Here is a 135,801-nt window from a genome sequence, read left to right on the forward strand (position 1 = left end):
CCAGACTTGTGGAGGTCTACAATTATTTTTCTGAGGTCTTGGCTGATTTCTTTTGATTTTCCCATGATGTCAAACAAAGAGGCACTGAGTTTGAAGGTAGACCTTGAAATACATCGACAGGTACACCTCCAATTGACTCAAATGATGTCAGTTAGCCTATCAGAAGCTTCTAAAGCCATGACATCATTTTCTGGAATTTTCCAAGCTGTTTAAAGGCACAGTCAACTTAGTGTATGTAAACTTCTGACCCACTCTGTAAACTTCTGATACAGTGAATTATAAGTTAAATAATCTGTCTGTAGACAATTTTGGGAAAAATTACTTGTGTGCACAAAGTAGATGTCCTCACCGACTTGCCAAAACTATAGTTTGTTAACAAGAAATTTGTGGAGTGGTTGAAAAACGAGTTTTAATGACTCCAACCTAAGTGTATGTAAACTTCCAACTTCAACTGTAAAAGCCACAAAGTCCTCACAGACCTGCACAGTCGCTGCCACAATTGTATATGTTTTCATTTGGTGGTAGCCTTTGTCGGTAATATTGATGTTAAGGATTAGTTGAACTGGGAGAGATGTGAGTGATCATAATTATGCACAATTTTATGCACAAAATTATGCACAATTCAATCTTTTGTCACACCCTATCGTCATCTCATCACCTGGTCGTCTGGGGTCCACACGGATGAAAAGTGAGATTTCCATTGCAGACGCAACCACTTCCTCATCTTGTCTGGTGTCGCTCTTGAGCTGGTCTACATACGTGATATCTGGCCTGCCCCTTCCACAGGTGCCGCGCGATGGTGTCCAAAGGATCTGTTCACCAGCAGGGATGTCCTGTCTGTAGACCCCAAATAGTCAAAAATGAAATTCAAAACATTATCAGTCTAACTTCACTTCAAACTAAAGTATACTGCTATTGTAGTTTTTATTTTATTTTTATTTCACCTTTATTTATTAACCAGGTAGGCTAGTTGAGAACAAGTTCTCATTTGCAACTGCGACCTGGCCAAGATAAAGAATAGCAGTTCGACATATACAACAACACAGAGTTACACATGGAATAAACAACACATACAGTCAGTAATACAGTAGAAAAAAAAGAAAACCAAAGTCTATATACAGTGAGTGCAAATGAGGTAAGATAAGGGAGTTAAGGCAATAAATAGGCCATGGTGGCGAAGTAATTACAATATATCAATTAAACACTGGAATGGTAGATGTGCAGAAGATGAATGTGCAAGTAGAGATACTGGGGTGCAAAGGAGCAAGATAAATAAATAAATACAGTATGGGGATGAGGGAGTTGGATGGGCTGTTTACAGATTGGCTATGTACAGGTGCAGTGATCTGTGAGCTGCTCTGACAGCTGGTGCTGTAGTAGAGCACACAGGGTTGAAATCAGTTGAAATGAAAGAAAGTCTTTATCACCTCGCAAGAGAGTTCTAATACATGCACTCGTTCACTGTTACCCATCACTGACTCATATTATTTCGCTAAAATTGTACTGCCTCAAATCTCTGAAACAGCCTCTCGTAGTGCAGCTAATTGCAGGGGAAGTCTGTGGAAGGTCAGGGTTGTGTTTGGAGGCTCTCTTAATTAATACCAGTGGGCCAAAGGCCTCTGAGTGAGAAGACATGAAAGACGAATTCTCAGTCAACTATTTTGTTCCGACAGGGAGGAATCCACAAGCATCAGCCAAATGTTTGTGTTTATCTTTTTGTGCAACGCCCATATACAACATGTTATTGCCAACTCATTCGACAGTTTATATTGAGATTGTCAGGAATGCGTCAGCAGTTGTGTAGAAATGTGTTCAAAAGTAACTCTGCTTTGGAACTTTAAGAGTTTTTTTAGTATTGATCAGTCAAAACAGTTACCCACATGTACCGTACAGTATACAGTGCATTCGGAAAGTATTCAGATCCCTTGACTTTTTCCACATTGTTACGTTACAGCCTTATTCTAAAATGGATTCAAATGTATTCAGACCCTTTATTCAGTACGTTGTTGAACACCTTTGGCAGCGATTACAGCCTCGAATCTTATGGACTATGACGCTACGAGTGTGGCACACCTGTATTTGGGGAGATTCTCCCATTTTTCTCTGCAGATCCACTCAAGCTCTGTCAGGTTGGATGGGGAGTGTCGCTGAACAGCTATTTTCAAGTCTCTTCAGAGATGTTCGATCAGGTTCAAGTCCGGGCTCTGGCTGGGCCACTCAAGGACATTCAGAGACTTGTCCCGAAGCCACCCCTGCGTTGTCTTAGCTGTGTGCCTAGGGTCGTTGTCCTGTTGGAAGGTGAACCTTCACCCCAGTCTGAGGTCCTGAGTGCTCTGGAGCAGGTTTTCATCAAGGATCACTGTACGTTACTCCGTTCATCTTTCCCTTGATCCTGACTAGTCTTCCAGTCCCTGCCTCCTAAAAACATCCCCACAGCATGATGCTGCCACCACCATGCTTCACTGTAGGGATGGTGCCAGGTTTCCTCCAGACTTAACGCTTGGCATTCAGGCCAAAGAATTCCATCTTGTTTTCATCAGACCAACGAATCTTGTTTCTCCTGGTCTGAGAGTCTATAGGTGGCTTTTGGCAAACTCCAAGTGGACTGTCATGTGCCTTTTACTGAGGAGTGGCTTCCGTCTGGCCACTCTACCATAAAGGCCCGATTAGTGGAGCGCTGCAGAGATGGGAGAACCTTCCAGAAGGACAACCATCTCCACAAAGGTGTCACGCCTTGATCTGAATCACCTGTCCTTGTGATTGTCTCCACCTCCTCCAGGTGTTGCTTATTTTCCCTGGTGTATTTATCCCTGTGTTTCCTGTCTCTCTGTGCCAGTTCGTCTGTGTGTTTCAAGTCAACCAGCGTGTTTTCCCGTGCTCCTGCTTTTCTATACTCTTTTACTAGACCTCCCGGTTTTGACCTTTGCCTGTTTTTCTGGACTCCATTCCCACCTGCCTGACCATTCTGCTTGCCCTGACCTCAAGCCTACCTGCCATTCTATACCTCTGGAACTCTGAACTGGTTTTGACCTTTTGCCTGTCCACGACCATTCTGTTGCCTACCCCTTTTGGATTGTTAATAAACATCTTGGACTCTAACCATCTGCCTCCTGTGTCTGCATCTGGGTCTCACCTTGTGTCCTTATAAGAGGAACTCTGGAGCTCTGTCAGGGTGACCATTGGGTTCTTGGTTGCCACCCTGACCAAGGCCCTTCTCCCCCGATTGCCTAGTTTGGCCAGGCGGACAGCTCTAGGAAGAGTCTTGGTGATTCCAAACTTCTTCCATTTAAGAATGATGGAGGCCACTGTGTTCTTGGGGGCCGTCAATGCTGCAGAAATGTTTTGGTACACTTCCCCAGATCTGTGACTCAACACAATCCTGTCTCAGAGCTCTACAGACAATTCCTTCAACCTCATGGCTTCGTTTTTCCTCTGACATGCACTGTCAACTGTGGAATCTAATATAGACAGGTGTGTACCATTCCAAATAATGTCCAATCAATTGAATTTACCACAGGTGGACTCCAATCAAGTTGCAGAAACATCTCAAGGATAATAAATGGAAACGGAATGCACCTGAGCTCAATTTCAAATCTCATAGTAAAGGGTCTGAATACTTATGTAAATAAGGTATTTCTGTTTCTTATTTTGAATACACTTGCAAACATTTCTAAAAAACAGTTTTTGTCATTATGGGTTATGATGTGTAGATTGCAGATGTTTTATTTATTTTTAATCCATTTTAGAATAAGGCGAACATAACATGGAAAAAGTCAAGGGGTCTGAATACTTCCTGAAGTCACTGTATATTTACAAAATATTACATATGGGAGGAGTCAGCCTAGTACATCAGGACGCACAACTGCAGCACATTAAGACTTGTATTCTCTTGTGTATATTATGTTATGTCCAACTCAAGGTGTTTATAAACATGGATATCTACTTCACTTTTGTGGCACAGTCAATGCCACACAGGGCTATTAGCCAGAAGGTTGAGGGTTCTGACCACCAGAGGAGGAGCTCGCCTGTTTCACGATCAGAGCCGGTTGCTGCCAATGATCACCTAGGGGGAAATCTGATTTTCAACTTTTTGATGTCATATGTCATGATTTGACTTTTAACATTAATCTGAAGACTGTCATTTATCTAATCAACTAACTATGTTTAATTGTTACCCCATTAAATTAATCATGCAACAATTAACATATTAGGATTTGGGGCACCACGAGAGCGGTTCTTTAAAGAGTTACCATCTCCCAAATTAAACTCTGAAGGTCTTTACCTATTACATCCAAAAACAGTCAACTTATTAATCATAACCTTATACCATATCATCCTTCTGAACCGTTATAACCTCCTTGCATCTGCAAAAACATGAGCCTTATGATTCAGCACTACACAAATTGGTTTAATTATTTATTTACTAGCTAACTAAATGGTAACACAGGATAAACATACACACTTAATACATTAATAACAGGTCCCTAGCGGACTGACAACAATATATCTGCTTGTTACAAAATACATGGAGGGAGAGAGAGAGAGGGACAGAGACACTTAACATTGGTACATTTAGAAACTACTCACTTATACTTTGCTTGCTTGGAGTAAGAAATCATCAATGTATTTACGTGAAAGGTTGTATCTCTTGGAACCGGGCCGCCTTGGAAAGTGGATTGGGCATTTTTGGCGGCATGCTTGTAAGGCTCTGATTGTCCAAGAGCGACATCATTTATATATACAGAGAAAAGAGTCGGCCCGAAAATTGAACCCTGTGGCACCACCATAGAGACTGCCAGAGGTCCGGACAACAGGCCCTCCGATTTGACACACTGAACTCTTATCTGAGAAGTAGTTAGTGAACCAGGCGAGGCAGTCATTAGAGAAACCAAGGCTGTTGAGTCTGCTGATAAGAATACGGTGATTGACAGAGTCTAAAGCCTTGGCCAGGTCGATGAAGACGGCTGCACAGTACTGTCTTTCATCGATGGCAGATATGATATCTTTTAGGACCTTGAGCGTGGCTGAGGTGCACACGTGACCAGCAAAGAAACCGGATTGCATAGCAGAGAAGGTACGGTGGGATTCGAAATGGTTGGTGATCTGTTTGTTCACTTGGCTTTCGAAGATTTTAGAAAGGCAGGGCAGGATGGATGTAGGTCTGTAACAGTTTGGGTCTAGAGTGTTACCCCCCCTTTGATGAGGCGGATGACGGCGGCCGCTTTCCAATCTTTAGGAATGTCAGATGATACGAGAGGTTGAACAGGCTAGTAATAGGGGTTGCAACAATGGCGGCAAATACTTTTAGGAAGAGAGGGTCCAGATTGTCTAGCCCAGCTGATTTGTAGGGACCCAGATTTTGCAGCTCTATCAGAACATCGCTTGTCTGGATTTGGGTGAAGGAGAAGCGGGGTGGCTTGGGCCAGTTGTTGTGGGGGGTGCAGAGCTGTTGATCGGGGTTGGGGTAGCCAGGTGGAAAGCATGGCCAGCCGTAGAGAAATGCTTCTTGAAATTCTCGATTATCGTGGATTTATCGGTGGTGACAGTGTTTCCTAGCCTCAGTACAGTGGGCAGCTGGGAGGAGGTGCTCTTGTTCTCCATGAACTTCACAGTGTCCCAAAACATTTTGGAATTAGTGCTGCAGGATGCAAATTTCTGTTTGAAAAAGCCTTTTCTTTCCTAACTGACTGTGTATATTGGTTCCTGACTTCCCTGAAAAGTTGCATATCGCGGGGACTATTCGATGCTAGTGCAGTACGCTACCGGATGTTTTGGTGCTGGTCAAGGGCAGTCAAGTTGGAGTGAACCAAGGGCTATATTTGTTCTTCGTTCTACATTTTTTGAAAGGGGCATGCTTATTTAAGATGGTGAGGAAAGCACTTTTAAAGAACAACCAGGCATCCTCTACTGATGGGATGAGGTCAATATCCTCCCAAGATATCCAGGCAAGGTCGATTAGAAAGACCGTCCCGCAGCAGTGTTTTAGGGAGCGTTTGACAGTGATGAGGGGTGGTCGTTTGACCGCGGACCCATAACGGACGCAGGCAGTGATCGCTGAGATACAGGTTGGAAACAGCACAGGTGTATTTAGAGGGCAAGATGGTCAGGCTTCATATCTATGAGGGTGCCCATGTTTACGGATTTGAGGTTGTACCTGGTAGATTCCTTTATAATATGTGTGAGATTGAGGGCATCTGGCTTAGATTGTAGGACGGCCCGGGGTGTTAAAAGCAATGGTTCAGTTTTGTACGAATGCTGCCATCAATCCGCGGTTTCTGGTTGGGGAAGGTTTTAATAGTTGCTCTGGGTACAACATCACCAATGCACTTGCTAATAAACTCGCTCACCGAATCAGCGTATTCCACAATGTTATTGTCCAACGCTTTGCGGAACATATCCCAGTCCACGTGAACGAAGCAATCTTGAAGCGTGGAATCAGATTGGTCGGACCAGCGTAGAACATACCTGAGCATGAGCGTTTCCTGTTTTAGTTTCTGACTATAGGCTGGGAGCATCAAAATGGAGTCGTGGTCAGATTTTCCGAAAGGAGGGCGTTGTGGAAGTTAGAGTAATAATGGTACAGGATTTATTCCGCCCGGGTAGCGCATTTGATATGCTGATAACATTTTGCCTTGTTAAAATCCCCAGCTACAATGAATGTAGCCTCAGGATATGTGGTTTCCAGTATACATAGAGTCCAATGAAGTTCATTCAGGGCCATTAATTGTAGCTGGGGGGGATATATACGGCTGTGATTATAATCGAAGAGAATTCTCTTGGTAGATAATGCGGTCAACGTTTGATTGTAAGGAATTCTTGGTCAGGTGAGCAAAAGGACTTGAGTTCCTGTATGTTGTTATGATCACACCACATCTCGTTAATCATAAGGCATACCCCCCGCCCTTCTTCTTACCAGAGAGATGTTTGTTTCTGTCGGCGCGATGCGTGAAGAAACCAGGTGGCTGTACCGACTCCGATAGCGTGTCTCTAGTGAGCCATGTTTCCGTGAAACAAAGAACGTTACAATCTCTGATGTCTCTCTGGAAGGCAACCCTTGCTCGGATTTCGTATATCTTGTTGTCAAGAGACTGGACGTTGGCGAGTAGTAAACTCGGGAGCGGTGTGCGATGTGCCCGTCTACGGAGCCTGACCAGAAGACCGCTTCTTCTGCCCCTCCTGCGGCGCCGTTGTTTTGGGTCGCCAGCTGGGATCCGATCCATTGTCCTGGGTGGTGGACCAAACAGAGGATCCGCTTCGGGAAAGTCGTATTCCTGGTCGTAATGTTGGTAAGTTGACATTGCTCTTATATCCAATAGTTCCTCCCGGCTGTATGTAATAAAACTTAAGATTTCCTGGGGTAACAATGTAAGAAAAAATACATAAAAAAACGAAATACTGCATAGTTTCCTTAGAATGCGAAGCGAGGCGGCCATCTCTGTCGGCGCCGGATTGTAAAGTACGGGTGATCCAAGGATTTCCAGCAATGACAGCTGTGTGTGCCCAGGTCAACAGTCACGCCCTTATTCCTGTGGGAACGTAGATACGCTCAGGGGGACAGGTAGTGGGAGCGAGTTCCCGCACCAGAGCCTTGCGAATGTCCAAATCTACGTCCCAGACCACAGGGGCTACGACACGAGAGGGAACAGGAAAACAGGTCCTCCGGCATTTGGGTGACCAGTCCGTGATCCTCATCCTCAACTATGAGATGGTAAGTTTATGGCGTTGGAGCCATGGGAGGCCAAGGATGATCTTGTGAGCTGGTGCACTAGTGATTTAGGGGATGTTTTCCCGATGAATGGAATCCACGGTGAGGTTGAGTGTTGTGGTGATGTGTGTGATGGTTCTGGATCCTAGTGGCCGATTATCAAGGGCTTGAACCAGAAAGGAGAGCGGGTATGAGGTGGATGTTCAGAGAGGAGGCAAAGGCAATAAAGCACCAGAATCCACTAGTGCTTTAGAAACAGTACATGAGGGACAGCCAGCTAGTGTGATCGACACTAAAAAGAGTTTGGCCATCACGATGAGTGCGTCCAAGTAGAGGTTGTCGTCAGGACATACCAGTTCCGTTTGGACCTCCTCGCGCAGTCCTCTTCGGAATAGCGTACGGAGCACTGTTTCATTCCATCTACTGGATGCTGCTACTGTCCAGAAGGTGAACACGTACTCTGCAGCATTCTGATCATCCTGTTCGAGACATTGAAGACTGCGAAGAACCTCTTCCATAGCTGTCGCCTAGTTGTGCCAGCTGGTAGTGGTGCTTACGAAGTAGGAATCCCTGTTCGTCGACCGTCTGGGAGATGTTCTGAATTCCTGCTGCTTCCATTTGGTGAGGCAGTATTCTGTAATGTGGATGCTGGGAGTTGGGAAGCAAGTGCAGGTGGTGAGTTGAATCATAAATGGCACATGGACTAAAACAGGAAACACAAGAAGCTACAAATACACTTCCTGTATGGAATCTTCTCAGAATTTGGCCTGCCATATGAGTTCTGTTATACTCACAGACACCATTCAAACAGTTTTAGAAACTTTAGATTGTTTTCTATCCAAATCTACTAATTATATGCATATTCTCATTTCTGGGCAAGAGTAGTAACCAGTTTAAATCGGGTACGTTTTTTATCCAGCCGTGCAAATACTGCCCCCTAGCCCCAACAGGTTAACAGAGAAAAACACCAAAGAACGCGCTCTCGTCCACGCGCTTGGAAACACTACAGCCAAAATGGGAGCCAACTAGAAAAACTACAATTTCTGGCTCATTTTCCCAAAAACCAGCATGAAACTCTTTCTAAAGACTGCTGACCTGTAGTGGAAGCCCTGGGAACTGCAATCTGGGAAGATTTCGCCTTATAATTTTATTTTATACTGCTAACCTACAAAGCATTACATGGGCTTGCTCCTACCTATCTTTCCGATTTGGTCCTGCCGTACATACCTACACGTACGCTACGGTCACAAGACGCAGGCCTCCTAATTGTCCCTAGAATTTCTAAGCAAACAGCTGAAGGCAGGGCTTTCTCCTATAGAGCTCCATTTTTATGGAATGGTCTGCCTACCCATGTGAGAGACGCAGACTCGGTCTCAACCTTTAAGTCTTTATTGAAGACTCATCTTTTCAGTAGGTCCTATGATTGAGTGTAGTCTGGCCCAGGAGTTTGAAGGTGAACGGAAAGGCGCTGGAGCAACGAACCGCCCTTGCTGTCTCTGCCTAGCCGGTTCCCCTCTCTCCACTGGGATTCTCTGCCTCTAACCCTATTACAGGGGCTGAGTCACTGGCTTACTGGTGCTCTTCTATGCCCTCCCTAGGAGGGGTGCGTCACTTGAGTGGGTTGAGTCACTGACGTGGTCTTCCTGTCTGGGTTGGCACCCCCCCTTGGGTTGTGCCGTGGCGGAGCTCTTTGTAGGCTATATTCGGCCTTGTCTCAGGATGGTAAGTTGGTGGTTGAAGATATCCCTCTAGTGGTGTGGGGGCTGTGCTTTGGCAAAGTGGGTGGGGTTATATCCTGGCTGTTTGGCCCTGTCCGGGGATATCATCGGATGGGGCCACAGTGTCTCCTGACCCCTCCTGTCTCAGCCTCCAGTATTAATGCTGCAGTAGTTTGTGTTGGGGGGCTGGGGTCAGTCTCTTATATCTGGAGTATTTCTCCAGTGTCCTGTGTGAATTTAAGTATGCTCTCTCTAATTCTCTCTTCTTTCTTTCTTTCTTTCTTTCTTTCTTTCTTTCTTTCTTTCTTTCTTTCTTTCTTTCTTTCTTTCTTTCTTTCTTTCTTTCTTTCTTTCTTTCTTTCTTTCTTTCTTTCTCTCTCTTTTTTTTTTTTTTTTCTTTTTTCTTTTTTTCTTCTTTCTTTCTTTCTTTCTTTCTTTCTTTCTTTCTTTCTTTCTTTCTTTCTCTCTTTCTCTCTTTCTTTCTCTCTTCTTTCTTTCTTTTTCTTCTCTTTCTTTCTTTCTTTCTTCTTTCTCTCTTTCTTTCTTTCTCTTCTCTTTCTTTCTCTCTCTTTTCTTTCTCTCTTTCTTTCTTTCTTTCTCTCTCTCGGGGACCTTAGCCCTAGGACCATGCCTCAGGACTACCTGGCATGATGACTCCTTGCTGTCCCCAGTCCACCTGGCCATGCTGCTGCTCCAGTTTCAACTGTTCTGCCTGCGGCTATGGAACCCTGACCTGTTCACCGGACGTGCTACCTGTCCCAGACCTGCTGTTTTCAACTCTCTAGAGACAGCAGGAGCGGTAGAGATACTCTCAATGATCGGCTATGAAAAGCCAACTGACATTTACTCCTGAGGTGCTGACCTGTTGCAACCTCGACAGTTACTGTGATTATTATTATTTGACCATGCTGGTCATTTATGAACATTTGAACATCTTGGCCATGTTCTGTTATAATCTCCACCCGGCACAGCCAGAAGAGGACTGGCCACCCCTCATAGCCTGGTTCCTCTCTAGGTTTCTTCCTAGGTTTTGGCCTTTCTAGGGAGTTTTTCCTTGCCACCGTGTTCTACACCTGCATTGCTTTCTGTTTGGGGTTTTAGGCTGGGTTTCTGTAGAGCACTTTGAGATATCAGCTGATGTAAGAAGGGCTATATAAATTTGATTTGATTTAATAAAAGTGACAGCCATTGAAAACAGTGGTAGGCTGATTTTTTTTTTGGGGGGGGATGGTTTGTCCTCGGGGTTTCGCCTGCCATATCAGTTCTGTTATACTCACAGATATAACTGTAACAGTTTTACAAACTTTAGAGTGTTTCCTATCCAAATCTACCAATTATATGCATATCCTAGCTTCTGGGCCTGAGTAACAGGCAGTTTACTTTGGGCACGCTTTTCATCCGGATGTGAAAATACTGCCCCCTACCCAAGAGAGGTTAAGATAGCAAGGTGGGACAACCACATATCACAGGCATAGTAAGCATGCTTTCCCTCAATGTGGCTATCAGAAAAGTCTGAGCTAGGAAAGGGGGTGACAGGAGTCAAGTGCAAGTGTTGGTTTTGTGGAGGAGGGGGCTTAAGGTGAGGTGGGGGATTATTTAAGATACTCTTTGAAGTAGGGTTTCAGATGCTTTCGTAAGATAGGCAGGGACTCTGCTGTCCTAGCTTCAGGGGGAACCTGGTTCCACCACCGGGGGGGCCAGGACAGAGAAGCACTTAGACTGGGCTGAGTGGGAGCTGCCCTCCAGCAGTGGTGTGAAGGCCAAGAGACCAGAGGTGGCAGAATGGGGTGTAAGGTTTGAGCATAGCCTGACGGTAGGGATTGGCAATTACTCTTGCTGCTCCGTAGGTAAGTACCATGGTCTTGTAGTGGATGCGAGCTTCGACTGGAAACCAGTGGAGTGTGCAGAGGAGAGAGGTGACATGGGAGAACATGGGAAGGTTGAAAACCAGGCAGGCTGCAGAGTTTTGGATAAGTTGCAGGGGTTTTATGGCACAAGCGGGAAGCCCAGCCAACGGCGAGTTGCAGTAGTCCAGACGGGAGATGACAAGTGCCTGATTTAGGACCTGCGCCGCTTCCTGTGTGAGGTAGGGGTCGTACTCTATGGATGTCGTAGAGCATGAACCTGCAGGAGCGAGTCACTGCTTTGATGTTTGTAGGGTCACACCAAGGTTATTTTCACTCTGGGATGGTAACACTGTGGAGTTTTTCAACCGTGATGCAGAGGTCTTTGAGTGGGCAAGGCTTCCCCAGGAGGAAGGTTGAGCTTGAGTTGATGGGCCAATATCGAAGCTGAGATATCTGCCAGACACGCAGAGATGTGTGTTGCCACCTGGGTGCCAGAAGGGTGGAAGGAGAAAAGTAGTTCCTCGGGGACACCAGTAGTGAGAGTACATGGTGCAGACACAGATCCTCTCCACATCACCTGATAGGAGCGGCTTGCCAGGTAGGATGTAATCCAAGAGTGTGCAGAGCCTGAGAGGCCCAGTCCTGAATGGGGTGGAGAGGAGGATCTGAGCGTTCATGGTGTCGAAGGCAGCGAATAGATCTAGGAGGATAAGAACAGAGGAGAGAGAGTCAACTTTGGCAGTGCGGAGAGCCTCCATGGCACGGAGAAGAGCAGTCTCGGTTGAGTGACCCGTCTTGAAGCCTGATTGGTTTTGGTCAAGACGATCGTTCTGAGAGATATAACGAGAGTTGATCAGAGATAGCACACTGAAGTGTTTTGGAAAGAAAAGAAAGAAGGGATACAGGTCTATAGTTTTTGACGTCAGATGAGTCGAGTGTTGGTTTCTTGAGGAGGGGAGCAACTCGGGCCATTTTGAAGTCAGAGGGGACACAGCCAGTGGTCAGGGAGGAGTTGATGAGGGAAGTGAGGAATGGGAGAAGGTCTCCAGAGATGGTCTGGAGAAGGGAGGAGGGGATGTGCTGAGCAGGCAGGTCGTCGGGTGGCCAGACCTCACTAGTCGTAAGATTTCATCTGGGGAGAGGAAAGAAAGAGGTCAAGGTGTTTGGTAGTTCTGTGTGAGTAGGATGAGTGGACTCAATAGGCTGAGTGAATGAGGACTGGATGTCATCAACCTTCTTTTCAAAGTGGTTGACAAAGTTGTCCGCAGAAAGGTGGGAGGGAGGGGGAGGGGGTGGAGGTCTAAGGAGGGAAGAGAAGGTGGATAAGAGTTTGTTACGGTTAGAGGCAGAAGCTTGACATTTAGAATGATAGAAAGTGGCTTTAGCAGCAGATACAGAGGAAGAGAAGGTAGAGAGGAGGGAGTGAAAAAATGATAGGGCCTCCGGAAGTTTAGTTTTCCTCCATTTTGGCTCAGCTGCCTGCAGCCCTGCTCTGTAAGCTTGCAATGAGTCACTCAGCCACGGAGCAGGAGGGGAGGGCCAAGGAAAGAGGACAGCGTGAGTCAAAGGATGTGGAAAGGGAGGAGAATAAGGTCGAAAAGGCAAAATCAGGAGACAAGAGGGAGAAGGATTTAGCAGAAGGGAGAGAAGATTGAATACAATAGGAAAGAGTAGTGGAAGAGAGAAAGCGAAGATGGCGACATCGCATGACCATCAGGGTAGGGGCTGAGTGGCTAGGGTTGGAGGAAAGGGAGACAGAAAAGGAAACAAAGTAGTGATCAGAGACCTGGAGAGGGGTTGCAGTGATATTAGTAGGCGAACAGGCTGTAGTAAAGATGAGGTCAAGCATATTGCTTGCCTTGTGAGTTGGAGGGGATTGGGAAAAGGTGAGGTCAAAAGAGGCAAGTAGGGGAAAGGGAGTTGGAAATAAATGAAGTCGAAAAGTGCGAAGAGCGATGAGCCATCATCAGGAAATTAGCTTATCAAGGTGTCAAGCTCATTAAGGAACTCTCCATGGGCACCTGGTGGGCGATAGATGACGACAATGTTAAACTTGAGTGGACAAGGGACAGCACGGATTTCAAATGAGGAGATGGACAGGTAAGTGAGGGAGAAAAGAGAACATCTCCAATTAGGAAAAATTAGTAGCCCTGTGCCACTACCGCGATAACCAGATGCTCTTGGACTACGAGAGAAAACGTAGTCAGATGAAGAGAGAGCAGCTGGAGTAGCAGTGTTCTCTGGGGTGATCCATGTCTCCGTCAGTGCAAAAAAGTCAAGGGATAGTCAAGGGATGCATGGGTACAACAAATGTGCCCACTCGTATTGGCACGTGCACTCTAGCCAACAATTTGCAGATACAGTGCTACTTACTACATGATGAGATTATTATTGACAAACGTGCCAGATTATTTATATTTGCCAAGCATTGATAATCATGTCACCAGAACACTTTCACCACCCTGTGAAGTTCATCATAATTAATTTAATCTCTAGGCAGCCTAATAAACTGCATGCTTTTCCCATAATGTGGTGAAATTTTTCTCAGATATGTAGACTACTTTACTCGCATTAAAAGGTTGGATGGACCTAGTCCATGTCAAGCCTTTTTGAGGGTGCTGGAATTATATTTTGAATGAACGTGCACATGATTACAGGATACGTTTTAAGTAGCCTAATCAGATTAAAACATTGTGACTTGTTGTGTTTATGCCAGAAAGTTAAATGTTAAATATTTTGGTTATATTGAAGCGTTAGGTTCTAGGTGAGCGAGGAATAGTTACTCAGATTGTAGAGGAGGCAGAGCGTGTGTTAAGCTTTCCTGAATGACTGGGCCTGCTGGGAGCATGTGTCTGTGTTATTATAGCACGACTTCGGAGAATGATGATCTGCAACAGACAGCGCATTCAGTATCAGAAGTAAAAATATAGCCAGACCGGCCTGCTACTGTACCTTTCTAGACCTTATAAACTGTCGAGAGTAGACCCACAACTGATCCAAATGAAATGAACCATTCAAATTAAAGGACATTTGCGCCGTTATTCAAATTACATTTTCACTGCATCCTAGAGTAAAATGTTGTACTCACTTGAAAACAATAATACAATATTCATTGCATTGCGACGTTGTAGGCTAGTCTAGGCAAGACAATTGTATTGTCCCTAAACAACATCAACATCATGCTCAGTGATGCACCTGGCCTCTCCGCTACCTATCAGCTATTCCTATTTATTCTTGTCGATTCATATAATAATGTATGAAGCTTTGAATGTTTTTATGTGTGGTATGATTGCTAGTTAGCTTATTGCAGATCTGGACAAACGATCCACCTACCACTATTGTCACTATGAATGGTGGATAGAGGGCAGGATAGACCAATATACTGGTAGACTGTACTGACCTGTGGTATAGTAAAAGTTAGCACATGGAAATGGTAAGTGTATAAGTACCAGAACACATTTATATAGGGGAGGTGCATTTCAAGCGCATGAAGAAATGTGGCTAGGATGCAAGAAATGACTGTGTGAGTGGGTGTATGTGTGGGTATGTGTCTGGGTATATGAATGGGAGAGTTAGGGAGGGTGCATGGGGATGTGTGTGCGAAGGAGGAGGGGGTTTATGTTGTGTGTGAATGGATGAGTGGGTGGAAGTATAAAGGGATGTTTAAAAAATATATATATTTAACCTTTATTTCACTAGGCATGCCAGTTAAGAACACATGTTTATTTACAATGACGGCCTACCGAAAGGCAAAAGACCTCTTGCGGGGATGGGTGCATGGATTAAATAAAAATATAGGACAAAACACACATCACGATAAGAGAGACAACACTACATAAAGAGAGACCTAAGACAACAACATAGCATTGCAGCAACACATGACAACACAGCATGGTAGCAACACAACATGACAACAACATGGTAGAAACACAACATGGCAGCAGCACAACATGGTAGGAGCACAAAACAGGGTACAAACATTGTTGGGCACAGACAACAGCACAAAGGGCAAGAAGGTAGAGACAACAATACATCACGCAAAGCAGCCACAACTGTCAGTAAGAGTGTCCATGATTGAGTCTTTGAATGAAGAGATTGAGATAGAACTGTCCAGTTTGAGTGTTTGTTGCAACTCGTTCCAGTCGCTAGCTGCAGTGAACTGAAAAGACGAGCGACCCAGGGATGTGTGTGTTTTGGGGACCTTTAACAGAATGTGACAGGCAGAACGGGTGTTGTATGTGGAGGATGAGGGCTGCAGCAGATATCACAGATAGGGGGGAGTGAGGCCTAAGAGGGTTTTATAAATAAGCAACAACCAGTGGGTCTTGTGACGGGTATACAGAGATGTCCAGTTTACAGAAGAGTATAGAGTGCATTGATGTGTCCTATGAAGAGCATTGGTGGCAAATCTGATGGCCGAATGGTAAAGAACATCTAGCCACTCGAGAGCACCCTTACCTGCCGATCTATAAATTACGTCGCCATAATCTAGCATGGGTAGGTTGGTCATCTGAATTACGATAGAGGAAACCAAGTCTAGATTTAACTTTAGCCTGCAGCTTTGATATGTGCTGAGAGAAGGACAGTGTACCGTCTAGCCATACTCCCAAGTACTTGTATGAGGTGACTACTTCAAGCTCTAAACCCTCAGAGGTAGCAATCACACCTGTGGGGAGAGGGGCTTTCTTCTTACCAAACCACATGACCTTTGTTTTGGAGATGTTCAGAACAAGCTTAAGGGCAGAGAAAGCTTGTTGGATACTAAGAAAGCTTTGTTGTAGAGCAATAGATTATTGTATTGGGAAATGTAGATTTTATGTGTCCACATAACTGAGTATGTGACTACCATTGTGAAACTGTTCTTGGGAGTATCGTCCTGTGTTGCAAACCAGCTTGCACCTGCGTCCTTTTATAGATAAAGTCCCGCCCAAGAACAAACTATTAAGTAATGTGCTTATCACCCAATGCTTCGTAATTGACTGTCTACACTGCGCTGTGTAACTCTGTTCCCTATGAGCTCAGAAATAAATAATCTTAGTTTGACTTGGACTCCAGCAAATCCTTACGTTATAATATCCACCACAATTATCAAAAGTCTATACAATATGCGTACAATGTATGCAACCACAGTCTAATTTTTGGTACATTAGGAGAGGAATCGTTTGTTTTATGTTTGTTGTGTGTTTTTTTGTTAAATGTCTGCTCAGCCCACATGCACACACGCTCTATACACACTATATATACAAAAGTATGTGGACACACTTCAAATTAGTGGATTTGGCTATTTCAGCCACACCCGTTGCTGACAGGTGTATAAAATCGAGCACACAACTCACTACCGAGTTACAAACTGCCTCTGGAAGCAATGTCAGCACAATAACTGTTCGTCTGGAGCTTCATGAAGTGGGTTTCAATGGCCGAGCAGCCGCACACAAGCCTAAGATCACCATGCACAATGCCAAGTGTCGGCTGGAGTGGTGTAAAGCTCACCGACATTGGACTCTGGGGCAGTGGAAACGCATTCTTTGGAGTGATGAATCACGCTTCACCATCTGACAGTTCGATGGACAAATCTGGGTTTGGCGGATGCCAGGAGAACGCTACTTGCCCCAATGGATAGTGCCAAATGTAAAGTTTGGTGGTGAAGGAAGAACAATGGTCTGGGGCTGATTTTCATAGTTCGTGCTAGGCCCCTTCGTTCCAGCGAAAGGAAATCTTAACGCTACAGCATACAATGACATTCTAGACGATTCTGTAATTCCAATTTCCAAGCGAGGTCCATACAGAAATGGTTTCTCGAGATTGGTGTGGTAGAACTTCACTGGCCTCTACAGAGCCCTGGCCTCAACCCCATTGAACACCTTTGGGATGAATTGGAACGCCGACTGCAAGCCAGACCTAATCGCCCACCATCAGTGCCTGACCGCACTAATGCTCTTGTGGCTGAATGGAAGCAAGTCCCTGCAGCAATGTTCCAACATCTAGTGGAAATCCTTCCCATAAGAATGGAGGCTATTATAGCAGCAAAGGGGTGACCAACTCCATGTTAATGCCCATGATTTTGGAATGAGATGTTCTATAAGCAGGTGTCCACATACTTTTGTCATGTATTGTACAGTATATAATGTAAATAATAACTATGTATACTATGATCCTCCCATTATATGGAATGCCCACTACCCTTATATGTCAGGTCTGTTCAAATGTTTTACTTGGTTCTTTAATGACAGACAGAACAGAAAAGGTTAAGTTAGATTCTATACAAGTAAAGACCAACAAAATCCAAATTTATCACATGGAATGTGCACGGGCTCCATGATGGGGGAAAAAATGGTTCTTGAAACCTTAAAGAGATTGTCAGCAGATCAAATCAAATCGTATTTGTCACATGCGTCAAATACAACAAGTATATACCTTACCGTGAAACGCTTACAAAAAGACCTTAACTGTTATTTTTCTTAAAACTGCATTGTTGGTTAAGAAAATAAGTACTAAATACACTAAAATAACAATTACGAGGCTATATGGGGGTACTGGTACTGAGTCAATGTGCGGGGGTACAGGTTAGTCAAGGTAAATGAGAGAATATGTACATGTAGGTAGGGATAAAGTTTCTATAAAAATGTATATGAATCAGAATTAAACAGTGGGATGGATCCCATAGCCTTTTAAGATTCAACAACTCTGAAGCAACCCCGGGAAGTCTTCCTGTGGGCTCGGAAGTTGCCCCGGACCACTCCGCCATTCCCACAGAGTACCAGGACCTCCAGCAGGTTTTAAGTAAGGCCCGGGCCACTTTGCTTCCTCCGCACCGACCCTATGACTGCGGGTGTCAACCTTCTCCCTGGCACCACACCACCCGGGTGGCAACTGTACTCTCTGTCGGTGCCGGAGACCAAGGCTATGGAGACCTACAACGAGGACTCCATAGCTGCAGGGTGTATCCGTCCTTCTGCCTCCCCAACCGGCACAGGGTTCTTCTTTGTGGAGAAGGACAAAACCCTGCGACTGTGCATCAACTGCAGGGGCCTCAATGACATCACGGTTAAGAAACGTTACCCCTTACCACTCATCGCCTCTGCCTTCGAGCTGCTCCAGGGGGCCACCATTTTCTCCAAGTTGGATCTGCAGAACACCTACCACCTGGTGCGGATACGGGAAGGGGACGAGTGGAAGACTGCCTTCAACATGGCCAGCGGTCACTACGAATATCTGGTCATGCGATTTGGTCTCACCAATGCTCCAGCTGTGTTCCAGGCCCTGGTTAATGACATTCTCCGCGAAATGTTGAACCGGTCCATCTTCGTCTACCTCCACGATGTCCTCGTTTTCTTACACTCACGTGCTCCATGTCCGACAAGTCCTCCTGCGCCTCCTGGAGAACCAACTTTTTGTGAACGCGGAGAAGTGCAAATTCCATCGCTCCACCATCCCCTTCCTTGGTTACATCATTGCTGCGGGGAATGTACAGATGGATCCCGGAAAGGTGAGAGCGGTGGTGGATTGGCCCCAGCCTACGTCCAGAGTGCAGCTGCAACATTTCCTTGGATTTGCCAAATGTTATCACCACTTTATCCAGGGTTACAGCACCCTGGCTTCCCCCCTGTCTGCACTCACCTCTCCCAAGGTCCTGTTGACGTGGTCCCCAGCTGCTGACTGGACCTCAAGCACCGCTTCACCACAGCTCCCATATTGGTGCATCCTGACCCGTCCCGTCAGTTCCTGGTGGAGGCCGACACTTCGGATGTTGGAGTGGGGGCTGTCCTGTCCCAGCGTTCTGCCCAGGACCTCAAGTTCTTCTCTCATCATCTTAAACCACAGAGAGAAATTATGATGTGGGGAATTGTGAGCTTCTCGCCGTGAAGATGCCGTTGGAGTAGTGGAGGCACTGGTTGGATGGGGCGGAACATCCTTTCATTGTGTGGACGGATCACAAGAACCTGGAATATCTCCGCACCACCAAGCATCTCAATTCCCTGCCACCCGGGCTCCCATCGGACCCTGGCCTTTGTGCGACAACGCTTTTGGTGGCCTACCATGGTCCCTGATGTCTCCACGTTTGTCCCCACATGTACGATCTGTGCGCAGAACAAGACTCCTCGGCAAGCTCCAGCTGGTCTGCTTGTCTCTCAGCGTCCCTGGTCTCACATATCCTTGGACTTCATCACAGGTCTCCCCCCGTCTGCCCGGAGCTGCCAGAGTGGCCCGTCTGCCCGGAGCTGCCAGAGTGGCCAGTCTGCCCGGAGCTGCCAGAGTGGCCAGTCTGCCCGTAGCTGCCAGAGTGGCCAGTCTGCCCGTAGCTGCCAGAGTGGCCCGTCTGCCCGGATCTGCCAGAGTGGCCCGTAGTTCCGGATCTGCCAGAGTGGCCCGTAGTTCCGGATCTGCCAGAGTGGCCCGCCGTGCCGGATCTGCCAGAGTGGCCCGCCGTGCCGGATCTGCCAGAGTGGCCCGCCGTGCCGGATCTGCCAGAGTGGCCGTCCGCCAGCCGGGCGCAGCAAGGGTCGTCTGCCAGCCGGGCGCAGCATTCGCCACTCGCCAGCCGGGCGCAGCCAGGAACGCCCGCCAGCCGGGCACAGCAAGGTTCGCTCGCCAGCCGGGCACAGCCAGAGACACCCGCCAGCCGGGCGAGGCAAGAATCGCCCGCCAGCCGGGCGAAGTTAGGGGCGCCACTTAAGTGGACTGCGTCAGGGATGGAGCAGAGTCCACGTCCCGCACCTGAGCCGCCTCCCATATAGGTGGGTTGGGGAGGGGGGGTGTAGCACTGTGCCGTCGTTGACGGCAGCCACCCTCCCTTCCCTCCCTTTTTGTTTAGGGGATTTTTGTTGTTGTTGTTTTGGGTTTTTTTCTGTGTTTTGTGTAGGTGCATTCCGGGGTCTGCACCTTTGAGGGGGGGTACTGTCACGTCCTGACCAGTATAAAGTATATTTGGTTATTGTAGTTTGGTCAGGACGTGGCAGAGGGGAGTTGATGTATGTTTATGGGGTTTGTCACTGGTCTATGTCTGTGTTTCTATGTCTAGTTAATTGGGGTTGGACTCTCAATTGAAGGCAGGTGTGTTGAGTTGCCTTTGATTGGGAGTCCTATATAGTGGGGTGTGTTTGTCTTTGTGTTTCGTGGGTAGTTGTTTTTTGCACTGCTAGTTATAGCCTGCAAAACTGTCTCCTGTCATGTTGTCTGCATTTGTTGTTTTTTCGTGATCAACGTGTTTAATAAACATGATGTTGAGCACACAACCTGCTGCGTTTTGGTCCACGTTCTCCGACAGTGATTTCGCGATATCGTCAGAAGACGAGGAACGTGACACAGGGACTGTAGTGATGCCTCTTGCCCTGAGATGCAGTGCTTAAGACCGCTGCGCCACTTGGGAGCAGCAGTCAAATGTAACAGATATCAGTATTGGTAAACATGAATATAAACTCAATTTACTTGCAGATGATCGCCTGATATACCTGACCAATATTGAAAACTCAATGCCCTCTTTGCTAAAAATATTCTCAGAATACTAAAAAATATCAGGTTCTAAATTTAACTTTGAAAAAAACGAAATAATGGCAAAAGGAAAAAAAATGAATAACTCACAATTTACAGCAATTCTTTAAGTGGACCCTAAAACATATTAAATACTTGGGATGCTTAATAAGTGAACAAACAACAAATATATAAAGATCACTTTATTCCATTACTCAACAATATGAAAGCAGATCTGATTAGATGGAATAATCTTCCCATAAATCTTACAGGTAAAATTAACCTGTTTAGAATGGCATGGCTGACAAAGTTTTATAATTTATTTTCAGTAATATATTCTGTCAAAAAGTATATTAGGTCATAACAGACTTTATATGGGCAAATAATATTTCTAGAATCAAAAGGAAAGTTTTACATCTTTCCAAATCAGAGGGTGGTTTTAACCTTTTAAACATTGTATCAACTTGCTACCCAAGGCTTCTACTTGCGACATATAGTTAAATGCACTAAAGAGGAATAATGGGTACATATTGAAGATGTGCATGCTCATCCCCAGAATATTTTTATGTGTCTATTTTCAAAGGATAACTTCATAGTTAAGAACACTATAACGATATGGAAGAAAATTAAACATATATTTCAAGAACCAATATCACTCCCTAGAAACACAACCCTATGGAATAATCATTGCATAGCTTTACAGAACTCACCGATAAATTGGCCCACGTGGAAAACTAAAGCCATAAAAAACGTAAATGATTGGTTACAGGAAATACATTTATCTCCATGACATAATTAAAAAGTAATTTTGGACTGATCAACGTAGACGGTTTAACAGACATGCAATTTAAAGTTACATTTTGATTTGAAATCTTTTGGACATCAGACCTTGAGGAAATTTTATCTGAGAGAGAAAAGGATGTTCATATGATAGGGAAGATCTACAAAACATTTCAGAAGGCATGTCCAACTGACAATCTCAAAGAAAAAAATATATACACTTTTGGAAGCAAGATTTAAAAAGAACTGATGCTGATGGGAAGTTGGAGCATAACTAACTAAATTACAGTTAACAAAATCTATGTTTGATCCAGTATAAACTAATGTATAGAATTTATTATACAGAAGACAAAATTGCCAAATTCTACAGCACAACGGCAGAGTCATGTCTCAAGTGTAAAACTAAAAATGACTCAATAATCCATGCCTTCTGGGAACGCTGTAAAGTTCGGAAGTTGTGGGCAGAGCTGGAAAGTTGGCTGTTTGTATGTGTTTGTAAGTTGTCATTTTTTTGGGGGGGTGGGGGGGGGTTGTAGAAAATAAAGGGAAAAATGTAATATATCAAAAATATAAACGCAACCTGTAAAGTGTTTCATGAGCTGAAATGAAAGATCCCAGAAATGTTCCATAGACACAAAAAAATGTATTTTTCTCAAATTTTGTGCACAAATTTTGTGTAGAAAGAATGTGGCTGCCTCACAACTGCAGACCACGTGTAACCACGCCAGCCCCGGACCTCCACATCCGGCTTCTTCACCTGCGGGATCGTCTGGGATCGGCCACCCGGACAGCTGATGAAACTGTCGGTTTGCACAACCGAATAATTTCTGCACAAACTGTCAAAATCCATCTCAGGGAAGCTCATCTGTATGCTCGTCGTCCCCACCAGGGTCTTGACCTGACTGTAGTTTGACGTCGTAACTGACTTCAGCGGGCAAATGCTCACCTTCGATGGCCACTGGTACACTGGAGAAGAGTGCTCTTCACAGATTAATCCCGGTGTTACAGTTCCCTCCAATATCCAGCAACATAGCACAGCCATTGAAGAGGAGTGGGACAACATTCCACAGGCCACAATTAACAGCCTGATCAACTCTATGCGAAGGAGATGGAAATGGCAAATGGAGGTCACACCGGAAACCTACTGATTTTCTAATCCACACCACTACCTTTTTTTAAGGTATCTGTGACCAACAGATGCATATCTGTATTCCCAGTCATGTAAAATCCATAGATTAGATCCTAATTTATTTATTTCAATTTACTGATTTCCTTTTATGAACAGTAACTCAGTAAAATCTGAATAATTATAGTAAAACCTGCAAAGAGCGAATGTAAACCAGGGAAAAGACACTACCCTCCCTTGTGCCCAATAAAAAAAACACACAACCCTCCCCAAAGCAAACAAATAAGTTTGACAACCCTCCCCTATTTTGGACCACAGTAAATTGCGATCTGTCTCTTAGTTGTTAAAGTTTACAGTGAAAGCATTTTTCCATCTCGAAAATGTATACAAAAAATATCTATTTTTTGTTTCTTGTTGTTGCAGTGCACCAAAAATGATATCCCCCGACCCACTTGGACCCCTGCTGAGACCCACAAGTGTGTCCCATCCCACAGTTTGGAAATCACTGTTCTAGAATATGCTGTCTCAACCGATGATGGGCACAATACAAACACCTCAGAAATAGGGTGTAAGCTGCAACATGGGGAAAAATTCTGAATTTTATCATTTTCTTGTGGTGTTATGGAGCATGCAGAATGTCTTTATCACCCGGCAGGTGCTTTAGAGTGGTACAGGTGGATGCAAACAGTTCAGTAGGCGCTAGCAAGCTTTCAGAATCAACTAGGTGTGAAACTACAGCAGGTTAAGGTTTTTCAGCAATGAAGTGAATCTGATGATTTCATGTTATCTTGTTTTCTACATTTTCTTCATTTTTTGTTCGACATTATTCTGAAGCTCTGAGCTTTCACAAATGCTTTCACAAGTCTCCACCTCTCTTTGTGGAGTTTAATTTTGGATGTGTGATGACATCTGACTGCTTTGTACTGTATCACATAATTTCTTCATTAAAGATGCACTCCGGGATCTTAAGCAGCACAAATTGGATTTGTAACATATGCAAAATTTGTATCATATCACATGAAATGGATGAAGTAGTACACAATTGAATGACTTAGCACACAAAAAACGGGGACCCGTTTTGGCTCGTGAGCACCACTTTCAAAACAGCTGACTGAAGTTATACAAAAGTTTAGAGGGCTTAAGGGCTGCAATCCATTTTACAAGCTGTTAGCTAGAAATATGATAAATTATTTGATTTGTTGAGGGAATTCAGAGAGGAAGAGGGCGAAACGAGATGCTTGAATCTGCCCCAAACTCTGTCTGTGCGAAAATACAATGAGAAGCAAATGAAGTGAGGATTTTTGTGTTTGGAGGTCAATGAGAAATTGATGAATTCGGTCAACATAAAATTGAATAGCTAATTTGATATGTGAGGCTTATTTGATAAAATAGAAGTTTTGTAATGTTTAGGTTCTTACGAATGTACTGATATAGGTGGCATTCCAGAAACATTGAGAAAAATGATTTTATATCGGAGTTGTCTCTGTTGTTCACACACATAACTGCCCTCTCATTGGCTAGAATGTTCCCGCCTGATCCCGCCTCCCCCTGCCTGGCTTCGGCCTATGTGGGCATTTATTCCCATTGTTAGTGCTGCCAGTCCCATTACTCGTCCGTGTATAAATCATCTTTGGCGAAGTCGATGCAACATGGCATATGTTGTCATTCACTGCATCAGGATTGTTACGATAAAACAAGGAGTCATGGCGATCAGAAATTAAACTCATTGCATCTTGCAGAATCGTTAGTGTAATTATTATTCATTGAATGTATCAGTATGAGCAAAAGTTCCAAGTACTAATTTAAAACAATCTGCGTTGTCCTTGCAAGCATCAGTATTTATTGAGATGCCCATGGAGGTTATGGGGGATATCTAGTGGGCCATCTTCTGCACCTCTCTAAACAAACATCTAAGCTAATTTCCTGACTTCAGGGGGAGTTTTGTCTGTGCTTTCCATCCATGCAATTTCCTCCTTCCATCTCTGATGGATACCTGCAGTGAATTTGTTTGTCAGACACTGCTGGAGGTGTCTAATGGCTAATATTTCCAAGGCAGTCTAATTTGTTTTTTATTTTATCTGTAACTCATGTCTTTATCACTCTCTAACCTCAAATGCTTTCTGGATTTTTTCTCTGCATCTTTGGGGGATGTACCTAGAGTAGCTTCTGTAATTATTGAATGTCTAAGGGAATATGGAAAACTGAGTTCATAAATAGTTCAATGTGGGTATTAAAAGTCAAATTTCATTCATATTGTGCTGCATCTACACACACACCTAATACGTACATAAAAAAACGACTTGCTGTTGACAGTTGTCTTTAGACGATATGATTATGAAATTGTGCATTTTATTGGAACATTGACAGTGGACCACAATGAAACGCTTTACCTTACAATCGCTTTTACCACAGATAAGTAATGATCAACAACACCTGTGACGTATAATACAATTCCAAGTGTGAATTTACTACCCCAACATTGTTGATGCCTCTGGCTGAATCCTGTACCTGTTGTTATCAGAGGGTTGAGTCTAAAATTCCTAGAGGCTGCATTTCCTCTCGAAGTGGCTCTGTTAAAATTGCATGAATATATTTCCACAGTAATGTTCTATCAATAATGGCTGAGTGAAGAGCCATTAACGATGCTTGAGAAGAACTGAGGAAGAAGTGTTAGGCTACTTCACTGGGTTTTCTAGGCAATGCCGTCTGTCATTTTCAAAAGCTTGGCTCTCAAGACAATTAACAGAGTTTAGAAAAGGAAAAATTGTCAATTGTGTCTTTACAATGTTCAAAAATCAGCAGCTCAGCACTTGACTATCAGTAAAGGGAGTGAAAGACTTGCTCAGATTTGCTAATCTGTTGGGAGAATCGTTCTTTACGATACATACTGTGAATGAATCAAATACAAATTAGGAATTATACATACAAAGAATCGAGTGACACAGATATGCTATGGCAAATTAGAACATGGCATTACCATTCATTTCAAAAAGGTCTCCTGAAGCAGCAGATAAACCATATGGATCTTCCACACCTGCTGCCTTTGATGTGAGAAATCCCAACAGGAAATCCCCCAAATGAGAGATCAAATTCTGTTTGATGCCATCTACCACTGCATCGCAACATAAAACAATGCCCTGACATGTTTTTGTGATGGGCCACTGACTAGCACATAACCAAGCTTGAAGTATTCCTCTCCGCACATGCACCTGCTTATGACCTACAATTGCAACTATGACACCACATTCAGGTTCAAGGCATGTCATCAAGCCATCTGTTTTAATGGGTCACACATTTTTAATTGAGTGCTCACAATCCATGAGGCTGGTTTAAATGTGAACTGGTAACACTGTAAAAACAACATTGTAATAACATGGTAATAACAATTATTACTGAATCATTATTGAACAGTAGGCTACATATGAATCCTAATCATTCATACTATTGTCTTTTGTGTGTTAGCATCTGGTTGGTATGTTAGTAATTCTGTTAGAATGTTTATAGATTTAATAATATCATATATGAGAGCAGCAACCATGTGCACAGTGGAAATTGCATTGCAGTGCTCACAGACTTATTGTTGACCTGGAAAGCAACATCTTTGCTGGATTACAAGACAGCACCTCAGGACATACAGATACTGTTGAGTGCACATGGTGTAAGGGCCATGGTATTGACCACCCTGTTTTTATTAACCCACTGCCCCCTTTCACAAACATGCCGCATGTCTTATCTAGCCTGCTCTCTTGCTCTGACATGAGATTAGAGGATAGCCTACCCTCGGGCCTTTTAAAGCTCATTGAAGCTGTGTCCAACTAAATGGAATTGTACGCTCAAACCACAATGCAGCCCTAAGTTCATCAGTACACTCTTAACTGTAGCATACACGTGAACTTTATACCCTTAAATTCAGTGCTCTTACATGTTCATTTTATTTTTAGGAAAACAGCTAACATCCTGTATTTCAACACATTCTGCCATGGGGCAGAGAAAAATGTGTCGTTTTATAGACGTTCTCATGCCATTTACACATTTTTCCATGAGGCTGATAGAAAATGTTGCTGTTTTAAAGCTAATTTCCTGCAATTCTTATCATCTTGCAAAGGGGCAGAGAGAAAAATGTGCCATTGTATAGCTAATTTCCTGATATTCACATTTTGCCATCAGGCTAAGAGAAAATGTTGCAGTTTTCATATGATGACTCAGGATGAGGCCCAGATGCAAACACAGGAGGCAGATGGTTCGAGTCCTTGTTATTTATTAAAATACAAGGGGCAGGCGATAGGCAAGTCGAGGACAGGCAGTTCATTAACCATGTCAGAGTCCGAAAGGTACAGGGGGGCAGGCAGGCTCAAGGTCAGGACAGGCTGAATGCTCAGGCAGGCGGGCTCAGTGTCAGGGCAGGCAGAATAGGTCAGAACCAGGAGGGCTAGAAAACAGAGACTAGGGAAAACCAGGAACACAGAAAACCACGCTAGTAGGCTTGACGAGATCAAACGAACTGGCAACAGACAGGGAACACAGGTATAAATACCCTGGGGATAATGGCGAAGATGGGCGACACCTGGAGGGGGGTGGAGACAAGCAAAAAGACAGGTGAAACAGACCAGGGTGGAGTAGAGACAAGCACAAAGACAGGTGAAACACATCAGGGTGTGATATGTAAAGCTAATTGAATGTAATTATAAACATTTTGCCATGGCTTATGACGTGTTCTGTGTACATTTGCTGTGCACTTTTTCAGAGTTTAACCTTTTACTGCAGTTGGCTAAGTCAGGGCCACACAGTGATTCTTGGTAGTCTTAAACAAATCTACTTTGAAACAAAAGTACACACCTCACATACATGATTATGGCCTTAAAAAAAGAAGACACCTGTACCATGTCAGATATGTATTACATTTTGAGTTTGCATCCCAATATTACTCGCTATTTACAGTACATCACAGAAGACTGAAATATAAAACTGTTTGACATAGAAACACCGGATTTTCGTCGTAAAAATAAAATGTAATAAAATATTAACATTCCACCCATGAGGCCAAAGAGGTCGCTTTTGGTCATTGACTGCAGGAAAGGGCTACAGCTAGAATTCTTAATTGAAACAATAACAAACCGGATACCCCGCCTCTGTTTTGGTATAAAGCTGAGGGATGGGCCCTGGAGAAATGTAGCCCATCTCAAATTCATAGACAGAGACATGGATGCAAGGACCATCCATGATATATATTTTTTTGAATCTAGTTTTAACCATGTTTTGAGACTATAGTGTTTGTTTACAAACATAGAGTAAAACAAGCTTTTATTTTGGGTTCTCATGGGGTACGAGAGTTGAACTAAGCTCATGAAGCATTTATAAGTTATAGTCTTCAAGAATCAATATATCATTCATTTATAAGTCCAAAAATGGATGTGGCAACTAAGGATTCTAGCTTCAAATAATGAATGTAGGCCTACTGAAAATGACAATATTGGTTGTCTGTGAGTACACACTACAAACTGTTCTCTAATAGCGTTTTTATACCTGGGTACTGTACCATAACGGTTTACTTTCTATGTGTTCAGTTCTGTTTCGGCATTCTTTGGTTTTCCATGTAATATTTGTGTCGTGCTCAATCATTTTCAGTCACGCTAGCTCATTAGCATAAAGTATTGGCTTGATATGTTTTTTGATCAAAATTAGAATTCAGTAGAACAACGTGTTTTCTAGCCAATCCAATTCGTTTGAATGTAGAAATCATAGTGTAAGCACACTTTAAAAGCCTCAAATGTTAATCAAGATCCACCTTTTAAAATGAGTCATTCATTAACAGTCAACTAAAAAGCTAGCTAACTATCTGTTCAGCTTGGTAGCACACCCACTGTAATGAATACTCAGGGAGAAAAAGGTGTAGATTCACACGCAGAGCGCGGCAGATGTTTAATACGCCTTTGCAGAAGGCAGGAATCGTGGTCACAGGCAGGCAATGGTCAACCACAGGTAGGTAGTCAAAAACAAACAATACCTCACAACCATACAAGCAGAAAGAACTGAACTAAATAGGGAGCTGATTAGACCAGGTGAAAAACGAACACAGGTGGAATCAATGAAGAAAAATTAAGGACAGGGCTACGTTCAAGAACACAAAGAAACAGTGCTACGTTCAAGAACACAAAGAAACAGGGCTACGTTCAAGAACACAAAGAAACAGGGCTACGTTCAAGAACACAAAGAAACAGGGCTACGTTCAAGAACACAAAGAAACAGGGCTACGTTCAAGAACACAAAGAAACAGGGCTACGTACAAGAACACAAAGACAAAGGTTGACTAAGAAAAGAAAAGCAGACCCTTACAGTAACCCCCCCCCCCAAGGCTGGTTCGACAAGGTCATGGAGGCCCCGTCATGGACTGGGCCTCTGCTCCCCCGCTCCACCCTCCGTTGCCGTTTGGTCGTCAGAAGCCTCCCATGGGGGGTGTACTGTTAGGGTCTGCTTTTCTTTTCTTAGTCAACCTTTGTCTTTGTGTTCTTGAACGTAGCCCAGTGGGTCTGTTCGGGGGTCGACCCCGAGGTCGGGGAGCGGTACGATCATGGTGAAATGCCTGAATCATCTCTGGGTCGAGGATGTTTTGGTCGGGAGCCCAGGACCGGTCTTCAGGCCCAGAACTTTCCCAGTGCACTAGGTAGTGGATGCGACCTCTCAGGTGTTTGGAATCAAGGATGGCCCGTATGGCATAGGCAGGTTCCCCTCCGATGTCCAACGATGGGGGCGCACTGCGGGTTGAGACTGGAGGATGAAGAGGACTGTAGGTCACCGGTTTTAACAGAGGCACATGGAAGGACAAGGAGATGTTATACTGACGGGGTAACTGGAGGCGGTACATGACAGGGTTGATGCGATGGGTTATCTTGAAGGGACCAATGAAGCAAGGACAGAACTTTTTGCAGGGGAGGCGGAGCCGGATGTCTCTGGTAGAGAGCCACACACGCTGTCCGGGGTGAAAGAGTGGCGTAGGTCAGCAGCGTCTGTCAGCAAAGCGTTTCTGGGTATTAGAACTCACTCATGCACTCATCCCTCCGCCTTACTCCATTTCAGTGTGTCCTTGGTTACCAATCCCCCATGTTTCCCTGGGAGGCAGAGCCTGGTACTGTCCCAGCTGTCGACGACTGGTTTCGGCGTAGTGAGCGGGTATGGGAGACCTCTGAGCATATTCGGCCCAGGCCATATACCGACTCCAGTTGTGTGGAGAGGCAGAACATTGTTGGCGGAGGCACTTCCCTATTTCATGGTTCAGGTGTGCCGTCTGCCCATTGGCCTGGGGGTGATACCCGGAGGAGAGGCTGAGGGTGACCCCCAGTCGGTCACAGAAGGCTCGCCACACCCAGGAGACAAACTGGGGCCCACGGTCAGAGGCAATGTCCTCCGGAATCCCATACAGACAGAACACCTGCTGGAACATACACTCCGCCAATTCCATGGCGTTAGGTGGATGAGGAAGAGGAACCAGACGACACATTTTTGAAAAGCGAACTACTATGACAAGGATGGTGGTGTTAGAGGATTCAGGAAGGTCTGTGAGGAAGTCAACAGCTATGTGTGACCAGGGTCTGTGAGGGAATGGCAAAGGTTGAAGCCTCCTGGAAGGGAGATGAAGGCTTTTGGTTTAGACGCAGACTGTACAGGAGAGTACGTAATCCCTTACGTCGGATTTCAGTGAGGACCACCAGAACTTCCAGTCTAGAAGTTCAGTGGTTCATGTAATGCCCAGATGTCCTGACGCCAAGGACGTGTGACACCATTGCATCAGTTGGGGTCTAACAGCTGCTGGTACGTAACTCTTCCCAGCTGGTGTCTCAGGAGGAGCTGGGTCTGAGGTTAGGGCTTCTTGTATGGCAGAGTGAACCTCCCACTGTCCCGATCCCATAATGCAAGAGGAAGGAAGAATGGCTGTAGGGCCCGAGTTACTGGTCGGAAGGTCAAACTGTCAGGAGAGAGCATCAGCTTTTACGTTTTTCTTTCCAGGGATGTAAGTAACATGAAAATCGAAGCGTGTGAAGAGAGCCCAGCGGGCTTGTCTGGAGTTTAACCTTTTTTGTATTTTATTTTTTTATTGTTATTTCACCTTTGCCAGTTTAGAACAAGTTCTCATTTACAACTGTGACCTGGCCAAGATAAAGCAAAGCAGTGCGACAAAAACAATACATGGGACAAAAAAACGTACAGTCAATAACATAATGTAAAAATCTGTATACAGTGTGTGCAAATGAAGTAAGGAGGCAAGGCAATAAATAGACCAATAGTGGCGAAGTAATTACAATTTACCCTGGAGTGATATGTGCAGATGAGGATGTGCAAGTAGAAATACCGGTGTGCAAAAGAGCAGAAAAATAAACACAAATATGGGGATGAGGTAGGTAGTTGGTTGGATGGGCTATTTACAGATGGGCTGTGTACAGCTGCAGCGATCGGTAAGCTGCTCTGACAGCTGACACTTAAAGTTAGTGAGGGAGATATAAGTCTCCAGCTTCAGTGACTTTTGCAGTTCGTTCCAGTCATTGGCAGCAGAGAACTGGAAGGAAAGGCGGCCAAAGGAGTTGTTGACTTTGGAGATGACCAGTGAAATATACCTGCTGGAGCGCGTGCTACGGGTGGGTGTTGCTATGGTGACCAGTGAGCGGATATAATGCGGATCTATACTTAGCAAAGACTTATAGATGACCTGGAACCAGTGGGTTTGGCGACAAATATGTAGGAAGGACCAGCCAACGAGAGCATACACGTCGCAGTAGTGGGTAGTATATGGGGCTTTGGTGACAAAACGGGTGGCACTGTGATAGACTACATCCAGTTTGCTGAGTAGACTCATCGATAGGATAGTCAACCTCTTGGCCCCTCTGATATATTCCAAATTGCGATGATCTGTTAGGACGAGAAAGGGATGTTGTGCGCCCTCCAACCAGTGGTGCCACTCCTCGAGGGCCAGCTTGATGGCGAGGAGTTCTGTTCCCCACATCGTAATTCCTCTCAGCGAGGGATAATTTCCTGGAGCAGAAGGCACAAGGATGTGATTTGGGAGGTGTTCCCACCCGCTGAGAGTATTGCTCCTACTTCGGAGGCATCCACCACCAGGGTGAACGGAAGGGTCGGATCAGGTTGGCAAAGGACAGGAGCTGAGATGAAGAGGCGTTTCAAGATGGCTGGTAAGGGCAGCGGCCGTAGAACTGAAGTTCCGAATGAACAGGCGATAAAAGTTACAGAACCCAATGAAACATTGGAGTTCCTTAACAGTGGTGGGTTTGGGCCAGTTACTGACGGCGGTGACTTTGTTCTCATCCATGCTGACCCCTCCAGGGGTCAGTACGAAGCTGAGGAAGTCTACCGAGGTCACATGGAAGACACTCTTCACATAAAAGTTATGGTCAAGGAGCTGTTGAAGAACCTTTTAAATATGCTGTATGTGTTCCTTCAGGGAGTAGGAGTAAATCAGGATGTCATCAATGTAGATGATGAGAAATTGGTTGATCATTTCCTGGAAAACCTTGTTCATAAAGGATTGGAACACGGCGGGGACGTTCGTAAGGCATGACCAGGTATTTGTGTACTCCCTGTTCACCCATGACTGCGTGCCCATGCACACCTCCAACTCAATCTTCAAGTTTGCAGATGACACAACAGTAGTAGGACTGATTACCAACAATGATGAGAGAGCCTACAGGGAGGAGGTGAGGGCCCTGGGAGTGTGGTGCCAGGAAAATAACCTCTCTCCCAACGTCAACAAAACAAAGGAGCTGATCATGGACTTTAGGAAACAGCAGAGGGAGCACGCCCCTCTCCCCATCGACAGGACCTTAACAGCTGATCAGGGATACCTCCGTTGTAACTAACTCTCTGCTGAGAGTTGATACACACGTTAACAAGAAATTTGTGGAGTGGTTGAAAAACGAGTTTTAATGACTCCAACCTAAGTGTATGTAAACTTCCAACTTCAACTGTAGGTCAAAAGCGCACCAGTCTGATACCCAAAATTATTTGGTACTGGCTAGCTTGTAAAGCGTACTGATGGGCGGGTTTTGCACAGTTGTCATCATCATAACAATAAGAACGTTCCAAGCTGACTGATTGTCCATTCTATAGGTTGTTAACAATAAAGTCACATTTCAAACATTCCATTCCCAGCTGAAGGGCTAGCCTGCAGCCCGCTCCTCATTGTCCCCATTAAAATGCCTACATTTAGGCTATTGTTTATATGTGTATTTCACACTATTTGGGGGTAAAAATCTGAGTAGAAGTACAGCAATCGAGTATTAGTGAAGCAAAACTTTAGCGGTCAAAACCATTCATCTTCGGAAGACAGGGGAGCGGGTGTATATGCAGGGCCCGGCTGTAAAAGAGACCTTGGTCTCAGTCTGTGTTCCTTGTTGAAATAAAGATATAATAATAATAAGAATAATTTATAAAAGGTCATATTTATATTTTTATACCAACTAGCTCAAAAATAAGTGAAAATTTGATAATGTTCTGGTAAGAAAAGTGGAGATTGGCTCAGGTGGCCAAGTGGACACAAGGCTGTTGGCTCATCTCAGTCGTGAAGAGGAATATCTCTGACAAGGCCATGCTGGTGGGTGGTAACATTCAAATAAAACCCAGCCCTGAAACTAAACTGAAAATAATTTGTATGTCATAGCAAAAGACATCGCATTCACACGGATTTGCACGAAATGTGCAGTTCGGATTCGTCACTTCTAACCCAAATACACTGAACAAAAATATAAACGCAACATGCAACAATTTCAAAGATTTAACTGAGTTACAGTTCATATAAGGAAATCAGTCAATTGAAATAAATTAATTAGGCACTAATCTATGCATTTCACCTGACCAGGAATACAGATACGCATCTGTTTGTCACAGATACCTTAAAAAATAAAATTGGGGTATGGATCAGTAAACTAGTCAGTATCTGCTATGACCACCATTTGCTTCATGCAGCGTCACACATCTCCTTCACATAGAGTTGATCAGGCTGTTGATTGTGGCCTGTGGAATGTTGTCCCACTCCTCTTCAATGGCTGTGCGAAGCTGCTGGATATTGGCGGGAACTGTAACACATTGTCATATACGTCGATCCAGAGCACCCCTAACATGCTCAATGGGTGACATGTCTGATTAGTATGCAGGCCATGGAAGAAGTGGGACATTTTCAGCTTCCAGGAATTGTGTACAGATCCTTGCAACATGGGGCCGTGCATTATCATGCTGAAACATGAGGTGATGTCGGCGGAATGGGCCTCGGGATCTCGTCACGGTATTTCTGTGTATTGAAATTGCCATTGATAAAATGCAATTGTGTTAGTTATGTTAGCTTATGCCTGCCCATACCATAACCCCACCGACACCATGGGGCACTCTGTTCACAACGTTGACATCAGCAAACCGCTCACCCACACGGCGCCATACACAAGGTCTGCAGTTGTGAGGCCGATTGGACGTACTGCCAAATTCTTTGAAACGACATTGGAGGCGGTTTATGGTTGAGAAATGAACATTCAATTATCTGGCAACAGCTCTGGTGGACATTCCAGCTGTCAGCATGCCAAATGCATGCTCTCTCAAAACTTCAGACATCTGTGGCATTGTGTTCTGTGACAAAACTGCACATTTTAGTGGCCTTTTATTGTCCCTAGCACAAGGTGCACTTGTGTAATCATGCTGTTTAATCAGCTTCTTGATATGCCACACCTGTCAGGTGGATGGCTTATCTTGGAAAAGGAGAAATGCTCAATAACATTTGAGAGAAATAAGCTTTTTGTGCATATGTATCATTTCTGGGATTTTTTATTTTAGCTCATGAAACATAGGACCAAAACTTTACATGTTGCGTTTATATATTTTTTCAGTGTATTTCATACTTTGACTAAAACAATGACTTATTGACTAAAATAAAATTGTTGTTTTTTAGGGGTTCGCAGCGTTGTTTCCACTAATATCTGATTACATCGCATTGATTTTGCAAACACTGTTTGCAAATGCTCAGACAGGGAGCTCATCCTGTCTGATACTGTTACAAAAGTAGATTGCAGTTTGCAGTAACTGCAGTCGACTGCTATTTTGGTCGCAGTAATTTCAGTGTACTGCAGTGGTGTAAAGTACTTAAGTAAAAATAAGTACTACTCAAGTCGTTTTTTTTAGGTATCTGTACTTTACTTTACTATTTATATTTTTGACTACTTTTACTTCACTACATTCCTTAAGAAAATATTGTACTTTTTACTCCATACATTTTCCTTGACAACTAAAAATACTCGTTACATTTTGAATGCTTAGCAGGACAGGAAAATAGTCTAATTCATGCACTTATCAACAGAACATCCCTGGTCATCCCTGCCTCTGATCTGGTGGACTCACTAAACACAAATGCTTTGTTTGTAAATGATGTCTGAGTGTTGGAGTGTGACCCTGGCTTTCCATAAATAAAAATAAAAAGAAAATGGTACCATCTGGTTTGCTTAATATAAAGAATTTGAAATTATTTAAACTTTTACTTTTGATACTTAAGTATATTTTAAACCAAATACTTTTAGACTTTTACTCAAGTAGAATTTTACTGGGTGACTTACTTTTACTTGAGTCATTTTCTATTAAGGTATCTTTAATATAAATTTTACTCAAGTATGGCAGTTGGGTACTTTTTCCACCACTGCAGTTATACTGCACTCTGACTGCAATCATTTTTCGTAAGGGAACAAACACTGAGGTGGACCGGTTAGTACTTAACAATTTCACCAGAGTGCAGGTGATAACAGAGAGTACTGGTACAGCACACCATATACAATCGCCCTCTGGGCCACCATAATCACACCATATTTCAACTGGTCGATCAGTACAGTACCGTTTCCGTTTAATTAAACGTTGAACACAGTTCTGTCGTACTGAACGCACCCCAGTCAAAGGCAATCAAGCAAAGCGCCGTGACATTGACCAACCAATGGGTGTGTAAGATACCACCCACATACGTTTGCTTGACACCCCCTCATGATAAAACTGGAGGAACAAAGATAGATCCAACGGTAGGGAGTGCTGTTTTGTCACAGGTAGCTTGTGCACTGACGAGACAGGACTGTATTTGTTGAATGTAGCCTAGATAAGTACAGTTATGTAAACCGTTGAGAGATCAACACAATTGGTGATACATTTTAGTAGACTATTGCATATAGACCTACTTGTAAATAGATCTAGTCTAATAGCCCTACTGTGGAATACATTTGAATTGGGCCTATTGACTTGAACACTGGTCTTAATTGCATAATCATATCAGTGACAATGTGATGCTCATTACATTCCCTATGCAATTACCACGAGGTATTCAAATGACCCTGACAGTCGTGAAAGAAAACTACAGCTGTAACTCCCTCTGTCTGGATGGCTGTGACTAATTCCAATTGGGCAACGTATAGCCTATAAATGACCGTGTGCCATTTAAAAAAGATACTTCAGTTCATCTTTTTGGCTTTGAATACGTGGAAATTAGAGCATGCTGGGTGAGTATTGAGCTCCCGACCAGTGGTGCATTTCATTTGTGCGCGTGTTTTCACGTGTCAACAGTGGGCGCTTCACTGCCTCTGTACAACGGGTCTGGAGCAAGGGGATGCGCAGAATGTAAATCTCAGCTCAGAGGTCTCTCTGTCTCACTCTCCGTCCAGACTGGCAGCATTTCCTGGGGTGTCTTAGTTGTTGAAAGACTAGACCAAAGCACCTGTGATTGAGTACAGTTGTCATCCCGACGTCGGAGCTGGAGCCCTGTGACTCCCTGAGCTAATTGCGTGGGTGCTTCGGGGATTACAACGAGGAGCATCTCCTCCAAGCCAAGAGGAGAGACGGACTTGCGGGGCTCTTTACGGAGAAGTGTGGTGCTGCGATTCCTTGGACCAGCGTTAACCCGCAAACTCTCGTTGGGATCCTGAATAAGAGAGCCACGGCTCTTATGAAAATGTTTCTTCTTTAGGAAAAGACATAGAGACAATCGATAAATACCACTGATTTATGTCATTTGGACAGTGGAATCAATTAAATAGGCTAGCCTACTATTTTCTCTGGTCATCCAATTCCATGAAGAGGAAAAACAGCATTCTGTTTAATAACTCGGTAAGTGTTTATTAGTTTACGTTGATTTGATAAGCTTCCACATAAGGTAAAAAGCTATTTTAATGTTTCATAATAGTGGTTACGTTCAGTGGCGGTTCTAGACCATTTCAACTGGGGGGCCAAGCTGGGGCCAGTTGTACTGTTAGAGGGGCCAGTTACATTAGACGTTATTGTTGGAATATCGTTTTCTTCACTGCATTGCAGGCATTAGCAGGCAAAAGACCATGTTCATAATCATCATCGTTGCCAGTCTAATAACGGATGTAAAAAAAGAACGATAGCAAAAATTAGTTATGTAAAAATTATTTCATACTCCACAATTAGGGGAGCCACAAGGGGGTCCAACATTTTTGTGACAGGGGCACTGCCCCTTCCCCCCCGAACCGCTAGTGGTTACGTTGCATGCGAGTCCGAGTGTCTATCAATTCCCCAATATTTCATAGGCTATAGCCTACTAGTATTTTTCGACATGCTGAGAAGTTTTTCTTTATGTTTCAATAATCGAAAAGGCAGTGTGAAATATAACAATTATTTGATAACTGAGCATATTATGGCATCTACAATACAATTCACACGGTGCCTATAGTATAACCTATTAGGCCAGGGTTATAGTTGGATTTTCTTGCTTGTTCCCATTTCCAAATACGGGAAGTGGCGAGGGTGACACATTTAAACAACACCCTGATTCAAGCACTTATTCAACTTTCTATCTTTTGAATTGTAGAAAAAGCTATTTCCTCAACAACAGTAAAAAAAAAAGATGTGTGTAGAAGACATTTATCGAGATAATGGTTGTGCATGATCATCTCATGCATAATGCTGATATAGTACTCCACCAGGAGCCTTGAATGGCTTTTCCAGGCAACTGAGATTTATCTTGCTGCTCAGGCTCATTTTCTTCATCTAGGGCACAAGTCCACATGGGGGCTGCTTTGTGCCATGCAGTCAGGGAAGGTATAGCCTTCATAGCTCTGACTGCAGATAGCCTCATGCTGGTTGCAATAGAGCCCCTTCCTCTACATACAATTCAGTCAGGAGCACCTTATAGATCTTTTGCTCTCTAGCTTTTTTCATTTTAAGCTGTGATTAGTCATCCAACATAATTCAATTATGCTTTTAATTATGTTGCTGGCGCTATTGTATTTCTCATTGACTCCTCTGACTGTGTAAAATGATTGTCTGCATCCCAGGTGGCTGCCCTCTGGGGGACCTTTGTGACCAAAACGGTCTCTCCTTTGTTCTATTTCCTTTAGATAAATACATATATTAATGTGTCAAAACTCTTCTGGTTGGACCATATTTTGAACCCCTTAAAAAAGACAGAACACCAGCTGCAGCAGAATTGCAGATGCTCAGCCAATATATATCTTCAAAGTATGTGCTATTCATTGGGGAATTTGATCCCTCTCTCCTCTATTCATGTTTATTTATAGATTTCTCTAGCATGCTTTGCTCATCTCGTTCTGTGGCTAACAAGCACAGCCAAATGAGAGGTGAAAACATCATAAGCAGCTAGGTGCTGAATTATTCCTGAACACTGCAATATGCAGCTGCCATTGCTACAGAGGAAAGGACTGTGGCCCTTTTATTTTAGCTCAATTGGTTTTGAAATCCCTTCTGAAGAACATCAGAGTGGCAATCTTGGTACAAAAAGTGCATTTCTGTTAGAAATAATCTAGGCGGTTCAAATATACTGTAGTGCTGTAAGTGGATGCACAAATCCAGAGGTCTAGCTCTAATCTAGAAAGCATCTGTCCCTCTCTTCATCCCACACCTCCAACCCAGTGATGTATCTGTGGCTATTGGGATGGGGGTCTGGAGATATGTCACCACGATGATAGGGTTGTGGAACGGATCACTGCTCCCTGTCTCACTCTCTGTTAAGTGCACTTACTTTTCTGGCCCCATGGTTTGCAGTAGCTGTGGGGTTCACCGATGCATTGGCCCCTTGGTTAACATCTGAGGGAATCACTGGAGCTTCCTGTTGTCTTTAGAAAAGTGAGGCCTTCCAGGAATTCTCCTGTTTTCTCAGTTACTAGATCCTTCCCTCTTTGGGTGAAGTGTTTTCGACCCGATAATTATCAATCCTTTCACCCTTTGTGCACAGCTGCTATTCGAGTGTTAAACAAACTCTCTCACTCACTGTGTGAAAACAGTTCATATCTCCTCATGAAAGTATCTTGCTTCATGACATTTAGTTTAATAGATAACGTTTGTGACATTGATTGTGTCTTCAAATGCAAATCATTTTCAGTTTTGAGGTTTAGCCTTACTTTTTTGTTTCGAATTCATCATTTGCAGTATTTTCTATACTATAATGTACTGTATAATGCATAGAACAATAATTGTGACTCAATGTCACTATGATGTTTCTCTGAGTGACAAAAGTGAGAAACGTAATAACATCTCCCTTGTCTTAGAGCTCAGTCTATGTTAGTCACTGTTGCGTGCTGTGTATTTTTGGTCTTAGTCACTGCCAGTTTGTCAGTCCTAATCACATTTATCTTATGCACGCATGTACGTAGCAAAATGCCAATCAGACACCTCCATGGAGTGACTCAGTGTTCTGTGTTATGTGATGTGCTTCCATGTTAGCCGCACTTGAAATAGCAGACAGAGACATCTCAGGAGAGGTATTCATATGATTATGCAAAACCATTCTTTAATTGGATGAAAATGGTACAAAGCTGTACGGAGAGGAAAGGGGGCAGTATAGTAAGAGATTACAAAAAAATATTCCAAGTCAGTACACTTAATTGGTCTTGGACAAACATCATTCAGTTTCTCAGCACAGAGCATTTAGACCTTCGTTGTGAAACAATCTCAAAGGCTTCTTTCAATGCCCTTGTTCGAAGTCTTTAGTACCTAACTTTGATATACTAACGTTTATGCGTCCTCGTTGGCCGATGTGAAATGAAGTTTACTCAGCAGTTGGATCGCTGGATAAACTAAATAGTGAGGCACAGATGAGATGGGCTCATTATCTTGGGTAAATCACAGCTCATGTTGGAAGTTAGGACTTAAATCATTCCGCTTGTTCATACTGGCCTTTGAGATTTTCTAGTGGAGGGCAATAATAGTGATTACAGTAATTATATGTATCCTTTCTTGAATTAGAGATAATCTTCAATATGAATTAGGTTTTAGATACTGCTGTCTTGTGAGATGGTGAGTAGCCTACCCAGTGTTTCCCCTAGGATTTATTTCAGAAGCATGGGGTCTTCCTGCGGGGGGCGGCCGATGGGCTCTTCCTGGGGCATACTTCTATACCTCTAACAGTGCAGTGGCAGCCATAATTTGGCAGCAACGCACCAAAGCATATAGGGGAAACACTAGCCTACCTATTATCTGTTTTTCTAACTAACCGAGTAACAGTGTCTCCTTTTGAGATGTACACTACAGTCCTCGCTGGTCCAGCTTTGTTTGCCATAGGTCTTGTTGCATCTGAAAACAGCTCACCCTCCCTCTCATGTTGTGATAGAACCTCTCTCCTTTACTCCCACCCTTATTAGATTCTTTGCTATTATGCGTCCCTTCAGGGGAAAACGGATGCCTTTAACCACCTCTTCTATCAATTATGCACCAAACAACAGCCCCTCTAACCAAGAAGTCATGTCATTTACTCAGGGATACGTTTAGCCAACGACTTTCATTAGGCTTAGCTATTGTGGAGGTGAAACTGTGATGCATCATTACACTTGGCAGAGAAATCTCGTGTTCATAATTTCACTTCACCTCCGCCAGTGCATAGTGATATCCAGCCACCCTTACCTCAACAGTACACGGCCAAATAGAAGACAGACTTTAATGATAATGCATACCTATTACCAGTATGAGCTCTTCATTTTTGATCAACTCAGTGGAGACATCTTGCTTGACATGTTGACAGCCCAACTTGAATTCTCTCACAAGCTGGGGATCCAACATATCAAGCAATGTCAAAATAAAGAGCTCATTTTGAAAATACTGGAGGTATGCATTATAAATACAGTCTGTCCTCTATGGGTCCCGGCATTAGACTGGGAAGGATAGGATGGGATGACTGGGATGGACCAGAGCAAACCAGACAAACTGGGGAATGTTGCACACATTTCTACCCGGGTATGATCTCAAAGCATGTAATCCAATGTGACACGATTTACAGTGGCAAAATGCCCCCTAAAACTTGAAAGACACCAGGAAATCCACTCTGAGACACACTGTGTCCCACAATTACAGCAGATGAGGAACCATTACTGGCACCAGGAGCATGGTGCTAAGCCAGCACTGGCCGGAAGATTATGTAATCTATAACCAAATGAGATCACCCCCCTGAAGAGTGTGTTCTGGGCGACAGTAGGTAGCTGCAGGAGGCTGGTGCATTGGGCTCCTCACAGAATGTGACTCATAACAATGGTTATGGAATAACAGCTATATTCCTCCCCTTCAAACTAAACATACACAATTCTGTAGCTATTGAAATGACTGCATGTTTTGTTTTGTAAACATTTGTAAGACGATGAAACAATAGTTTTATATGCAATTTTACTACTATATTATTAAGAATACCTAAGTTAGTAGCCTACTGGGTTAATCCACAGACATGTAAAGTTTTAAGAAGCTGGAGAAGGGTTAGGAATCTTAATCCTGAGAGGAATATCAGTTACCAGTGGTAACAGTGATGTGGGTCAAAGCATTAGGAAAGAAAGCTTTTACTATTGAAATAATGATAGAATTGGAATTATATAACAATAGGCACCACTTCCAGATCCGATTTTTTTTAAAGGCCCATTACATTACTTGTCAGACAATATTATGTATCAAGCGTGGGGAATTCAGTTCACAGACTTTGCAAGCATGACACAGGCTCAGTGGAAAAACGTCACTCCGACGACCGGCTGTGGAACCAGGCTTTCAAAGCTTTGACTATTGAAAACCGTAGAGACGTATCAAATCAAATCAAATGTTATTTCTCACACGCGCCGAGTACAACAAGTGTAGACCTTACAGTGAAATGCTTACTTACAAGCCCTTAACCAACAATGCAGTTTTGAGAAAAATACCAAAAGAAAAATAAGAAGTAAAAGTAACAAATAATTAAAGAGCAGCAGTAAAATAACAATAGCGAAGCTATATACAGGGGGTACCGGTACAGAGTCAATGTGCGGGGGCACTGGTTAGTTGAGGTAATTGAGGTAATATATACATGTAGGTAGAGTTATTAAAGTGACTTATGCATAGATAATAACATAGAGTAGCTGCAGTGTAAAAAGGGGGGGGGGCAATGCAAATAGTCTGGGTAGTCATTATATTACCACACATAAGCAAGTCATTCATGTAATGTATAATTTCAATGGATCTGGAAGTCAAATGGTTACAGAAATGAAAATGTATTGATCTTGACACTCAATACTCCATAATGTCAAAGTGGAATTATGTTTCAGAATATTTACAAATGAATTATAAATAAAAAGCTGAAATGTCTTGAGTCAATAAGTATTCCACCCCATTGTTTTGGCAAGCCTAAATAAGTTCAGGAGTAAAAATGTACGTAACAAGTCATAATAAGTTGCATGGACTGACTCTGTGTGCAATGATAGTGTTTAACATGATTTTTGAATGGCTACCTCATCTCTGTACCTAGGGCTGGGCGGTACACCGTATTTTACAATATACCAGTATTGATGCACGGACCGGTTTGGGTTTTTACTGTACATTCTATCATGGTATTTGAATGTTTGGTTTGTGTATAACGTCCATTTTTATAGTTTATTCAGCTGCTTGAGTCATCTCTCTCAGCTCTCTCTCTCCATGACACTTTCCACACAGGCCTAGCCCCTTCCGCTGTCACTCAAGGAGCGCATTTGTTGTTCCTCGACCACGAGACACTTGCGTTCAGTCTGCATGGTCAATGCAGCACATGCAACAATGTTGATGACAACGATGCTGTTTTCACTTTGCTTCTTAATATAAATCTATAATTACACTATTAGTTTGTGTTTCTTACATTTGCAAATGGCTAGTTTGTTTTTTCTTAGCAAGTTGGGCCAAAATCATGTTAAAAAAAAATGAAAATCCAATTTTTGCTTGGATTCCTGAGGACGCATCCAATAATCCAGAGGGCGCGATCAGAGAATTCATGCAATCTGCCTTGAAACTTCCTATAGAGACTGTAAACAAGGTGGCTTTCCACCGAGTACACAGACTTGGTGTCCCTGAACAAAGGGGGGGGGTCAAAATCAAAAGTAACAGTCAGTATCTGGTGTGACCACCAGCTGCATTAAGTACTGCAGTGCATCTCCTCCTCATGGACTGCACCAGATTTGCCAGTTCTTGCTGTGAGATGTTACCCCACTCTTCCACCAAGGCACGTGCAAGTTCCCAGACATTTCTGGGGGGAATTGCGCCAGCACTCACCCTCTGATCCGAAGGGGTCCCAGACGTGCTCAATGGGATTGAGATCTGGGCTCTTCGCTGGCCATTGCAGAACACTGACATTCCTGTCTTGCAGGAAATAACGCACAGAACGAGCAGTATGGCTGGGGGCATTTTCATGCTGGAGGGCCATGTCAGGATGAGCCTGCAGTAAGGGTATCATATGAGGGAGGAGGATGTCTTCCCTGTAACGCACAGCGTTGAGATTGCCTGCAATGACAACAAACTCAGTCCGATGATGCTGTGACACACTGCCCCAGACCATGACGGACCCTCCACCTCCAAATCAATCCTGCTCTGGAGTACAGGCCTCGGTGTAACGCTCATTCCTTCGACAATAAACGCGAATCCGACCATCACCCCTGGTGAGACAAAACCACGACTTGTCAGTGAAGATCACTTTTTGCCAGTCCTGTCTGGTCCAGCGGTGGTGGGTTTGTGCCCATAGGCGACATTGTTGCCGGTGATGTCTTGTGAGGACCTGACTTACAACAGGCCTACAAGCCCTCAGTCTAGCCTCTCTCAGCCTGTTGCGGACAGTCTGAGCACTGATGGAGGGATTGTGCATTCCTGGTGTAACTCGGGCAGTTGTTGTTGCCATCCTGTACCTGTCCTGCAGGTGTAATGTTCGGATGTACCGATCCTGTGCAGGTGTTGTTACACGTGGTCTGCCACTGCGAGGACGATCAGCTGTCCGTCCTGTCTCCCTGTAGCGCTGTCTTAGGCTTCTCACAGTACGGACATTGCAATTTATTGCCCTGGCCACATCTGTAGTCCTCATGCCTCCTTGCAGCATGCCTAAGGAACGTTCACACAGATGAGCAGGGGCCCTGGGCATCTTCATTCTGGTGTTTTTAAAGTCAGTAGAAAGGCCTCTTTAGTGTCCTGAGTTTTCATTACTGTGACCTTAATTGCCTACCGTCTGTAACCGAGTGAGTCTGCCTGCGATCCGGAACCGAGTGAGTCTGCCTGCGATCCGGAACCGAGTGAGTCTGCCTGCGATCCGGAACCGAGTGAGTCTGCTTGCGATCCAGAACCGAGTGAGTCTGCCTGCGATCCGGAACCGAGTGAGTCTGACTATAACTTTGAACTATGTGAGTCTGCCTACAGCTCGGAACCGAGTGAATCTGCCTACGGTCCAGAGCCAAGAGAGTCTGCCTACAGTCTGGAGGGCAGTAGGCCAGAACCTGAGCCACCTCCAGTATAGGTGGGTTGGGGAGGGGAGGTGTAGCACAGGTGCCGTCGTTGACGGCAGCCACCCTCCCTTCCCTCCCTTTAGTTAGGGGTTTATTTTTTGGTTGTTTTTTGTTGTTTAGGTGCATTCGGGGTATGCACCTTTGGGGGGGTACTGTCACGTCCTGACCAGCAGAGGGAGTAATTGTATTATAATTTGGTCAGGACGTGGCAGAAGGGTATTTGTTTTGTATGGTTGGGGTTGTGTGTGTTATTAAAGGGGTGTTTGGTTTATGTAGTCTGGGGTGTGAGTATATGTTCTAGTGTTGGTTTTCTATGGTTTTCTAGTCTGTCTATTTCTGTGTGGTTTGTGTGGCTCCCGATCAGGAACAGCTGTACGTCATTGTTCCTGATTGGGAGTCATTTACATTTACATTTAAGTCATTTAGCAGACGCTCTTATCCAGAGCGACTTACAGATTGGTGCATTCACCTTATAATATCCAGTGGAACAACCACTTACAATAGTGCATCTAAATCTTTTAGGGGGGGGGGGGTTAGAAGGATAACTTTATCCTATCCCAGGTATTCCTTGAAGAGGTGGGGTTTCAGGTGTCTCCGGAAGGTGGTGATTGACTCCGCTGTCCTGGCGTCGTGAGGGAGCTTGTTCCACCATTGGGGTGCCAGAGCAGCGAACAGTTTTGACTGGGCTGAGCGGGAACTGTCCTTCCTCAGAGGTAGGGAGGCGAGCAGGCCAGAGGTGGATGAACGCAGTGCCCTTGTTTGGGTGTAGGGCCTGATCAGAGCCTGAAGGTACGGAGGTGCCGTTCCCCTCACAGCTCCGTAGGCAAGCACCATGGTCTTGTAGCGGATGCGAGCTTCAACTGGAAGCCAGTGGAGAGAGCGGAGGAGCGGGGTGACGTGAGAGAACTTGGGAAGGTTGAACACCAGACGGGCTGCGGCGTTCTGGATGAGTTGTAGGGGTTTAATGGCACAGGCAGGGAGCCCAGCCAACAGCGAGTTGCAGTAATCCAGGCGGGAGATGACAAGTGCCTGGATTAGGACCTGCGCCGCTTCCTGTGTGAGGCAGGGTCGTACTCTGCGAATGTTGTAGAGCATGAACCTACAGGATCGGGTCACCGCCTTGATGTTAGTGGAGAACGACAGGGTGTTGTCCAGGGTCACTCCAAGGTTCTTAGCACTCTGGGAGGAGGACACAAGGGAGTTGTCAACCGTGATGGCGAGATCATGGAACGGGCAGTCCTTCCCCGGGAGGAAGAGCAGCTCCGTCTTGCCGAGGTTCAGCTTGAGGTGGTGATCCGTCATCCACACTGATATGTCTTAGATGCTTGTTTTCACCTGGGGATTTTGTGGGTAGTTGTCTTTTGCACTGCTAGTTGTCATAGCCTGTGAAACTGTCGTCTGTCGTTCTTTTGTTTTGTTGTTTTTGAGGTTCTCTTTATTTAATAAATTATAAAGATGAGCATCCACATTCCCGCTGCGTTTTGGTCATCTCTACCCAACGACACCCGTGACACATAGACACTCAACCATGCAAATTGGCTAAGTTATTATTTATTTGGACAGCACACATTATAGTCTTGCTCTTATACAGACATCGTACACATTCTCACTAAATCACATCCAATATCATACACATCAACCTACTCAGATTTACTACACACATAATATCTTGTCTCAATTTTCTAACATCTGAGGCATTGGCTCACAGGCAAACAGGCAAGGGAATAAAGCAAATATTGCTAGAACCTATTTCTTCAATTCTAAATATCAGACATTTGAAAGCTCTAATATTGACCGTCATAATACCTCTGATGGCAGTAACTTTACAAGCACTAATTATGGTCAATTTAGACTGAGAATAGTATCTTGTTATGGTAAGGGGTGAAATAAGAATAGCCAGTTATAATTGTAATGGTTTAGCAGATTATAAAAAAGAAGATCAGTCTTTACGTGGCTAAAAGGAATATAACATATACTGTTTACAGGAAACTCTACATCCTTAGATGAAGTTGCGTGGAAAAAGGAATGGGGTGGTGAAATAATTTTCCGTCATGGACAAAGGAACTCAAAAGGTGTGATATTAATTAGACAGGAATGTCAGGAATGATTCGCAAGTAAGGTGGATCTTTTTGGATATGAAAGTGGTCGAAAAAGAGATTTGGCTCATTAATCTATATGGTCCAAATCAGGATGATCCATACTTCTTCGAAAATATTTATACCAATTTATTTAACTTACAGGCAACAAATGATCAAATCATTATGGTAGGAGACTATAACACAGTGTTAAATGCCTCAATTGACCGTAAAGGAAATCACTCTTCAAACTATCATCACCGTGCCCTTAAGGAAATCACAAATATTATGAACACATTAGAAATAGTGGATATTTGGAGACTAAAAAACCCCGACCTAACGAGATATACATGGAGGAAACTTAATCAAGCTAGTCATCTTGACTACTTTCTCGTCTCTTTCTCTCTCTTGCATCAAAGGTTCAAAAAGTTTTAATTGGAGACAGAATGCGATCGGATCATCATCTAATTGGCCTTCATATAACTCTTATAGAATTTCCACATTGTGGGGGATATTGGAAATGTAATCAAAGTTTACTGGAGGACAACTTATTTTTAACTAAGACAAAATCATTTATACCTGCATTATTCCAGTATAAAATAGGTTCAGCAAATCCTCTTATTATTTGGGATACCTTTAAATGTACCTTCAGAGGTCATTCAATATTCATCAATAGTAAAAAAGCAGTTTCTGGCTAAAGAGACTAGACTAACAAGGAAAATACATGAACTAATAGTACAAGTAGATAGCAATAAAAACGATACTACAGAGATAAAAAAATAAGTTAGAGGAAAAAGAACTTCAGGAACTTATTCAAGAACGATCTAATGTAATCTATTGCAAACATAAAGCAAACTGGATGGAATATGGAGAAAAATTCACAAAATTCTTCCTGAATCTCCAATACAGGAACAGTAACAAAAATAATTTGCAGAAACTCGTTATTGAAAACAGAGTCATCTATGATTCTCTGAATTATATTTTAAAATAGGAAGCTAAATATTTTTGGCAGATGTTCTCTTTTACGTCTCATCCTCTCCCACTGAATGAAGGTTACGGTAAGGAATTATTTACAAATGGAAAAATGGAAAATTAACAAAAGTACAGAAAGATCAGTGCGAAGGCCAAATTACAGAGGAAGAACTTTGAGGCTATTAAATTCTTTCAGTCTGGAAAAACCCCAGGACTTGATGGCACACCGGTAGAGGTATATCAAGCCTTTTTTGATATACTAAAAGCTCCATTGTTAGATTGTTTTAACTGCTCCTATTGAAATGGTAGTCTGTCGGGTACTCAGAAGGAAGGTCTGATTTCTCTATTATTAAAACAAGACCCAGATGGCAAATATAAAGATCCAGTCTATCTAAAAAACTGGAGGCCCCTTACACTTCAGTGTTGTGATGCAAAAATACTAGCGAAATGCGTAGCACTCAGAATTTTCAAGGGTTTTAACAGGTATTGTTCATCCTGATCAGACAGGTTTTTTACATGGATGATTCATTAGAGATAATATACGACAACTATTAGAAATAATAGAACATCATGAAACATCTAAGAAGCCAGGCCTGGTATTTATAGCAGATTTTGAAAAGGCATTTGATTAAGTAAGACTGGATTTTATTTATAAAATAATGTATAGCAACCCCAGGTGTAAAATAGTAAATAACGGCTACTTCTCAGAAAGTTTTCAATTGTCAAGAGGAGTTAAACAAGGGTGTCTGCTGTCACCATATCTATTCGTTATGGCCATTGAAATGCAAGCTATTAAAATCAGATCCAATAACAACATTAGAGGATTAGAAATCCAAGTCTTAAAAACAAAGGTGTCATTGTATGCCGTTGACTCAAGTTTTATATTAAGTCCGCAAGCTAGATCCCTGCAATGTCTCATTGAAGATCTTGATAACGTTTCTGTACTTTCTGGACTAAACATAATTATGATAAGTGTACAATATTACATATTGGATCTTTAAAAAATACAACTTTTACATTACCCTGCAGTTTACCTATAAAATGGGCTGATGGTGAAGTAGACATACTTGGTATTCATATCACAAAATATATAAATAAGCTCTCCACAATCAATTTCAATAGAAAACTTGTAAAAAAAGATCCTACAACCATGGAGAGGTAAATAACTGTATATTTATCTCCGTTTACTCACTTATTTATGGCGCTGCCTACTTCTGATGATTCGTTATACAAATCATATGAGCTAAACATATTTTGCTTTATCTGGGATGCTAAACCAAACAAAATAAAGCGTGCCTATCTAAACTCAGCAAAAAAAGAAACGTCCTTTTTTCAGGACCCTGTCTTTCAAAGATAATTCGTAAAAAATCCAAATAACTTCACAGATCTTCATTGTAAAGAGTTTAAACACTGTTTCTCATGCTTGTTCAATGAATCATAAACAATTAATGAACATGCACTTGTGGAACGGTCAATAAGACATTAACAGCTTACAGATGTTAGGCAATTAAGGTCACAGTTATGAAAACTTCTACTGACACTGAAAAACACCCAAATGAAGATGCCCAGGGTCCCTGCTCATCTGTGTGAACGTGCCTTAGGCATGCTGCAAGGAGGCATGAGGACTGCAGATGTGGCCAGGGCAATAAATTGCAATGTCCGTACTGTGAGAAGCCTAAGACAGCGCTACAGGGAGACAGGACGGACAGCTGATCGTCCTCACAGTGGCAGACCACGTGTAACAACACCTGCACAGGATCGCACATCCGAACATCACATCTGCGGGACAGGTACAGGATGGCAACAACAACTGCCCGAGTTACACCAGGAACGCACAATCCCTCCATCAGTGCTCAGACTGTCCACAATAGGCTGAGAGAGGCTGGACTGAGGGCTTGTAGGCCTGTTGTAAGGCAGGTCCTCACCAGACGTCGCCTATGGGTACAAACCCACCATCGCTGGACCAGACAGGACTGGCAAAAAGTGATCTTCACTGACGAGTTGCGGTTTTGTGTCACCAGGAGTGATGGTCAGATTTGCGTTTATCGTCGAAGGAATGAGCATTACGCAGAGGCCTGTACTCTGAAGCGGGATTCATTTGGAGGTGGAGGGTCCGTCATGGTCTGGGGTGGTGTGTCACAGCATCATCCGACAGAGCTTAATGTCATTGCAGGCAATCTCAATGCTGTGCGTTACAGGGAAGACATCCTCCTCCCTCATGTGGTACCCTTCCTGCATGCTCATCCAGCCATACTGCTCGTTCTGTGCGTGATTTCCTGCAATACAGGAATGTCAGTGTTCTGCCATGGCCAGCGAAGAGCCCAGATCTCAATCGCATGGAGCACGTCTGGGACCTGTTGGATCGGAGGGTGAGGGCTAGGGCCATTCCCCCCAGAAATCTCCGGGAACTTGCAGGTGCCTTGGTGGAAGAGTGGGGTAACATCTCACAGCAAGAACTGGCAATGGTGCAGTTCATGAGGAGGAGATGCTCTGCAGTACTTAATGCAGCTGGTGGCCACACCAGATACTGACTGTTACTTTTGATTTTGACCCCCCGTTGTTCAGGGACACCTTATTCCATTTCTGTTAGTCACATGTCTGTGGAACTTGTTCAGTTTATATCTCAGTTGTTGAATCTTGTTATGTTCATACAAATATTTACACATGTTAAGTTTGATGAAAATAAACGCAGTTGACAGTGAGAGGACGTTTTTTTTTGCTGAGTTCATATAATGAATATGACTTGGGTGGGTTGAGATTATTAAATATAAAAGCACTAAACCTCTCTCTAATAGCTTCACTCATTCAAAAGTTTTACTTGAACCCTAAAAGGTTCTCAAGTAGATTACTAAGAAAATCTCATCCATTGTTTAAAAATTGCCTTTTTGCCTTTGTGAAGATTGCCATGTTTCATTTTTTATTAATTGAGAATGATACTTTATTCAAAGTATCTTTCATTTTCAAACAAGCATTGCAGAGCTGGCTCCAATTTGAAATTCATCCCCCTGAAAAGATAGAACAAATATTATGGATGAACTCAAATGTGCTGGTTGATAAAATACCTTTATTTATGGTAAATATGTTTGAAAAGGGTATTTTGTTCTTAAATTATATTGTAAATTGGAATGGTAGAGTTATGTCCTTCATGGAGTTATCAGAATTGTACGGGAAGGTCTGCTCAATCCAAGAGTACCACCAATTGATTACAGCATTACCCCAAAAATGGAGGAGGCAGGTGGTGGCAGCGGGAGGAGGTAGGGAACTGGTCTGTCTGCCCAATATAAAGGATCAAAACTGGCTGAGGAATAAAGGTAGCATAAATAGAAAAGTATTCCAGTTTAATTTGAGAACAAAGATGTTGACAACTGTGCCATACAGATCGCAAAATAGTTGGGAAGAGATTTTTGATGTACCGATTCCATGGTATGAGGTTGTATGAGTTGATGCTGTATATAAAACAACGCAAGATTCAAGACTTCGTACATTTCAACAAAAACAAATTGAATTTAGAATTCTTGCCACCAACAAAATGTTGAAAATGTGGGGCATAAAATCATCGAAGCTCTGCAGATTTTGTTGTCAGGGTACAGAATCAATAGACCATTTATTTTGGTATTGCCCTCAGGTAGCCTGTTTTCTGGTCTCAGGTTCAAGAATGGCTAAACATGCATAGCTTTGATCTAAAATTGAACCTAGAAATAGTACTGTTAGGAGATCTGGAGAGACCGGGTCAGTCAATTACTAATACTCTTAGTAAAAGTATTTATCTTCAACTCGCAATCAACTCTTTCAATCTATTCAATTAGATAGATTGAAATTGTACGTTAACATCACAGCATAGTTGAAAGATATATGTTGCATAAAAATCTGAAGAGGGTGGCCAGCAGAGATAGGTGGGATGGGCTGAGGGAAGCTGAGGGTTGGGATGTGGAATTGAAGACAAGTGGGAGTGGAGTTGCTGTGCGGGAGATAGAATGATGGTCAAAGATAGAAGTAAAAAATAAAGTAAAAATGAAACAGTAAAAAGTACATTTGAATGACTTTGAGGAGCAGTGTTTTTAAAGCTAATGCCGGTTTGCCTGAGGCTGATGTCGTGCAGGTGTTTGTACACATGCATATATACACACACTCTCATTCAAATACATGCATACACGGAAACACACATGGAATAGTGCCAAACATGCACTCAAACATATACAGTTGGCATTGCTGTTATGATTTTACTTGTCCTTGATGTCCTTTGTGTTTTTGTTGTTTTTGTTGGGGTTTTTTGCGTTGTTTGCTGTTTTTCGTTTGTCTTTTTATTTTTTCTCTTTAGTTAAATTTCTTGGTTGTTGGTGCATTGGGGGTTCTTGGGGGTGGGGAATGGAATTAATTGTATTTTTTTTCTTCTTGGGGGGACTGTTGGAGGGGTCTTGGATGGTTGAGGGACAGCTATTGGGGAACTGTGGGGGGATCTTGGAGGGTTCAGATTCACGTTTTTGGTCTGGTGGGAGATCTGTCAATGTGCCCTTGAGCAGGGCATTAACCCGGGATGCTTCTGTGTGTCGCTCTGAATGGGAGTCTGTTGGATGACTAGTGTGGTGTAGTTGCTGAGCGGCTTCACTGCAAGTTTATTGTGTGTTTCGGATATTCAATAAAAATGAAAAATACATTTTAAAAATAATAAAGAGTAGGGGTGTTAACCCCGGTGTCCTGGATAAATTCTATATCTGGCCATCATATCATGGCCACCTAATCATCCCCAACTTCCAATTGGCTCCCCCGTCCTCTCCCCTGAAACTATTCCCCAGGTTGTTGCTGTAAATGAGAATGTGTTCTCAGTCAACTTACCTGGTAAAATAACAGATAAATAAAACTGTGTTAGCTACATGTAGCTAAGAGAAAACATTCAGTGTAGCCAAAGATTATAGAGTCACCTACATTTACCAGACACTTTTATCCAGAGCATCTTACAGTAGTGAATGCATACATTTCATACATTTTTTCTCCATACTGGTCCCCCATGGGAAACAAACCCACAACCCTGGTGTTGCAAACACCATGCTCTACCAACTGAGCCACATGGGACCTCAGAATCACTTATAAACACTTTGGTTCTTACCCTGTCACAATAACTCCTCCCTGGCATTTGCATTCTTTGTCATGTCAAACAACACTGTATTCAAAGTGCCCACTATGATATTCTAACTGAATAATTAGAATTATCATTATATTTGCATGATTCCAACAGTTCAGCCAAGTGTTTTGCTCTAAATCGCAAGTCAAATCAGAATTGCAACATTTGATAAAAATAAGGCCTAAATTGTTTGCCCATGTCATGTAGCCCTACGTGGCAGTGTGGACATGATCTTGAATGAGTGCAGAAATTGATGAAAATACATATTATAATATTTTGTTAAATTTGTATTTAATGGTATAAAACAATCAGAATGGAGAAAGACCCATTGAATGTATGTGTTGCCACCCTAGGGTCACACACTACTCATGAAGCAAATGTATTACTTGTATTATTGAAAAACATAAAATACCGTAATATACTATCACAGCGTCCATTTAAAATAAAAATACAGTGATATGATATTTGGTCCATGTCACCCAGCGCTATCTGTACCCCACAAATACAATCTGTAATGTCCCTTAGTCGAGGCAGGAATCTCAAACACAGATTCAAGCACAAAGACCAGGGAAGTTTTCCAATGCCTCACAAAAAATGGCAGCTATTGGTACAATACATTTTTTTTTTAAACAGACATTGAATATCCCTTTGAGCATGGTGAAGTTATTAATTACACTTTGGATGGTGTTTCAATACACCAAGTCATTACAATGATACAGGCGTCCTTCCTAACTCAGTTGCCGGGGATGAAGGAAACCGCTCATTGAGTTCACCATGAGGCCAATGGTGACTTTAAAAAGGTTAGAGCTTAATGTCTTTGATTGGAGAAACCTGAGGATGGATCAAAAACATTGGAGTTACTCCGCAATACTAACCTAATTGCAGAGGGAAAGGAAGGAAGCCTGTACAGAATATACATTCTCCAAATCATGCATCCTGTTTGCAACAAGGCACTGAAGTAATACTGCAAAAGAATTGGTAAAGCAATTAACTTTTTGTCCTGAATACAAGTGTTATGTTTGGGACAAATCCAATACAACACATTTCTGAGGTTCACCCTCCATATTTTCAAGGATAGTGGTGGCTGCATCATGTTATGGGTATGCTTGTAATCGTTAAGGACTGGGGAGTTTTTCAGGATAAAAAAATAAACAGAATGGAGCTATGTACAGGCAAAATCCTAGAGAAAAACCTGGTTCCGTCTGCTTTCCACCTGACGCTGGTAGACAAATCCACCTTTCAGCAGGACAACCTAAAACACAAGGCCAAATCTACACTGGAGTTGCTTACCAAGAAGACAGTGAATGTTCCTGAGTGGTCGATTTACAATTTTGACTTCAATCTACATGAAAATCTACAGCAAGACCTGAAAATGGTTGTTTAGCAATGATCAACAACCAATTTGACAGAGCTTGAAGGATTTTGAAAAGAATAATGGGCAAATATTGCACCATCCAGGTGTGGAAAGCTCTTAGAGACGTACCCAGAAAGACTCACAGCTGTAATCACTTCCAAAGGTGCTTCTACAAAGTATTAACTCAGGGGTGTGAATATATATTTCTGTATTTCATTTTCAATACATTTGCAAACATTTCTAAAATAATGTTTTCACTTTGTCATTATGGGATATTGTGTGGGTGAGAACCCATTGAATCAATTTTGAATTCAGGCTGTAACACAACAAAATGTGCAATAAGTCAAGGGGTATGAATACTTTCTGAAGGCATTGTAAGCTTTTCTCATTGTATGGGCGCTGTGCTGCACAGTAGGCTATATATTAGTATACTGCTAAATGTATTTAGGTTGTCTGCCAGTTCCTATTAATAGGCTGAGGAAAGTAGCTTTTGAGGTCAATTATTTCCAACCCCCTCTTTCCTCCGATGTAGCAGATATGTGCTTGTTGCTCAGGTTGACAGGAAATGCACTATGATGGTTTGGTAATGAAAAAACAAGCTCACTTAGCAATTCTTTGTGTCACTATTCCATAACATTGTCCAAGATGTAGTTCCATAGAATAAGTACTGTTGGGGACCTGTGATTCATTGCAGCTGAATCATATTCAAACTTCTTCCATGTTTGATATGTAGTATCTTCCTAAGAGTTTGTCTGGACCAGGTTTTATGGTGAACATTTGACATTGTTACAGATGATGGAATAGTGATCACTGGCTTTCCATCTATACCTGGTATTGAAATGTGTACAACTGAGTACATTAGAGTGTCTAGTTTGAGAAACAGACGCCTCACAAGTCCTCAACTGGCAGGTTCATTAAATAGTACCCGCAAAACACCAGTCTCAACGTCAACAGTGATGAGGCTACTCCGGGATGCTGGCCTTCTAGGCAGAGTTGCAAAGAAAAAGCCATATCTCAGACTGGCCAATAAAAAAGAAAAGATTAAGATGCGCAAAAGAACACAGACACTGGACAGAGAACTCTGCTTAGAAGGCCAGCATCCCGGAGTCGCCTCTTCACTGTTGACGTTGAGACTGGTGTTTTGCGGGTACTATTTAATGAAGCTGCCAGTTGAGGACTTGTGAGGCGCCTGTTTCTCAAACTAGACACTCTAATGTACTTGTCCTCTTGCTCAGCTGTGCACCGGGGCCTCCCACTCCTCTTTTTATTCTGGTTAGAGCCAGTTTGAGCTGTTCTGTCCTGAGAGTAGTACACAGCGTTGTACGAGATCTTCAGTTTCTTAGCAATTTCTCTCATGGAATAGCCTTCATTTCTCAGAACAAGAATAGACTGACGAGTTTCAGAATAAAGTTCTTTGTTTCTGGCCATTTTGAGCCTGTAATCGAACCCACAAATGCTGATGCTCCAGATACTCAATTAATCTAAAGAAGGCCAGTTTTATTGCTTCTTTAATCAGAACAACAGTTTTCAGCTGTGCTAACATAATTTGCAAAAGGGTTTTCTAATGATCAATTAGCCTTTTAAAATGATCAACTTGGATTAGCTAATTTAACGTGCCATTGGAACACAGGAGTGATGGTTGCTGTTAATGGGCCTCTGTACATCTATGTAGATATTCCATTAAAAATCAGCCAGTTCCAGCTACAATAGTCATTTACAATATTAACAATGTCTACACTGTATTTCTGATCAACTTGATGTTATTTTAATGGACCAAAAATGTGATTTTCTTTCAAAAACAAGGACATTTCTAAGTGACCCCAAACTTTTAAACAGTTAGTGTATTTTTTTATATGCACTCTATATGTCCTTACTTACCCCCAATGTGTCAACAGCTGTATTTTCCATTACCTTTAGGCATCATGCAGTCATCAAAAGGCATACAGTATAATTAATAAAATAATAATCAACCGTTGCCTAATGGCTGAAATCATATGCATGTGTTGTCTGGTGAGTGGATTTAATTTACATTGCTTTCACAGTTTATTTTCTTATTTTTACTTCAAGGCTCCTAAAAACTGTGAAAGAACATGAATAGTGCAACTTTTGTAATACTGTAATCATGTATTGATGTTGAATGCTTGTAATATTTGGCTCAAAATGTCTTATTTTACTTATTTGTTTAATTACTTTCCCCTCAGATCAAAGATTCTCATACTCAGGGGAGAACATTCCATTCACAAGCAATTGGATGAGAGTCTTATTTGCCCTTGGCAACGGAAGATGATGTTACTATGGAAACAACTTGTGCTGCTATCAATCATTGGTTGCCTTGCAGGTAAGATGTTTTACTACACATTTTATTCAGAAGAGGTATTTACTATTATAATTCTACAAGCTCCAATATGATTTTTCATTCAAAGGATGATTTATGTTTACATTAACATTGTTACTTGCACAATGTAAGTAGGCCTAATTGCTCTCTTTGTTACAAATGAGAAACTGCTCAGCAAACCAAAATTAGTTCTGTGAAATTTCCCAGAACATTTGTTAGGTCGCGGCAAAAGTTCTCATAACACAAAAACTGTCCAGTTGTGATGATGATTGTAGAATGTTTGTATAAAAATCTAATCAAATTGCATTTTTCACACGCCGAATACAACAGGTGTAGAACTTACCGTGAAATGCTTGCTCACAAGCCCTTAACCAACAATGCAGTTCAAGAAATAGAGTTAAGAAAGTATTTGCTAAATAAACTAAAGTAAAAAATAGTAACACAATAAAATAACAAGAACAAGGCTATATACAGGGGGTACCGGTACTGAGTCAATCAATGTGCAGGGGTACAGGTTAGTCGAGGTAATTTGTACATGTACGTAGGGGTAAAGTGACTATGCATAGATAATAAACAGTGAGTAGCAGCAGGGGTCAATGTAAATTGTCCAGGTGTCCATTTGATTAATTGTTCAGCAGTCTTAGGCTTGGGGGTAGAAGCTGTTAAGGAGCCTTTTGGACCTATAAAACATTTGCCTGATGTTGCAAGAACATTACTAAAACGCATTTAATCTGTTCTTTAAAGTTTCCCAGAATGTTTCATTAGGTTGTGGGTAAAGTCTGGTGAGAACAATGTAGGGACATCACAAAAGATGTTACCAAAACACACAAACTGTCCAGTTGCGTGGATGATTGTACAATGTTTTTTTTTTTGTGTACATTAACATTCAACTGATGTTACAAGAATGTTCCCAGAACACGGATTATCTGTTCTTTCAAAGGTTCCCAGAATGTTTAATTAGGTTGTGGTAACAGTCTGGTGGAAAAATTGTGAGAACATCACATAATATATGTTCCCAAAACACAATAACTGTCCAGTTGCATGGATGATTATACAATGTTTCTTTTAGGGTGCAACATTTTTTTACCTTATATTACTACAAGAAAGTTCCCAGAACACATTTAGTTTGTTCTTTAAAGGTTCCCAGAATGTTTCAATAGGTTGTGGGAACAGTCTGTTGGGAACATTGTGGGGACATCACAAAATATCTGTGGCAGCCTAGCCTAGTGGTTAGACCGTTGGACTAGCAACCAAAAGGTTGTAAGATCAATTCCCCGAGCTGACAATGTAAAAATCTGTTGTTCTGCCCCTGAACAAGGCAGTTAACCCACTGTTCCTAGACTGTCATTGAAAATAAGAATTTGTTCTTAACTGACATGCCTAGTTAAATAAAGGTTAAAAAATAACACAGACAGGTGATTATACAAATCAGGTGAAATCGTGCCTCGTTAGCTCATTGTTATGGATGTGTCCATATAAATGTCACTAGAATAAAAGCTTAAGCAAATGCTGCTTTTGTTATTCTGGCTGCACTGTTTGACGTGAATGTAGGTTAGCTGTAGTTGGCTAGCTAGCAAACGAGGGATAAGAACGTTGCCAGCTAGTATTGCAGTGGAACACTTAGAACCAACGACTGGGTAGCGTCCATAGATGTAGAACAAAAAGACAGAACGACTAGGTCACTTCTCTGGCAACCGAACCGGAAGAACAAATGACCAGCCAGCTTGGGTTGCAACCCTAGATTTGTGTCGGGACTATATCTTGTGGAAGGATGAAATAGTATGAATAAATATGTTAGTAACCCATTGTGTAAAAGTGATAATATTTTAGGGTGCAAAACATTCACCTGATATTACAAAAACATTCCCAGAACACATTTCGTATGTTCTTTAACTTCTCCCAGAATGTTTCTTTAGGTTGTGGTAACATTGTGGGGAGATAACAACAGATTTGTTCCCAAAACACAAAAACTGTCCGGTTGTGCTGACATTCAGGTAATGTTTGTATCAGGGTGCAGAAAACATTCCTTTGATGTTGCAAGAATGTTGAAAGAACAGCCTTCCTGAGTTCTTTAACGGTTCCCAGAACATGTAATTAGGTTGTGGGGAAAGTGTGGGTACATTACAAGAGAGAGGTTTCCAAAACACAAAATATGCTCAGTTGTGATGACACTCATACAATGTTTAAGTTAGGTTGTACAGGACAATTTTGTAAGAATTCAATAAGACCGTTCTTATGATGTTCATAACATGTTTGTTTTAGGTTTAACTTAATATTCCGGGGCCTCCCGAGTGGCACAGTGGTCTAAGGCACTGCTACGCAGTGCTAGCTACGTCACTCCAGATCCTGGTTTGATCCCAGGCTGTGTCGCAGCCAGCTACGACTGGGAGACCCTTGAGGCTACGCACAATTGGCCCAGCGTCTTCCGGGTTAAGGGAGGGTTTGGCCAGCCGGGTTGTCCATGTCCCTTCGTGCTCTAGCGTCTCCTGTGGCAGGCCGTGCGCAATGTATGCTGACACGGTCGCCAGGTGTACGTTGTTTCCTCCTGCACATTGGTGCGGCTGGCTTCCGGGTTAAGCGAGCATTGTGTCAGAAGCACTGTGGCTTGGCGGGGTCGTGTTTCAGAGGACGCATGGCTTTCGACCTTCACCTCTTCCGAGTCCGTACGGGAGATGCAGCTATAGGACGAGACTGTAACTACCAATTGGATATCACGAAATTGGGGAGGGGACGCAATATTCCATTGATATTCACACAATATACACAGAATATTACAAGAACACTTAGAAAATGTTATGTTTAAGTTTGACCTAATATTACCACAACATTCTCAGTATGCAAATTAAAGCATAAGAAAGCAGATTGGAATACATCCCCATTATGTTTCTCTACAGATTTAATGGTAATTTGCATTTGAAGACTATATTGTAGAGACACATGGCATTTTAATTTCATTCATAGGACATTTGAACAGCATTTAATCATCTAAACACAACCATATTTTTTAAACTTCACATGTTGACAATATATAGCCATGGCAGTATGGTCACACAGGAGTTCCATGCTTCCTTTTCAGCGTCCTTAGACATAACTAACCCAGGGGAATACTGGTAACTGGGTTATTAACCATCATACTCTTTATATGCTGCGTACCCCTAGGCCCATATATAGACTATGAGTACTGATCCAGGATCACTTTTGCTTTTCAGATCATGAAAAATAAGACAGGAGGACCATATCAAGAACTTTATAATAGGAATTATATCGGGTGCGTTTTTTTAAAGTTGAACAGTCCATTTTTATACAATGTTTTGTTTTTTACAATTAGTCTAAATTCTGCATGTCTTTCTAGATTTATAAATCTGGATGAAATAAAGACATCCTCTCTTTTAGTAGAGTATACCTGAGCCTTAATTTCACATTGTCTTTTAAAATAAACATGGTTAAGGAATATTTGGGATTGAACCTGCAATCTTCAGATCTGCAGCCAAATCATTAACCCACTGCACCACCAGGTGATAACTGTAGCCTTGTTTTTTTTTCGGTCAAATATGGTCAATCAGGACACAGAACACAATTTGAGTTATTAAAATGTTTTTGTAACATATATATATTTTTACCTTTTATTTAACATCAGGTGAATATTTTTTGCACCCTAAAAGAAACATTGTGGAATCATGGACAGTGTTTTGTTTTATGGGAGCATATCTTTTGTGATTTCCCCACAATGATCTCACCAAACTGCTCCCACAAACTAATCAAGCATTCTGGGAATCTTTAAAGAACAGATTAAATGTGTTTTAGGAACGTTCTTGCAACATCAGACAAATGTTTTATATATGTTATGAGAACATTTGCTGTGACCTAACAAATGTTCCAGGAACTTTCACAGAACCATTTTTGGTTTGCTGGGAAAACATTACTGGTACATTGTGTTATGTTTACATTACCTGGAAACCTAATGAGAACTTTGGGGTAATGTTCTGTGGTTGTTGTTACAGATGTTCTGCACAACAGTTTAATGAATGTTAGGAGAACATTCCAAGGATATTTCATAAAAATATATATATATTAATTCAAATATTTGGTCATGAAAAACATTCTTTGAATGTTTTTGGGATGTTGTCATCCTAGTGTTAGATACAACCCTAACTATAACTTAATGAGAATCTGGAAATGTTCCCAGTTTGCTGGGTGGTATACCTTTTAGGCAACAGTACTGCAATACCTCTCAATAGAGCGCTAGTTTGAAGTCGACAGTATTACACTGATGTGTGTGCGCTATGTTGTCTCTTTTGTCTCATATGGAAATGTAGGAAATCTAATGCTCACAGTGTTCCCTACATCATTTTGAAGTGCTTTGGATATTCTCTAGATTCTGCTTGACGTTATGAACTGAAATGAACCATACTGTGCACTGACTACACAATTCTACAGAATCTGTATTGTATTACATTGCATTAGCCTAGATCTAATCTTCTCTTTTGCTGTTGATAAGAAACTGATAGAGACACTCACACAGTATTTGCAAGCAACCATATTATATTTCATAGTGACAAGGTTAAATTGATTAAAATGCAGTTTTTCATATACGGTAGGCTACTGTTGCCCTTCAGCCATCCCTTGAGCAGCCTACTGCATTTGCACCTCCAGGGACATCTGCGATTCCATTCCTATTCCTGTGTATGACATGTCAGAGATCATTATCAGGATCCTTGGGATGGAACTGCGCCTGCATTTTAGAACAAACCTCTTGCTACACTGGCTCGTTATGCCCTTGTGGTCACCTGGGATTGGGACAGAAATCCTCTCTCTCTCTCTCTCTCTCTCTCTCTCTCTCTCTCTCTCTCTCTCTCTCTCTCTATCCCCCTCTCTCTCTCTCTCTCTCTCTCTCTCTCCCCCTTTCTATTTTTTCTCTCTCTCTCTCTTTCTATTTTCTCTCTCTCTCTTTCTATTTTCTCTCTCTCTCTTTCTATTTTTTCTCTTTCTCTCTCTTTCTATTTTCTCTCTCTCTCTCTCTCTCTCTCTCTATCCCCCCTCTCTCTCTCTCTCTCTCTCTCCCCCTTTCTATTTTCTCTCTCTCTCTCTCTCTCTCTCTCTCTCTATCCCCTCTCTCTCTCTCTCTCTCTCTCTCTCCCCTTTCTATTTTCTCTCTTTCTCCCTCTTCTCTCTCTCTTTCTATTTTCTCTCTCTCTCTTTCTATTTTCTCTCTCTCTCCCCTTTCTATTATCTCTCTCTCTCCCCGTTTCTATTCTCTCTCTCTCTCCCCCTTTCTATTATCTCTCTCTCTCTCTCTCCCCTTTCTATTCTCTCTCTCTCTCCCCCTTTCTATTCTCTCTCTCTCTCCCCCTTTCTATTCTCTCTCTCTCCCCATTTCTATTCTCTCTCTCTCTCCCCCCTTTCTATTCTCTCTCTCTCTCTCCCCCCTTTCTATTCTCTCTCTCTCTCCCCCCTTTCTATTCTCTCTCTCTCTCTCTCTCTCTCTCTCTCTCTCTCCCTCCACTGTAAGACAACCACAGCAAAGCAGACTTTGAATTTACATATAATACAGTATACAATAGGTGTATGCTTTAAGGGGCTCAACAAGTATTCAAAACAGTTTTGAACAGTCCATGGAGGTTTATTTTATGTGTTAGTGCTATCTTACTGTTGAGGAATTTGTTTCCTCTATTTCTGACATATACTGTAAAGTTGGAATGTTTTTACCTTTTATTTTCACTACGAACTTGATTTCAGAAATCATGTCAAATTATTGCCTGACTGATTGTGGTGAGATGTATGTACATTGATGTGCATACAGTATGTACAAAGACATAAAGCCATAGTTTGAATCTAAGTTTAAGGACTTTGAATCATAGTTTGTGGAATCCACAGCCTACAAGGCTGGAAGATGGCAGATCGCAGGTTAACATTTACTTGATGACCTTTCTTTATTAAAAAAATCTAAAACCATGTTTGAACAATACCCTAATAAAATATCATGATTTAAGAGGATTGAAATTTGTTTCATAGTTTGGCAACTTTGTATAATACTATACATTAATATTAGCGGAACGTTGCAGCAGTGTTTTAAGAACTACTTCCATTATTGTTAAAGTATGTTTTTAGAATATTATTGGAACATCATGTCGTAACATTACAATATAACTTTATAAGTGTCTCACAGAAATGTTTGTTGTTTGTTGCTGTACACTATATATACAAAAGTATGTGAACACCCCTTCAAATTAGTGCCTTTAGCTTTCCCAGCCACACCTGTTTCTGACAGGTGCATATAATCGAGCACACAGCCATGCAATCTCCAAAGACAAACATTGGCAGTAGAATGGCCTTACTGAAGAGCTCAGTCACTTTCAACGTGGCACCATCATAGGATACTTACTACCTTTCCAACAAGTCAGTTCATGAAATTTCTGCCCTGCTAGAGCTTCCACGGTCAACTGTAAGTGCTGTTATTATGAAGTTGAAACATCTAGGAGCAACAACGGCTCAGCCGCGAAGTGGTAGACCACACAAGCTCACAGAACAGGCCCGCCGAGTGCTGTAGCGCGTAAAAATCATCTGTCAGTTGCAACACTCACTACCGAGTTCCAAACTCCCTCTGGAAGCAGCGTCAGCACAATAACTGTTTGTCGGGAGCTTCATGAAATGGGTTTCCATGGCCTAGTAGCCGCACAAAAGCTTAAGATCACCATGCGCAATGCCAAGCGTCGGCTGGAGGGGTGTAAAGCTCGCCAAAGTTGGAAAAGCGTTCTCTGGAGTGATGAAACACGCTTCACCATCTGGCAGTCCACCTGACAAATTTGGGTTTGGCGGATGCCAGGGGAACGCTACCTGCTCGAATGCATAGTGCCACTGTAAAGTTTGGTGGAGGAGGAATAATGGTCTGGGGCTGTTTTGCATGGTTCGTGCTAGGCCCCTTAGTTTCAGTGAAGGGAAATCTTAACGCTACAGTAATGACATTCTAGATGATTCTGTGCTTCCAACTTTGTGGCAACAGTTTGGGGAAGGCTCTTTCCTGTTTCAGCATGACAATGCCCCCGTGGACAAAGCGAGGTCCATACAGAAATGGTTTGTTGAGATTGTTGGGGAAGAACTTGACTGGCCTGCACAGAGCCCTGACCTCAACCCCGTTGAACACATTTGGGATGAATTGGAAGAGCCAAGCCAAATCGCTCAGCATCAGCGCCCGACACCATTAATTCTCTTGTGGCTGAATGGAAGCATGTCACCGCAGCAATGTTCCAAAATTTAGTGGAAAGCCTTTCCAGAAGAGTGGAGGCTGTTATAGCCGCAAAGGGGGGACCAACTCATGCCCATGATTTTGGAATAAGATGTTCGACGAGCAGGTGTTCACATACGTTGGTAATGTAGTGTAGGTATTAGTGCATTGATATCAACATTAGCTGAATTCTATTTATTTGTACTATTTTCTACATTGTAGAATAATAGTGAAGACATCAAAACTATGAAACAACACATATGGAATCATGTAGTAACCAAATAACTGTTAAACAAATCAAAATATATTTTATATTTGAGATTCTTCAAATAGCCCCCCTTTGCCTTGATGACAGCTTTGCACACTCAAGGCATTCTCTCAACCAGCTTCACCTGGAATGCTTTTCCAACAGTCTTGAAGGAGTTCCCACATATGCTAAGCACTTGTTGGCTGATTTTCCTTCACGCTGCGGTCCGACTCATCGTAAACCATCTCAATTTGGTTGAGGTCAGGGGATTGTGGAGGCCAGGTCATATGATGCAGCACTCCATCAGTCTACTTCTTGGCATATTAGGTCATTGTCCTGTTGAAAAACAAATGATAGACCCACTAAGCCCAAACCAGATGGGATGGCGTATCACTACAGAATTCTGTGGTAGCCATGCTGGTTTAGTGTGCCTTGAATTCCAAATAAATCACAGACAGTGTCACCAGCAAAGCACCCCCATACCATAACACCTCATCCTCCATGCTTTACGGTGGGAAATACACATGCGGAGATCATCCGTTCACCCACACCGCGTCTCACAAAGACACGGAGGTTGGAACCAAAAATCTCCAAATTGGACTCCAGACCAAAATACATATTTCCACCAGTCTAATGTCCATTGCTCGTGTTTCTTGGCCCAAGCAAGTCTCTTCTTATTATTGGTGTACTTTATTAGTGGTTTCTTTGCAACAATTAGACCATGAAGGCCTGCTTCACACAGTCTCCTCTGAACAGTTGATGTTGAGATGTGTCTGTTACTTGAACTATGTGAAGCACTTATTTTGGGCTGCAATTTCTGAGGCTGGTAACGCTAATGACCTTATCCCCTGCAGCATTCCTGTGGGGGTCCTCATGAGAGCCAGTTTCATCATAGCACTTGATGGTTTTTGCGACTGCACTTGAAGAAACGTAAAAAGTTATTGAATTTTTCCAGATTGACTGACCTTCATGTCTTAAAGTAATGGACTGTCGTTTCCCTTTGCTTATTTGAGCTGTTCTTGCCATAATATGGACTTGGTATTTTTCCAAAAAGGTCTATCTATACCTCCCCTACCTTGTCACAACACAACTGATTGGCTCAAATGCATTGAGAAGGAAAGAAATTCCACAAATGAACTTTTAACAAGGCACACCTGCCAATTGAAATGCATTCCAGGTTACTACCTCATGAGAGAATGCTAAGAGTGTGCAAAGCTGTCATCAAGGCAAAGGGTGGCTACTTCAAAGAATCTCAAATATAAAATATATTTTGATTTGTTTAACACTTTTTTTGGTTACTACATGATTCCATATCTGTTATTTCATTTTTTTTTTAATCTTCACTATTATTCTACAATGTAGAAAATAGTAAAAATAAAGAAGAACTTGAATGAATAGGTGTTCTAAAACCTTTGACCGGTAGTGCATATGAGAGTAATGCGGAAATGTTCCCTGCATGTTGTTTTGAATGTTTTGGATGATGTCTCCATGAACATTAAAAGAACGTTCAGGTAATGTTTTCTCGGAAACAATTTAATTGAATCCAGACATAATTGCTGAAGCATGTTGAGGGAATATTTTTTGGAACATCGTTATGTCATAACGTCACACTGGAACTTTATAAGACCATTGCAGGAATATTCCCTGCTTGTTTTTATGAGTGTTTTGAATAACATATCCATCAACATTAGCAGAACGTTCCTGTAATGTTTCCTCATAGCCACTTCAATTGACCCGTTGCTAAGTCCCACCCATAATTTTGGGCAACCAATCGCAGTGCTCCAATGGATAGCAACTGTCGCCGAGTCCGACACCTCTGACAAGCTCATGTTTAAATCGCATGAAGGCAAATGAGGGCTATGGCAAAAACTGAGAGTTTTCTTTAAAAAATACATGTTTAAATGGCTGAATAATTGAACAATACACCAAGAGTAATTATTACTGTGATTCCTGAGATGCACAGCCTGTTGATTGAGGGTTTTTTTTATTCTGAAATTATACTTTTGTTACATTGTTTGCCAGCTCAGCTGGTTAGCTATCTCGCAGTCTCTGACCACCAAATGTTGCTCACGCTAGCTAGCTAGCCACTTATTATAGCTTGTTTTCTCAAAAAGTATGTCAGCTAGCTAAGTTAGGAATGTTATTAATACAACTCCCATCTGCTGTCGACATCAGGATACGGTTTTTGTGCAATAGTTCCAAAAGTGGTAATAGCTTTGACTGCATGCTAACAATGGATTCAGAGACATTCAATGGCTAGCTACACTACAAACATAATTTGACCAGGTTCCCATGAAGCAATTGTAATGACAGTCCACCACAACATACCCAAGAGTTTCCTGATTTAGCAAAGGGTGATCTGTGTTCAATTTCATTTTTTTATTAGAAACAGTTTCATTGGTCTCAAAAGAAAAAAAACAGTTTGAGGTTATTGTGAGGGGATTTCGCCAATGGTTGAATGGGGAATTGGTCTTCCTGGAAAAATGTTGTCCACGGTTGCAACAATAACCAAGGGGGGCTGGGCATAGCAAAGGGTTAATTGCTCCCAGATTTTGTTGCGGCAGAACGTTAACGGAACATTGTGTTATTACATTAACCTTAAGAGAATGTTCTGTGGTAGTTTTTACAGATGTTGTGAACTATATTTTTTGTGAATGTTAGCAGAACATTCCAATGATATTTTCATTTCCAAAATGTTTGGAAAATGTTTTTTTTGGTGATCAGAAAATGTTGGCTCAAACCCTAACAAGAACTTAATAGGCATATGTTAGCTAATGTCCTGTGAATGTTCCTGATTTGCTGGATTCACACAGATGCAATCATGTGACTAACGTTTCAACGTCACCATGATTTTTGCAGTGCTCACTCAGATTTGTGCCAACATTGAATAGTTAGGCCAACATTGAAGTTTTTCATGGATAAGCTATTATAATTATTTGGGTTAGTAGCACACTATTTAATCAAATAATGGTTTCCTTATGTCTATTCCAAATCAAATATTTGAATGGCTCTGTCTCAATCGTACCGTGTATTACCATGTTGCAATCATAGACATGATTTTAAAAAAAATCAAAACTGTCACCAGTTTTTGTCACCTCTGTTGCCGAGTGCTGGCGTGTCAGGATTCACAAGTTTTCACTGTCTACCTGTTTGTTCAGACTAATTTGTTAATTCCTTGTTAGATGACTGAAATGTCACACATTGACAAATGTCAATTGTTAAAGGCCTGGGTATTACAGCCTGTGTTGCTTTTGTTCTCCAGCTCATGCACAAGATGTCCTGTTCCAAGGGCCAAGATGGAGGACAGAGCCCAGTGACCTCATTCTCCCCATCAACTTCCCTGACCAGGAAGCTACCATTAGATGTGAGGCAGAGGGGAACCCCTCCCCACAGTACAGGTAAAGGATTCCACCAATCTACACTATAATTCCACAATTCAGTGTGGAACTGCCATTAGCGACCATTTAACATGGATGTTTAACCAAATATTCAGTCTCTCTCTCTCTCAAGGCAATCAAACCGGATACTAAGAGCATTGATTGGTATTGATTTGGTGGAGAGCGAAAAACATTGGGCTTACCATAGTAGCAGTAGAGATACTGTAAAATCCAAGAAACAAGATTCACCTTTTACTGCAGTTGGCTAAATCAAGGTTACATATAGTGTTTCTTGGTAGTCTTAAACAAATCTACTTTGAAACAAAAGTACACACCTCACGGGGTATGGGCCTAAAAAAAGAAGACACCTGTACCATGTCAGATATGGAGTTGAAATGTATTCCATTTTGAGTTTGCATCCCAATATTACACTTTATATACATTACAGAATACTGAAATATAACAAACCGTTTGACATAGAAACACCAGATTTTCTGTGTAAAAAATAAATAATATGTTTATTAATTATTAAATTATGACATATTAATAACATTCCACCCATGAGGACACTGGGTCATTTTACTGCAGGAAAGGGGTACGCAGACATTTAACCAGACAGAGAAACTGATTTATATGGTATGCTCATTCCAAAAAACCTAAAAGCCGTAAACTAACGCAGGCTTTGAGCTATGATTCAGATTTAGATGGGAAGTCAGACAACCATTAGCTTATAAATACTTCAGAGATGTGAGTCTAGTTATCTTTATTACAGATTTGATTTAGGTTGCTCTAGGATTGAAGCTAATGTTTTATAATGTGCTGCACTGCTTAGGAAATCATTAGGAATGTAGGGAGATTTCAGTTTCTAATTCTACTCTAGATTCTCTGATATCCCCCCCCCCCCCGGTTATTCCCCGGTGGTAAGTCTGCCTGAAAATGGCAGCCCGCGTTGGTTTTGTGGTAGATTGTGTTTCGTAGCTTGGTCAGCATCATGTAAATGCACAGCAGGCAGTCGAGAGAGGTAATAACCTTGTGAGTGACATTCCGTTAAATGCTTACATTTCCTCTAATGCGTATGTGCTGAAAACATGGGTCTTAGAGCAGCAGCAGGGGGTATCATTATACTTGTTGTGCAAGCTGAGCAATCCAAGGATGAGCTGAACCATTACAACTTGCACTAACTCGGAAAAAGAAGTCGAGTGGACGTGTTCTCACCATCAAACCGAACAATTAGGATTGTTCTTTTTTTTTTACTTAAGTGCACAGGGAAAGCATAGATCGTGGGTTATGATTATGTGTGATAGAATGTGGTCTAGTCATCTGCGCCTCAAATTGGAATAACCCTCGAATGCTGTAAGTAGAAGCCTCTTTAGATTTTTAAGTGCTGCGCAAAAGTTTCCTACATTAGTAAAGTAACAGTGATATGTTTTCTCTGGATTAATATTGGATGTATTGGATAACACATTAGTCATCCTAAGCAATTCCAAATATTGTGATTGTTTTCATGCAGGCTAATAACACTCCAGTTAAGTGTGTCTAATGAGCTATTTCACACGATTAATGTTATTTGTAAAGCCCGATCCAAGACAAATTAAAGACAATCCAAGCTTTCGTTGTGAAGTGGATAGAACCAAGTCGATCAAATTGAAAAGTAGGACTTCAAGCACCCATTTTACGTAAGATAAGTGTATTAAAACCAAATGAATACAGAGCACAGATCTGAGTAGAATTGAAGTGAATCACTTTATTGAAACAAACTCCCATGGCAGGGGATTGACGTTTATGGGAATACTTTTAAAGACACTGCATCGTTTAGTCCTTGGACTCACTGCAAGTAAAGGGATCATTTGTGGCTTTATTTGGGTTGCACCAGAGTGTATGTTTGACACTGACTGTTCTTGACTTGTGTCCCCTCCGGCAAGGAGAGGACTTTTGTCTTGATGATTAAAAGTGAAACAGAAATGTTTAGCAATACATTTCCCAAACGCAAAAAAACTCAGGACCTCAAATGCCCCCAATGAGCTGCCCGAGCTGTCCCTCAGAGCTGCAAAGGGACAAGCTTTGATCTCCCACAGGAAGGCATCAACTAACATCAGTCAGTTTCTAGTGAAATTATACTGGAATCTCAAGATTTTTGCGTTTTGTCAAGAGCTTCACATTTTCCAATTCATGCCAAAGTAACCATCTCATATCACTGAAACAATGCCCTTTAGTACTGTCTTTTTTCTTTATCTTTCATAACCAGTCCCACACAACTTCACACTTGACATCACTCCACACCACAGCGCATGTTAAAGATATTAGTACTTGATCTGTTACAGTAGGGGTAGTTTTTCTCAATATGGTTGTCACTTTTGATTTTCTTACTTGTCAGTGACCCATAATGAACACTACATTGGGCAGTGTGTTCTGAACTTACTGTAATGTACTGTAGAACCAAGGGCTTAGTGGCCAATGGACATCAATCATTTATTTGTGATGTTCCCTGCCCTCTAATGTGAAATCTTGGAGATGTTGTCACGTCTCTTAATTTATGTAATAGCGCTCCGAGGACACGTTAGGCAATTTGAGTTTCTCATTTAGTCTGGAAGCTACTCACAGCATGGAGCCTGAGGAGATAACTTTGCATCTCCTGCCCTGACAAAGTCTCAGACTACTGAAATATTAATTATTCCATTTCAAATACAACCATGTTCAATGATGATATTCAGTAATATCTGATGAGCTGTTAGTCTTATTCTCTGCCAACATTCCGGGTTGAGACCAAGGGCCCTCTTTCTCCTGGTCAGCAATGTGTTTTTTAAGGGCCAATATTAGCTGTGTGTGTGTGTGTGTTTGTCCTCAGGGGAAAACAGGTGAGGTGAGTGGCTGGAGACAGCGCTGAGCACGGCACCATTCCCTGCCTGTATTTGATGAAGAGGCCTCATGCAACATTGATGTGAACCTCAAGGTCGGCCAGAGTTCATCCAGACCATGCCATGAGCAGCCCATGGCCTGGAGGCTGTACCAGGCTAGGACAGCCAGAGCAAATAAGGGAGCCATTAGTCTTTGTTGTTGTTTAGGAACCCTACTGTCTGGTGTGTTAAATTCCCTCCATTCACTCTATAAGGCTCCACTAATGCCATGGCCCCAGAGAAATTGTGCTTTTTCGAAGTGCTGTTTTTCCATTTTTTGTGAAGCACTTCAGTTGGAGTCCTCATCTGTGGATGAGTTAAGACCTGAGGGGGCAATGAAAAGGAGATGAGACCACTACTGTTTAGAATGCAGAAAGATTTCCATGGTGTTGGAGTGCTCATTCAGTTCCTCATTAGTCCTGTGCTGGCAACAGGTTTGAGGGCACAGACTCCTATACAGGTCAGAGCATGCAGTGTGCAACAATCATATGCTCTCACAATACAATATAATTGGCGCCAGCTGTCTTATTTCATGTTTTTTACACTATATTTGAGGTTTTGCTCACAACCTCACAGCTGGTAAGAACCATTTTACTGACTGTTAGAGAGATGGATACACATCACTGCATATGACGATGATGGTGATGATGATGGTGATGACTCAAATACAATATGACGAGGCTCCCATGGATAATTATAGTTTGCATAGTTGATAGTAAAGGATCGTTATGTCCGCATGGGCTTTAATTGGTGGCGTGATCGTTTATTATGAGGACAATGTGGAATATCAGTTATATTGGTTCAGGTTTAATAACTCCACATCTGCTTATGGGTACATTTACACCAGCAGCAGCACTGTGGTTTTCCCTCGTTGTTTACTCCTACTCTCATGGAATGGGTGCTATGTATGTGACTGGTAGTTTGATGCTCTATCACCTAGCCCTTCATCCTCAGGGGGGGTTTCATACCAGGCCTTTTCTGGTGGCTACTTAGTGTTGGCAGGTGAGGGGTGTCTCTGACAGCTTGTCCCACTGTTCAAATGGAGCCGAGGCTTGCTGTTCGAGGTGTTGCTGCTGCTTCTGCCGCTTCTGCTAGATGGGATGGCTGGCTGTGTCGTGCGTAGACGCCCTCACACCCAGCAGAGGCAGAGCCCAGCCATCTGCTCCAGGGGTGTCTGATCTGCTCAGCCTGCCTACCGTCCTCTCCCATTAAGTTCAGATATGCTGGGGTGGCTGCGAATACAACCAGCCACCCAACCCCCTCTCTCCCGCTCTCCTTTATTATTTTACACGTCAGATCCTTCGGCTAGGCTGTATACGCAGTGTCACCTCTGCTGGGAAAGAAAATCCTAGGGGAAACACTGGTATACATACGATAACATGATGGATCATATCAGCCATTTGGAACATGCATAAACAAGATGCTTTTTTAAAGGCAATTGAGATTGAATATGGCATCAAACTGTCTTGTTTGAAATGTTTGTATTTGTGCGCCCAGGAAACATAGGTTTCATCACATAACTTCAAACATTTAAACAATTATTTTGGTATCTGGAATGGTGACAAAATAAGTTTGATTAAGTGAAAGCCGCACTGAGATAGATGAATAATGCAGGCAACAACATGAAAGACAGCTATATCTTTTGTAGTCTGTCAGACGGGAGTCTGGAAAAAGTCATGGCTGGTTTTAAGGCTGTATGAAGCACCACTTTCTCTGCTCGTTAGTTTGCTGAAAATAAAAAAATATTGATTTTTCTCCCCCTCATCATTGAATTGTCATTTCACGGTCCCAAATTGCATTGCTCAAGCTAGCTGGCTCAAAGTCTTATCCTAATCATGCCTAATTTCTTGCATTCTTAAGTGGAAAATAATCTATACTTATCATGCCTCTCAGCTTTGTTAACTTTGGAAAAACGAAAATAATTTCCCCATTTTGTAAATTGTTTATTGCAACAAATCATTAGAGTAGTAAATAGTCCAAAACATTTGTATGTTGTGCATTCTTTGACCTCATGCTATCTGGGAATTTAACTTAGCTGCTGATGGATGTTTTTAAAGAAGTTGGAAATAGGAATTATTATGCTCAACCCATAACTTCACATGCAACGTATTTTAGACCAGTAATATGAGATATGTGATTATTTTTTTTACATAATACAATTATTTTCAATATAAAAAAATAGACTACACAGTGTTTCAAAGGCAACTAGCTAACCCAATACACAATGAAAAGTTTCATGCTCAAAATACCAACAATTACAGCGTGATTATATCCAATATCGTCATTTGATTCAATTGTCTTTACCAAATCGATCCATGTGATAAATGTTTGTGAGTGTGTATCTCCAGAGGCCCGGCTGCTGATTGTGTTTACGTCTTTCCAGATGGTCACTAAACGGAACACTCATTGATCTGGGGAGTGACTACCGGCGTCACATGTCTGGGGGCAACCTGATCGTTAACAGTCTGGACAGGGACCAAGACACGGGGATATACCAGTGCTCTGCCTACAACACATGGGGGACCATCCTCAGCCGCAGAGCCACTCTGAAATTTGCATGTAAGTGATCAGGCTATCCCTAGCGCGTTATAGGGGAGGGGTGTGTGTATGTGTGTTTCTGTGTGTTTGTGTGCATACATACTTGTGTAACCCTCTCACCAGGCTCGAATTTGACTCTCGCGATATTACCTGACATAGAATATCTCAACAGCATGGGATGTTAGGTGAGAAGGACATCTCCAATAATAATCCCTATTGTAAACTATCTAGAGTGATGACAATTAGGGTATTAACTTGAACTGAAATGATTATAGGTTTCTGTTATTGTATCAGGATAGGCTACCCCATGCATTCAATTAAATTGAAACAGTAAAGGACTCCACCAAGGCAACATACATAAGGTTCAAAATGTGTATTATTACATTTTCAAAGCACAACATCAAAAGAAATACAAATAATAAACCCCAATGAGTCGTGCACAACCCATGTCCAAATTATTTCAAGCTTGTTTAAACTGTTGGCGTGCGTTGGAGCTAAAAAAAAAAAGACGACACAGATAAAGTCCCGAAGCAACCCACAGTTGTGGTTACTCACTACTCGTAGATATTCCCTCAGTGAAGTAGGGCAGTTCCTTGCAGGTTTCCTCACAAGATCCACAGCAAGCACAGCTATCAATGCAGACAGTACTATTTAGCAGTAACCGATATCCCATGGGAAGATGAACTCGTTAAGCTTTCCCAAGCATTTCTCTCTCAGTTTCACATGATGCTAGGCTAACCTCAAGGCTGTCAAATACCTCCACAATGAGACGATAGCATCAGTCTTTACTAAGTCTTAACTAAATTATAACAACTCTCTTATAAAATAAAATCGGTATTTCCCTTCAAACTCGGTAGGTATGGGTTTTGTTCTATTTGTATCATCTTTTATAATTCGTCTTCACCAATGGTCATAATGTAATGTCCATCCTTTTCTCAACGTCTCTCTCCCTCTCTTTTTTCCCAGGCCTCCCGTTAACCAGGTCCATTCTCCCATTGGCCACAGCTTATCAAGCGACCTTATTGGTCAAAACTTAAACTTAAAAGTAAACCAACCTATTCACTTATACATTAAATAAATATTTCTTCAAAAGAAATGCATGAACAACATTACAATTTGGGAGCAATTCAATCACCTTTTAAATATAATACCAATTAAGTATAACAAATAAACTCAACACTTGGTTTTAACAAGAATAAACTCAATACTTGGTTTTAACAAGAGTATTACACTTGCAAATGTGCACGCATGTTTGTGTGTGTGTGTGTGTGTGTGTGTGTGTGTGTGTGTGTGTGTGTGTGTGTGTGTGTGTGCACTTGAGTTGTGTGTCTGTGGCCTCTGTGTCTTTAGCATTCTGATTTCTTGCTCGGTATGCTTCAAATAGATTTTTTTAAAGGGAAATGGTAATCGAATGAAATGTCAGATGCAACAACCACAGTGGGCGAGGCAGCTTCTGACTGCCTCTGAACTCCATTGATTCTCATTAGTCTCTGTGTTTCCAGCTTTGACAGCGTCTGTGCAACCTCGGTACTGACTGATACTGCCAATCTATGCAAGCCTCTGTGATCTGGACTTGAAAGGAAACCTACACAAATAAAGCTTCAACTTTGCAAACCAGAAACAATCATTTTTTTTACTGTGGAATTGTTTGCCGTTGCAGATAGATCAGACTTGGTTGAACAGCCTGTCTGGTATTCTAGAGAGGGAGATCTGAATATCATAGGAGGTTGGTGGCACCTTAATTGGGGAGGACGGGCTCGTAGTAATGGCTGGAGCGGAATAGGTAGAACGGTATCAAATGCATCAAACACATGGTTTGATGCCATTCCATAGGCTCCGTTCCAGCCTTTATTATGAGCCGTTCTCCCCCCAACAGCCTCCACTGGTGAATATGAAGCTTTGGTGTGGGTCTCTACCGTATAGAGAGCAGACCAATAGACAGTGTAGAGAGACACCTCTCACTGATCATTGATCACGTCCCAGGGATAGAGAGCCTTTCCTTCCTCTTAAGAGATGGACTGCCATTACCCTTATGGGCTGGATAATGAATCTCACTTGTGGGGCCTGGGTGAGGAGGGAACTGCTTGACATTTATTGTCTATTTGAATGCTCAGAGGTCTTGGAGATAGATGGGGATTGCTGCATACACGGCTAGATTTTCCTCGTAATAAAGACTCTTCCATAGACAGGGATGGCTTACCTCACCCATTTCCTGTCTACACAATTCAACTGTCATTTCAATTATATATTTTTTTGCGATGTGTTATGGCCATCAACTTCATCCTACTTTACATTGAATTTCTGAACAACTGTAACGCAACTCTTATACAAATGTACACACACTGGTATAATACACACCAGGGAGAGAGAATGAAATACATTTAAAATGACATTCCCTCTGTACTTGTAACTTGAGTTGCTATTCCTTTGTGGTAAAAATAGAATGAAGAGCTTGCATGGTGTTAGATAGGATACCTTTATATGTTTTTCCTGGCTTCCCTCCTGACACATTCTTATTGCCTCTCAGAGTTGGAGTCTGTGTAGAGGAGACATATTACACAGAAAGCCATCGTTCTGCTATAGACAAGGCAGAGCCAGCTTATAGAGTGCTGCATTTTAGCAGTCCCTACTGTCTCTCCCTTACACGGACCATTTCTGTGTGAGGGAGAGAGGAGTAGAGGGCCTCCGCTCCCTACCGGAACTGATTCCTACCTCTTAGCCCCCCCCCCTGTTACAAAAGGAATATTATCAGCTGCTGTTTGGTTAAGCTTTCCAACCAGCCTGCACCAACTTTCCCTCGTCTAGATAGCCTAGCCTAACTCCTCCAGCGTTTTAGATTCAGCACCATGTCTGCGAGTTGATATTCTCTATGGCTCTATTAGAAGATGGCGACTCACTGTGTGGCCTGAACAGAATCCTGCTATGACTTGGCTGTGTTGGATTTCACCACGGTCATCAGAGACTGGCTCATTAATCTTCCATTCACTCTCCCACTCCCCTCTGTGATCCTCCTCTTTTCCCACTTCCTTTTATCGGTCACATTGACTTTATTTTGTTTGTGTTCGGGGCCTGACTGTAGGGCTGCCCACCCGAGGGTGCAGAGTCAGTAGGGACAGGGGTACAGTAGTTCACCCATCACTCACTAAACTAGAGTAACATTTCATCAGCCCAGGTACAAGCTCAGTCAGGCAGCTTTTCCTCTTTCATTTGCAGGGATGAATTGCTCCCAGAGTATCGACAGGGAAGCTAGTGCTTTTAAGGGCGAGATTACACTGCATTTAATAATGATGTTGGTTATTGCTCTTGGCACTGATTCCTGTTATTCGTCATGTGCTCAGTGTTTGTGCAGTCCCTCCAACTTCCTCCCCTCTTTTTATCCCTTTGCAATTTAATCTCCTGCTGCTATCATAACGACTGTGTGTTATTAGTCCATCAGTAATATTTAATGTTACAGTTGCCTTTCTAAGTATCGGATAGCATTGGGGGTGTTCTAAAGCAATCCATTACTGTACCTGTAAATGGTTTTCCTACAGTACATGGATTTTAGGGCTTTAAAGAAACCAAGATAACTGATACAAACTGGGAAACACATTAGCTGATACGGATTGAGTTATCAGCTGCATTTAGACATAGAGTAATGCTAAGGTTTGTGCTTTATATTTATCCATTCTGTCTTCTGTAATAACACTAAAGCTTACCCTTGATTTTTGTGTTGATAAGACCTAGATAACTTCAAGACCCAAACGACACGGAGTGCTGTCAGTGTCCGAGAGGGCCAAGGAGTGGTTTTGTTATGTGGACCACCCATGCATTCTGGAGGTAGGTTTTTTTCTTCTCCATATTAGAGATATTTATGAATACCTGAGAAGATGCCTCTCCTCTGTATCCAATTAAAATCTTTGATGCAGTATATGAGTGAATATACAGGCGCTGTTTAGTGTGCTCACATTCCTAACCTAATCAGTTTTTTCATAAAACATTATTTGTTAGAGCCTCAAAGCATAGATTCTTGCTAGCAGCCTCAAATAAACTTATTTCACACAGATGTTTGCAGAATAAAGATATGCTTAGCTGGCCTTCTTTTCATTCTGAACTTTCTTACAATTAGTGCCAAATCTGGTGGCAAATGAAAAGATATTCCTCAAATTGGAGTCTTAACCTGATCATTAGGCAATACGGTCTGAGTAAAGTGCTTTTAATAAAACCTGTATTAGATAATCAATAGTAACTTATCCTAACTTAAATGGAATGCAGAATTCAAAGGGATTTTGTAAACCAATTTACTCTACACCCTACAGGGAAAACAAACAGAATCACTTTCTGGAATATCTTATTTATCTTCCATACTATTTTCAACTTGTACAGAGGAAGTGACTCGGCACATGTGAGACAGCTATTTGAAGTGTGTGTGATCGCGACACTACTCAATTCCAGTTAGCTTAGTATTGAATAATGGACTTTGCCTACATACAGGCTAACCCTGTTGTAGGACCACTCACTTTTAACATGACATTGTAGAGTGGCTGGTTCTTCTCTAATGTATTGGCTAAAGTGTGCCTACAGTAGGTGTGTGTATACAGTCCTGTACAGCTGGAGGAGACGATAATGGCCTGGGGTAGCCAGTGTGAAACACAATGCGACAGCCTCTCACTCAGAAATGAGCTTATGCCAGGCGTGTTGTTGTCACCATAACAGTATTGTGTTTTGTTTCCCTATTTGAACAAGTGAATAAGACCAAGTAAGTGTGGCACTGTGCTCATTGCACTGTGAAGCATGAATGCCACACACAAACTTGGAACTCGTTGAGCCCATCACTATCCACTGACTGTAAGACATCTCTGCAGGTTTTTACTCTGCCTCAGCGGCTTCAAATGCTGGATTAGAGGTTCTCTCAAATGACACATTATATCTCATGTTACATCGACATGGCCACAAAATAAATATTGTTGCCAACTAAAGTGACTACATTAGGGCTCTGCTCCATCATAAATATGTGTTTATTCTCCAGGGCTCAATTATGTTTATTTTTGTGTCATAGCTATTGCATGTTTGTAACGTTGTGCTTGTTACATAAATAGCCATTGTGTTCAATAAGAAAAGAGGTTGTTGCACTATATTTTCATTTTCCTCTTGATTTGTATTTTCTTGACAAATGCTATCACTGTTCATTACGGCCACATAGCTCAGAGTCAGGGATCCCCGGTCTTGCTTTGCTTCGTCAGAATGAATTGGTTTCGGCTTCAGTGAACCGACTGCAAAGACGTGATCCCAGGAGCCAAGGTTTGCGAGGCGTTCCCCTCCCAGGGGGACAGGAGATGAGCGACAGTACGCTGCATACACACCTTTGTAGTACTGTACACGCTCTCGCCTCCACGCCACGGTAGATAGGCTTTCGCTACGGTACCTCGCTCCTATGAATCTGTGCACTGGCTCTTTTCAAGATGACCCAGTATTGCTGTGTGGCAGCGCTCTGTGTTCTTTAGCTAGGCCTGTTGGCTGAGGAGAAGTGTGGCATGCATGAGTCAAGCCTGGAAAAAAGCCCTGTCCCCAGTTACTCAGGGTAGAGGACAGGGCATGTGTCATGAGAGTGCCAGTGAGGCGCTGTAATCCGTTTTGTTTCGCTCTCTTTCCTTTGGACACTCTTTTTTTTGTGCACCAATAGCTGTTCTACTATCTTTGCCCTGGTATCTTCTTGGAAGGAAACTGAAATAAGGAAAAGGAAATTGTGTGGAATGCCAACATGATCTGCTTACAATGTGTTTTTCTTTTTGTTTTCTAATACAGTATTTCATCAATGGGCAATACCGACACTGAGCTATTTAGCATACATGCTAAATTATATTTTCAAAAGGGAATTTTTCAATGTAGACTCCTACGCCTACAAACACATTACTGTGTTGTAATATATTAATACTACTGTACTGTATTTACCACTGTCATATTCCTCTCCCTCCTAGAGCTGACATTTGCATGGATCTTCAATGAGTACCCATACTTTGTTCAGCAAGACAGTCGTCGATTCATCTCCCAGGAGACAGGAAGTCTGTACATTGCTAAAGTGGAGCCTTCTGATGTGGGAAACTATACCTGTGTGGTCAACAACAGCATCACTAAGGGGAAAGTCCTCAGCTCTCCTACACCACTGGTCCTGAGGAATGATGGTAAGATCCCATCCTTTAAACAGACACACTGATCAGACAGCACAACAACAAAAAACTGCCCAGATGTTTTAAAAACTGCCCAGATGAAGCCCCAATTTGTAAAACATTGGCAGTCTATGCAGTCTACAATAGACCATTCTATCCAGATATTCTGGAATGCTGATTATAAGTGGTCAAAGAGAAAGCGTAATCTTACCCCCTCAAAAGATAAAGTCAAAGGGTGAAGCTGTTGAATATAAGATTCAGTCTGAAAAGGAGATTAATCCCAGCCTTCATCCAGGTGTGTTCTTCTTTGAACCTTTTACAAACCTTTTCCATTTCTCTCCATCTTACCAACCTCTCAGTGATCACTTCTGTTCCACACACAACTTACCTCTGTGTTTCTGGGCCCATGTTATTGTTGTACCATGTTTACCAGGGCGTAAAGCGAGTGTGCCATTAATCATTGATGCCAAAATTTGGTTTGTGTATTGTCTCTCTTTCATAGGAGCAATGGGTGAATACGAACCCAAAATAGAAGTTCATTTCCCTGACACTGTTCCAGCTGCGAAGGGATCCACAGTGAAACTGGAATGTTTCGCTCTGGGAAAGTAAGTTGGAGTGAATGTGCAAGTTTGTGCATATGTCAGACATATCATTCTAATCAAATCAAATCAAAGTTTATTTGTCACGTGCGCCGAATACAACAGGTGTAGTATACCTTACAGTGAAATGCTTACTTACAGGCTCTAACCAATAGTACAGAAAAAGGTATTAGGTGAACAATAGGTAGGTAAAGAAATAAAACAACAGTAAAAAGACAGGCTATATACAATAGCGAGGCTATAAAAGTAGCGAGGCTACATACAGACACCGGTTAGTCAGGCTGGTTGAGGTAGCATGTACATGTAGATATGGTTAAAGTGACTATGCATATATGATGAACAGAGAGTAGTAGTAGCATAAAAGAGGGGTTGGCGGGTAGGACACAATGCAGATAGCCCGGTTAGCCAATGTGCGGGAGCCCTTGTTGGTTGGCCCAATTGAGGTAGTATGTTCATGAATGTATAGTTAAAGTGACTATGCATATATGATAAACAGAGAGTAGCAGCAGTGTAAAAAGAGGGGTTGGGGGGGCACACAATGCAAATAGTCCGGGTAGCCATTTGATTACCTGTTCAGGAGTCTTATGGCTTGGGGGTAAAAACTGTTGAGAAGCCTTTTTGTCCTAGACTTGGCATTCCGGTACCGCTTGCCATGCGGTAGTAGAGAGAATTATGAGGTTGCTGTTTTTAGGATGCTGGTATATTAGTGATATCACCTATAGTCTTGAAGTCAAGTATCACAAACCACAACCTTATCCTGCAACCAACTCGCATTACACAGTGACGTCAACAGAGAGCGACTCATGCTGAAAGCGGAACAGTAGAGAACTTAGTTTGTTGTTTTTGAAAGTTTCTGAAAAAGCTTTTTCTAGAAAAAAAGAATGTTTACCTGTTTAGTTTGGATCCCGCGACGCAGTTAGCCTCAGTTGCTGGGACTGCTACTATCTGTCCGGGGATACTGCTAAACCCTAAAGTCTGAAGAGCTACTGATTGGTGAAGCAGCTAGCCTAGCTATCAAACTAGCCAGGTTTCCTTGAAAGCTTGAACACAGCCCAAGACGGGGTTAGCCCTGGTGGCTGGGGCTGCGTATAGTCCCGGGCTTGTGGCTGTTTAAATCCCTGCAGTTTTTTGCTGTTTCCATCAGCCCTGTGAGCTGTGCAGGCTGGAATTGCGTGGAGTACCCGTGTTAGCCTACGTTTCTACCGGCTGAGAAACCTGTTACGAGCCCAGGTGACCTACCCAGGCCAATAATGGTCAAGTTCCTAAGGTTCAATGACAAGATGGCTGTTCAGGAGTGAGCCAAGAACTCGAGAGAAACCAACATCTTCCTTAACGAGGACTTCTCTGAAGCTGTGCGCCAGAGGAAAGAACTTATCCCAGCTATGAAAGCTGCCAGAGAGCGTGGGGGCATTGCTTACATTAGCTACCATAAGCTCATTGTCCACCCTCCCTCCCAAAAGCCTGGGAGGAGTTAGAGAGCCAAGCTTCTGGGTCAGTAGCTTCATCACATATGCACAGGCACACATACACCAACTGACACTCACAAGCGCCTGATTGATTGACTGTTAGCTATTTACTGAAAATATAAACTCAACATGTAAAGTGTTGGATTCATGAGCTGAAATGAAAGATCCCAGAAATGTTCCATATGCACAAAAAGCTTATTTCTCTCAAATAATGTGCACAAGTTAGTTTAAATCCCTGTTAGTGAGCATTTATTCTTTGCCAAGGTAATCCATCCACCTGACAGGTGTGGCGTATCAAGAAGCTGATTAAACAGCATGCACATTACACAGGTACACCTTGTGCTGAGGACGATTAAAGGCCTCTCTAAAATGTACAGTTTTGTTACATCACAATAACACAGATGTCTCAAGTTTTGAGGGAGAGTGCAATTGGCATGCTGACTGCAGGAAGTCCACATGAGCTGTTGCCAGAGAATTGAATATTAATTTCTCTACCATTAGCCGCCTCCAACGTCGTTTTAGAGAATATGGCAGTATGTCCAACCGGCCTCACAACCGCAGACGTGTGGCGCCGTGTGGGCGAGAGGTTTGCTGATGGAAATTTGAATGCACTGAGATACCATGACGAGATCCTGAGGCCCATTGTCATGCCATTAATCCGCTACTATCACCTCAAGTTTCAGCATGATAATGCACAGTCCCATGTACACAATTCCTGGAAGCTGAAAATGTCCCTGTCTTCCATGGCCTGTATACTCACCAGACATGTCACCCATTGAGCATATTTGTGATGCTCTGGATCGACGTGTACAACATCATGTTACATTTCCCGCCAATATCCAGCAACTTAGTACAGCCATTGAAGAGGAGTGGGACAACATTCCACAGGCCACAATCAACAGCCTGATCAACTCTATGCGAAGGAGATGTGTCGTGCTTCATGAGGCAAATGGTGGTCACCCCAGATACTGAAAGGTTAGAAATCCATATCCTCATTTAAACCAGGGTACTTAGTGGCCTGCAGTTTGTATATCCAAAAATGTTCCCTTTGGTTTAGCTATTTAAGATGGTCTCCTTTTCTAATTGAGGTCGGAACATATTCAAAACCCATAGCTTGTAAGGAGGCAGTGTTGCCATGGTGTAAGGACTTGTAGTGCCTTGCCATGGGGTAGTCTTCATTGCCTACCCATATGGCGTACTTGTGTTCCGCTAAGCGGTCTTGAAAGTGTCTCGTTGTCCATCCAATGTAGAACACCTTGCACTATTGGACATTCCAATCTGAAGGTGACATGAGTGGTTTTGTAGTTAATGAAATGCTTGACTTGATACTCCAAGATGTGTCAACAAAATATTTAGTATGTGCAATATTTCTGCAATGGTTGCACTGGTTGTATTTGAAAGAGCCCATAGGTTTGTGGTCTAGCCAAGTTTTTTGAGAGTCAACAGGAAGATGGATGTGGACTCATTTGTCATTTAGGGTAGGACAGTAGCGTATCACTTTGGATGATTCCACAATTCTTTTTAATTATTTGTTCTCTGCTTCAGTGCTGTATTTTGTAACAAAGTACTCTCTCTGATGCGTCAGGAGGCACTCCCCTTGCAACAAGTTATTTCTGTCAAGTCGTACGTCCCTTATACCTGCATCTTTCAGGACCTGAGCGCTGTAGCCCCGATTCAAGAAGCGATTATCGAATTCAGCAGATTTGACACTGTAATCTTTTTCCTGATCGCAAATTCTGCGCTTTGGAATTGCAATGTTCTCTTTTGGCCTTTTGGGGTTGAAGCTGTCTGCCCTCAGAATGGTTTTCCCATCTGAAGGTTTCCTAAAGATTGATGTGTGCAAACAAACTTTGTCATTTTTACTGATGTCAAGGTCCAGAAAAATGTATGTTATACTTGCTGTACTCCATAGTTAGTTTGATGTTAGGGTTAATGCTGTTAAGGTATTGGTGGAAGGAAATAAGTTCATCTTCTGAGCCAGACCAGAACAGGCAAGCATCATCAATATAGCGTCCCCACCATATAATCCGGTCAAAGAACCGGTTTTTAGAAGGATCCAAAATGAAGTCATTTTCCCATTTACCTAAGTACAAACTAGCGTAGGAAGGGCTGTAGCAAGCTCCCATGGCACATCCTTTGACTTGTTTAAAAATACGGTCCTGAAAGACAAATATATTATTATTAAGAGTCCATTCAGTCAGTGAGACAATGAATTCTGTGGGAGGCATCTCTGTCTCAGGCCGGGTACTCAAGAAATGGTGCATAGCTGCCAACCCTTATTCATGTTCAATGGTGGTGTATAGAGACTCCACATCCATGGTGACTCAAAGGAAGCTGTACCTATATTGTTCAGTTCCTTAATTTTGTTCAACACATCTGTGGAATCTTGAAAATAGGCTGGGAGTGAATGCAGAAAAGGCTAAATAAAGTAATCAATGTACTTGGAGATGGGTTCTATCAGACTTTCATTACCACTAATGGCTGGTCTGCCTGGGGGGGGTTCAAGATTCTTGTGGACTTTTAGAAGAAGATAAAAAGAACCCATACGTGGACTGCAATGGAAAATAAATTTGAACTCAGTGTCTGAAATGTAGCCATTCTCCTTAGCTTCTGTGAGGATCCCTTTCAATTCAGTTTTTAGGTCCTCTGTAGGGTTGAAGGTAAGAGATTGGTAGAATTCATCATTGTCTAATTGACGGTAGGCTTCTGTCACATTTGTCTTTACTCCACACTACTATAGCGCCACCTTGGTCTGCTTTTTTAACCACAATCCATACATTTTTGGACAATGATTCAACTGCATCCCTCTCAACCTTAGAAAGATTATGTTGTGTTTGGTTAGAGTCAATTTTACCCTTAAACAGATTCTCCACATCAAAATTCACCTTCTTGGCAAGTGTATTTAGTGTGGCATTCTGGACTATGGGACAAAAGGTGGACTTGGGCTTAAAATGTGTTTTTAAGGGCACAGAAACTGCCTGACCTGAAACACTGGTGTCTGTAGTTGGAGAGATGTTTTGCTTGTACCAGGCCTTCAGATATAGATTCCTGTAGAAACAAAATATGTCAATCTTTGTATTGAATTCATTAGTTGAGTATATGGGTGCAAAGGACAGTCCTTTAGACAAGACCCTTAAACAATCATCAGAAAGGGGTTCTCCAGAAGTGTTGATCACAGCCTTGTTTTGGTCCTGCTCCGTGTGGTTGGATAGTCTTGATTTCTTCCTCCCCCTCCGTGTTGGCCTCTTCTGCGTCCTCTGCCTCTCTTGTTGGGGAACCTGCCTGGCTACTCTTCCTGGAGGCACCGGCCTCTGATTGTCTGGGGTGACCCTCATCGCCACTGCTCATAAAGTTGAAATAAACAGATCTTGTGGGTTGGTTTTCTCCAGAAAAAGACCTTGCCATCTCTGTAGTCTACTGCATCTCTTCTAAATGTCCTTAGCTTGTCTTGCTTCAATGTCAGAGTGAATGTGTTTATTTCCTCTTTCAAAATCTCATCACATTGTCGTGTCTTTGGCTATGCTGGATTAAGTGATATGACATGCTATTCTATAAAATCCTTTCTCTGTAATTAATATTACCTGATTAAGCTAATCATGTAAATGTAATTAACTAGAAAGTCGGGACACCATGGAAGAGTGTTTATAGAGCCGTTATCTTCCGAGTAAACTCTTAATAACTTAGTATTATTTTACATCGATAGCAGTCAATATTAATCGTCATATTTTCAGTCTCATAATGAAAGTTGTAAATTCTTGGTTATCTTCACGAACCCTGGCTAACAAGTTGAATCAGCAATACAAAATTGGGTTTAATTATTTATTTACTAAATACCTAACTAATCACACAGAATTACATATACACAGAATACAAATTATGTCATACAGAAAACGTCCCTGGTGGACGGAGCCAACATGGCGGCTTGTTACACAAAGAAAGGGGGTTGGGCTTGAATGAAAGAGCGGGAAGACTTAGGAACAAAGAAACAGCAGCTATGCTATCGTAAATACAGAATCTTATGCATTCTAAATTACCGCCCATTTGGAAAAGGAAAATGCAATAAATATTTACTCTGAGCTGCGCTTCGGTAGATTGGTCGTAGATGCTGGCCGGGTTGGCCAACAGATCTTCCGGTCCTCAGAAGAATGTCTCTGGTGGTAAATTGGATACGTGGTGGTATCTTCATCTGTGGTAGACTGGATCCGTCGTCCGTCCTTTCCTAGCCCACGTCTACAGCGGCCGCTGCTAACTCAACGGCTAGTAAGTATCACTTCGGTAGTGAATAAGTTCAAAGTTCATAACATTCACAACCAAAGCTCACGCCGAGGTTGGCTTAGTTCTGTACTTGACATGTGTGTCCTTGTAACGCAGAGGCTGCAGACCTCACGTAGTGGAACTCGGTTACGTTGTGTCATTGTCTTATATAGTGGTGAGGGGAGAAGGGTGTGTCATCGTTTATAACCCCTGACTCTTCACAGGGGCGGGCCACTGATAAAGCAGGGCACTTTCCTTATGAAAACCCAATTCTCTCAATTGGAAGCTAAAATTACATTTAATCTCCTAACAAACAATTTCAATATCAAACATTTCAATTGCATAACAATTCCATGTGACTCTGACAACTAGAGGGTGTATACTTTCCCAGGTACAGTTTATGTCGTCCTGTCATCAGTCATAATGTCTCAGATGACAACCGAACTGACATCCATACTCATTAAGTTCCAAAGCATATTTCCAACTGGTTTTATTACCAAAATATGGTTCCTTTTCCCCATTTGTTTGATGTTCCCAGACTCTCTATATTTAACAAAGGCTATTCAACAGTCCTTCAGTAGGGTCAGAAAGAGAGGGGAAGGGAGAAAGGTATTTATGGGGGGTCATAAACCTTACCCACAGGCCAACATCATGACAACATTGTGCTTTGTTAGAATTGTCACTGTTCTGTAATTTTCCTTTTTACTTCTTCAACTTCTGTTTGGACTACATGTCCTTTATAGCTTCCTCTATTAGAAGTAGCATTAGGTCAAAAGAACACACGTTGAGAATAGCCTCCCATTTATCTCTAAATTCAGTCTTACCTTGTGCTCCATTACCTGGAAACTTCATAATACGGAGGCCTCTGGGGATTAGGCCTTTTCTCCAATAGTCAGACAAGCTCATAGAATTGAGGTCAAGTTTGGTGTCTTTCTCCATAAGGTGTTGCAAGTCTCTGTAAGCCATGTTCATGTCCGTTCCAGTATTCTCTGTGGCTGTCATCTCATCTAGCAACGAGGCAGTGGTAATAATATTTTGACCCTCTTCATGGGAATAGGAAAATATTGTAGCCTCTTGGGTAAAATCCATAGTATCAGTTGTAAAATGTCCCCAAAACACAGAAAAAATGACTGTGGAGCTGCTTCCTCTAAGCACTACCCAAGTGCTGTGATTAACTTGTAGAAAAAGGAGGAAGGGAAACGCTGCTAAGGTAATAGTATATTTTGGTAGGCAGAAGGTGCTCTTTGGTAAAAGAGGTAAATTGGTCATCAAAAAGAAAGGAGGACCAAGGCACACTTCATATAATTAATCCAAATGATTTTATTTGTATGGAATGTTCAATGGAAACAAAGTTTAAAGATTCTGAAGCGTTCGACAGGGATGCTGGATGTTGACTCCAACGCTTCCCACAGTTGTGTCAAGTTGTCTGGATGTCCTTGAGGTGGTGGACTATTCTTGATACACACAGGAAACTGTTGAGTGTGAAAAACCCAGCAGCATTGCATTTCTCAAACTGGTGTGCCTGGCACAACTTGTTGAAAGGCAATATTTTGTCTTGCCCATTCACCCTCTGAATGGCACACATACTTAATCCATGTCTCAATTGTCTCAAGGCTTAAAAATCCTTCTTTACCCTGTCTCCTCATCTTCATCTACACTGATTGAAGTGGATTTAACAAGTGACATCAATAAGGGATCATAGCTTTCACCTGGATTCACCTGGTCAATCTTGTCATGGAAAGAGTTCCTAATGTTTTGTACACTCAGTGCCATATTCCTATAAAGCTTAGAGATCTCAAGTCAAATGTTGTTGAAGTGTTGTGGTTGCAAGTTCTCCTGCCTCATCTAAAGCCTCTTCTTTTGGGGTGCTGCTATAAGCCACCAAGTCGTAACAGTCAGTATTTGGATAATATGTGTGCAATGCTTGATAATGTGTGTGATGTTAACAGAGGTCTATTTTCTGGTTGACCTGAACATTGACTGGTTAGCAACTAGCTGTCCTCTCAAGAGGAAACGTCTAACTGTGACTAATGCCTGCAATATGACCCAGGTTATCACTCAAACAACTAGAGGGCATTTCAATAGTGTTGGATCTGTGACATCCACTTGCATTGATCATATCTTCACTCAGGCTGCAGAGCTTTGCTCAAAAACAATATCAATTCCCATAACATTGTGGCAATAACAAGGAAAGCCTAAGTGCCAAAGGTTGGGCCTAAAGTAATTTATAAGAGATCATACAAAATGTTTTCTCATGACTCTTTTGTTGAAGATGTAAAACATGTCTGTTGGTCTGATGTGTATGAGGAAGTGAATCCAGATGCAACACTGGAAGTATGTGTAACATGATTCATGCACCTGTTAATAAATTAACTGTGAGAGCTGTTAGAACCCTCTGGACTGATGATTAATAGAACAAATATTATGGTTCAAAGAAATTATGCAAAAGAGGTAGCAAACAAGTCAGGCTGCTCAGCTGATTAGTTGACATACTTTAAATTGAGACATTTTGTGACTAAACTATATTACCAAACCAAGATGAATGACATAAAACACAATGGGTAAAAACTTTGGAGTACTTTAAATTATATCATGGGCAGAAAAACCAATTAATCTCCATCGTTCATTGAAATTGATGGGTCATTTATTTATTTTTTTAAACTTTCGATATTGCCAATCATTTAAATTACTATTTCACTAGTAAAGTGGAAAAACTTAAGTGAAATGAAAACATTGAACAGTGAACCATCATATTTTTGTATAAAATATCTAATAATGAAAGAGAAGGATTGCTGTTTTGAATTTGGTCAACTTAGTGTGATAGAGCTATACAAACCATTGTTATCCATCAATGATGATAAGCCACCAGGTATAAACAACCTTGATGGGAAACTATTGAGAATGGTAGCGGACTGTATTGTCACCCCTATTTGCTATATCTTTAACCAAAACCTAAAGGAGTGTGTGTCCATAGGCATGGGAGGAAGCTAAAGTAATTCCACTGCCTAAAAATAGTAAAGCACCCTTTGCCAGCTCTAACAGACACCCAATCAGTTTGCTGCCTACTCTTTGTAAACTAATGGAAATCATTTGTGTGACCAAATACAATGCTATTTTTCTGAGAACAAGTTAGCTACTGACTTTCAGCATGTGTATACTGTAGAGAAGGGCATGCACTTGTACTGCACTGATTCCAATGACAGATGATTGTTTAAAATAAATGGATAATAAGATAGATTTCAGTGCAGGATGTGATTGTATTATACATTTTTATTGAAGACACTGACTTGCTATGGCTTTACATCACCTGCCATGACATGGTTGGAGAGTTATGTATCCAATAGAACCCAGAGAGTGTTCTTCAATGGAATCTTCTCTAACATCAGATATGTAGAGTACGGAGTCCCTCAAGGCAGTTGCCTTAGGCTGTTACTCTTCTCTATTTTTACAAATGATTTGCCACTGGTCTTACACAGAGCTAGAATGACTATGTATGCGGATGATTCACACTCTACATGTCAGCACCCGAAGCCAGTGAGCTCACTGACATTCTAAATAAGGAGTTACAGTCAGTATCAGAATGGGTGATTAATAATAAACTGGTCTTAAATACATCTAAAACTGAAACCATTGTATTTGGTTCAAAACATTCTCTAAGACCTAAACCTCAACTGGAGTTGTGTACAAAGGGTGTGACCATTGAGCAAGTTGAGGAAGCTGAACTCCTAGGTGTAACATTGGATGGTTAATAATCTGTTGTTAATTATCAGTTGTTGTGAAGAAAATCAACTGTACTAGTTGTTCAGGCTCTGGTCTTGTCCCATTTTGATTAATGTCCGGTAATATGGTCAAGTGCAGCAAATAAAGACCTAGCAAAGCTGCAGCTGGTTCATAACTGAGCAGCTAAAGAGCTTTCCCTTAACTGCACATACAAGACTAACATCAACAACATGCATGCCAGTCTTTCCTGGTTGAGGGTTGACGAGAGATTAACTGCTTCTCATAATTTTTATGAGAAGTATTACTGTAATGAAAATTCCAGATTTTCTTCATAATCAAATAACATTCAGCTCAGACACCCACAAGACGTGTCACCGGGGATCCGAAACAAATTCACGGCAACGCACAGTATTATACAGAGCCACGATCGCATGGAACTCCCTTCCATCTCCAATTATTCAAGAAAACAGAAATATTACCTTAAAAAAGATATTAAACAACATCTCATGGAATGGCGGGGACTGTCAGGTGACACACAAACACACGCACACACGCACACACAAACACAATCTAACACACACATTTTTGTGGTATTTGTCTTTTTTAGTTTGGTCTTTTTGAATTGTTTGCATATCATTGTATTTAAAATGTGTGTGACTGCTCTTGTCTGTCAGTTTATCAGTACTTTGTTACTTGTCATGTTTTGTGGGATTTTTTGTACCCCAGGAAGAATAGCTGCTGCCTCTGCAAAAGCTAATGGGGATAAACAAACAAATATCACAGATTCCCAAGGGGCTACAGAAAGCAATATCACATCGTAAGGATGTGAAAATCAAATGTCCTTTCATACATCTCCCAGGAAGGCAAAGCCGTAGAAATTTGAGACAGTGAAAATGGATGAGAGACAGATTTGTATGGTTACAGTAATTCTAAAGGTTTTGGCAGCCTCATCCTTAGAGAAAAATTGAATTCCATTACACAGTAGAAGCTTCTGTACAGTTAATCACATTTTTTCCACCTCAGACAGTCGTCGTCATTAGGGCTTTTTTTCGTTCCTAATATTGCAGCCCAGTCCCAGAAATAAGTTGGAGGAGAACCAGCGGCGTCCCATTTCCCAGTAAGGTGAAGATGAAGAACTCCAACGCAGTCCTTGAAATTCAAAATTTCCAGCAGGAAGACACAGGGACGTACGAGTGTGTGGCAGAAAACAGCAGAGGCAAAAACGCTGCACGAGGTCGTATCTCCTTCCATGGTAAGTGATCCATTTCAAATCCAGAGAGACTTATGAGTCAATGTGCTGTTGTAATAGATATCCCCATTTTTTATGGAGGCTTGGAGTCGGAATACTGGCTGTGGCCTTGGTCGTCTGATAGAAAACCTGGCTGTTAGGAATGCTCAGTGAGATTAGCATAGTAATTGTGTGTAATGATGGAATATTCGTTCAATGCTTATATTATTTCAGTGGTCCATGATAACAATTCATTTTCAGTCTTGACTCAGTTGTCCTTTTTATCGTCATTATGTCTTTTGAATCCCTGACATTTGCATATTCCCTCTTTTCATAGCGAAGCCCCATTGGCTCCAGACAATGATCGACGGGGCCCTGTCCATTGAAGAGAATCTGTTCTGGGAGTGTAAGGCTAACGGGAAGCCCAAGCCCTCCTACAGCTGGCTGAAGAATGGAGACAACCTAATGGCAGAGGTATGTATGGAGCCCTGGCAACCACCAGCTCTGAGCATGCAAAGCGTTCATCCCCCCCTTCACAACCCTGTGATGGATCCGATCTGAGGGACCTGTCCCACAGACACATCACATCAACATCTCCACCATAGTGTGCCGTGGTTCAGGCTGTCTGAACAGCTGATGGGGTTAAAATTCAGTCTGAGTAAGACATCAGCAAAAAAATCAGACCTGTCTTAGTGGCTTTTCCAACTGGATGGCCATGGAAAATAAATTGCTTATTAGTGTTCTACTGGTATTGTCAACATTGCTTTTTTTTTCTTTTCATTGAAGCTGCAGGTCAGCATTTTTTAGCCCCAATCTGAGCATACATACTGCAACAGAGGGCTATAAAAAAAAAAAATCTTCTTCTCTCTTGCTTTCTTCGTCTCTTCATAGTGTACAAGTAATTGCATTTGCGCCTGTGGACATATTAGACTGCTCCAGCAATACGTATACAGATCTGTCTGCTTTCTCATCCACAGGGCCGGATACAAATTGAAAACGGGGCTCTCTCCATAGCAGCATTAAACCTGTCAGACACCGGGATGTATCAGTGTGTAGCTGAAAACAAACATGGCATTATTTATTCCAGCGCTGAGCTAATGGTGTTAGGTAAGATTGCTTTCCTCTCCGCTTTTTATCTGTGTCTATCTTGCTGTGTGTTTGATCATATTCTTAAAGGTGCAACTAGCATCCTGCGATTACCCTTTTCAAAAATCACTCTGCTGCCTCATTTAATGCCACTTCGGCTCCAGAAAAGAAAACATGAATCTGATGGAGTGTCCCATTTTAGTTTCAATCATTTCATTATATTGATTTTGATGCTACAGATACGTTGCATAGTGGCGTCAGAGGGCTTTCTCATGTAGATGACATATCGATTTACTTGGAGAGCTTTGATGAGTTCTATCTGACATACTGGATGAGAAATCCAATTCTGTCTTGATATTTAATGACACTGGGGGTCTCAGATGATGGCTGACAAAACATGATGATGACAGATGAAGCCAAAAGTTTAGAGAATCCCATACTGTGTAGTGAGGACTGGTCTCTATGGGGGGGGGGTGCTTCATCCCTGGAGCAGTTCCTATGGAGATCATGGCTTTTATGCCAGAGGGTAAGGGAAGGAGGGAGGGAATGAGAGTCAATCTCAGCTCAGCACATTTGATCTGGGAGTTGGTTCGTTGTCTTCTTCACGTCTTTCACCCCCTGCATCTTCTCTAGCATCACCTCCCAGTTTCTCCAAGAATCCACTGAAGGCCCTGCTAAAAGCTCGCTCAGGCAGTGATGTGGCATTGGAGTGCAAGCCCCAAGCCTCGCCCCGGGCAATTAGCCTGTGGAAGAAAGGCAATGAGATCGTGCAGAGAAACGAGAGGTAGTGTGGAACTCAGCATGAATTCTCACACATTCACAAAGTGCAGTTATGTGTGATTAGAATCTTTTCTGATGTGTGGATGATGAGGATAATGAGAAGACAACAAAACCCTGTAAAAATGTATATATACAGTAGATAATCAATGTAGTATGCAGCATCTGTGCATATTGAATGCTTAGTATATGCGAAGACTTACATTTCAGTCATTTAGTCTTATTATGTTCAAATAAAAAAATGCACATACAGATAACAATCTCTTGGATGACAAGCCTGAGTGGAAGGATTGGCATTAGGACACCAATCTTCATAGGAAATTGAAAAATGCAAAGTCCATTTTCTATAATGACAGTTGGACTTTCCTCTGGAATAGAAGGAAACGTGTAAATGGTGTTGAAATGAAGGTGATGATGCATCCTAGCACTTGGACTGGATTTAGACACGGCACTTCTGTTCTCTACCCAAGCAAAAGCTCTGAATCTGTGTTACTCATCCCCCAGGATTACTCTGCTTCCCAACGGGACACTGAAGATTGCCAACGTAACCAGGAGGGATGCGGGAAGCTACACGTGCATCGCTAAGAATCAGTTTGGAACTGCAAGCACTACTGGAAGGCTGTTTATCACAGGTGAGCTATCATAACATATTCTCCCAATAATCCCTGAGGCATCGCCCCCAGAACTAGGGAACGTCGACGGATTTTTCACCTTGCAGGCTCAGGTATTCAAACCAGCGATTTTTCGGATACTGGCCTAACGCTCTAACCGCTAGGCTACCTGCAGCCCACACTTCAATAAGCTTCAATGAAGCTACAAAACTGTTAGTGTTTAACCTTAACGTGACAACAGTACAACACAACAGATGAACAGGAATGACATTTACTTTTACAGGTGGGCAAAAAGAACCATCTGAAACCCATGCCCCTACTAAGCCACACCTTCTGTTTTCTGATCTGAACCATATCTCAATTACCCAGCATTATTAACCCAGCACCAACAACCCAACCTTGCACTTTTTAAAGAAAACAACCCAGTGGCCCACTGCCTGCAACCCAGTAGTTGGGTCATCCAAACAACCCAGCATTTTTTAGAGTGTACTGTCTGATATTTGTATGTACTTCTTTGTGCTGATAATTGTACTAATAATTCCAGCTTAACATCTAATGTAAGTGATCCTTACTATTTTGTCTGTACAACTTAACACAGTCAACGTTGTTATTTTCTAATTAAAGCAATTGCAATGGTGCTTAAATAGGCAATAAGTTATTGTACTGCAATTAAGTAAAGGTCATTACTTATGGACGCGGAGACTTAACGTGTTGATGCAGTTATCTGGTACATGTGTTGTAAACGTCTGTCTCCACCTCCCTTGTTTTTCTCATTGGCTTATTTAAAGTTTTACGCCAACAGCTGATCCCTTTAATCTAATGGAATGTAATTATCCTGACCTTTCCCTTACAAGGCTCCCATACTCCACTGCATCCAATTCTCTACAGCCAGCATTGGGAATGCATTCTGCTTGCATAATCCTACTTCAAACATTTCCCCCCAAATTGACCATGCAAATACGAAGTGTCAACCAGAAATGTTTTGAATGTTAAGTGCTAGAACCAAGACACGTGTAGCTATGATGATCCCTGTCGTAATGATAGCATGATATAGTTACACTAGAGTTGTTTGAGTGTAATGGTTCCCACCCAGAGAGCATTAAGATGCATACTAAGCTGTCATTGTCTGGACAGAGCCCACCAGAATCACCCAGCGGCCTACTAACATGGAGATCATTGTTGGCGAAAGTATCGTGCTGCCCTGCCAGATAGCCAGCGATCCAGCCTTGGATGTGTCTTTCTCCTGGGCCTTCAACGGGCAGCTCATAGACTTCCACGGGGATGCCGACCATTTCGACAGAGTAGGAGGGGTGAGTCATCAGGAGCAGTGGACAACTGCTGTCAGGCTATTCTAGGATTGATTGTTTCACACAGACTGCAAAATAATACGCCTCATTTGGAAACTCTGTATAATCTCTGTATAATAGGTTAGCTACCTCCTAAAAGTCCTACCCTCACACTGTAGGCTACTTTATTAAATGTGTATTCAAGAAGAGTACTGTTGGGATCAAATCTTAGCAGCAGTTTTAACATTGAAGTGATGCTTCAGTAGGCTGTATTTAACTTCCATTGCTTCAAGTTATGTTTACTCTTCCATTTATCTTTTAACTCCCTGTCTATCAGACAGCCCATAAGAATTGTGATCTTATTCGTAAGACAACATAAAGGTGAAAAGCCACAGTATTTCATAGAGATCTTAGTAATCTTTAAGCTGTTTCAATGGCGGAAGAAGCCTGATGAATTAAAAGTGTTTTTACTTTTCATCCCTTAAACTTCTAATTTCTCCACCTCAAAGGGAGATCATTTTTTTAATCATCTCTCTTTGCGTTAATTTAATTTGCATACCTATTTATGAATCTTGTGCCCTGAAATCATTTGTAGTGAGTTGGCTGGCATTAACCAAGGGCAAGCCTTCGCACCAGTAAAATGTTCATCTGAATTCCTCATGCCTTCAATTAACGATAAGAGACTGACTACTCTTTGGCGAAAATATGTGTTCCTTTTGATAGACGAGCACTGTCATTTGTTCTGCGCTCGTCTCTGCCAAATTGTTTTAGAGAATCATTTATCACTGTTTTATGGATTCATTATTCACCCGAGGTTCATTGTACGGCTATAGCCGAAGAAAAATAATGAATGGATCAAAGTTGAAGTTGATATCAGAGTTGAACCCCTCCCACGTCGTGGTCATGCTAAGTTCACGCCTGCGTGGATAGACAAATGGCAATTACAAATGACATTGACATGTGGACACACAAATAATGAGATACAGTTTTCACATATTCCGTATCCCCATGCCCAGGGAGATTACCAGCTCCTCTCAACAGCGTCTGATGAATTAATTAACATAATTAAACCAGATCTGCCTCATAGCTTCCTGCCTGCCAAGGCATGGAATTTAACCCCTCGCTCTCCAGTCAGACAGCTGCTGGCTGGCATGTCAGAGGCAGACATGGCATGAGCATGTTAGCCTTTCAGAGGAGAGGAGTGCCATGCCGTCCCTCAGCCACACATAAGTGCCACTCTGCTCCGCTTTGTCTTTGCCTCCGAGAGGTGAGGATCCTCGGGGCGTTCATGCCCAATTGCAACCGAGCCTAGCTGAGCCATGGTCACTACCCAGTGAGTTGATGAAATTTGGCGTGGCTTGAGTGTGTCTAACCTGGCTAGCCCTCAGGTGAATCCTCTCCAGACAAGCACACTCTATTTTAAAAGGAGTCCTGAAGGATGACATGCTGTGTATGTGTGACAGACCACTCCACTAAGTGAACATTGGCTCAGAATTTTTAGAATGTGAGTCCCACTCCCCAGGTAGAGTGATGGGTACCATTGCTATGTACCTAATAGTTAACTACAGATAACGATGATCCCATTTCACTCACTTTAAACTATGAAGACATTTCAATTTGATAGCTCTTCCACATTAACTTCTGTATCTCCACTTAAGGCTCCATGGCAGATGGGAAGATGAACTGAAGCTATTTCATCACCTCACTCCTCTTTAGGTTTTTCAATTGTTTATCAGCTTTAGTTTCCCCATGGCATCAAAGAGCATACTGTTTTATCTAGAACAATATTAGCTCCTAGTCTGTAAGTTGTACTAATTTCTCATCCATCCCTGCTTATGTAATTCTTGAATAATTAGGATCATCTTGCCAATTAGCCGTTGTGTGTTTGTTTTGGTGGTCCTGTGCGATGCTGAGTAGGGGAGCATGCAGTGCCTGAAGCGTAGCCAACAGGACTGTTTGTTTAGAACACAGCTCACGTTCTTGCTGGTTTCCGTGTGTCACAAGACTCTGTGACCTGAGGGGACCACATGCAGCTCCATACACAGAGCTTTCTCAATTTTAAAGCTACAGTCACACTTGGAAGGAAAAAGAAGATAGCAGCACATGATATTGCTCCGATGTGATACATGTATTTATTAATCAACCTACAGTAGGATCACACATGCCGTTGCGCAAAAATAATTATGAAACAGTTCAGAGTGTATTTCCTTTGGATTTCATGATTTTACATCAGATTTTCTTGTGTGTTATTGTTTTCCCTTGTAGAGCATCTCAGGAGATCTGATGATTCGTAACATCCAGTTGAATCACGGGGGAAAGTATGTCTGTGTTATCAACACCGACGTGGAGAGCTTGTCTGCTTCGGCCATCTTGGTTGTGAAAGGTAAAAGAACCGACTGTTAAGGTTGTAAGGGTGCCTCTATGGAATTCATGTTCAGTTCACTCTGGCTATGAGATTCACATTTGTACAGGGACTTATTTCTCAGAAGTGATTTACGTTTTAGCTTCTTCAGAAAAGTTTGAGTGTGGAAATACAATATAGTTCCGTCCGTGAATGTCTGATCATAGAGCTTCCAATGTAAAATCTTGTAAGCACTTTGACAGAATTCAAATTGATTCATGCGTTAAATCGGTGCTGAAATTGCATTCTAGATGACATACTTAATTTTATTAGTCGGGGTACCAGTCTGTTTAGCTTACATTCCAGTCATTGTTCTCCATGTCATGTGCTAAAAATTTGGCACATGCCATGGAGTTACAAGGAGTGGAATGTGATCTAAACAGACTGGCAACCAGACTATCATTTTATAGGCCTATATGAATAATATTGGTTAATTAATCTTGCTGCCAAGCTACCTATGGGGCGGCAGGTAGCCTAGCGGTTAAGAGCTTTGGGCCAGTAACCGAAAGGTCGCTAGTGCGAATCCCCGAGCCGACTAGGTGAAAAACCTGCCAATGTGCACTTGAGCAAGGCACTTAATCCTAATTGCTCCTGTAAATTACTCTGGATAAGAGCATCTGCTGAAAGACTAAAATGTAAAATTTAACCATAAATATATTCATAGTTTGGTGAGAACTCTGTAGACAAATATAATTATCTTACACCAATTTTTTCATGACATGACATGGTATACAAATGTAACGATGTGTGATATTGGTGTAATGAGAGAATTTTTATGACATGTTTTTGAAAGACAATATTTGGCATAGCTAAATTTAAAAATGGCACATAATGTGACACTGGTACATTTGTGACAGGAGCTTCCACAGCAGTAGTTGATATCTGTTAGGCACAGTGTATCATATCTCATCATTGTAACTTATCTCTAGTGATTTACATTGGCATGCATTGCATGCCCATAACAACCTGTAATAGCTGTCCTGGTGTTTTGGAAAGCCATTGTTTGTTACAGAGAATTGCTTTAATTGGCTCATTTACACATTGATAAAAAAAACATTGAAGCGTCTGAATAATGAAACAGTGGAGTAAACAACAACATCTTTGGAGCATATATTATGTGACCCACCGCTTGGATTTGGTCCTATGTAGCAAAAAATCTTATGGTGTTTTTTACATTGGATAAAAGACACTCAGCGCTAGAAAATTGTATATCATCAACAGCAGTTAAGGAACAATGTGAAAGGAATTCTGCTTTAAAAGTGGATAAACTTGTAGCCACACTTTTGAGAAAATGGCCCTTGAATTTTTTGATACACCTAATGGAGAGCTCTTCTTTGTCTACACCCATTCAACATCATTCACACCGTCTTAAACCCATCCCATCTCTTTAAGGATTCACATGTGAGGGCATGTGCTAAACAGAGTGAGTAGTGTACTAAACAACCAAAGTTTTTAATACTAAAAGTGGTAAAAGTAGTAGCCAACAATAAGTAAAAACTCCAGGTAAAAATACACTTTATCTAGTCCTTGGCCTATATCCTAATCTGAATTTGGTGCAGGTCATGTTGTTCTTCACATTGCCTTCAATGGTAAACACACTATATCAAATCAAATGTATTTGTCACATGCACAGGATACAGAAGGTGTAAACAGTGCAGTGAAATGGTTACTTGCATAGTAGCAATATCAAAAGCAGAAAGTGTCCAGATAAAAATATTGTATAAATATTTTATAATTATTAGATGACGCTTACCCAGACACACTTGTATAAATGAATTGTCATGTGAAGGAAATGCTATAACCACCTCCCAGCCACATCTAGCTAAGTGGATGGGTCCCTATTGTCTAGACATGTACACATGTTCATGAAATACAATAGATGTCCGCAATCACCCCGACACACCTGGCTGACTTGATGGGTCATTTGTAGCTTCATCTTGTTTGGCCAGCGTTGTCAAGTCACTCCGGTTCACACTGACTGTGACGTGTGCAGAAAGTAGTCCATCACAACTTTTTCCAACTGATCTGTTGATAGCGCCTAAATTCAGGGCATCAATGTTGTTGAGAAAAGTAGCAAAACTTTTGTAGTTCTCAATGGCTAACATTATATCTTTAAAAAAACACTGTGATAGAAAGGACTATCAACGCATACTGAGCAGCTCACGTTATAGACAGAGGCATGCTACATGGCAGACCAATCCAAACTCATCTCCCAGCATGTCCAGCCCTTCCATTATCTTAGACAATCATGGCTAGCGGGACAGTTCCTGTCTTTTTCCTTAGCTAAACCAACTAGGCTCGTAATTTAACAATTGTATTCGTATATACAGATGGCATACCAGTTTGTTATTGAGGCACATTAAAGTTCACATGCAATAGAAGGCATTTCTGCCAAAAAACGCACTTTGATAAAAATATACACTACCATTCAAAAGTTTGGGGTCACTTTGAAATGTCCTTGTTCTTGAAATATTTTTTTGTTGGTCCATTAAAATAACATCAAATTGATCATAAATACAGTGTAGACATTGTTAATGTTGTAAATAGACTGACGAGTTTCAGAAGAAAGTTATTTGTTTCTGGCCATTTTGAGCCTGTAATCGAATCCACAGATGCTGATGCTCCAGATACTCAACTAGTCTAAAGAAGGCCAGTTTTATTGCTTCTTTAAACAGCACAACAGTTTTCAGCTCTGCTAACATAATTGCAAAAGGGTTTTCATATGATCAATTAACCTTTTAAAATTATAAACTTGGATTAGCTAACACAACGTGCCATTGGAACACAGGAGTGATGGTTGCTGATAGTGGGCCTCTGTACGCCTATGTAGATATTCCATTAAAAATCAGCCGTTTCCAATTAAAATAGATAGTCATTTACAACATTAACAATGTCTACACTGTATTTCTGATCAATGTGATGTTATTTTAATGGACAATTTTTTTACATTTTCTTTAACACCAAGGACATTTCTATGTGACCCCGAACTTTTGAACGATAGTGTATGTTCAAAGGCCTCTCCTGTGAAGTAGTGACGTGCGACAAATGCCTAGCTTCCTGAAGCGGGTCACATATTTGCTGTAATTCTCAATCTTGCTGCATCTCTGCCTCACTCACTGTCTCTCTCTAACTCACTGTCTCTGTCTCACTCACTGTATCTCTGTCTCGCTCACTGTCTCTCTCTCAATCTCTAACTCTTTCTCTCGCTTTTTCTCTCTTCACAAATGTACCCCTCCCATGTCCCTGTTCGGTGTTAGTGATCCTGTGTTCATAATCACTTCTCAGCCTCACATATCACACGTCTGAATTAAAGGCCCCTGTGAAGCCGGACCAAGGACACAGCCCTTAATTAGATGGAGTGTGATGGCCTTGATATCTAACAGGGTCAGCAGTAAAGGCAAGAGCATAATGAGTTGGGAATGGGAGGGGTGGTGCTGGTGTTGTGAGACTGGTGTGGAGGCTCACTTTGCTAATTGTCTGATTGAGTCAGGTCCCCCCGGGTCCCCGGACACTGTAGCGGTGGAGGAGATCACAGATAGCACTGCCCAGCTCTCCTGGAAACCTGGTAGGGACAACGGCAGCCCTATCACCGGCTACATCATCCAGGCCAGGACACCCTTCACTGTGGGCTGGCAAGCTGTAGACACAGGTAGCAAATGCACCTAGCATACAGAACAGAACAGAGCACACCTTAGCCATGCTTATGTAGATGGTAATGTTGAACGCTCTCCTTTCCACTTCCAGTTCCTGAGGAGATCAATGGCAACACGTTGACAGCCACTGTAGTGGGTCTGAATGCCTGGGTGGAGTACGAGTTCCGGGTGGTGGCCCGCAACAGTGTGGGCATGGGAGAGCCTAGTCCAGCCTCAGCCAAGACCAGGACAGAGGATGCCAGTGAGTGTCACACCTCTACTCTCTCTAAAATACATATGTAGACACACACACGCACACACACACACACACACACACACACACACACACACACACACACACACACACACACACACACACACACACACACACACACACACACACACACACACACACACACACACACACACAAAGTGATATACACAGAACCCTGACATCTGACTTTAAATGCTGGTTGAACCAGTTGCTAATGTTACAGATTAAATGTGATGGACCATTTACTTTGGGTAAATACACATCAGGATGCACATGAGTGATCCGCAAATCTTTTGTGCAGAGCCACGCACAAAACAGTTGTCAAGTAAAATGGCGTTTTCTGACTATTAAACTTAACAGCTAAATCAAAAACAAAGTTGTTTATTCATTGTGAGACTTGGTATTCGAGTAGGAGGATATACTCCAGAACATGTTGGGTCGCTCGTATCATGGGAGAAGTTGTGGTGTGTAAAATGAAAAAATATTGTGGATGCATTTTAAAACTGTCGTGGGGCTAGACTTATAGACCTGTAGTTCAGCTGTGCTAATTGCTTTCCTTTGGGCTTTGCCTTACAGTGCCTGATACAGCTCCCACTGATGTTGGAGGCGGAGGCGGCACAAAATCTGAATTAGTGATAACTTGGGAGGTAAGTCATCTGTCAGGTTTTACTGCTCTCTCCATAGCCTGGTAATGGTTTTGCTGCTCTCTCCATAGCCTGGTAATGGTTTTGCTTAATTGTGCAGAATTGAATGGAGCAATTTTATGACCTGCACTAGAGCCAGCCTCTCCCTTCTGATTCAACTCAGGGAAAGAGATTGTTTCTTTGAAGCCCACTTCATCCACAATGATGTACCAATGCAGGGAGAAAAGGATCTGTGGGTTGTGGTGTAGGGGGGGAAAACGCTGCATCTAATCATTGCAGCTCGTGTTGAAGCCCTCTTTGGCGGGTGCTTGAGGACAAAGGCAGGGGTGTCAGTGTCTTTGTCTGTATGCGTTTTAATATCACTATAGTTTTGTGTTTCGCTCCCAGCCCGTGCCTGAGGAACTGCAGAATGGAGAGGGCTTCGGTTACATCATCGCCTTCCGGCCGCTGGGTGCCGTCACTTGGACGCGAGCGGTCATCTCCACGCCTGGGCTCGCCCGATACGTCTTCCGCAACGACACCATCCCGGCCTTCTCACCGTTCGATGTGAAGGTTGGGGCATACAACAACCGCGGGGAGGGGCCGTTCAGTTCCATAGCCACAGTGTTTTCAGCAGAGGAAGGTAAAGGCAACGGCAGCCAGTGGAACCATGTTCAAACATCTCCTAATCTTTTTTATTCTGGAGGCACGACCTTGAATAGTAATGATGAAATAAGTTGGTTCAGACACTTTTCCCCCTCTCAAGCTGGGAGTTTCAACTTGATATTAGTTATTGTTATTGCAGAGGTAGATTACAGGAAATCCTAGCTGACACTTACTACACTGGGCTGTCAGTGAGGTACTGTGTTAATTGAATTTGCCGTGAAGATAGTCTTCCCTTATGTCAGTCACAGATCCCATTAAAAACCAAGCCCAAGCAATATAGCTCTCTCCAGTGAAACTACAGGTCTATTCTCTGCCTGCTTCTGCTTCCTATTAGTGTGTTTGATGGTATTGAGTGAGTGGTGCTCACCAGCTCTCTATTTCTGCAGTCCCCAGTGAGGCTCCTAAGAGGGTTTGGGGCAGGAGTGTGTCTGCAGCTCAAATTGAAGTGATCTGGGAAGCCCTCCCTGCCACCCCTGAAAGAGTGCTGGGTTATGAGGTAGGATTCTCTCAATTTGCTCAATAAATAACCATACTTGCATTCTAAATAGTCGGCATTTTAGGTATGTGAAAATAAAACGGTTTATAGTATGTGACATTTCAAGTATTCTTTAAATGCCAGGTTATACTCATTTCGGCCTTTTTATCGAGTAGAATTTGCTGAACGCTTTTGAGGAAGAGAATCACCTTTCCAGACTCACGTGTGTTTGACAACGACTGATAATCAGCTGAGAATGAGATAAGATGACGCGCTACGCCAAACGAACAAATGGCGTAAAATCAATGCAATAGCGCATTAGATGAAGCATTCCCAGGATGGGTGAGCCTAATAGGTTGATATTTGTTGCTTACTGCATCTGTTTTGACTAAACAGTATGTTCTTAATAGTATGTGGTATGAATAGTACACATCATGTAGTTTTAGTAAGTAGTAGGCGAGACAGATTTCGGACACGGCCAGACACATTCTGATGCCATTTCTAATGTTTATCTGTAAATCAGTAGCTTTATTTAAACTATTTTAAGATGATTCTTGAAATATTCTCTGGAGTGCTGTGTTCTGTAACATTTCACTGAATAAGATATCATGAGAACTTCTGTAATGTTGACAACATCTTGTAAATAGTATTATGTTCACTCCTGTACCTGTACCTGTACCTATAGGTAACTACAAAAATAATGGAAACACTTGAGTAAATTAGGGATACAAAGAATATTGACAGCAGGTGCTTCCACACAGGTGTGGTTCCTAAGTTAATTAAGAAATTAACATCACATCATGCATAAGGTCAAAAATGCTGGGCAGGCCATGGCTATGCCTCATGACAATGCCCCCATCCACAGGGCACGAGTAGTCACTGAATGGTTTTATGAGCATGAAAACAATGTAAACCATAGGGCATGGCCATCTCAGTCACCAGATGTCAACCAAATTGAACACTTATGGGAGATTCTGGAGCGGCGCCTAAGACAGTGTTTTCCACCACCATCAACAAAACACCAAATTATAGAATTTCTGTTGTCGCACTGCTCCAGTAGAGTTCCAGACACTTGTAGAATCTATGCCAAGGTGCATTGAAGCTGTTCTGGCTCGTGGTGGCCCAACACACTATTGAGACACTTTATGTTGGGGTTTCCTTTATTTTGGCAATTACCTGTACACATATATACACTGCTCAAAAAAATAAAGGGAACACTTAAACAACACAATGTAACTCCAAGTCAATCACACTTCTGTGAAATCAAACTGTCCACTTAGGAAGCAACACTGATTGACAATAAATTTCACATGCTGTTGTGCAAATGGAATAGACAACAGGTGGAAATTATAGGCAATTAGCAAGACACCCCCAATAAAGGAGTGGTTCTGCAGGTGGGGACCACAGACCACTTCTCAGTTCCTATGCTTCCTGGCTGATGTTTTGGTCACTTTTGAATGCTGGCGGTGCATTCACTCTAGTGGTAGCATGAGACGGAGTCTACAACCCACACAAGTGGCTCAGGTAGTGCAGCTCATCCAGGATGGCACATCAATGCGAGCTGTGGCAAGAAGGTTTGCTGTGTCTGTCAGCGTAGTGTCCAGAGCATGATGGCGCTACCAGGAGACAGGCCAGTACATCAGGAGACGTGGAGGAGGCCGTAGGAGGGCAACAACCCAGCAGCAGGACCGCTACCTCCGCCTTTGTGCAAGGAGGAGCAGGAGAAGCACTGCCAGAGCCCTGCTAAATGACCTCCAGCAGGCCACAAATGTGCATGTGTCTGCTCAAACGGTCAGAAACAGACTCCATGAGGGTGGTATGAGGGCCCGACGTCCACAGGTGGGGGTTTTGCTTACAGCCCAACACCGTGCAGGACGTTTGGCATTTGCCAGAGAACACCAAGATTGGCAAATTTGCCACTGGCGCCCTGTGCTCTTCACAGATGAAAGCAGGTTCACACTGAGCACGTGACAGACGTGACAGAGTCTGGAGACGCCGTGGAGAATGTTCTGCTGCCTGCAACATCCTCCAACATGACCGGTTTGGCGGTGGGTCAGTCATGGTGTGGGGTGGCATTTCTTTGGGGGGCCGCACAGCCCTCCATGTGCTCGCCAGAGGTAGCCTGACTGCCATTAGGTACCGAGATGAGATCCTCAGACCCCTTGTGAGACCATATGCTGGTGAGGTTGGCCCTGGGTTCCTCCTAATGCAAGACAATGCTAGACCTCATGTGGCTGGAGTGTGTCAGCATTTCCTGCAAGAGGAAGGCATTGATGCTATGGACTGGCCCAGACCTGAATCCAATTGAGCACATCTGGGACATCATGTCTCGCTCCATCCACCAATGCCACGTTGCACCACAGACTGTCCAGGAGTTAGCGGATGCTTTAGTCCAGGTCTGGGAGGAGATCCCTCAGGAGACCATCCGCCACCTCATCAGGAGCATGCCCAGGCGTTGTAGGGAGGTCATACAGGCACGTGGAGGCCACACACACTACTGAGCCTCATTTTGACTTGTTTTAAGGACATTACATCAAAGTTGGATCAGCCTGTAGTGTGGTTTTCCACTTTAATTTTGAGTGTGACTCCAAATCCAGACCTCCATGGGTTGATAAATTGGATTTCCATTGATTATTTTTGTGTGATTTTGTTGTCAGCACATTCAACTATGTAAAGAAAAAAGTATTTAATAAGATTATTTCTTTCATTCAGATCTAGGATGTGTTGTTTAAGTGTTCCCTTAATTTTTTTGAGCAGTATATATATATATATATATATATCACTTTGGTTAAAGGTCAAAAAGGGTGCTTATATTTGTCTTGTTTCACAAATGTACATGTGTGTAACATGTACAGTGTTTGGTGAAATGGAAATGTTATTTTTCGTGTATATCCCACTCCCCCTGAGACACCCTCAGAGAGTGGGTGTTGCTTAAGGGTTTATCATAGTCCAAAACACACAGCAGTGTTCTAGAATATTAGACCGTTGGCTTTCATACTTTTAGACTACTCAAGCAATTTCTCCAACTAGTGTCAACACATTCAAATGAATAGAGGATGCGTACCAAAGCTGCGTTGGTTGGGAATTGTGGGGAGGTGCCCGTTCAGCTGTGCGTCTCGCTCGGATAGTGCTCTCAGAGCCGCCTAGCTATGTCACATTGGGACACCAAACTATCGCGTCTCAGCTTCCTGCGGACTATGATTTACACTTTAGACACTGCTGCTCTGAAGACCACCCACCAGAGACTTCTGAAACCTGATGAGGATAGCTATCATCCATCCATTTAAGAACACATTTTTCCCCAGTGCTCTTTCAATCCCTCTCACCCCTGCCCCTCGGCACAAAACCCATGGTTGCCATGGCAATGGCTATATTGTGTAGATACAATAGTGTTATCATGTCACCAAAAAGGATTTGAGAGAGAGAGAGGCTTTTACAGAGGAGAGCTGTTGTTATGCATCTTAAACCTTAGGCATTGGGTACAGTGGAGGTCATAGGATTCTGAAAGATATCATAGACAGATGTATTAGTGTTGTTTGTTTTAGTAGCCAAACATGCAGGATAGGTCTAAACTGATTTGCACAATAATAGGCCCATCATCTACAGTATGGGGCTAGTTTTTAACTCCAGAACAGTATATTGTTTTGGGGTGAAAAATAGTATCTAATAGATTCATTTAGTTTCATAGCAATACCAGGAATACAGGAGTGAGGGTGGACTTCACTTTTCTCTCTCTAATTATGTATTGACTTAACTCTGTCACTTAATACCAGAGACTTGAATATTGTATATGACCCTAAACTAGCATCGGATTATTTCATTTGCTTAATCAAAAATCTCTTCACCTGCATCGTTAATTGAAAGTTAATACGCTCAAGGGAAGTAATTAAGCACTGTGCCTCGTGTTAAAGAGAATACAATATTCATCCATGCTGTTGCTGGATGTGTTCATTTCTAAGTACAGAAACTGTATTTTACTCATTGAAAGTACAAATTCGTGAGGGGAATATATTTTCTTTTACCAAAAAAAGAGCAGATATAAAACATATTATGGACAGAACATCCTTAAACTTTGTCACACAAGCACTTTGTCATATTCTACTTTTAGGGTTACTATTAGTGCCTTTGTAGAATGACCATAGGGTCGAGAGGAGGGTGTATCAGCAATCGAGGACCTAGATATTGAAAAATGTATTATTCAGTGGGAAGCCAGTCCCCTACTGCACACTAAATGGCATTACAGATTAGATGAGGAGGAGTGAGTTCTAATAATGTGATGAAATGAATCACTTGTGTGAGTTAATAAAAGTCCCCATGGCTAGGATTGAATTTTTCCTGTCTGATGTCTCAACCTCTTGTTGTTTTCTTTCCATTGGTAAACAGGTGGTGTATTGGGAAGATGACACCAAGCCTGACACAGTAGGCAAAGTGAGAATCTCTGCTAACTACTCAGCAGTCAACGTGACTGGACTGAAAGCCAACACACAGTATTACTTGGCTTTGTGTACCTTTAACACTGCTGGGACAGGGCCACAGTCTACACCCATAAACGCCACCACCAAGAAGCCACGTGAGTGAATCTCGTCGGTGGTTTTGTATCTATTGTACGTTCAACTTCAAAATGTAAGCAGAACAGAAACTCTTTTTCTTTTTTTCAAGCATACACATATTACTGTATATGAGCATCTCTCTTTTCTTCCCTCTTTCTTCATCACTACCCTCTCTCAGCACCTGGCCAGCCTCCTCTGAACGTAGAGTGGACCATGATTGGCTCTCTGCTCACTCTGCACTGGGATCCTGTCATAGCCATGGAGACGGAGGCAGAGGTCATCGGATATCTTGTACGTCTCATGTCACTGTAACTCTATTATTTTGTAAAATACAACAAAACCATCTCAAACGCAATCTTTCAATTAGTGCTGCTTTGTGTGGGTTGTTTGATTTGAAAAAAGGAAGAAGCAGGGAGTAGGAGGTTGGTGGGGGGGTGTAATGAAGGAAGTGTATTCAATACCATCGCCTCTGGTCAACTCAGCCATATTGATAATTAGTGGCTCATATTGGTAGGGTTGTCCACAGGGACAGAACATCCATTGCTTCAATCAGCCAGCCGCACTGTACTGTCACAAAGCATCAGGATTCATCTTATCATCCAATCAGCAAAATCTAGTCACTCTCCTAGTTTGAATTCCCCCACTCCTCACCGCCCCTTTTAGCCAATCTTTCATTTTGAGGTTGTGTGTTTTGCAAAGTTACTGTGTGTTGCTACATTTTTGTATTTTGGGGTTTTGCATTGCTGTTTCTAGGTGCTGTTGAGAAGACACCGGGATAATGAGGTAAACAGCATCATAACAAACAAAACCAGGATGGAGCTGACGCTGTCTCCCAACGACAACTACCTGATCCAGATCAAGGCCCTGAGTGAGGGCGGTGAAGGTGTGGGCAGCGAACCCATCCACATCCACAAATTAAGTACGCTAGCCATCTCCTCTCTCTCCTCTTCCTGTGTCCATTGATCAAGTTTTGGCGATGATTCAATCGGCCAAACAGAACATTTATTTTGGCCTCGTTGCACCCCTCTTCGACCATGTGTAATATACTTTTTTTTTGGGTGCAAGAAACCTTTTTAAAAATGCATGTACGGTGCAATCCATCTCTGCCATTGGGTTATTATTCCTTGTTGACTGCACAGCTCGGCTGCGTGTAAAATAATAGAATGCCCCCCCCCCCCCGCTGTGCAAAATTGAAACGGTGTTCAGTTTTCTCTAAAGAGATCTGCTCTCTAATGTGATATAAGCCTTATCATATCTGTATACTTTAATGGCCTATCCTGTTGAAAGTCATTAATAATGGAGATATGGAAGCACTATATAATTCACAGTTACTCTTTGATTTATGACGACTTGTCAGCCAATTTTGCAGATAGAGACAGAAAATGCCCCGCTTTTTGCTTTTTTTTTTTTAAGTGGAATTTTAAGTTCTTGAAGAGCTTCTCTCTAACTGGTGGTTTGTGGTTTCAGGCATGGGCGCACAGGGCTCGGGAGTGTCTCGGCTTAGTCTGCTGTCGCCGTCTCATCTCTCTGCAGTCCTCGTCAGTGCTCTCATCCTCCTCAGCTTCTCCTGGTGATGCCTGGTCACAGCCCTCCTACCGACCCTCCTCTCTCTCCCTCTCCTCTAGGAGCCTGCTCCTGCATTCACCCTCAGTCGGAAGGGGCAACGGGTGAAAACCCTCTGTGGCAGTGCTGGACAGAACAGGAATTTTAAAAGGGCCGTGCATTGAGGATTTTAAATAACGGGCCGATAGAAAAACGTGAATTTGTGTACATTATATTTTACAGTATTTCCTCTCATGTCATAAGTGCCGTCATGCTGTAAAAACATTTTGGAAGTGTTTTTTTTTTTTTTTGCCAATGGAATATACTTCGATTTGGGAGTAGTGATGTCTACATTCTATATGTTTGATACTGATCCTTGAAGAATACTAATGCCTTAAATCCATGTAGATACCAAAGTAGTTGACGAAAAAAAAAGGTTTCATTGTCTTTATTTCATTCATTTATTGGTCTTTCAGAGGTAATCTGAGGTTTTAAAAAATGGTTTTACCAGATGGAGGTACAGTATGTTCACATACATTTGTAATTGTAGGGTCAGCTGCTCAACGGAGAGATGTGTTTTGGTTTATATGGGTCAGATGTCCTTTGATATAGTAGCTAACTGTAGATGGCATTTTGGGTTATTATTATAAGAAGTTGAAGAAGTAGAACTTCAAAAGGTTAAAAAAAATATACTAAGTTATGCAGCTGACAACATGCCCAGACTTATTGTAAATTGGCCGCTATAGCAGATAAAACCAGTTTTACTTGGTGAACCGAATCATAAAATATTCTATCAAGTGATTTTTGTAACTGCAGCTAGAACCTTACCTTGTATGTTTTGTGTTTTGAGTTGTGTTAACTCATCAGGACCAGGGCTGGATACCAGATCGATTACTTGTGCCTCTAGCCCACTCATCTCTGCGTAGTGAAATAGTATTAGGCATCTTACAGAGCTGTTGGCTATTGAGCTTTAGACCCCCTCTCTACAACAAGCTGATGGGACTTGGCATTTTGGTCTGTATCTCAAGCTCCACTAAATAATTGATGCAAATCACAATGAATTCTGTGAAATGTTAAGGTTCCAGAAGGAATAGAATCATGTGGTGTTGCCACTTGTTATATTCTGCATTCAAATGACCTCTAAATGCTAAATAAGTCTATCATTTATGACCTTACCGATTATCCAGAATTCAGATCGCCGGTCTGCAAAATATATATAAAATATACATGTTTGAGTACAGGACATATGAGTGCCTTCACTGCACATGCATATCTTTCATATTACAAATTGAGGGACATATACATTCTTTCTGGGTCAGTTTTTGCAAATGAATTATCAGACAGATAGAAACGAAGTAACTGAATGGTGTGAATGTGAACCCCGTTAATGGAAATGGGTTGATGATTCCAATTTGAATTATATACTGGAACACCTGATATATAACAATGGGTTGAAAACTTTATAGAAGTAGAGATGGATCCGACTGTATGTAGTGTGGAAGTTTGGTCTACGTTCATGGTCTGGTGAGATCCTGTGAATAATACATCTATGATTGGATCTGCAGCACAATTTAGCAGCTATTAAAGCCTCTAAATAAATGATGTAACGTTAAAGGAGCTTTGACTGGAAATAGAGGGAAAAGGTTGGCTGCTGTCATAATGTCCCTCTCTGCGCACAATGAAGTACATCCTGAGCTGCTAGTCTAGACACAGTAACTGCTACAGTACTCTATCAAAGTACTTCGATTAGCCTGATGTTGAGTGAGAAACTAGTTCCTGTTCATGTTGTTGTCTGATGGGTCCTCCATCATAAGTCATCATTCTGGGGCCACTGGTGTAAGTTTGGACTTGTAGTAAACACTCGACGACTGCTATAAAGAACCGTGCCTTCACTGAACTTGGGACTGATTAGGGCTGGCTGAGCTATGATTACATTGTTGTGAGACTGTCCCCGTCGTCTGCGTTTGCACTCATTTCCCAAAGTCGAATGAAAGCACAAGGAACTGATCCAAGGTGACTGTGTGACTGTGTCCCTGCTCAGCCACCAGAACAGGTGTGCAGTCCCTAGAGGCCCGTAAAGCCCAAATAGCAGACACAATCAGCCTATCTGCTCCTTCAGTGGTTTCATAAAGGCCTGTGCTCTTTGATTAGACTGCTGCAGCCCAGTCAATAGGATATTGATTTTCCTGCCCCGTTATTGCAGCTGTCACAATTCAGATGCTTGATTGATTGATGCCGGGGCTTCCTGTTGCGCAAGTTTTTGTTGGGTACAGTTGGAGATGTTACAGATGTCCTTCCCCACTCAAAGTTAAAATCATAAGAACACAATGTAATATACAGTACATGTTTTTTTTAATAAGAGCTACTATGAGAAACTGGTGTTTTAGGTATCATCCCCCTACGAAGAACTTTTAATGGATTCAAACGGCTCCACGTTTATAAGTGATCTTACTGACTTTCATATGAAAATGAACAGCATTTTGTTCCTCGTTAAAGCTGAAATCCGCATAAGGGAAAACGGCACCCCTGTTCGCCCCCGGCACATTTGTTATTGTTTTGTTTTTGAAACGGAAGAGAGGTGCATCCAGCATCGTGGTAAAAAATATCACGATTCTCTGCTGTCCTATTGTGCGTGCAATGAGAAAACAGTGTTCGCTGTTTTTGTTTTTGTTTTTAACTAGGCAAGTCAGTTAAGAACACATTCTTATTTTCAATGATGGCCTAGGAACAGTGGGTTAACTGCCTTGTTCAGGGGCAGAACGACAGATTTGTACCTTGTCAGCTCGGGGATTTGAACTTGCAACCTTCCGGTTGCTAGTCCAACACTAACCACTAGGCTACCCTGCCGCCCTCAACTTTATTGTCGTTATATCGCAAATGGACATGGCAGTTTCATCATTATGGATTCCAGGTTTAATGGTCATGTGTTGGTTAAGAAAGGGAGCTAATCATTTTCCTTTGTCTTTTTGACTCTTCAGCCCTTTTTTAAAAAAAACGTCCATCCTACGCTGAAGATATGCATTGATATAGCAGTGATAGCCTTTTCTTTTTCTCCAAATGATGAACAATAGGCTTTTTAGGTGTCAAACTGTCTGTGGACTAAGCCTGTGTAATAATACTACTATATAAAAAAAAGTACAGTGCAATGTCAGTTCATTTCAAGGATAAAACCTTGTAACACAGTGTATAATCCAAATAGTGTAACTCATAGACCTTATCCTCATTCCTGTACCCATCACCTGATCATTATTTCTGTATGCTGGTTAGTAGAATAGTGTATACTTACCAGTACACATCCCTCACACAATGCTAGAGTATGTGGATTTACAAATTAGTCCTTTATCAAACTTGGCCAGACTATCCTATAATCTACGTAGCTATAGTTCTAAGTACTTGTTCCTTGTTATGCCCTGCTGACTGTAAAATAGAGGAAAAATGCTGTACCTTTTTTGGCCTTGTACTTTGTTAATTATTACTAAATGCAATCTAAGACCGTTATGTTAGCCATCAGGTCAACTGAGTTTGATTTTAAATGATTCAACTTGATATGATAAACACTGATTTTGGTTATTCAACTATTCGCTTTAGTTCTGACAAATGTACTTGGTCTAATGTAAATAGCTTGCATATATATTTTTAAAGCTGGCCTACAAAGACAACCTACTGATATTTTATACAACTTGTGGCCCTTGATTTTAATACTGATATTTAATCCATGATCTCCATGAGATAACTGACCTATAGAACTGCGTTTTCATATTGAAAACTAACTGGTTTGTCTTGTATACTAAAATTGTGCATGTGAATCATTGTTTTGTGAGTTTGTGTTGAGTTTTCTAAAATTGTAACTTAATAAACTGTTAAAATGTTTACTGCAGCAAGTTGTTTGCGTTCAAGATCCCCTTCTTTCTTTAAAGCACTGCATATGTGACTTACAGCGTGGTCTTTTCAACTTACACATTAGACAGTTAATGCTTTTCCAGCACCATTTGACCTTTTAATATTCATCATAAGGGACGTTTAGAATGAAAACAGCAGGGATTTATTATTTGGCACCCATTTGAGGTTTGATCGTCTTCAGCAGCCCCACTCAGTGCTGTTAACATAGCCATTGTAAATCAATTTGATATCTTGGCACAATTTCGGAGTGGTGATAGAATTACTGATATGTAAGTGCTGGATTATGCAGTGTTTTTTGACATGCATGGGTAACGCATATGAATGCCTAATTGGGTCGAAGGCAGTTCCCTCATGTAATCTAATTTAGGGATCGCAAAGTTCAATAAATCTTGGGGAAGCTGTGCTCCAGGGATTCACACATCAATGATAAGCAAGGCTTTTTAGTCAGTGGGATCCAAATAGGATTACTTTTGCCATAGCAAATTATAGAACAAAGTAGTGCTTCTGCGTGTAATCACTGTTCACCATCAGAGAGTGATTACAGTGTTCAATAGCTTTCATTTCTGCCCATATTAACTACTGTAGCTCAACACACACACACGGCCAATATATTGCTTAATCACTTAATTACGTTGAATTTAAATGTGAACTAACGCAATTCACCAGACACTGTGTGCATCTTCGTTTTTAGATTATCCTAACCTAATGGACATAGCTTGGAGATACAAGCAAGTGGAATGTAATCTGTGCAAACTAGCTATATACAGTATATGTCATTACGTTTTAATCGCTTCACGTAATTACATATTTCTTTGTTAGTCTCCATCTAAAACACAAAAGAAAAACACTCAACGAGTGGACGCTGAACATTATTTCAGTCGCATATAAGCATTTCTTCGAACAATGTTGCCGATTTTCAGAACTCTGTGGCCTTTTGCAAAACAGTAAATGCTTTTTCAAAATGTATTTGCCCATAAAACATAAATACATTCATCATTACTAAATGATACTGTCAAAATTGCAAATACATTCATCAAAAGAACACTGCAAAAAGATTAATACAAATATACAGTCTAAGCCGACAAAACAGAAAGTTAGTCTTTCTTTTTTTTATATCCAGTAGATCAATATATTTTCTTTGCAGTCACTAAATTATGACGGAATAGCTTTATCAAAGGTGCAGAATTATGCGAAGTTACTCTGCTTTTCTGCAAATGTCACCAGACAATTTTATACACATCAAATCAAATATAATTCCTGATCAAAAAGAAAATGAAAATAAGAGTATTGTGTGCAGGATGCGTTCATCAGTATCATCACAATGGAATTCCATATATTCAATACAAAGGCTGGTCTGCTACGATATCAGTAGACTTTCCATCGACAAGCAGAACCACAATCCCCAATAGAAATAAGGAAAGGTGAATACGTAAAGTGGAGGAACACAACTGATATGAATATACTTTATAGGCCTCAGTCCACGCCATAGCAATGCTCTGTAATAGAAAGTCAACATTTGGGAGATGATGACTTAGGAGTAACCAAAGTTACTTAGAAGTAATTCAACTTCATTCTCTGCATCTAAGCAATGTAAAAAAAAAAAAATAACATTAAAAAAAACATTGCCTAGATCTTTCCCTATGTTCTACTTGATAAAGCCATTTGCAATTTTGTGCAGCGGTATTTACTGATCGCCGAAAACATTGAACATATTTGCAATATTTTCTCTCCTGATTAGAACAACGTGTTGATGTTCTGTGAACAAAACACTTTACATTGAGTGAATTTTGTATTCATTGATGACAATTGTATTTAATTAACGCTTCTTAAAAGTTGGTCTAAGATATGCAATCAAGGTACAAAGGTTAGAAAATGATCTGACATTCTGCAAATGTATTTGGGCATTTGATCATTGCTGTTCTGACATACTGTCGGTTCATTTAACCACAGCTCCAAAAAATGCTTGCACTTGATTGTGAAAATTAGAATTTGGTGCATTGTTTTCCCGGTGACATTTCGAGGGCTTTGGGAGATTCCAGACAATTTTGAACTGGGCTTGGGATCAGGTCATTAATATTGGCAGCCTGTGCTTCCTCTCAATATTGTGTAATTAGAGGTAGGCACTGTGCATTTTCCTAATTAAGTAGAAATGCCAAGCTCGTCAGACAGTGGCCAACGTAGCGTCTGAATGCCAACAACTGCTTCTATTTGTAAACACTCTCAGTAAAGTAAAGTGAGCCTCTCATTTCTTCACAAAGACATGTTCACGGCTTTAACTTTAGCTTTCGCTTATTGCATATGCAATTTATTTAGAATTATTCTGTTTTATCTTAATTTGATGTCAACACAGGACTGTTCCCTGGGGTACGAAAATGTAAAAGGTATACATAATGTTGTACCTTCAGAAGTACACATAGAATCTCTCAGGATACTGATTGGTACTTTTCTAGGGCACATGTGTGGATAGCGCTTGATTGTTTGGTTTATTTATTTATTTTCTGATTGATTGACCAATAGCGATGGAGCTGTGAGCGGGCTCGAACTTCAAAGGTCGCTTTGATTTTGGTGCCAACAGACATGATTGTGCAATGGATGAACTGTCAACTAACGAACTAAGAATTGGAGAGCTGTCTGAGAAAGTGACTATAAAGTAGTTTTGGCTTGCTAAATTGAGTAGCTTGACCATTTTTTTCCAGATTTGGCAGTTATACAGGCAACTTTAGTTATACAGGCACATCTAGCTGACTAACTGAACTTAGCTAACTAGCTAGCATATTTAGCTAACATTTTCTCATAGCTCGCATGTCTGCTTACATTATCTAAGACTAATATGCTGGGAAAGTCCTTTTAAAAGATATATGTAAAATTGTATTCATATTCATAGAGACCTTTATGAAGGTTTTCGATTACGAAAAAGACAACGCAATCCTAAAAACCTTTATGAAAGGCATCAGGTGAAGTCAATTAATCCACAAATATGAATAGAACTTCACATACATCTCAAATGACCGTTTTTTATCATCTTGAAGCCCATTCAAAAACCATACAGGACATGATCCAGGAAATAGGCGTGACTTTCCCACCATATTGCCATGTACTGTAGATAGGTTGTTAAAACACTAGCTAGGCGGTATTATACTAGTTATAACTTAAACTAGTTAAATTACAAATCTGGTTTATCCGTGATTTCCAGACAAGCTAAACACCCGCTTTGCCCGCTTTGAGGATAACACAGTTCCACCGACGCGGCCCACTACCAAGGACTGCAGGCTCCCCCTCTCCTTCTCCTTGGCCGACATGAGTAAGACATTTAAATGTGTTAACCCTCGTAAGGCTGCCGCCCCAACAGGTCCACAGATGATGCAATCGCCATCACACTGCACACTGCTTTATCCCAACGGGACAAGAGGAATAGCTATGTAAGAATGCAGTTCACTGACTACAGCTCAGCATTCAACATCATTGTACCCTCCAAGCTCATCATTAAGCTTAAGGCCCTGGGTCTCAACCCCGCCTGGGGCAATTGGGTCCTGGACTTTCTGACGGGCCGCCCTCAGGTGGTGAAGGTATGAAACAACATCTCCACTTCGCTGATCCACAACACTGGGGCTCCACAAGGGTGTGTGCTCAGCCCCTTCCTGTACTCCCTGTTCACCCATGACTGCGTGGCCATGCACGCCGCCAACTCAATCATCAAGATTGCAGACAACAAAACAGTAGTGGGCTTGATTACCAACAACAACGAGACAGCCTACAGGGAGGAGGTGAGGGCACTCGGAGTGTGGTGTCAGGAAAACAACCTCTCACTCAAAGTCAACAAAACAAAGGAGACGATCGTAGACTTCAGGAAACAGCAGAGGGAGCACCCCCCTATCCACAATTGACGGGACAATAGTGGAGAAGGTGGAACGTTTTAAGTTCCTCGACGTACACATCACGGATAAACTGAAATGGTCCACCCACACAGACAGCGTGGTGAAGAAGGGACTGAAGAAATTTGTCTTGTCACCTAAAACCCTCACAAATTTTTACAGATGCACAATCGAGAGCATCCTGTCGGGCTGTATCAACTGCACCACCCTCAACCGCAAGGCTCTCCAGCGGGTAGTGCGGTCTGCACAACGCATCACCTGGGCAAACTACATGCCCTCCAGGACATCTACAGCACCCGATGTCACAGGAAGGCCAAAAAGATCATCAAGGACATCAACCACCTGAGCCACGGCCTGTTCATCCCACCATCATCCAGAAGGCGAGGTCAGTACAGGTGCATCAAAGCTGGGACCAAGAGACTTAAAAACAGCTATCTCAAGGCAATCAGACTGTTAAACAGCCATCACTAACATAGAGAGGCTGCTGCCTACATATAGACCCAAATCACTTTAATAAATGGATTTAACAAAGGTATCACTAGTCACTTTAAATAATTCCACTTTAATAATGTTAACATATCCTACATTACTCATCTCATATGTATATACTGTATTTCATGCCATTTATTGCATCTTGCCTTTGCCAGACGGCCATCGCTCATCCATATATTTATATGTACATATTCTTATTCCATCCCTTAACATTTGTGTGTATAAGGTAGTTTTGAATTTGTTAGATTACTTGTTAGATATTACCGCACTGTCGGAACTAGAACCACAAGCATTTCGCTACACTCGCATTAACATCTGCTAACCATGTGTATGTGACAAATAAAATTGGATTGGATTTGATTTGAGTTCACTGCATTTCCATCTAGGTGTGAATAGCCAATATTCTTGACACAAAAGGCTGAATATGAATCCTTGGTTTTGACCCTGGGAGGATGGACACTCCATCAGGCTTGACTAATTAGGAGGGCACCTTTTCAACACATGACAAGGGAGGGGAGACAGGAGGGAGGTTTTGCAATTAATCACTCAGGTTTATTAATAGGGGATGTGCTCCGTATCGCCAGACAACAATATGAGACGTGAACTATCAGAGGCTAGCTCCATCAATCACTGGCTAAACTGTAGACATTAATTGGGCCCGGCTTTTGGAAACCATCTTTATTTGTGGGAACTGAAGAATGGAATAAACATGGAACCCAGTTATGGATCTCAAATAGGTATGCAGCAGTTATTTTTATTTGACTAGTCAAGTCAGTTAAGAACAAATTCTTATTTACAGTGACTTCCTACCCCGGCCAAACCCGGACGAGACTGGGCCAATTGTGTGCCGCCCTATCGGACTCCCAATCACAGCCGGTTGTGATACAACTTGGATTCGACCCAGAGACTGTAGTGACACCTCTTGTACTGAGATGCGGTGCCTTCGGGAGCCCACTAGGTCAAAATCAAATCAAACGTTATTAGTCACATGCGCCGAATTCAACCTTACAGTGAAATGCTTACTTACGAGCCCCTTAACCAACAATGCAGTAAAAAAAAAGGGGGAAAATACGAATAAGAATAAGATATAAAAGTAACAAGTAATTAAAGAGCAGCAGTGAAATAACAACAGTGAGACGATATACAGGAGGGTACCAATACAGAGTCAATGTATGCCTAAGACAGATAAAGCACAGATAAAGTACAATAAAGCATGTACGTAAGACATACATAATTAAAGACCATTTTATAAGTAAAGGTATCAATCTTCACGCTGCACTGGCAGGTAATGGTAATACAATTATGTTAATTAAGGGGGGGGAGGTCTACAGTTCGTGGTCAGCTCATTAAGGCTGTGAGTCATATTAAGAACAGTAACATGGACTATTATAACAAGTAAAACAGTTCCACAACCAGTAGTTTGTCCCTAGTTCAATTCTGTCATCCTCTTTCAGTGAACACTTTTTCTGTGCATAAGCTTGTGATTTCTCTTGATGTTTGTATGCAGTTTAACATACTGAGAACAATGTGACTTCCTACCAGGATAATTATGTCTGAGATTGCCTTCCACAAGACTCCCGAGTCCCTTTCTCGCTTACAGCATCCAGGCACTAATAAATCAATATAATGCCGTATGAATTTCATTTACACCATAACTAGGCTACATCGATGAGGTTGACAAATCCTGGGAAAATTATTTTACTATTTTGTTTTTTTCAATTTGTTTTAATTTTATTTGTTCTACTATTCTAATATGTCACCCATCTCCAAAGAGATTACAACTAAACAGGTCAAATTTGACATTCAAATGATTATTTAACGACCTAACTGTGACAGTGTCCTTATGTGGCTATATGCCAGTCCTTAATTCATGTTCTGATAATATGGTGTTCCAGGTGTGATACTCAATGGATAAAGCCAATGCGGCAGTTAAACAGAATGCAACATGCTTTGGTCCTTAACAATAACATGCAAAGACCTAACTCAATAAAACAGTCCAAGGACATGTCTAAGCTGGTTAAGTGTGGAAGGTACTGAATACCTCTTTGCTCTGCAGACCTGACGGAACCAAATTATTCTAGCAGACTGCAAATTTTATGTAGTTCTTTGCAATAACTGTGACTCAGTGATCTTAGTGATGTCTCTTGTAAGCACAGGCTTTTTCTCAGTTTGTCCTTGTGACTAGGTTGAGTGGCATTTTGACAGGAACCCTCACAGATGCCTAAACAGTGGGTATCGATACGCTTTCACCCCCTCTTGATTTTCTTTCTTCAAATTTTGTTGCGTTACAAAGTTGGATTGAAATGGATTTTATTGTGATTTTTTTTGGTCTTTGATCTACACAAAATACTCCATAATATCAAAGTTTTCAAAGTAATACAAATGTAATAACTAAAATATAGTCTGCAAAAGTGTTCAACACCTTGTTTTAGGCAATCCTAAACTAGGTCAGGAGCAAAATTTGGCTTAACAAATCAAATCACATGGACTGTAAATAACTTACATGTGAAATAATAGGGATCGACATGATATTTGAATGACTACCCTTCTTCTGTCCCCCATACATACAACATCTATAAAGTCCCTCAGTCAGGTATTGAATATCAAGCACAGTATGGCTCAACAACATTGTAGTTACTACACAGTAGTGATTTAGATGACAAAGTGAAAATAAGAATGCAAATATACAGAATAATAATACCACAAAACGTGCATCCTGTATGCAACAAGGCACTGAAGTTATACGGCAAAACAACACGGAAAAGGAATACACTTTTTGGCCTGAATGTAAAGCCTTATGTTTGCGGCAAATCCAACACAAGACGTCACTGCATAACCGCCTCCGTATTTTCAAGCATGGTGGTGGCTGCATCATGGTATTGATATGCTTTACATCAGCAAAGACTGGGGAGTTTTTCACTATAAAAATAAATGAGATGGAGCTAAGCACAGGCAAAATCCTAGAGGAAAACCTGCATCAGTCTGCTTTACACCAGACACTGGGAGATTAATTCAACTTTCAGAAGGACCATAACCAAAAGCACAAGGCCAAATCTATACCAGAGTTACTTACCAAGAAGACAGTGAATGTTCCAGAGTGGCCGAGTTACAGTTTTGACTTAAATCGTCTTGAAAATCTATGGCAAGACTTGGAAATTGCTGTGTAACCATGACCCACAACACTTTCACAGAGTTTGAAGAATTTTTAAATGAATACTGGGAAAATATTGCACAATTCAGGTATGCAAAGCTGTTACAGACTAACTCAAGAAGACTCACAGCTATAATTGCTGGCAAAGGTGTTTCTAACATGTATTGACTCAGGGGGGTGAATACTTATCTAATTAAGGTATATGAGTTTTTCATTACTTTTTAAAGAAATGTTAGAATTTTTTGCCACTTTCACATTACAGAGTATTTTGTGTATAAAAAATATCACACACAATTAAATACATTTTAACCCCATTTTGTAAAACAATCAAATATGAAGAAATCCAATGGGGTGAATACTTATGATACCCACTGTATACTGTTGGCTGTAGCATTCACCTCTAAGGTAGGGTTGTGGGTCTCCTAGTCGACTCAAGATGAATGTGTTTGATTGCTCAAGTGCCCCGGGCCCCATATGGGTGATGAGGTAAACCCAGCTCTTGAGGGGCATGTCAAAACTGATAAATACGAGCACTCTCAACAAACAATGATTGTATGAAGTTTGTATTCCAACTGAATCAGTCATCATGAATGATGTGTTTTATAGAACTGTAAAAAAGAATCCCCTGTCGAGCACATGACTGTTCAAATGCCTTTGGGCCATGTAGAACATAAGAATCACTTAACATCTAAACCTACTAGTATTATTCTTGTGTTATAATGTGAACTGCAGTATTATTGGACAAAACAGAACATTGCATTTGAGGTGCAGTACAACAAAGGACTTCTCTGACCCTCTATGACAAGACAAATAAAGAACAGTTTTATGAAGAACAGTTGGCTTTATACTAGCGTTAGCATTGTAATACATTTTTACTGCTTCTCTTCAACAAAATCATTGTTGTCAGACAGATAGGTGTTGCATGTCATGGTATCTTGAATAAAGAGTGAAATGTAATGTGTAACAAAGAAGCTTTTGACAGTGAATATTGAGCCCTTGGCACCGTCGTAGGCTACGGGTCAAATTATGGAAACATTTTACATATCTATGACCTTAAGGGAACGTATCCAAATCTTGGATCGATAAAAATGAAAGCATTGTGCCAGAGAGGGAATATGTACATCGATAAGTCACAAATTGGATCAGCCTCACATATTCAAGAGCCCTCAGCAGTTTGCTAACCCTTTTTTGCTGTTTGCTTTTGCCAGTGAATTATTAAAAATGCACCTGTCCCTCTCGATGCTAAGAGCAATATCCCTCTCTTCGTCAAGCCAAAGGTGAGATGGGTCTATTTGCTTTACAAATAAGGATTTGCATAAAACAATTATTCATCAGTTAGTGGGTTCACATTGGGACTTCTTGAATCATCGATATTACAAAAGTCTTCTGTCAGTTAACAATGGTTTTAGGACAAACAATAGGATTAGTGCAGCAATATGAAAACATCATGCTGGGGGTTATTGATTCAGCACTGTAGGCTAGGAATATATAATATAGCTGTTCTGCCGGGAATTTAGAAGAAGTTTATTTTGTAGACGGTAGTATTACCTTCTTCACAGAAGTTGGTATTTATCTGGCTGCTTTGAAGTGTGATTGTGGAAGTGTTGTGTCTGGGAGCATTCAATAATAATAACAGCATTGAACACAATTCCTAATGATATGGTGTTACAAAAGATATTGCCATGGGGGGAGGCATCAAAGGCCAACCTATTCAATGGATTTACTCTTTCAATATTCCACCTTGAAAACTTTTGTTCACTGATAGTTGCAGCTTGATTTGAATATACTCCAAAACATTACTTTACAGAGTACCTTTGTAAGCTCATGTCAAACAACCAACCGGCTTTGTTTTGAACATCAGCTGATGACCTTATCTGTGTAGCCGATTGGGATCTGTGAAACACGCTCCTCAGCCTGAAGTGTCTCCACTTCGGCTTCCAAATAGCTAGCTTCCTGGTTGTGCGACTGGGTGAGATGCTTCAGGAGGGGGGTCAGGTGTGTTTGCGAGGCAGAGGTCCTGGGTTTGAGCCTGAGTATGGGCGGAATCAAGAGGAAGCGGTACTTGCTTAGCAAGCAGTGTGACATCCTTTACATGCGTAACAACAGTTGAGTTGATCCAGTAAAATCTCCAACAATAGACATCATCTACAACAGGGCTCTTCAACCCTGTTCCTGGAGAGTTTTCACTCCAACCCTAATCTAGCACACCTGATTCTAATAATTAGCTGGTTGATAAGCTGAACCAGGTTAGTTACAACTGGGGTTGGAGTGAAAACCTACAGGAGGATAGTTCTCCAGGAACAGGGTTGGAGTGAAAACCTACAGGAGGATAGTTCTCCAGGAACAGGGTTGGAGTGAAAACCTACAGGAGGATAGTTCTCCAGGAACAGGGTTGGAGTGAAAACCTACAGGAGGATAGTTCTCCAGGAACAGGGTTGGAGTGAAAACCTACAGGAGGATAGTTCTCCAGGAACAGGGTTGGAGAGCCCAGATGTACAAACATGTTTCATTCAAACACCACAACCCAATATCTTGCGTTCAATTTTAAAGCAAGCAGGTTTGGCTTAACTACTTACATTTTCAATTGCTTAGCACAAGCATTTAAATATTTTGTTAAAAAGCCACCTTTTTCTTTCAGTCCCAGTGGAGTTAGTATCAGCTCTTCTATGTAGGACTTCAGGGTGTTAGCAACAGCAGCTGTTCTCTTCCCTTTAATAATGAGTGGGGTAATAAAAAAATCTGCCATTCCTAACAACCTATTTTAGGCTTTTGCAACTGGGGAGAGGTTTTTCAGCAAATGACATTTCAGCAAATCTTTTTTAATTTAAAAGTTTGCAGTCATTCTCATACATCCCTATGGCATTACTGACACATAATTAAGAATTAGAGGAACTTGGTGCTGTCCAAGGCATTGATAGAAGGGGTGTTACAGGAAATGTGCTAATTTCATGAATTTGCCCATAACAGTTTCCTGTTAAAAATACTCAAGTGGCGTGCTCCAAAATCAAATAATCAACCTCCCACCTTCAACTGTTCTTTGGACCTAGGTGCTAAACATGGTTAAATGCTGCAGATACATTTAAAGTGTCTAATGGATGTAAACAGGCAAGACAATTATAGTGTTAGTTGTTGTGAATTGAAGGGAATACTAGGCCACCACATATAAATGAATAGCATAAAACCTGTGGCCTAGGGGGTGACATATGTTAATATATTCTTTGGCTACACTCTAATCTGCTATTCTGCACATAACCCTCAAGCAAATTAAACTTGCACTTGAATTATACATGTGTATTAGGAGGAAAATAAAGCAATGAATTGTGAGGTTATTAACATTCATGTCCCACTGCCACATGGAGTCATCAACCACAGCATTTCAAGTAGAATAATGTCGGCGTCCACACGAACTCATTTCATTCAGAGTTCTATAAAGGTCACGTATGTCCAACACAAAATGTTGTCCAGTGACATTACCATAATCTGACAGAGGGCCATTCCATGTGTTTCGGTAGTTGTTGTGTAGTTAGGGACCTTCTTCCGCTCATAGCGTCACAGAGTAAAATAAAACATTTATCAGAGATGATATTTATTTTGTCTGCTGGTGGTATCACACGCCTTTGTAATGATGAGCTGTGCTTACAGCACAGTGTGATGTGCCATTCATACGGAGGAGCTGGAGCTCGGTGGTATAAATGAGTTGTGGCTCTGGGCACCATGACTCCCTGGGCTGGATGTTGCATTTCATTGTGGCTTCATTAAGCCATTAAAAGCAAATGTGGATAGTGAATGCTGATCACTACGATGTACACTACCATTCAAAAGTTTGGGGTCACTTAGAAATGTCCTTGTTTTTGAAAGAAAAGCACATTTTTTTTGTCCATTAAAATAACATCAAATTGATCAGAAATACAGTGTAGACATTGTTAATGTTGTAAATGACTATTGTAGCTGGTAACGGCAGATTTTTTTAATGGAATATCTACATAGGTGTACAGAGGCCCATTATCAGCAACCATCACTCCTGTGTTCCAATGGCACGTTGTGTTAGCTAGTCCAAGTTGATCATTTTGAAAGGCTAATTGATCATTAGAAAACCCTTTTGCAATTATGTTAGCACAGCTGAATACTGTTGGGCTGATTAAAGAAGCAGTAAAACTGGCCTTCTTTAGACTAGTTGAGTATCTGGAGCATCAGCATTTGTGGGTTCGATTACAGGCTCAAAATTGCCAGAAACAAAGAACTTTCTTCTGAAAATCGTCAGTCTATTCTTGTTCTGAGAAATTAAGGCTATTCCATGTGAGAAATTGCCAAGAAACTGAAAATCTGGTAAAACGCTGTGTACTACTCCCTTCAAGGAACAGCGCAAACTGTCTCTAACCAGAATAGAAAGAGGAGTGGGAGGCCCCGGTGCACAACTGAGCAAGAGGACAAGTACATTAGATTGTCTAGTTTGAGAAACAGACGCCTCACAAGTCCTCAACTGGCAGCTTTATCAAATAGTACCTGCAAAACACCAGTCTCAACGTCAACAGTGAAGAGGCGACTCCGGGATGCTGGCCTTCTAGGCTGTGTTCCTCTGTCCTGTGTCTGTGTTCTTTTGCCCATCTTAATCTTTTATTTTATTGGCCAGTCTGAAATATGGCTTTATCTTTGCAACTCTGCCTAGAAGGCCAGCATCCTGGAGTCGGCCTCTTCACTGTTGATGTTGAGACTGGTGTTTTGCGGGTACTATTTAATGAAGCTGTCAGTTGAGGACTTGTGAGGCGTCTGTTTCTCAAAATAATGTACTTGTGCTCTTGCTCAGTTGTGCATTGGGGCCTCCCACTCTTTCTATTCTGGTTAGGGACAGTTTGCGCTATTCTGTGAAGGGAGTAGTACACAGCGTTGCACGAGATCTTCAGTTTCTTGGCAATTTCTCGCATGGATTGGCCTTCATTTCTCAGAACAAGAATAGACTGACGAGTTTCAGAAGAAATATCTTTGTTTTTAGGCATTTTGAGCCTGTAAACGAACCCACAAATGCTGATGCTAATTGTTAAGATAGATAATTGTTCTGAGATTCAGCGACAGTACGTCACATGACCTTGCCATTGTAGACCATAGAGCATATGCTGCAGTGTGTTATGCTCCGTATTGTTTTAATGACCTAAAGATAGTTTGCATGAGAGTGAGCAGATAAAAGGGACATTATTTGTCACTGCCATTTATTACAGTGAGACTATGCATTGGACTCGTGCATTTGAACTGAAATGCCTTCATTTCTGGAACGCTCAATGGATATATGTGGGAAATGTATGCATGTACAATGGATATATGTGGGAGAATGTATGCATGTACAATGGATATATGTGGGAGAATGTATGCATGTACAATGGATATATGTGGGAGAATGTATGCATGTACAATGTATATATGCGGGAGAATGTATGCATGTACAATGGATATATGTGGGAGAATGTATGCATGTACAATGGATATATGTGGGAGAATGTATGCATGTACAATGTATATATATATATATATATATATTATGGGAGAATGTATGCATGTACAATGGATATATGTGGGAGAATGTATGCATGTACAATGTATATATATATATATGGGAGAATGTATGCATATACAATGGATATATGTGGGAAATGTATGCATGTACAATGGATATATGTGGGAGAATGTATGCGTGTACAATGGATATATGTGGGAGCATGTATGCATGTATGCAAACTGAATACACAACAAAAAAAACATCTGAGCATACATTTGAATTATCACTTGAACACTGCCAATACAGTTGATCATTGCTAATCAAGTTAGTTATTTGGGTCTCTAGGCTTGTATGTAGGATCCCTGATCCAGTGTATGTGCTTTGTGGCAGGGCCTGGACTTAGTGAGCCCTGTCTCTACACGAGAATGTAAAATAGGGCTCAATGTTCCTGGACAGTGGTGAGCTGGTGGCTTCATCTGCAGCGACAGGCCAGGCCCTTGACTGTGTGTGATGATGAGAGACAGCTAGGGGTTGGCGCTGGGTACTGGCTCTTCAGCTGACAATGTGAATTACGGAGACCTGAAGGAGCCTCGTGTACATCAGTCCCCCCCCATCCCCCTTGCCCCTGATCTATCCCAGAGTTGTTGTGCAGTACGTAGGCTACAGTACCTCTGTGTAGCTTGGCTGGTTGACACACACGTGTGAAAAAAAACACAATGCATGATGGGAGTAATGAACCCAAGTTCTCTTTGGAGTTGTTTCTAGTCTATGCATGTTTTATACCCCTCTCATATTTCTATAAGTGCTAATACATTTGAGCAATGATTCTGGGAGGACATAAATCAATGGGTATACTGTATCGGCATCTTGAAAACACACTTTTCTTTGAAAAATATTGTTGCCAAGCTTAAGTAGCCTACAGTATAGGCTACAGCGTCAAATAAATATATATTCCCAAAACAATCCCTGTGGGATAGACAAGTCCCCAGGAATCAATGTGTATATTTGTTCTCTGTGCCTTGTAATGAACCCTGGTGCTGATGTCTTGGTCTAAGAGATAGGAAAATGAGCCATTCAAAGAAATCCAAATCCGGTTGCATGTTCCTCTCTAATCCTGCCTTTGGATGATAAGTACACAGCAGAGCTTAGAAACACATACCACCCAAGCTGAACCGCCGAGCACAGTCTTGGGAGTGAAAAAACAATGGTATCAGGCTGTGCATTCTCTCACCCCCTGCCCTGCCAAGTTCACATGCCCACACAGACACCAAACTACTGCCAACAGAGCCCCACACAATATGCCAGACTCATAGGACTAAAGGTAGAAATATAAAAGGAGCACCAGTCCTTGACAGACCCAGCTCAAATCCGTATGGATAGATGGTGTAGTCTTCTCGGTTTCGGTTGCTGTTTGCTCTATGTATTTCAGTGTGCCCTGGATGGATGTTATTGTGTAGCGTTGAAGTTCAAAGCATTTAATATGCTTCCATTACAGTAAACATTAAGTGGTTCCAAACAGGTCATGGTCGTCATTTCTTGGATTCAGTTCCACAACATGTGTTCGTGCAAGCCTATTTGTTCAAATGGAAATGGGCCAGCCAGGCATATGCCCACTATATGGTGCTCATGTAGGGACATCAATTGAAAGAGTAGTTATCTGTGTGATGAGCTCTGCTGAGTTGCTTTGCTGCCGGATTTTGTAAATGCTGTGGGTTGACTGCAAATAAATGAGTGTAAGTGTGTGTGCATTACACAAGGACGGAGCTGTAAAGTGAGGGAGAGGAGGGAGAGCGAGAGAATGTGAATTTGTGTGGTATAGAGAATCCTATCTATCTTAGTGCACGTAATCAGGATTGCTCTAAGAGCCCCGTGGAGGTAGAGGGGTGAGAGAAGCATGCCTATAGCTGATATGCTCTAATCTCATTAGTTAGAAACACAAGTCTTTACTATTGGCATGTTGTCTGAGGCAAACACTCCCACACAGCCTGTTCATATCCGTCTCCAATCCAATATAGTGTGATCTACATTTACTGGGAAAGTGGCACAGAGTTCTTTTCTGCACACTAATAAAGGTTAGAGTTGGCTTTATGTTCTGAGGTTTTTCTACATTACAAGTTGTGGGACACTTTTAAAAGAATAGAAATACCACATTGCCTTTTAGTTGTGCCTCAGTGTAACTACCATTGAATTCGAACATTTTGGTGTTATCCCAACTCTAAACATTAACAACGCCACTCTAAATAATGCCACTTTAACAATGTCTACATATCTTACATTCCTCATATCACATGAATATACTGTATTGACACCCAATCACTGGACATTTTAATAAATGGATCACTAGTCACTTTAAACAATGGCAGTTGAAATAATGCCACTTTAATAATGTTTACATATCTTACATAACTCATATCACATGTATATACTGTATTGATACTGATATCCATCACAAAAGGAAAATTGATGAAATATCCACCAGATTGATCTTGTTTTCTAAACTCCATATTTATTATTTTTCATAAAACTAGATTAGGCTACCTCAAGTAAGTTAGTCACATTATTCCTCTAACCAGCGTACTGTTTGACACAGCAGCAGCATCAAATCTCATTACCCCACACCACTTTGACTTTCCCCCATAAATATCTTCCATTTTTCAATCTCTGTCAATATGTCTGTCAAGTCTGAAGTCTATTGCCCCGCCAGAGAGGGCCATGGGATTCAGGAGGAGTGGTCCTGAATAGCACAGCCATTCATGCTGTATATGAAACAGTCCCTAGCCGCCACATATGAATCACTGACACAGAATTCACTGGCTCTAGAACTAAACCTGATCTTTGTACCTTGGCTTTAGTTTGAGGCCTGTGGAGTGGAAACATGGAGCTGCAATGAATTATTAACGTCAAGCGCAGAGATGGTCAGAAATAGATGCTAGTCCAACACAAACGCACACACCTGACCTCTCGCTACTGAGTATAGTCATTGTGTAAAGAAGGAGAAAATATTAAATGCCAGAATACATTTAAATTGTTACATACTAGACAAGATTTATTTTGTCTTACATATTAACCCAAAAGTCTCTCATTTTTAAAAGCAGATCACAAAAGCAGAAGGCAAATACAGTCGTGGGCAAAAGTTTGAGAATGACACAAATATTCATTTTCACAAAGTCTGCTGCCTCAGTTTGCATGATGGCAATTTGCATAGAATGTTATGAAGAGTGATCAGATGAATTGCAATTAATTGCAAAGTTCCTCTTTGCCATGCAAATCAACTGAATCCCCAAAAAACATTTCCACTGCATTTCAGCTCTGCCACAAAAGGACCAGCTGACATTATGTCAGTGATTTTCTCGTTAACAACACAGGTGTGAGTGTTGACGAGGACAAGGCTGGAGATCACTCTGTCATGCTGATTGAGTTTGAATAACAGACTAGAAGCTTCAAAAGGAGGGTGGTGCTTGGAATCATTGTTCTTCCTCTGTCAACCATGGTTTCCTGCAAGGAAACACGTGCCGTCATCATTGCTTTGCACAAAAGGGCTTCATAGGCAAGGATATTGCTGCCAGTAAGATTGCACCTAAATCAACCATTTATTGGATCATCAAGAACTTCAAGGAAAGTGGTTCAATTGTTGTGAAGAAGGCTTCAGGGTGCCCAAGAAAGTCCAGCAAGCGCCAGGACCACCTCTTAAAGTTGATTCAGCTGCGGGATTGGGGCACCACCAGTACAGAGCTTGCTCAGGAATAGCAGCAGGCAGGTGTGAGTGCATCTGCATGCACAGTGAGGTGAAGACTTTTGGAGGATGGCCTGGTGTCAAGAAGGGCAGCAAAGAAGCCACTTCTCTCCAGGAAAAACATCAGGGACAGACTGATATTCTGCAAAAGGTACACGGATTGGACTACTGAGGACTGGGGTAAAGTCATTTTCTCTGATGAATCCCCTTTCCGATTGTTTGGGGCAATCTGAAAAAAGCTTGTCCGGAGAAGACAAGGTGAGCGCTACCATCAGTCCTGTGTCATGCCAACAGTAAAGCATCCTGAGACCATTCATGTGTGGGGTTGCTTCTCAGCCAAGGGAGTGGGCTCACTCACAATTCTGCCTAAGACCACAGCCATGAATAAAGAATGGTACCAACACATCCTCCAAGAGCAACTTCTCCCAACCATCCAGGAACAGTTTGGTGACGAACAATGCCTTTTCCAGAATGATGGAGCACCTTGCCATAAGGCAAAAGTGATAACTAAATGGCTTGGGGAACAAAACATCGATATTTTGGGTCCATGGCAGGAAACTCCCCAGACCTTAATCCCATTAAGAACTTGTGGTCAATCCTCAAGAGGCGGGTGGACAAACAAAACCCCACAAATTCTGACAAACTCCAAGCATTGATTATGCAAGAATGGGCTGCCATCAGTCAGGATGTGGCCCAGAAGTTAATTGACAGCATGCCAGGGCGGATTGCAGTGGTCTTGAAAAAGAAAGTTCAACATTGCAAATATTGACTCTTTGCATCAACTTCATGTAATTGTCAATAAAAGCCTTTGACACTTATGAAATGCTTGTAATTATACTTCAGTATTCCATAGTAACATCTGACAAAAATATCTAAAGACACTGAGGCAGCAGACTTTGTGAAAACTTTTGGCCACGACTGTATATCTGTTTTGATTCAAGACAATGTGATGAACACCCTCTACTGTATATCACCCATACTAGTTTGAATGAGCTAGTAATTAGCCTACAATTACATGATAAATGTTGTAGCCTACTTGGTCATACTAATGGAAAGTTGTTTAGTAAGTGACTAAGCATTTCCTTTGAAATGCTTAGTAAGACAGTAATGTGGAGAAACTTACAAAATCCTCTATGGTCTCCAGGGGCAAAAAGAGATGCTAAGCATTTCCACTTGGGTAGTCAAGGAATGCTTGAAGCATGAAAACAATTTGTTCATTTTTCGTGTACCATGTTTCAACAGACTCTATACAATAGCTATTGACCCTAGGAGTGGAAACATTCCCCATGGCAGTGTCTACTAAGAGTGTGAGTGGTGTTGGTAAGTGCTGTTTCACCCAGAGGGTATGCTCTTTCCCCAGGTAATACCAACCATCACTGAGACAATACGATGCTACAAGGGGAGCAGTGACTTGGTGTTGCAGAGCTTCTAAATCTACCAGGTACTGTGTCATACGATGACCCACATCCACAGTCTTCTGAAAAGTATTTTTTTATTCTGTCGGAGACACTTAAATGCACAAAGGTATGAATGTAAACATTTTGTTCTAATGAGGACTGAAAACTGTCTGATTCACTCAGCAACTTCCTCATTCAGTGTGCTGCTGTGCACTGACACAATGAGGCTACACTGCTGTCACTCCCAACAGAGATCTTTAATGAATACACATAAAACACTATGGGAGGTGCTCTGAAAGTTCAAGCGGTTTGTTGTCCTGCTCCTCTAAGAGATGTAGGTCTACACGTGGACCAAGTCTAGGAAGTTTGGTGAACACTCTTCTTTGGAGCAGTACAGTGCAGTCAGTGAGTGACCTGCAGATTAGATACATATGAACAATATATAGTTGTGCATAATGCTGTCTGGGTACTTCCTGTAAGGGACGTTACAAGACTGACTTGAGTCTTCTGAGGGTGGAGATATGAAAGCCTACTCATTTTCATTATTTTCCACATTCAAAGGCGAAATATGGCATTGTGAAATGTAGTTCGATGACATGCTGTATTGAGGGTTTTTGATTGAAAGTCAGACAGGTCACTGACAAGTTATTCTCGGGAAATAGGCCAGCGAGGAAGAGTGGGCTTTTTTTGTCTCCTGGCAAAATGTCACTTTTCACCAGAGATGAGTCTATATGCCCAAAGTCAAATGTCACTGCACTCTTTGTAAGCAATGTGACGTGTGTCTGTCTGTCTGAATGGGACTTCAAAGGTTTTCAATCTATTTCATATTTCATGCTTAAATGCTGGTGTCAATAATACAGCGTCAGCCTACCAGACAGATTAAACGAAAGTACAAATGGGGCAAAGAGAAAAATGTCCTGAAACATAGCATTTTTCAGTGTGGTCCATTGCCCATGAATTTTCTTATTTTCTTTAGCCAAGGCGTATTTCATCTTATCTCACTTGTACCAGACGGAGCTTAGAATGTGAGATTTGATCAAGGGTACGTCGTCTCCATGCAGGGATTGTTCACAGGTTGTTATAGTAAGGGAGTAAGTGAGGCATTAAGGCAGTGTGTTTGTTTTGCTGTGGCCTTTTTCCTGGGCAAACACTACTGCTGTCACATGGGGTCCCTGAGCCTCCCTGAGGTCTGACCAGAGACAGGGCCTGTCTATCGAAAGGGCTCGGTCAGCACAATTCCCCCTCTCCCAAGTTCTCCCCAACCCCCCAGTCTCTAATATCACTCCACTTGACATGTTAGAAGGGCAGCTTGTGGTAGACCACAGAGCACAGAATCATTGTTTGCTGATAAAAGGCTCACCACGGTGGGTATGGACAGAGAGTCAACCTCCTGAGTGCTAGCTGCAGTATGACTGAAGAGCAGGAGGAATACTGTGAGGCAGTCAATTTCATTTTATTAGAAGCAGATATAAAAACATTGTGTTGCCTGCAAAGAGAAAGTTATTTTTTAGATGCTAATTCTAGGGTTTAGTATTTAGCCAGCACTACTAGTCTTTTTCAAATAAGATAGAAGAGTATTTCGTTCAAGGAATGTTACTCTCAAGAGACATACTTTTTGTAAGAACAGCTTACAAAGGATTACTCTGAACATTCTAGTATTTTCCCATTTTATGTAAGTGAATGTTTGAGTGAACTACAGCTCCAGAATTCTGTGGAACAACCTACATTTAGTCCTTTCACTCCATCGTATTTGACCCTATTCTCAATATTTTAAAAGAATAACACAATAATGACCTCAAATTTAAACCCAACTACTACCAGCAAGCACCACATGTACAGAGCGATACTACATACAGTATATATTAATATCAGACAATGCCCACGCAATGCCTAAAACAATAGGCTCTGTCAGCTTTCAGGGGAAGGCTTCAAATTAAACAAATTCTCCATCAGCAGGAAATGTGCACTTTGATCAAAACAGCATGGGATGCATCCAACGCTTTTCCCCCAGTTTGAGTCCCTGAAGGCAAAACAGACTGAAGTGGAGGTTGTCAAATTATGTTGCAAATTATGCATTAAATGGCATGTGGCTGGTGAGCTACAGAGGTGGCCAGCAAATTTTCCAGGTGGAAAGTTACACATCCCCCTAACAACCCACTGTCTGGAATTCGGCCAGGCACGCTGGCACCGTTTTAAAGGAGCTAGGTTTATTTTAGCTCAGTTCACTATAAGGGTTACTGCAGATAGAGACAACACAGTGTTAGCGGAGCAATGGACTGGATTGACTCTGTCCATGGTCCTGATATCCTAGAAGCACTGGTGCTGAACGGACAGCAGAGAATCACTTTAAACCACACCCTCTCCCATGTCCAATACCTATTGTTCCACAAAATGTAAAAATAAATAAATAAACGTAATACTCCATAAGAAACATAGCTTCAAAAAAATAATAATAATGGGAGGGGTGTGATTGGTTATTTACCTATAATATAAATGTATATGTATAAAATGGGTCATATCATTTAAAGTACCAGAGAGCCGATGCTGGAAATGTGACGTGTTTGAAGAGTATTTGGTTACAAACAATAAATCTGAAAATAAGCTAAATCAAACAGAGCACTTTTGAGATATTTATATGAATATTTTTTTATGTTTATTACATGAATGTGAAAAATTGTATTTCAGAATCTAGGCATAATGCATATTAGAGAGAACACTATAAGGAGTATAATGCACCAAAATGTTTTATGTCTGTATCATGTACGGTTCACAGATCATAGGGTCTTTACAGGAGGCATTTACAGTGCCTTCAAAAAGCAGTCATAACCCTTGACTTATCCCACATTTTATTGTGTTACAGCCTGAATACAAAATTGATTAAATTGAAGTTTTCTTTTCACCCATCTACACATAATACCCCATAATGACAAAGTGAAAATATGTTTTATACATTTTTGAAAATGTATTGAAAATTAAATACATTAAATATCGGATTTACATAAGTATTCACATCGCTGAGTCAATACTTTGCAGAATCACCTTTGGAAGCGATTACAGTTGTGAATCTTTCTGGGCAAGTCTCTAAGAGCTTTCCACACCTGGATTGCCCAACATTTGTCCATTATTCTTTCCAACATTCTTCAAGCTCTATTGGTTGTTGTTCATTGCTAGGCAACCCTTTTCAGATCTGCCATAGATTTTCAAGTAGATTTATGTCAAAACTGTAACTCGGCCACTCAGGAACATTCACTGTCCTCTTGGTAAACAAATCCAGTGTAGATTTAGCCTTGTGTTTTGGCCTAGTTTTTTTGTCCTGCTGAAAGCTGAATTCATCTCTCAGTGTCTGGTGGAAAACTGATTGAACCAGGTTTTCCTCTAGGATTTTGTCTGTGCTTAGCTCCAGTCAGTTCATTTTTTATCCTGAAAAACTCCCCAATTACAAGCATACCCATTACATGATGCATCCACCACTATGCTTGAAAATATGGAGAGTGGTGCTCAGTAATGTGTTGTATTGGATTTGCCCCAAACATAACACTTTGCATTCAGCACAAAAAGTTCATTGCTTTGCCACAATTTTTTTCAGTATTACTTTAGTGCCTTGTTGCAAATAGGATGAATGTTTTGGAATATTTGTATTCTGTACAGGCTTCCTTCTTTTCCTTCTCATTGTGGAGCAAATACTGTGGAGCAAATACAATGTTGTTGATCCAACCTCAGTTTTCTGAGCCACTAAACTCTGTAACTGTTTTAAAGTCACCATGGGCCTTCTGGTTGAATATCTGAATGGTTTCCTTCCTCTAGAGCAACTGAGTTAGCAAGGACACCTGTATCTTTGTAGTGACTAGGTGTATTGATACACCATCCAAGGTGTAATTAATAACTTCACCATGCTCAAAGGGATATTCAATGTCTGTTTCTTTTTTTCCCTCCCATCTACCAATAGGTGCCCTTCTTTGCGAGGCATTGGAAAACCTCCCTGCTCTTTGTGGTTGAATCTGCGTTTGAAATTCATTGCTCGACTGAGGGATCTTACAGATAATTGTGTGTGTGTGGTACAGAGTCATTCAAAAATCATGTTAAACACACAGTAAGTCCATGCAACTTATTATGTGACCTATTAAGCACATCTTTACTCCTGATCTTACTTAGGCTTGGCATAACAAAGGGGTTGAATACTTATTGACTCGAGACAAAGCAAAAAAGACAAGACATCGAAAAACATATTTCCACTTTGACATTATGTGTAGGCCAGTGACATAAAAATCATCTAAATTTAAACCATTTTAAATTCAGGCTGTATCACAACAAAATGTGGGAAAAGTTAAGGGGTGCCTTCTGAATGCACTGTAGGTCTAAAAAGGCTCTGAAATGGCCACTTCATCCAGATTTTGTAAAGAATTGTTTGTGATACAAATGTCAAAAGCGTGTCAAACATCCTTCCTCCTAATGAAGTTAACTATGTAAGAATTGCCAGAACAATCTGAGATACTGAAAATATTTTCTGGCTACACTGGCGTGGAATCGCCCTGTACTCATACAGCACAAAAGCTAGATTAGGAACATTTAATTCTGTGTGGGCTTATACGTTCATTAACATAACAGTAACAAATCGGCATGCTCCCCCCCACCCAATTCCCCCAAGTCTGAAAATGTCCTCAGTTTGAGCAGTGCCAATGGAGTGAGCCAGGACTGCCTTGTTGAATCACCACGCTCCCCTTTCCAAATCAATAGCAGGATTTATAATGGCATGTGAAGCATGCTTTTACTCTCACCTCCTGATTGGAGGGCGCTTTAATTGCTGAAATCTATTCCACTGATTAGATGTAACTCACATCGGGCTGCAGTGTGTAATTCACTGCTAATTAAAGCATTGAGTTAAGAGACTAGCTTGGTTAATTAATTAGAGCCTAGCTCCTCCACACATGCAGACACAATCAATGACATGTTCATCTACATTTATAACTGAGGATATTTGTTTAGAACAACTCGTTGAAAATGTGCCAACGTTACAGAGAAAAAGTATTATTATAAAGACAAGACACAGTAGCTATGTTTCCATTAACTTGTGCAGTGATTTTTTTTGTTGATGTTTACGACGTTTGCATAGAAAATAGATGCAACAATTTCCTGCTAGGGTGCATTTCCAAAGAGAGGAAGAGATAAAGAGAGAGGCCTAACTTCGCCCAACAATCAAGGAGTTTTTGTATGGAGGTCAATAAGAGTGTTACATTTGGTCGCCAAAGAAATGTATGGCTTAATTTCTACGTGAGGTTTATTTTATTGAATAGAAGTTTCGTAATACTTAGGTTGTTACGAGTGTACTGATACAAGTAGGACACACGACATCCCGGAAACATTGAGAAAAAAAGACTTTATATCGGAGTTGTCTCAAGATGGCTATGCATTTTCATGTAATAGCATCTCTCCATTGAATACAGGAGGTTGACGTCAACAACCCTCATCAAATATTCAAAAAAGTATTCAAATAATTAGATGTATCCACCAATCTAATGAAAGGATAGGCAGGAACTAGACAGCCCGCTGTGCCACTTTGTGGACAATGACTCCCATTGTTAGGGCAGAGAGACAAGTATCTTGTCAGTATATCAATAATCTTTGGACAATGTAGCTATTGTCTATTGTTCAAAACAGCTGTACATAATGACGTCACCCCAAACTTTTTCCCCAAAAAACCTATAGTGCTGAATAAAAATGTAGTAGTTGAAGTGTTTCCATTACCTATTTAGGCAAATTACGCATTCATAAATTGGCATCAGCCGGTTTCCTTTACACATGTCGCAAAGATTTTTTGGGGCTATGTATTGCACCTTGAGGGTTTGATGATATTAGTTACTGAAATCTGTTTGCAGATAAGTTATCATTCAAATTGCCGAGCCGTTTGCTCTTCATGGTTAATTAAA

General features: G+C 41.7%; 1 protein-coding gene across 1 annotated transcript; it reads left to right on the plus strand.

Moving 5' to 3' along the window:
• The first annotated feature begins 36,060 nt into the window (after positions 1–36,060).
• LOC106582848 (contactin-3) lies at positions 36,061–111,714 on the plus strand. Its single transcript, XM_014166370.2, has 23 exons — positions 36,061–36,765; positions 56,097–56,233; positions 66,962–67,097; positions 72,354–72,529; positions 76,229–76,327; positions 78,466–78,669; positions 79,157–79,259; positions 89,761–89,945; positions 90,259–90,395; positions 90,899–91,028; positions 91,641–91,791; positions 92,289–92,416; positions 93,530–93,705; positions 95,947–96,064; positions 99,573–99,731; positions 99,827–99,976; positions 100,565–100,635; positions 101,020–101,254; positions 101,664–101,773; positions 106,136–106,322; positions 106,481–106,593; positions 107,056–107,221; positions 107,770–111,714. The coding sequence occupies exons 2-23, from the start codon at positions 56,179–56,181 to the stop codon at positions 107,874–107,876; spliced, it is 3,096 nt and encodes a 1,031-aa protein (XP_014021845.1). The 5' UTR covers positions 36,061–36,765; positions 56,097–56,178; the 3' UTR covers positions 107,877–111,714.
• Positions 111,715–135,801: the final 24,087 nt, after the last annotated feature.

This window comes from Salmo salar, chromosome ssa22 (assembly GCF_905237065.1).
Source record: "Salmo salar chromosome ssa22, Ssal_v3.1, whole genome shotgun sequence".
NCBI classification, from domain to species: domain Eukaryota; kingdom Metazoa; phylum Chordata; class Actinopteri; order Salmoniformes; family Salmonidae; genus Salmo; species Salmo salar.

Coding starts and splice junctions, on each gene's coding strand:
- LOC106582848 (XM_014166370.2), top strand. CDS start 56,179: ATGATGTTACTATGGAAACAACTTGTGCTGCTATCAATCATTGGTTGC. Junction 91,792..92,288: donor ATCGTGCAGAGAAACGAGAG/GTAGTGTGGAAC, acceptor CTCATCCCCCAG/GATTACTCTGCTTCCCAACG. Junction 106,323..106,480: donor CGCCACCACCAAGAAGCCAC/GTGAGTGAATCT, acceptor ACCCTCTCTCAG/CACCTGGCCAGCCTCCTCTG.